This window comes from Dipodomys merriami, unplaced genomic scaffold (assembly GCF_024711535.1).
Source record: "Dipodomys merriami isolate MVZ:Mamm:240054 unplaced genomic scaffold, mDipMer1.0.p SCAF_553, whole genome shotgun sequence".
NCBI classification, from domain to species: domain Eukaryota; kingdom Metazoa; phylum Chordata; class Mammalia; order Rodentia; family Heteromyidae; genus Dipodomys; species Dipodomys merriami.
Genome location: NW_027206128.1, coordinates 574,558 through 718,736, shown reverse-complemented (window position 1 = coordinate 718,736; position 144,179 = coordinate 574,558). Strand labels below are relative to the sequence as shown.

The following is a 144,179-nucleotide window of genomic DNA, read 5'->3' as shown; positions in this document are numbered from 1 at the left end:
TTGTATTTACAATGTATATAAATAGTATGTTTTCCAAGGCAGGGGCTTGAATTTTGGCTTAGATTACAGGCTTGACTTTCTTATCTTCAAGTACGGTGAGCTTCCGCTTCTTCCACAGTGCTGTAGATTCACCTAGACTCTGAGTTCAAATCCAAAGCCTGGCAGAATAAACTGGGTGAATTGCAAGCCAGGGAGCTAATCTCTTTTAATTAGTTTTTGCTCAGCAGGGGGCTTGAACTAAGATTGTGGTAACTCTGCCTCAGCTTTGACATCCTATGCTGGGGTGCAGCCACTGGACCCACAGTAGATCCTGGGATCCTAGACCCCCAGGCCTTGTGTGGCAAAAATGTACAGAAAAAAATGCAGCGAGATGGCCTTATTTATGTTTTCTTCTTTTGCACGGTGACCATCCTTGGCCTGAATGACACTGTTGCAAAGGGTACTTCACCTTTCATTGCTGAAGATTGTCAGAATTTTGAGGAAGTCATAGGTCCACATTGAAATGTAGGCCCTGATTTCGAATCCCAGTCATGACACCAATCAATGGCAGGAGATACTAAGAGACTCGTTCCCATCCATGGGAATAACAAGGTAATATTATCAATGTCACAGTTGAATGAGTTGATGGTGAATGACGCTCCTATAAAATTAGACAGCATCATTTCAGAAGACTGACTTTATTTAATATTTATGAAACATTGCATACAGAATGCAATAATTTCAGGATATTGATTGATTTACTTAATAGTTTGTTAACCATGAAAACAAAAAGATTAATTTCATGGAGGCATTATAAGTACACAAGAATTGGTAGGAATGTAGTCTATTTAACTGAATAATGTATAGACATCTCTGGCACTCTATAAAGATATACATTTACTACCATCTGTATGTCAATCTGTTCTTATTTTGTCAACCGCTGGGGCTCGATTTCAGGTACTCGGGACTGCCTGTCAGCTCAATTTGCCACAGGATGGCAGGCTGACACTGACCCATTCATGAATTGGGCCTTGAAGGCTGTGAGTTCAGATGCCAGCACTCCCAAAAAATAAATCGTGTAGTAAGAAGCTGATGGTGACACATGTTTTCCTTTTCTGTGAAAGTCCTGGGTGTCAGGAAGGACGTGCAATACATATGCAAACCTATATCCTATGTAATCAATGTAATCACTGTTCTATTTGTCATAATAGTTAATAAAATGAGTAGTCAATACATGAATAAAACAAAAAATAAAATAACTACACTGAATGCAATATGGAATCAACATATGTTTAAAAATATAAATCATATATTTAAAATGTAAACAAATAATATGTTTTCTAGTGGTGGGCATCTATTTCAGGCCTAAGAAACAGACTTGAATTTCTTGAATTCAAGGAGGCAAGCTTCCCTTTCCCACACAGTGCAACGGCAGGGTTACCTAGACCATGAGTTCAAATCCCAGTCCTGGCAGAAAAAAAATGTCATCTCTATGCTATGTGATGCCCAATTCGTAGGTATTTCATTTGGCCTCCATTTAATGAAGGTGATTGTTTAAATGCTTCATAAAGTATTAATAATATCGACCAGTGTCCTATTATGTAATTGTGTATAATTTTATCCTCGAATCATTCAAGTACTGCCCATTTTATCATGACATACATCACATTCCTTTGGTAATCATATGAATAGGAATGAATTTCATAGGATCTCCTGCCATTTGTTGGTGGCAGGACCAGGATTCAAGCTGTGGGCTCCTGCTCCAACCACTTAAACCTGAGGATAGGGAACTCACAGGTCTGTCCAAGAACATCAGCAAAACCAGGCATCAGTGACTCTCAGCAGTCCTCCTTAAAGTTACAAGGCTGTGAAAGGAAGATCATGGTCAAAGTCACCCTAGGCAGGAAAGTCCTTGAGACTCCTGTCCAACTTGTGCCATCAAAGACAGAAGTAAAGCCGTGTGGCTCCAGTGGTAGAGAGCTAGCCTTGATCAAAAACAACTCACAGATTGTGCCCAGATCCTGAGTTCAAGGTCTGGGAACAAACAGACATACACAACAATCTGTGCAGCCATCCTGCTAAAGTGGGTCACTCTCTTGTCCCCAACTGGATTGGACAGAGTTCCCTGGGAAAGGGGCTGCCTTCATTTTGACTCCACCCATTCTGCCTGCACCAGAAGATTCCAGCCACACCTCTATTGTTTCATGGTTCTTTCTGACCAATGGGATACAAGAATGGTGGCCACACCCACATTCCTTGCTGCCCAGTAGCACCTTGATTCGCTCTGTTTGTTGACACCACTACCTCCCCTCCGACCCGGACCGCGCCTCCCCTGTGCCCCACAGTCTGGCCCATGCCCTGCCACAAATGTGCCCCAGGGGTGGGGCTGGGGGTTGACCCGAGGATGCCACCCCCATCCCCAAGCGGCTAGTGTCCAGGATACGGGGAGATGCAGGTTGGGTGAGGAGTGCGCGCCAAAGATCCCCTGGCCTGGAGCAGTGGGAGCCACACAGCAGCACATCTGTGCCCTTCCACTCCCTGGTGGGAACCCAGGGGCTTTAATCAGAGGCGGGGAGCAGCATGACTACACCTGCCTTCTGGGTTTTTTCCTTTTTTTCTGGGGATGGGAGGTGTTGGATGCAGAAGATAGACACCCTTGCTGTGTGAGCCCTTGTCTTCTGTGCTGTCAAATTTTCACCTGAAGAGAGAGAGAGAGACAGAGAGAGAGAGAGAAAGAGAGAGAGAGAGAGAGAGAGAGAGAGAGAGAGAGAGAGAGAGAGAGAGAGAGAGAGAGAAAGAGAGACAGAGACAGAGACAGAGAGACAGAGACAGAGACAGAGAGACAGAGACAGAGACAGAGAGACAGAGAGATAATCTTTTTCCTTGTACAGCCTGACTGTGCTCAGGTGAGTGATCAGTTGTCAAATTGCAGGTACTGCATGGAGGAGTCTTCTGTCACCTGTCTGGATGTGTGTCTGTGTGTGTGTGTCTGTGTGTGTGTGTGTGTGTGTGTGTGTGTGTGTGTGTGTGTGTGTGTGTGTGTGTGTAGAAGTGGGTTGTAACAAGGAGGATGAAAGCTTTGGTAACTTCTACCTGTTATCTTTGAGGCATGTATGGGCTTCACAGCTGAGGTCTGGGGGCCTGGAAGGGTGAGAGGCTTGAAGGGGACACAGCACAGTTAAATTACAAGAACAAGGGATCTGTGTGCAAAGGAGCTGTGTACTCCCTTGGGCCTGGTTGGTGGCAGTGGGAGCTTGGGAGCACCTGGGAGTGTGGCCTGCAGGGGATGGCTTCCCAGGAGGACAAAGAGCATGGTCAACTCTTAGTAAGGATATGAATTCTGCTAGTATGGAGCGCAACAGCATAGGTCAGTCTCTGGGTCTTCTCATAATGATGTCTAATGAGCGAGGCCAACCCTATTTTAAATCTTGAGCTGTGATCTTCAGATCTCAGCGTCCGGAGACTCTGGTTCTTTTTGGTATATTAGGGTTTGACCTCAAAGCCTTAGGCTTGCCAGTCAAGTCTTCTACCATGCGAGTCAAGCTTTTCTGTCATGGGCATTTCTGAGATGGAGAATTAATATATGCTCATTCTGGGCTAGATCATGGTCCTCCTATCTGTGACAGACCTGAGCCACGAGGCCCGTTCTTCTGTAGTTGGGATGGTATATATGTAGCAACATGCTCAGTCATTGGTTTAGATGGATTGTTCCAAACTCAGTCTACGGCAGCCGATTCTTGACCAGAGGTGAATCTCTAGGTTGGGCCTCAACCATTGGACTTCAATTTCCTCATGGGACAGTTGTGAGGAAACAAGGGATTGATACAGAGGGATCTCTGGAGCAGGGACAGGCACAGAGGGAGGGGCCATCTGATACTGTTCTTGGCAATTCTGTGAGCATATGATAGGAAGATACCCGGAAAAATCTCAGATGGTGTGTGTTATTAACGGTGCAACAGTTATGTGATTATGAAACAAAACATGGCTCTCTTTCTTTATTACTCTATCCCCATGAGTAACGGGATCCTTCACTTTGTTCAGTTTTGAAGCTGGGGAAACTGAGGCATAGAGCAGCTGGGTGACAGGAAACTCTGCCTGACTTCTCTGCCATGCTCCCTAGTACAATGGGTGCTATTCAGTCCACTTCTTGTGGTGGGAAGTCCACTTCATTTCAGTCATGAGGCTTGAACTTTGGGCCTAGGGCAGCTCCCTGAGCTCCTCAGCTCAAAGCTACCATTCCACCCACTTGAGTCACAGCACCACTTCCAGTTTTTTGATGGTTCTTTGGAGATAAGGGTCTCACAGGTGTTCCTGCCCAGGCTGGCTATAAACCACAATCTTCATATCTCAGCTTCCATTGTACTTAGGATTATAGGCCTGAGCCACCAGCACCTGGCTTAAGTGTAATTCTGACCTTTCTTTCTCTTTGTCTCTCAGGAACTGATTCAATGGGTGCTGGAGGAGGTGGTCCAGCATCCCCATGTGGCTGGAACCAAGGTGGTCCTCTCATTCTCGAGGTAGGCTGTCGGTCAGGAGCTGTCTCGTTCAGTCTGTTGTACCAGCTCCATAAGCTAAGTCCCTCTGTGCCCTGGCTACACTGTGACAGTTATACATTGTCCATCTAGCATTACTGGACTCAGTACTGTGTTCAATGTTCTTTTCTAGAAAAAATTCCTGGTTAAAATTATGATACAGAGTTATAGAATGAAAATGTAATGCCATCTTAAGAAAGTCATTTAGGGTTCTGGGAATGTGGTTTCATGGTATGGTGATTGCCTAGCATGCATGAAACCCTGGGTTCAATTCCTCAGTACCACATAAATTGAAAAGGAAACACTGGAAGTGGTCCTGTGCCTCAAGTGGTGGAGGGTTAGCCCTGAGGGGAAAAAACGCTGAAGAATAATTCCCAAGCACCGAGTTTCAGCCCCCGGACTTCCAAAACAACAGCAACAACAACAATGAACATTTAGTTAGTAAATGCGAAATAAAGAACCCATACTTGGAATATATAATTGCTCCTTCCATGCTGATACCTGACAATAGTTCCTCATACATGTACTTTACCTATGTTAGGATACTGTGTTGAAAAAAACCTTTTGTTCATTGGGTCACGGCAATTAATGCTAGGAATGTGCTTAGATGTCAGGTGAAGATTAATTCTGGAAATTCAAAGATTCTAGGCTTTTGAGTGGGGTCACTGCTAATCACAATGAGAAGGATAGTGTAAGTGAGATTCAGAAACTATTTTGGCCAGTCATCTTACAAAAAAAGCAGAGGCTAATTAACAGTTGTGACATAAGAGAAGGAATAACTCCAGATGGAAAGAATAAATGATAGTAACTAAGGTATAGCAGAACCCGTTCTAGGGAACCATTTTTGCTTATTAAAGAACTAGTTATCAACTAGGCTTATTCCTCATTGTCTTTAGCATTCAAAATCTCCTAGGCTAGTTCTTAATCTCTGTGTGATGAATGTATCTCCTTCTATGCTGATCTTTCATACCTGATCTCCTTTGCTTTCTAAAAATCTGTCTTGCTGTATTTATCTATGAACATTTATCTATGAACACCTACAATGATGAAAGAGGATGCTAATGTAAGAGTCCCATAGCTCATGAGTCATTTATGTAACAAAATGGAAAAGGAGGACATATTTATTGCTACCTTAATTATTCTGAAAAGCTGCAATGTCACATCATATGGTTCATATTTCCATTCTTTGTCTACATAGTGACATTAAGTGCACATAAATGCAAATATGAGCGGGGTGCTGGTGGCTCATGCCTGTAATCCTAGCTACTCAGGAGGTTGAGTCCATAGGATTGTGGTTCAAAGCCAGCCTGGTCAGGAAAGTCCATGAAACACTTATCTTCAATTAACCCCAGAAACCCAGAAGTTGTGCTGTAGCTAAAGTGGTAGAGTGCTCAAGTTGTGCTGAAGAGCTGAGAGACAGTGCCCAGGATCAAGGTTCAATCCCCACAACCAACAAAAAAGTGCAAATATAAGTTTAAGTTTCCCCCAAAGGAATGATGAAGTCAATAGTAATCTTCCCAAATGATTTAGTAGTGCACATACTTTTACTGAGTTACTTGTTATGGCTTCTTTGCTAAACATATTCTCTTCTTCAAAAATTGTCAAATATTAGCTTTATAATAAACTTCATCTAATATTTCTAGGTTCAAAAGAGTAGTCCATAGAGTTGATGTCACTTAGCTTTCTTACTGTCTTAGTTCAAAGCCAACCCAGGCAAGAGAGTCTGTCCAACACTTATCTGTAATTAAACACCAAAAAAGCCAGAAGTGTTTGAAGTTTAAAAGTTGATACTCCTGGAAAAATAAAACCTAAGAATATAAAGGAGTCTGGGAAGTTCAATTTGCATCCAGCTTGGACAGTATAGGCTTTGAGACACTACCTATAATTAACCAGCCAAAGCTGGGATACCAGTCACGAGCAAGATTGCTGAATTACAGCTTTAAGTTTTTGCATACATACGTACATACAAACATACACATACACACATAGGCACTTATAATAATCTAGACAGAGTTGCCAAAAATGGATGACATTAATTTATACATTTAGAAAAACCAATTTTTAAAGGTTTGGTTTAATATGGTATGAAGAGAGTAATTGTGTGACATCTTTCTTCTACCTATATGTACCACAGGAAGCCATTTCCTTATTTACGTGCCTCTGTATACATGGAGAACAATGCTAGGTTTGGGGTTTTTTTCAATTTTTTTTAATGGTTCATCCTAGAACTTGAACTCTTGGCATGGACAGGGTCTCTGATCCTGTTTATGCTCAACGCTCAATCCCTACCACTTCAACCTCAGTGCCACTTGAGTCTGGCTTTTGCAGAGAAGTTTTTTGGAGATAAGATTCAAAGAAACCTTCCTGCCTGGGAAGGCTTTGAATCATAATTTTCCTATCTTAGCATACTGAATATCTATGATAGTTAAAAAAGTCTAAATATAAATAATATTAGCAAGTGTTCTGATCTCAAAAATACCAGTGGAGGAAAAATGATGCAGCTCAGTTTATTGTGGTGTTCTTTTCAGAACAAGGAGGGTGTCACATTAGCAGAGGTGTAGTATTTATTCAAAATAGAGATAAGGTATTCATGATGTGAATTAAGGAATTTTAAGGTGTCCCTTACAAGTTGGAAACTGTTGGGCTAGGATGACTTTATGGCATACATTTTGGGATTGATGGTCATAGACATAATAGCTTACTCTTATAAACAATTGCTTACTCTTGAAGAATTAATTATTACACATGCTTCACAGTTTTATCCTCTACAAGAATGTGGCTATTTTTCTGTTTACTTCTCAATCTGTAACACCCCATTGGAAACTGCATCTATTGCAGAATTACTTAACATGCAAACAGGTACTGTTTTGAATCGCTTCGGAATGTTGAGAATTTAAAAATGAGTAGTTGTTAGTCATAGGAATTTTGAAGAACACATATATTCTGTCCTCTTAAAAACTTACTTACTTTTAAAATTATGTGTTTCCATAGTATTAAACTGGGTCCGGTCGTGGGGCCTGAACCCTGGGCCTGGGTGCTGTCCCTCAGCTCTTCAGCTCAAGGCTAGCGCTCTACCACTTGAGCTTCCGGCTTTTTTCTTTTTGCTTATGTGGTGCTGAGGAATCGAACCCTGGGCCTCAGGCATGCAAGGCAAGCGCTCTACCACTGAGCCATCTTCCCAGACCCTGTTTTCTGTTTTACAATGAGAAAGTACTATATTTATTCTTTTTTGAAAAATTTGGCAAGTATATTGTGAAAATAGTGTCTAGTTGGATAACATTCAAGTTGATGAACCTCTGATAAATAAGGGGTAATTAATTCAAATTAGAAGCCAAATAGCATTGATTTTTAAAATGTTACTATATAAAGAATAATATTTACTGTGCCAATACTGTAAAATTACATTTTATGCAGCTTATTTTTTCAATTTTATTATCAAATTGATGTACAGTGACTTTACAGTAATTGTAAGTTAGTGAATAAAAAACATTTCAAACTTGTTACCCCTCCCTCATTTTTCTCACAGTTTTCCTTCACCCCTTCACCCCTCACAAGTTGTAAAGTACATTTCCAACATATTGTCTTGTGAGTATTGCTATTGCATTGGTTTGCCTTTTGTCCTTTGTCTCACCATTATGCTCACCATTGTCTCACCATACAGAAGGGATAAACCATAGGGGAAAATCCCAAAGAAAACAGAAATCACATAGTTCATCAAAAACAACAACCACAAATGAAAAAAAATCTGGTTCCATATCTTGGAATTCATTTTGCTTAGCATCAGCTAATATGGTTACATATATGCATAACAAAGCCACTGGAAAATAATAGCTGCATGGATACTATATCATGAAAACAGCATGTTAACATTTTGATCGTAAAGGTGGCATTAGGATTGGTGAATTTGCGGTTCTAATAAAGGATTTTCAACAGTTTTAAATTTATGACAGGTAAAATTTAATAGTTCAAAATTTTTAATAACTTAGCCTATTAAGAAAATTTAAAATTGCCTGGAAGAATAGGCTTTCATGCAAAGAAATCCAAGGAGACTTAGTAGAGAGGGAGCAATGTGGATGAAGATGGCTCTTTTTCAAACTAAACAAACAAACCTCAGAAACCTTGCTGTAAATCCTGTAGGTTCCCTTGGAATTGTCCTTACCCAGGAACTATATTCTCACTGTTTGAAAGAAGGTTATATTGGAATTTAAATGAAAAGTTCTTAAAAAAATAAGGCATCAAAATGTGTGAATTTACCTTTAATTACCAAACAGTAATTCTCTGAAAAAGATAATTTGAGTCAAAATATTTAGGGAGAAAGTGCCCTCCACAATGAAAGAAGGTGTTGGGATTACACATTTCTGTTTGTAACACTTTCCACAATGTCTTTGGACGTGAAGCAGTGAAACACAGAAAAAAATTTGATTGGATACTTCAAACCAATGATTTCACATTTCTAAGTGGCTCACAAAAAATAATATTCTTATTAATATGAGGTAGTGAAGACTTCTTTTATTACATATGCCAAAAAGTTCAGAAAAGAATTGAAAAAATGGAAAAATTAATAATAAAAGTTTTCTTAGAAGCCTTAGCTAAGCGTATTGACTTCAGCAGTGAAGGGAGGCCAAAATTTTTTGATGTAAATTGTGTTAGTATTTTTACTCCCTAAAGTGATTTTACAGAGCCCATTTGGCTCACTACAATGCAGAACTGATTGAATGAAGACATGAAAATACATTCCACATCCAAATGAGGCAACTTGAAGAGTTTTAAAAGAGAAATAATGAAGATGTAGCAGGGGTGGAGCCCGTATGGTCCTTCAGCTTCACTAGACTGGAAGCCAAGAAGCTGTGATTAATTGGAACTCTGGCAAGAGCTAAGAGTAGGACATAGAAGTAGGACATAGAAGCATTTTCCTTTTGTAACAGACACTTTCTTCCAAGGTATGGGTGATTTAACTCTATTCTCCTCCATACATCTTGGTGAACAAATGCAAGACCAAGAGAAAAATAATCTATTACAATAATTTTGCATAGAATAACTTCACTGTTCCTGATATGGTATCTAAGGAGAATCTTAAGAGAGAAGATAAAAAGTGCAGTATTTTTTGGTTTCCTCTAAGCATCTTCTTAGCAAAATATATCTTTGAGGTTAGACAATTCTGATTGAACCAACAAGTGATGGAGTACTTATTTTTGTGGGCACTTTAGACACAGGAAGTCTTTCAAGGTAAAAGAAAAAAATATATAGCCAAGTATTTGTGATCACAGCATCTTGGACTGTTTTCTGGAGACAAGGTTTTACATTAGATTTCTCCTTATTAACATAGATGTTGTTTCATGGCAACCAAATACAAGAGGGAATTTTATGGACTCACTTGGCCAATTAAACAGCATGAAAGAAGAAAATGGCAAATAATATTTAATAAAATTACTTTGACCAATTACTTTGCCAGAAGAAAGAAGGAAAAATATAATTCAAAATCAATTGACTTAAAAGTATGAAGAAAGAGTAGTGAAGAGAGATTAGAGAAAATATGGAGGATTGTTTTCTCTCCAGTGGATTAATGGGTTCTTGATCTTGTTTCTTCCATTCTACCTCACAAACTACCCAGTGTGTCTCAGGACTGGATTATCCAGTTCAGACAGAAAACTCCTAGAAGAAAGATACTGTATGCAGCTGATATAGGTGATTTATAACCTTAGACAATCTATTTAATTCTATTCAAAATTCTCCCCTATCCCAAACTTCCCTCTTTGAACAGCTTTGTTTGCTTTTCCCACGACTGCCCTTCATTAACTGATTAAAATTTTGAGTGGTCATATTCATACTATCTAGAGATTGCTGTTTGGTTGTGATTTTTGTGTGTTTTTGTTTCTAGTTGTGTTTTTAACTGAATTTTAAAAGTTTGTGCAATTGTGTTACAATTAAATATATCCATCTAATTGTCCAATGCTCCTAGATCAGAGTCACTCCTTCTATCATTCTCAACCAACCCTTTCTCCAAGATTTATTTCCAATTTACCACTTCCTTCATCTTATGTGTACATTCAGTATTCTAGCTGTATTTGCTCCTTGTTCATTTTTCATTCATTCTATGTCTTTAATTCCTCTTTGGTTTCAACTTCCTGGTAGTCATTCTGTTAAACTGTCTATTAACACTTTGAAAGGTTTATATACATTCCATGGAGTTTCAATCCTGCATATTCTTGAAATGATGTCAGCTTATATTTCCATAATTCATTCATCTGCAGCAACAATTTGCAAGACTGGAGACGGGAAGCACCTAAACATGATTTTTTCTCAACCGTTTGAAAGATTAATCTCTAGTCAAAAAGAAAGTTAAAAAATGGCTTAGAATGTATTCCTAACTATGCTTTTTTATAAATGGCTTTGTACAATCGTGTGATTCTTTTATTTTACATGGAATAATATTTTCTACAACCTATAAGTTTTGGAAAAAGAAGAAAATTAAAATTTTTTCCAAGATAGGAATATGATAGAAATAGAAGACAGATATTATGTTTGTCATATCTCTGATTAATACCCATTTTCAAGACTTAAAGTCATATTTCTTACTATGTTAGACAGAGGGAAAACATAAAATAACATATGATAAGGCAACTATTTGTGATTGTTTAAAATGTACCTTATTAAATGATGAAATTTATTAGCTAACGTTTGGGTTTGAAATTTAGGAGGCTGACATATTAAACACATTTCTGAAAGTCCCATACTGAAAAACACAAATTGTGGCTGGTAATATTTCTACACTTTAATGAATGGTTGAACATGTTTGGAATTAGTGCTGTGTAAATAATTCAACTGTATTGTAACTTGCTCCCTACACTTGAAAAACTTGTAAAGTCACTAAATATCATCAACTTGTCAAATGTTATTTTGGCGAAAGTGATTTTAAAAAGTTTATTTGAAAAGGAATATACTTTCAGGAGATTAAATGTAGATTATCATTGGTTTGAGAGTGACATTTTTATACCACAGAACCATGTTGTACTGAAGTCCCAGTGTTTTGAAGCACTCCTTAGTGCTTCAAATATTTTTCTGAATTACATTTGACCTCTAAGTCAAGTTTTCGGGCTTTGGTAGACCAATTATAGTTCTATCCTTCTAGGAACTATTTTTTGGCCCACTTATTTTGGACTAAAATCTTTAGTTAATCATAGGTGGGGGGTATTAAAAATAATCTTATGACGATTTGTGAACTTGTTCACTCATATGGGCTGGTCATCTGTAAATTGAATGTTTGAATTACAGTACTTTCTCTCAAATTTTGTGATCTCATCCTTCATTTTAAGTTGCCTTGCATTTCACAATTGCTTACTGCTAATTCCTGCATCTCAAGGAATTGGGGCCCTGAAATATAGGAAATGCGAAATTGAGATGGGTCTTCAATTACTTTGTGTTGATATATTGCATGGGCCTGGGTGAAAAGTCTTGCCCCTGTTATCTGATGATGCAGGTAACTGGGCCTTGGCATCCTAGGACCCATGGGTACTGCAGAAGAATAATATTTTTTAGACATCTTAGCAAAATTTGAGCATAATCAGTAAGAATGCTTCAGAAATATGGACAAAAACAGTTTGGGACAAGCAAGTTAAAATAATAAACAGAGCAGCAGAGTAAAATCCATTAGAGATTATAGGAAAACATTGTTTTTTTATCATGTGGATTCAGAAGAGCAAGAACAGTTATAATGTATCACAAGTTTATACTAAAAAGATTGCATTGATACGTTTTCTAGTCTAATACATATTTGAAACCTAAATATTTATATTTCAATTCTATTTATTGGAGTAAATAAATATCAATTTATTGGTCAAATTATCAACTAATTCTAGTAAGTTTCATTGTGTGAAATATAAAATCAGCACATATAAATATAAAATATATAACTATATATAATATGATTAAAAGACACACATTTTGTATTGTTCTGTTGTAGTTACTGTATCAAAGGCAACTCTGTTTTAAAGTATGATTCCATTATCTCTACTTCAGTGTTTGATAGAATTAGACCTAAAGCTTTATCATTTGTAGATTTACAGCATGGAGGCAAGAGGAAACACTGTGATTAAAACATTATCAATTTAATGCCTAATAATGAGGAGAAACATATGCACTTCTCCTGCAACTATGAAAATATTTGGTGATAAAAAGGCAGTAGTGTAAGTTCCTGCTAGGAACTTACAGACAGGCCAGGACATTAAGTAATCATGGATACAAACAATTTTTTCACCTTCTTGGCTTTAGCTACTTTTAAATGAAAGGTATAATAAACAATTATATTTTGATAAAATACCTTCTCGTCTGAACAGTTCTGTTTGAACTGTTCATCTCTCTATGATCCCTTGTAACCAAGATTAGTTTTGTTCTAGTAAGAAAATCTTTGCTGTCAGGGTAAGGTATTCTGGTTGGTCTGTTCCCACATGGAAGAAGGGTAAAGGCTCAGGTAGACATTTGTTCCAGTAACACCTCATTTGGGAAAATGTCAACTGAAGAAGTTTAGAAGTAGCTCTTAAGCAACTCTTAGTTTGAATCCATTAGGTCCACAAAGCTGGATAAATAAGTACTTGAAAAAGCCATCACCTTTGGACCTAACTATAAATAATAGAGAGTATGATCAAATTCCAAATAAAAAGACAAGATATTCATTGGCAAAAACGTTTGCAAATGTGAGCAATTGACTGATCAATATAATTTTTTCCACTATTCACAGAATTTTAGGGAAATAAGATCGATAGCATTGTTAGGAACAATAAGGTTTCCTTGTTACAAGTAGGCACCCATAGATATAAGCCTGTATAAAGATTGCATCATTAACTATTATAATTAGAGGATATTACATGCTTCAGCAGCACATATACTCAAATTACAATACAGAGATTAACATGGCACTTGCACAAGGATAATATGAAAATTTGAGAAGTATTCCATATTTTTCATTCTTCAGATGCAAGAAATGAAAAAAGTGATTAAAAAGTTGATTACAAAATTACAAGTGTAACAATATACGTAATTCATATAATCAAATTTAGTTTGACATCAGTGTATTAAATCACCTCAGAAAGGAGTTTACATAGCATAAACTTTACAAAACTTTTCAAATTAGACAACATTGTCATTTTATCCCAAAGAAAAATAATATTAAGACCTAGAAAAAAAGGAATCAAACTGTTTCTATATGGAATACAATCGGAAAGGACACATTAATGAACCTATATATTATAAAATAATATAGAATTCAAAGTATATATAGGAGAAAATAAATTATGAACATTATGCAAACATAGAATATAGAATATTTTAAAATATACTTTTCAGACAAGCACCAGAAATATTTTGGTTTCTGTACTACTCATTTCAACAGGTAAATTAAAATTATTTCTTATTAGAAAATCACAAACACTGAAGAAATTATTGTACATGTTTACAAAAACTATTGAATACATTTTTCCATCCAAGGCAGGCAATTCACTTGGAAGAATTCCGCGGAATCAATGAATTTTTACAGTAAAATATTGGTGCTGCCGGGCACTGGTGGTTCATGCCTATAATCCTAGCTGCACAGGAGACTGAGATCTGAGGATCATGTTTCAAAGCCAGCCTGGGAAGGAAAGTCTGTGGTACTCTTATCTCAAATAAACCACTAGAAAACTGGAAGTGGAGCTGTGTCTCAAGTGGTAGAGGGCTCACCTTGAGCTGAAGATCACAGGGATAGCTCCAGGACCAGAATTCAAGCCCCATGACCGACCAAAAAAAAAAAAAACCCACAACAACAACAAAAATCAAACAAACAAAAATATTTGGGCTGGGAAAGTGGCTCAGTGGTAGAGCGCTTGCCTTGCATACATGAGGCCCTAGGTTCGATTCTTCAGCACCACATAAGCAGAAAAAAAAGCGGGAAGTGGTGCTGTGGCTCAAGTGGTAGAGCGCTAGCCTTGAGCTGAAGAGATGAGGGACAGCGTCCAGGCCCAGAGTTCGGGCCCCACGACCAGACCAAAAAAAATAAAAAAAAAAAAGAGTCCTTTAGTTTGGGCATTGGTATCTGTATCATGATGAAGTAAGAAAGAAGCCACTCTGGTATTATTCCACGTATATGCACTGTTCAGGAGTGTCCAGTGATCTACAGTTATTGCATGTGCCGCTTGAGACACCAACTCACTGACAATGTCTAAGTGTCCACCGTAGGCTTCTCAAAGAGGGGTATACTGATCATCATCCCTACTATTCACATAAGTGGCCTTTTGGGAAAGAAGTATCCGCACTGTAGTAAGCTGAATATTTTCGGCAGCCCAATGAAGAAATATACTTTTATCATTCTCCAATTTTTTTCTTGCAATTGATACCATTCCTTACTTTTTCATCTTGTTCCCCAGATTCCTAAGAATTGCCTAACCAGAGACTTTGAGTGCCAGTGGGAATGAGGTGTTCATGTATTTCCCTAATAGTTCACATTGGTTGAACTGGTCAGAAACATCTGGTGAATTTTCTGCAACTGTTTATTCACCATGATTTATTTTCTCTTTTTCCAATTTTACTATTCGAAATTATTCTAACTGGAGAGTAGGGAATTGATGGAGAGCAGAGGAAAGATATTCCTCCATATTCAAATGTACACACTGAAAATGAGGACCAGTGATGTCTTCATGTGCAGCTTATTCTAGGCATGAGAAAATAGGAAATAATGCCTTCCATATAAATGATTTGGGAAATGGCAGAGCAAAAAGTGAAATGATACAACCAAAAATATAAAAGCAAAATAAATTAGGATAATTATGGAGCAATCGTATTATCTATGAGAACCATGAAAGGGAGAGAGAAAGAAAGAGACAGATGTTTAGTGACGTAGCTAGCCACAAAATCCATGCCTCTGTTCAATTTGTAGAGCAAACAAAATTTTATTTTTTAAAAGAGATGGAAATCGAATTTATGTATTTACTTGAAGTTAGTAAATACATTTTTAGTAGCCTACGTAAAGAGACATAACTTTACCAAATTACAAACAGTAAAATAAATCCTTGATAGTTCTAATAACAGATCTGACTGAAATCAGTTGAATCATACTTTTCTTGTACGATGCAGGAATAAGAGGGTAGTAAAGCAGCTAGAGAAGGCAGGGAGATTGTATCTGTGACAAAACTTTGTGGAAATTGGTATTGAGGCTCTCTTACTAGTGATCCACTTGCACTGGAATCATGATTCTGAAGTATTGCTTGCTGATTCTGAACTATTGATTTGATTATTATATTCTCCAAGAAGAAAATGAGAATTTATAGTGAAGGACTACTAATACATTTTGACCTTCTCATTAAGCACTTTCAATCATCAAAATCACATGAAGACAATAGACAGGACTACTTTTTAGATGAAAGCAAGTGTCTTATAAAAACAAGGAATGTATGTAGTCATGCAAAGGACTTCTATTTTACCAATGCCTTATACATTTTTCTAATCTTGGGTACCAATAAATAATGGATCTATTAGAAAGCTCTTAAGGCTCATATGTTCAATAGTGAGTTCTCTCACACTATATCATGGTATTTTTTGTGTATGGTTTTAAGAATAAATTTACGTTACTAACTTGATTTTCTGACAGGACTGTATCATCACTGTACATCTTGCTTCTATACTCTCATTTTAAAATTACCATCTAAGTATGTGCATGAGATAACTATATAGGAAAATGTAGAAGCCACACTGATGGCTTATGTCTTTAGTAGTAGTTAATCAGAAATACGAGATCTGAGCATTGTGGATTGAAAACAGACCAAGAAAAAACAGTCCATTAGATTCTGATTTGAAAGTAACCAGCAAAAGCTAGAAATGGAGCTGTGGTACAAGCAGTAAAATGCTAGCCTTGAGAAAACTGAAACAAAAAATAAATTCTGGGACAAAGCCAGGCCCTGAGTTCAAGCCCTAGTATTAGCACCAAACAAATAAATTAATTAATAAGGTAATTAATTAATTAAAACTAAATTAAGTGGTCACATGTGGAGAGGCAGGTAAAATGTAACATGCGTGGTAATATTTTATGTATTATTTTGTAATAAGGCATATTATCATTTGTCCTAATCACTAATATTTTATGTGGACTTTTTTGTACAATAAACCCTGAATTTAGCATGCGTGTATATGTGTGTGTACATGTGCGAACATGTGTGTATGTGTATATGTGTGCGTGTGCTGTTGCAATGTTGTTTGCCAATGTGGACAGGGTGAGGCTGAAAAAAGCTAACTGTGTTGCAATGTTTTTATCAGTGTTCTGTCATGTCATTTCAGTGGAACCAGCATTTGTACATATTATTTGTCTAATAATAACATCATAATCAAAGCATTTACAATATTAAGGTAGAAAAAGAGACAGCTTTCAGCTCTTATTGTATGTTAGGTAAGAAGATACAGACATAATTAGTTAGTAAGTTGTTGCTATAAGATGATTGTCAGTACAAAATACGTATTTGACCTCTTAAATTGGTTATACTTTTAAGATACACTCATAGAGTGATTTGGACAGACTTGACCAAACAGGTATTACTCTCTGATTATTCCTGTGAAACACAAGTTGGATAAACTCTTTCCGGATTTCTGTTGAAAATCACTTTCTTTGCAAGATTATATCTATTCTCACTAAGAGTTAATCCAACCCATATTATGTTTGAATATCCCATCTTATTCATTGAAAATAAGTATTGTGGATATGCTTGTTAGATATTCCTTTCAAAAACGAACAAACAAAAAGCAAGTGTTATGTCCATATTGTGGATGCATTTGAAGGTGTTTTGTACATGCACAGGTATCTTTACTAATGGCTCTTTTGTGGGAGAAACTACGGCAACTTTAACAAAAAAGGCTTTTTGAATATCTGTTTCAATATGCATAACATCTCAGAGCAAGTCTTGCAATTTCTGAAAATCCTTTGAATATTTTAGTATTATTTCAGTTCATTAACTGTAGAGCTAAAATTTCTGAAATATTGTTAAGATCTGAAAATGTAAGTGGGTATATACGCTTTTTTATGCTTCATTTTATGAAAACCCAGTTTTTATGAAAGTAAATGGAATAGAATAAAAGAATTAAGTGAATTGGGTAAGCTAATTATTAGTATAATTTTGTTTTTTATTAATAGTCCATTGAATGTAGATGATGCAGTTAAATTATTTCCTCTCTACTGCAGTTAGTTTTAGAATCTGTACAGTTATGAGTGAACTTTTAGTATAAATAAAGGTCTTTAAAAATGATTAGGATTAATCTTGTGCTTTTTGACCTACTCCCAAGAAAATGAGTTATTTTTAAGTGTTAATAGTTTATCATTATGATTATCATAGCGAATCATTATCATTATCATAGGGACTTAAAAATGCAGTAGTATTGATGTCTTTTTAAACCAATTGTATTCACAAGTTGGAGAGTCTTTAATTCATAATTAGGTCTTGGCGTCAATGATTTTTAACCTCTCGTTCCTAACATTAATGATAGGTAAGACTGCATTTTTGGGTATATGAAAGGTAAAATATTTATCTGGGGTCAAATGTGATTTTATATCAGTCTTTCTTTAATAACATTTTAAAGTAGTACATTTCTCTCAAAATGGTGGGTATAAAAAGCAATCAAAATACTTCTAATGGTAAAAAATTTAGGTGAGCTACAATGCAGAAACGATTGCTCCAAAAGACCTGCAGTCTGTTTCCATCAGGAATTGGGCAGGTCATTCTTTCAGTAAGACTGTGTTAACCAGAGATGGGGTCCCCAGGCAGTGCAGTGTTGAGTGAAGGCATAAAATATGATTTCTACTATTTTGAGCTAGAAATCAAGAATATTATAGTTTAGCAGTTCCTTTCACCAGGGAGGTATAAATTGATTATGAACTTGGAGTTTTCTTATTACAGTTACTTATTTTCTTTTTTTGTTGTTGTTGGTCATGGGGCTTGAACTCTGGGCTTGGGTACTGTCCCTGCGCTCTTCCACTCAAGGCGAGTGCTCTACCACTTGGACCACAGTGCCACTTCCAGTTTACTACTGGTTTATTAGAGATAAGAGTCTCACAGTCTGTTCTGCCCAAGCTGGCTTTGAACCACAATCCTCAGATCTCAGGCTCCTGAGTAGCTAGCATTATAGGCGTAAGCCACCGGTGTCCTGCTTAGTTACCTATTTTCTAACAAAGATAAAGGAAATATTATTAGAGTGTGCACAATAATTTTGGGAATTTTCCTAGAATTAGTAGACTGAGTGCTGGTATTTAGTTATAAAATAGAATGAGGTTAGTTCATATAGTGGGAATGGAACGCAGGCTAACACTTACCATGTGTAGAATGTTGTACTAGTAATTTCAACTCTGAAGACTTAAATATCATCATCTTAGAATTAAAAATAGAAATAGTTTCACTTTATGGGAATTTTGTGAGGATTAAATTAGATACCAAAGGTAAAGTACTTGGAAAAGCAATCAGAGTTTGATACTTTCTACCTTTTATTTTATCATGTGATATATTCTAATATTTTTACTGTGATATTTATATTGTCTATTTAGGATATGCAAAGTGATGTATTGATATACATTGCGTTGTTCACTTTTCTGTCATTATGAGGAAAATACCTGCAAAGAAAATTTCGGAGAAGGCAAGTATCATATTGACTCATGGTTTAAGATCAGATGTCTCCATTGTTTTAAATTATATTTTATTAAATAGGTGTACGAAATGTTTTCCATTCAAAGAATCAGTTTATAAGTACAATGGATCGTTACATAACTTTCTCACAACCTTCCAAACCTCAACCCACTTTCGTTTTTATTAGTTTCATACTATCTGCATTGAATATTATGGCTTCACTCTCTACTTCCATAAGTCAATTTATTTCCTACCTTTGATTTCCCCTCACATTTTCCAAGTGGTAGCCTCCTGGTATTCATTTTGTTGGATTAAAAGTTCAATTTTATAAGAAATTACACCTGTTAAATACTCCTCTGCAAATAGCATGCTTTGATTAATACTGTTGTTTAACTTGCATAAAATTCTGGCTTCTAAATACGCGTTCTTTTTGTGTCTGGCTGTGACTTCGTTTACTTAACCTAATTTTAGTTCTATCCATTTCTTTGCAAATGCTGTAACAGTCTTTATAATGGATGGGTGCAATCCAATTTTGTATATGTGCAACACTTTCTCCAACCATCCCTCTGCTAAAGTGCATCTGGGCTGTTTCCATAAATTCTCTACGGTGAATAGTACAGTAGTGAACATGATTTTGAGAGTGATTTTACTCTAACCTTTTGGAAAAATTCATCACTGTTTTTCTGGGAGCAATCCTCTAGCCAATTTTCCAGAATTAGCACATCCCTTCCTTCATCTACATCACAACGTTTTTCAGGTCCTCAAAAACACACTACCCCCTACAGGTACCAATCAGCTAAAACCACACTGTGCCCTTATTCTTTTGTTGTTGTTATTGTTTTCTTTCCGGTCGAGGGGCCTGAACTCTGGGCCCCTCTGGTGCTGTCCCTCAGCTTTTTTGCTCAAGGCTAGCAATCTACCACAGCGTCACTTCTGGCTTTCTTCTTTTTGCTTATGTGGTGCTGAGAAATCAAACCCAGGGCCTCAGTCATGCAAGGCAAGAGCTCTACCACTGAGCCACTTTCGCAGCCCCGATGTGCCTATATTCTTTTAATACATTTTTCATAATTTTACACATAATTTAGTGAGAACCCTCTATGTACTTTCCTAATGTGGGAATGAGGTATATGACAATAGAGCAAATGTAAGAGATATGGAATTAAATTAGCTATTATCATATTTAAAATAATTTTCAGCTCTAACTCATAGCCTCACTTAGTATTGTTTTAATCTATATTTGATTACTTCACCTATCCCCTAAATTATAACATGTGATTTAAATACAAAGGCAAAAATGTGTGGTTTGACTTTGAAACTCATGTGTGAGGATGCAAAATATGGGCAAATAAAGGGATTGGAATTAATAGCCATTATCCATTTTGTTAAATGGTTTTCTCAAACTGATTCTCACAATTCATATTTCATTCAACAAGAAACATGACTATTCCCTATGCTTTGCTCCTCATTAAACTTATTTCCATGTTATTTTGTAATGAAGGATGATTTCACAAATCTACTGTAGATACAAAAATACATTAAAATATTTCTATTTGTATGCATTGATATAAATATGCACACATATATTATAAAAGTTATAATGATAAATTTTAACTTCTGTAACTGTACAATTTACTAAATTCTTAAAAACATGGACGGCTCAGGCCTGGAATCCTGGTTACTCAGGAGGCTGATATCTGAAGATCTTGGTTTGAAGCCATCCTGGGCAGAAAAGTCCATGAGCCTCTTATCTCCAAACAACCAACAGAAAATCAGAGTTGGGACTGTGGCTCAAAGTAGTAGAGTGATAGCCTTGAGAGAAAAGACTCAGAGATATCACCCAGGCTCTTAGTACAAGAACTAAAATCTACCCCCCCAAAAGTATTTAATTTACACCTGTGTAAATAGAGTATTTCCTTCACCCAAATGCACATCCATGCTAATTTGCAAGGTAACTCTGTTAGGTCTGGAGTACCACATAATATTATCACTTAAGTAGAAAGTATTACAACATGGGTAAATTCTACCTCTCTCATGGATTTTTCTCCACTCAAATATTCAAATCTTGCAATTATTCCCATTATTTAAAGTCACAGCTTTTTTTCTTTAATACACATAAGATTGGAATTTGAATTGAGTGTCTTGTGTCTCCTAAATGGATGTTCTTACCACTTTGGCATGCCCCCAGCCCTAAATTATCCTGATTAATTTTCAGATAGAATCTCGCTTCCTACTTGTGTATGATCGTGGGCTCAGTCTACTTTATGTTATTCTTCCTGGAATTTAGAATATAAAGTGCCTGGCATTGTGTGCAGATCTTTCTGTCCAGTCTGAGCTTTAACCACTATCCTCACAATAGTAGACTCCTTCGTAGTAAGGATTTTCATAAGCTTATCATAGCTATTTTTTTAAAAAAATCTTTGCATTTCCTGCAGGTTCTTGAGTACTGAGTTCATTGGTGTTTTCTTGGGTTATTTTGTTTCTTTTGAATGTATGTGTTGAGTTGTTCCTCATTTTTCCTTTTTTTTCTTTCACTCAAGTTCTTACCTATAGTGCTGAGAAACCAATTCTTCTTTCTCAAGATAGTCAAGGTGAACATTATTTATTCCAAAACAATTCCAGTAATATTTAAACACCTTCAGAAATTTCGAGAAGATGGCGGAGGAGAATCTGGTGGCTAAACAAGCTCTTGCATAGAAAGCAGTTCTAGTGTTCCAATGAACAGTCCTAGGCACACCAAGTGTGCCATCTCATTACAGAGAGTTTGGGCAGAGAGGGAAAATCCAGGTAAGGAGACAGATCTGAGCATTTTCCAGCAGCCATGGCTGAGGTTGCTGTGGCGGCTGTGGTTCCATCCATAGCCGCCATAACTACAACCCAGAGAGTCTGGGACAAATGTGCCAGATGCAGCGGGCAAGCAGATTTTACTCAACACGAGCAAGAACTGACAAGTAGCAGATATATTCATCCTGCAGATAGCAGACCAGAGGCTACCCAGGAACCCACACTCCAGCATGAGTACAAAACTAACATTCTCACTCCTTCTCAAAGGGAGCAGAGGAGGGAAGGACACCCCTCCCTCCAACACCGGAGATATCCACCTTTGATGTAGACAAAAGCCTGGCTAAGTAGCTAGATGCAACTCAGTTCTTTGATGAAAACAAAAGAGTCATTTAGCGAGTCACAAGTACCTACCCTGACCTGCCATTTTCAACTCCATCCATGGGAAAGTCACCACAACAAGGCAGAGAAAGCTACACCTATGAAGGAGTGGCTTTCTTCACTGGGTAAACAGAGCCAGAGGCTGCCCCTCCCTACAACAGCCCTGACAATCAATTGAAACTCAGTAAACATAAACCCTGAGAATGGCTCCAGGCTGGGCTCTGTTAATGTCTCAGAAGCTAGCCCCTCAGGGAAAAGCTACTGTTTGCTGAAAGGCCTCGACTTTCCCCAGAACCCAGCCTTATTACAGTAACTCCAAACTAGAGGAAACAGCCACCTCCCTCTTTTGTGATACTCAAAGCAGATCTGCCTCCCACTGAACTAGCCTGGGAGGCGATCACAAACTTCTGGGTAAACCAACAGAATTTTTTCTGTCTGCCCAAACAAACTGACTTAAGAAACCAATCAAGCCACAGAAAACCAAATACCACAAGCAAACCAGAGACTCCACCAAGAGACTGGTTACTGACATAAGGGAGATACAGGATCTTCCCATCAATCCCCCAAAAACAAAATCAAAGAAGTCTTTCTTTGTATCTTTTAAAATTTTTACTTTTTAATTATAAAAATTGTTTTCATTAATCTTTTTTTCTTCCTCTTATAACTTTAATTTTAGGTGTGTGTGTGTGTGTGTGTGTGTGTGTGTGTGTGTGTGTGTGTGTGTGTGTGTGTGTGTTTGTGTGTGTGTGTGCTTTTTTAAAAAAAATGTTTACTGACCTGTTGGTCTTTTTTGTTCTTTCTTTCTCATTCGTTTTACTTTTTCAACTTTTGTTCTTTTTGCATGAATTATTTGTTGTTCTGTTCACCTCCTATATACCTGTCATTGATTATAAGACCTTATCCACAATTGTGTACATTCTTAATCCCAAATTGTATTACTCAATTCAAAACCTCTTAGGATTAATTCCTTAATAGCAGTATTATTTATTTATACCTATAAATTATTTGAAGTATTTTTATTTTTTAGTTTTTCAGGTCTCCTTTCTATCCTTCCCCTCCTCTCATCCCCATTCATCTCTCAATTTTACTTCTTTAAATTTTCATTACTTTTAAGAGTTTCACTTTTTAAATTTAAATATTTGTCTTTCCACTTTTTCTTTTCTCTTTTTAAAAATTTTTTCTTCTCTCTTTTCTATCATTCTTTCCAATCCATTTCCCTCTGTGAGATTAGGACTTGGTTAATTTCACTCTCCTTTTACCATTCGACATCCCTCTAACACTGTTTTCCCCACCTTTCTCCCTAAACATAATAATTTCTGGTTTGTCAAATTATTCTTTGGTATTCTTAGCCCATTAAAACATAGTTATTTAATGTTGAATGGACTGTATCTGTTGAACTAGATTGTATCTTCAAACATTTGACTATGCAATTATAGGACTTTGGTTGATGCTTGCCTTAAAATGGTCTTCTAGCACAAAACTGGCATTACTTTCATCCCAAATGGGCAGAACAAGCAAGAAAAACACAAGTTAAATGGCAAGTCCGGGTATCTCAATTCCCACTCAAGATAATCAGGTGACAGAACAGATAATGAATAATCCAGACAAGAGTTCCCAAGAAGCTCTACAAACACTACTGGTAAGCATGGTGAATGAAAAGATTGAAACCCTGCAAAGGACTCAGTGTGAACGTGTTAGGGAGAGAGAGGAGGCAAACCAAAGATAAAAACAGGAAGCTCATGGGCTTGAGAAAGCTACTCAAAGATTGATACTGGAATTGCGTGAGCAGGTTGAGAATACTCAAAGAGAAAGAAAGGAATTGTGTGAGCAGGCTGAGATCAATCAAAGAGAACTACAGAAGTTACATGAACGTGAGAAATCTAATCAAATAGTAATACAAGAATTGCAAGAGCTGGATGAGCATTGACAAAGATCAATAGAGCCATTCAAGGAATCCATAAACAGACACCTGAAAGGAGTCAGGGAGACCACAAAGGGAATGTTGAATGGAGCCCAACAGAAGGAATGGGAGTCCAAGGAAACCATAACCAATCAACTAAGTGATTTGAGAACAAACACTGAACACCAAATTAAGGAAGTAAAGTATTTCATACAAGATCTAAAACAAAGCTCCAACAAAGAATTTGAAGCCATAACAGCCGACCAATTAAAAGGAAAAGAAATGAAAAATAAAGTAGAAAGTCTTGACATTAGGTTAGAATATGCAGAAGATTGAATCCCCGGCATTGAAGATAGCCTAGTTATTATAGAGAAAGAACATACAACTATCCAAGACAAATTCAAGAAATATGATAGATCTATTCAACACTTGGAAGACAACATCAGAAGGCCTTATCTGAGGGAAATGAGTGTAGAGGAGCACATAGAGACAGAAGGCAATGGTCTAGAAAATTTGTTCAACAGGAGCCCAGCAGAGAACTTCCCAACACGCAAAAAGATAGGCATATTCAGATACAAGAAGCTTTTAAAACTCTAAATAGACCAGACAATTTTAAGCCACACAGGATCAATTCAGACCAAGGAAAAGATCCTTAAAGCTGTCAAGGAGAAAAGATCAGTCACCTATAAAGGAAAAGCAATTACAATCACCTCAGATTTCTCAAAAGAGACAATTAAAGCAAGAAGAGCCTGGAATGGTGTATGCCATGCTCTAAAGACAAACAACTATCAACCAAGAATAGTGTACCCAGCTTAACTCTCCTTCGTAATTGAAGGTCTAATAAAAATGTTCCATAGCAAAGAAAAACAAACAATATATCTCCACCAAATCAGCTCTACAAAAGATACTTAAAGATGTCCTAAACATAGAAAACCAACAAGACCACAATAAAGGCCAAGAAACCACATACAAACAGAATCCAAGAACCATAGAAAGAATCCAGTAGGCGCAGCACCCAAGAAGGTGGATAAAATGGCAGGAGCACCCAAATACCTCTCAGTCCTCTCTCTCAATATTAGGGGATGTAACTCTCCAATTAAGTGATATAGACTGTCTAGTTGGTTTAAAATGCAAGATTCTTCTATCTTCTACCTTCAGGAATCACAACTTGCCCATAAAAATCAAACACATTTTGAAAGTGAAAGGCTGGAAAAAAATCTACCAAGCAAACGGCCCCCCAAAACAGGCAGGAGTTGCAATCCTAATATCAAATAAAATAGACTTCAAATTAACATTATTGAGAAGAGATAAAGAAGGTTACTACATACTAATTAAGGGATATCTCTTTCAGGAGGATATTAAATTCTAAATATTTGCCAAACAGTAGTGCACCCAAATTTATCCAAGAAATACTACTTTAAATCTCACATAGATCCAACGACGTTAATTTTTGGGGACTTTAACAAACCACTATCCCCTCTAAATAGATCAACTCGGCAAAAACTCAGCAGAGAAACCGCAGATCTAAACAAGTGCATACATCAACTGATTTAGCAGACATCTAGCAAATATTCATCCAGCAGCATCAGAGTACACTTTTTACTCAGCAGCACATGGATCATTTTCCGAATCAAACTTGTCAAAATTCAGAAACATTGGATTCATATCTTGCATTCTATCAAACCAAAAGGGATTAAAATTAGAACTCAACACAAAAAGCCACAAAGAAAGTCCAATAAAAGATGGAGGCTGAAAAACACACTGTTCAAACACCAGTGGGTCAAGGAAGAGCTTAGAATCGAAGTTCAAATGTTCATATTATTCAACAAAAACTAGCACAGATATTTTCTGCTCCTCTGGAACCAACAATTTAATGAGATCTGACACTCCTTGAAAAAGTGAATCATGATAAACCCCAATCGAGTTGATGGAAAGAAAGAATTAAAATTCAATCAGAATTAAATGAATTAGAATCCAAAAAAAAACCATATGAATAATCAACAAAATGAGAAGGTTCTTCAAAAAAATTAACAAAATTGACAGACCCTTAAAAACGAAAAAGAAGAGAACACACCCAAATTAATAAACTCAGAGATGAGAATGGAAACATCACTACAAAAACAACCAAGATTCAGAACATTATAAAGAATACTGTTCAAAACTTTATGCTAATATGTTTGAGAACTTGGCAGAAATGGACATTTTCCTAGGAAATATTGACATGCAGAAACTAAGATGAGTTAAACCATCTTAACAGGCCCATATCAAGCATTGAAATAGAAAGAGCAATAAGAGAACTCCCATCTAAGAAAAACCCAGGAATAGATGGTTATACAGCAGAATTCTACAAGGCCTTCAAAGCAGAGCTCACACCAATACTCCTCCAACTCTTCAATGAAATTGAAAGAGAAAGTTCACTACCGAACTCTTTCTATGAATCCATCATAACCCTCATCCCCAAACCCTCATCAAAGAAAGAGCACTATAAACCCATTTCTTTGATGAATATTGATGCAAAGCCTCTCACCAAAATTTTGGCTAATCAACTTCAACAATTCATCCAAAAAATCATACACCATGAGCAAACAGGATTCATTTCAGGGATGCAAAGCTGCTTCAATATGCACAAATCAATTAACATAATTCATCACATCAACAAAAGCAAGGATAAGAACCACATGGTTATCTCAATAGTTGCAGAAAAAGCCTTTGACAAGATCCAACACCCCTTTATGGTGAAGGTCCTGGAAAAATTAGGAATCTATGGAACAGTCCTCAATACAATAAAGGTTGTGTATGACAAAACTACAGAAAGCATTATACTCAATGGTGAAAATCTAAAGCTATTCCCTCTAAACTCTGGAACGAGACAAGGAGGCCCACACTCTCTACTGCTCTACAATGCAAACATAAAGAGGAACCCAATAGGGAAAAAAGAAGTATAACTTTCCCTCTTTGCAGATGACATGATCTTGTATTTAAAGACCCCGCTCCCAAGTTACTCAAGGTTACTCAAAACTTGGGCAAACTAGAAGGGTATGAAATTAACCCTCAAAAATCAATGGCTTTTCTGTATGCCAACAATGAGAAAATTGTGGCTGAAATTAGGAAAGCAACTCTATTCGTAATAGCCCCACAAAAAATAAAATACCTACGAATTAACTTAATCAAAGGAGTGTAGGACCTCTATGATGAAAACTTTAAATACCTGTAAAAGGAAATCAAAACAAACTTAGAAAGTAGAAAAACTCCCATGTTCCTAGATTGGAAACATCAAATCGTGATAATGGCAATACTTCACAATTCTATCTACAAATTGAATGTGATACCTATCAATATTCCAACCTCATTCTTCAAGGACATAGGAAAGGCAATCCAAAAATTCATATGGAACAATAAAAGACCCTGAATAGCAAAATCGATCCTTAACAGAAAAAACAGTGTTGGAGGAAAATCAGTACCAAATTTCAAACTCTTCTACAAAGCCATAGTAAGCAAAACAGCTTGGTACTGGCACAAGAACAGACCTCAGGACAAATGGAATAGAATTGAAATGAACCTAAAGACCTACAGCCATCTAATCTTTGATAAGGGAGCTGAAAAAAATAGAATGGAAGAAAGACAGCCTCTTCAGTAAATGGTGCTCTCAAAATTGGTTAACTACTTGTAGAAAAATAAATCTAGATCCTTATATATCACCCTGTAGCAGAATCAACTCCAAATGGATCAAAGACCTCACAATATGAGGACACTCTGAAAACATTACAGGATGGAATAGGAGACACCCTAGATCTCCTTGGTACAGGCCGAAAATTGCTTAATAGATTCCCAGAAACACAACAAATCATAGAAAGGTTGACAAATGGAACTGCATGAAATTGCAGCACTTCTATATGGCAAAGGACATAGCTAGCAAGATCCATAGAAAGTCCACAAATTGGGAGAAGATGTTCACTAGCCATACAATGGACAAGGGTCTCATATCTAAAATATATCTGGAACTCCAAAAACTTAAATCCCCCAAAAACAAATCCTAAAAGAATCAACAGCCCAATAAATAAGTGGGCTAAAGGCTTAAAGAGAAACTACTCTGAAGAGGAAGGAAAGATGGCCAATAGACACATGAAGAAATGCTCCACCTCCCTAGCTATAAAAAATGCAAATCAAAACAACATTGAGATACCACCTCACCCCAGTTAGAATGGCTAGAATCAAGAACTCTAACAACAACAGATGCAGAAGGAGATGTGGATAGGGAAACCCTACTGCATTGTTGGTGGTAGTGTAAACTTGTTCAACCACTTTGGAAAGGGGTATGGAGGTTACTCAAAAGACTTCATATGGAGCTCCCCTATGACCCAGGAATCACATTTTTGGGCATTTACACAAATGATCACAAAGAAGACCACACTAAAGCTCCCAGCACAACTATGTTTATGGCAACATTATTTACCATAGCTACGCTTGGAACCAACCCACATGCCCCTCAGTAGATGAATGGATCAATAAATTGTGGTATATATACACAATGGAATTTTTTGCCTCCATCAGAAATAATGACATTGCCCCATTGTTAGGAAAATGAAAGTCTTGGAAAAAATTATATTAAGTGAAGTAAGCCAGGCCCAAGTACACATAGGCCCCATGGTTTCCCTTATTGGTAATAAATAGGATATGTCTGAGACAAGCAGAAAAGGTAAGATTCGTTGATGTTAGGTGAAATGTACCCCAAGATAAGCATTCAAATATTTTTTCTTTCGTGCGATTGTTTCTAACATATTTACAATGTGAATTTTTGTTGTTTTGTATGTCCCTTACCCACAATATAGCTCCTGTTTTCATTGTATTTTATGTTGGTATAGTTTGTGGAGGGGAAGGGAAAAAACAAATCTTTTAAAAAAGGATAGAGTTGGACCCATTGTACCAATGAGATGTACAAGATGTTTTGTCGAAAAATGAACTTTAAAATTTTCTCAAGGCGGGGCATAATGGGGGGAGGGGCAGGAGGGATGAATTGGAAAGTGATAGGAAGTGGAAACAAAAGAGGAGGCAACAATGCTTGATAAGAAATGTACTCATTATCTTGCCCATGTAATTGAAACTCTTCTGTATGGTATTTTCAGAATAATAAAAAGAAACCTTCATACCTATTAATGGTATACGAATTCTATGTGCTTAGAAGGATCTTTTTATTTTCACAGCCGTTTTTGGCATACACAGACATATCATGGATTATATGAAGATAAATTTCCAGATGCTTGCCAGGAGGAGTAAAACCTATAGTTTATTTTTTTCCAGAGGTTCCCATTTCATGAAAGAAATATGCTGCTTGATGTAGGATTTCACAAAATTATATTGCTAGGAAGAACTTAAACAATCATCTAACATTACAGAGATGAGGGAGATGAATTGATCTCTTAAATAATTTACTTTTGGGTCAAATAAGAGCAGGGTGCCAAATAGAGAGTAGACTTTAGAGAAACATGATGAGTTGTATGTAAATAGGTGCTTAGCTGATTTTGTTAATTTGTGAACTAATACAGGGAAATAAAGTACAGCAAGGTAAAAAAATAAAGAACTCTGCATTGAAATACTCATTTATGTGTGTGTGTGTGTGCACACACGTGCCTGTACACACACGTGCATGTGCTTGTGCTCATGCATGCATTCATCATTCCTGCTCTAAGCATCTGTGCCCAAGGTAGTGGTCTACCACTTGAGACACTGCTGCACTTCTGGGTTTTTGGAGATAATCACAAGTTTTTTCATGATTGTACTGGCTTTGAAAAGTGGTTTTCAGATCTCGGCCTCCAGAGTAGCTAGCTAAGCTGATTCACCCTCTGAGTAGCTAGCTAAAATTCTGTTTGTCCTCTATGCTTCATTGCTCTTTTATTCTTTTCCTGAGTTAATCACAAACCTGTCATATAAATGTCTAATTGCTTTAAAAATACTTTTACTGTTTGGCACCAGGGGCTCCAATCTGTACTCTTAACTACTTAGGAGGCTTGAGAACAGAAACCAGGCCAAATTTTAGGGGAGTTCCTTCTCAATCTATAGCTGGGTGCATTAGATCATTTCCACCATCCTGCACTATCTAGAGACTAAGATTGGAAGGACTGCAGGATCCAGGAAGCTAGACAAGTTGGTGTGCAATTCTGATGCAATTGATGATGGGAAACTTAAAAGGACAGATCAGGTGCATGTTCTTGTGGAAAGGGAACCCTTATCCTAAAATTAACCACGGACATAATGCCAGCCTAGCAAGAACAATACCCCAATTTGAAATCCTCACAATTTTCCAAAACCAAAATAAGTACATACATTAACATCCCAAAACTTAGTACAATCTGTACTTTGCTCTAATATCATCTTTATCTGATTATCATATGACATGACAGAATAGTTTCTTCATTAAACTTATGATATATTTTAAAAGACCTAGAAAATTCTTTCTCACTTATTAAGTGCAAACGAATGGCATATTACCTCACATCTTACATATTTGACTGCCACTAAAAATCCATTCAATGATTAGTATAGTAATATATTCTGATTTATTACTTTATTTGTAACAGTTGTTAAACATGTTGCTTTTCTGTTGAAGTATAAGTATTTAAAAAGTCTTAACACAGGGTGCTATATGCTGAGTCCTGGGAAAGATTGCTACGTGCTGAGTTTTTCAAAGCATGCCATGCACTGAGTCCTATACACAGCGTGCTATGGACTCCCTCCTTCAAAGGGTGCTGTGTGCTGAGTCATCCCAAAGGCTACTATATGCTAAGTCCTTCAAAGGACACATTGTGCTGAGTCTTTTACTTAGTGTGCTTTGTGCTGTTTTTTGAAGTATGCTGTGTGCTGAATCATCCCAAAGTGTGCTATGTTCTGAGTCCTTGAGAGGTAGTTTTCCCCAACAATCTCTCTCAGTCTCTCAGTCTCTCAGTCTCTCTCTGTCTCTCTATCTAACTGCGTCACTGTGCACGTTCTTGATATGTGGAGTGGAGAGGCTTGGAGGAGAGACTCCTCTAGTGGTGGGGCTGAGGGGAGATCCGATCCCCTGAGCAAGTGCTAGGGTTGGCGGGGAGTGCAGAGCTGAGGTGAGGCTGTAATTCCCATGGCCTGGAAGCCTTAGGGCCCAGTCAGGGCTGATCTTTTGGGCAAGGGTAGGGGGCGGAGCCAAGGCAAAGAGGGGACTGGGCAGAGGGGAGGAGGAGGCAGGGTCCGGGGGCCTCACTGTGGAGTCAGCAGTGGCCAGGGTCTCCCAGGGGCAGGTGTACATGAGCAGAGGATGTGAGGCGGCCTGCAAGAGGAGTGGAAGTAGAGAGAGAGAGCAGAGAAGAGCAAGGATAGGCACGAGGGTATGTGGCTTCACATGCTCTGTTCGTGGATCAATAGAAAAATAGCCAAAACGAGAATAAAGGAAGCAAATGTACAGCCAAGAAGAATATAGTTAGAATAAAGATAGAGGCAATAAAGGTGCAGCCAAGTATATAGGAAGCCTTGAACCAATACCCCCTTCCTGCAAGCATGCTTCCATGAAGCTTATGCTTTGTCTGGCGTGATCTCTCACACAGATTCAGCAGGAGGTGTCATGGCATTTCTTCCTTTTTTATTTTTTAATTGAAGCTCATGAATGTCTTGGTGCACAGAAGAGATAAATCTAAAGATCATCCGGAAAATGACTGGAAATATAAGAATAAGAATTGGGAGAATTGATCTGACAATGGTAATTATAATTATTACATTAATCCAATCCAGAGGATTGAGGGCCTCCACGTTATGCTTAAAAAATGCTGCCAAAGATTGTAAGCATTTTACATCTAAATGAGCTTTACTAACTGCTGTAATTTTATCCTGTAAAGCCTCCATAACATGAGAGATATCTTTATCTCTCCAGACTCCTAACAAATGATTTTTGGTGGCATTCGAATTAAAAGAAAAGTTATATTTTAGAACAGTAACACAGATATATTTCAAACTAGCATGACATTTAACTGAGAGTTTTGTTTTTAAATTTTTAACTTCCTGACCTATAGCCAGAACCACTTCTTCCAGAGCATTTATTTTCATTTCTAACTTTTTATCTATAATTTCTTGTTCTGCTAGGGCTAATGAAACGTATTTGTTTAAATCAGTAACAAAATGAGCAGTGTTTACTTCATTTACTAAGGCTGCTGTAGAAATAGCTAAAGAGCTAATTATTGTTAATAAAGCACTTATTCCTAAAATCAAGGCCACAACAAAGTGTTTTGGCTGCAACACAATATCCAGAATTTTCAGCATTTGTAAAGCAGAATTTTTAAACCAAGGGTCATTTTATAGATCTACATGTAGCATTACATACGAAGGTCTTTTTAAAATAAAAATTACAGAATATGTTTTATCCAGAGAAGAAGTAAGACAATTAGTAAAAATATAATCCTTACAGCTAATATAATAAGATTTTCCTTGATTAATAGTGATTAAATTATCTAGTTTTCTAGATAAAATTCCCATAGGATAATCTACACATGCTCTTACCCCAATTGCAGTACTCTTAGTTTCTTTGGGCTTTTTCAGTAAAATCATGTTTGTTGCTGCAAAAAGTCTAAACAAATACAGATGAATGCCCATTTTATTGTGAAAGGGAGAGTGACTCACCAAAACGGAAGCCACCCACGCTGGAGTGAGCCATCTTTTCAGGGGTTCCCCGTGCCTATCAGGAGCATAGCCATTAAACTTTCCTGAATTATGTTTTAAGTAGGCGGCATAATCATAATCGGGGTTAGCAATGGAAAAATCAAAAATACTATCTGTTGACCCAAAAGGTTGTAAACAGAGGACTTTTGAAATCCACATTCTCACCATTTCGGTGAGGTAATTAATACATCCCCAAACTGATCTTTGTCATGACATTTTTGTAGGCAGTTACCTAAATGTATATTCCTCTTGGGAATGAAAAAGGATTCGTTATAAGTATGAAAGCCTAATGTCATCATGCCAATTTCCCATATCAATCTTTTTTTGAACTTTTTATCATTGGATTGATCAAGGGTATCAGTCAAAAAAGTTCTATAGTTTATAGGCAAACACCCGTGGAGATTTTCTCCTGATTGCGTTATGCAAATTGGAGTGGTATCTGTCATTCCTTCATAATTAATTGTTTGAGAAGTCATATGAGAATTAGAATAGTCCTCCAAACCCCCTAGCAGGTCACTATTATTTGTCATTACTTGTATTATATCCTCATCCCCCCACCCCATCCCACAGGATGTAGAAGAGGAGGATTAGGAACATATGCCCAGTATTGTTCTCCTGAAACAGACACTGCCTGCACAGCAATAATGGCAAGCATAGCAAAAAACGTATTTTCAACAGTGATAGTCTTTGCTGTAGAAACAACAATCTCCTCTGCAGAATGGGTGAGCCTCTTAATTTATTCCCAGGTTGGTGGTTGGGCTTCTTTTGTTGTCTTCGCCTGTTGAGGAGAAAGGTGAAGACTTTTGAGCTTTGGCATCGCTTTCTTCATTTCCATCTTCTGTTTTGTTTTTTTCCTGGGTTTCTCTTATTTTTGTAGGGCACACAAGTCGGTTGCGATTCCACATGGGTGACTCGGCTCCTGTGGAAACACACATGTATACCCTCTTCCCGAGGTGATTAATACATCAGGCCCTTTCCAGGTGCCTCTGAGCAAATCTATCCTTTTAACTTTTGGCTGAACTTTAAATCCAATTTCACTCCAATGTTTATGCATAAGTGTAAGATTTTGTTGATTAGTATTAAGGTGATTAATTACAAATAAAGCATGATGGTTTCTCTAGTTAATAAGTCAGCCATCATATTTCCAAATGAAAGAGGACCCGGTAAATTTGTATGTCTCTTATGTGTTCAATAATTTTTTCTTTTCTAAGTTGAATTAATTTTTGTAACTGTTGTAACAAGTCTATAATTTTTGATTGTCCTGATAAAAGAGCTGTCTCTATGGCAGGAAATAAGTTAACCACATGCTCAGAGTCTCTGTAAATGTTATGCTGCTGGGGAAATATGGTTAAAGCTTAAATTACAGCAATAATTTCCGCCTGTTGCTCTGAAATGTCAGATCCCTTTTAATAATAGGGAAGTGGTCTGGAATGTATACCACCGAAGTCCCATTTGAGAACCCACCAGTAAAAACTGTTAGAGCTCCTTCAAAAAGTGTTGTTACCACTAATGGAAAAATGGTTTTTACCTCTTACACAAATTTTAATGAAGGATGTTGAGGAACATGAAATTTTATTTGTCCAGTATAATTTAATAATGCTAATTTCCAATTCTCATCATTCTGAAATAATATTTTAATTGTTTTTTATTTTCAGTTATAATTATATTATACATTTCTTTCTCAAGTAACCCTCAGGACCTACTCCTTGCCTTGACAATGAGTTGGCTGCACAAATATAACTAAGAAGCTGTCATTCTTGTCTGACTGTGATGCAAGTGAAGCCATTCCAGGACTCCACCTTGCCATAAACATCTTGTATAAGATGTCTTTAATGTTATAATATCCAAGTCTTTATTATAGTCCAATTGGACCACTTTTGCTTGTAACTTTTCTTCCACCAATGAAATTTTTCTAATATTATTGGAGTGAATTGTCTCTTAGATTTAGGATTAGAATCCCCTTTTAAGGCTTCAAACAATGGGTGTAATTCTCCTGTGGTAATTTTCAAGTAGGGTCTAACCCAAATTATGTTTCCTAGTAATTTTTGAAAATCATTCAATGTTTTTAATTTATCTAGCCTAATACTCATTTTTGTGACATGATGTATTATTTTTCCTAAATAGTTTAAAGGTTTATTATGTTGAATTTTATCTGGAAAATAAGCAAACCAAAGTTGGTCAATTGCTCAATGGTTAATTGTTAAAATTTGTTCTGTTACATGTTTACTTTCAGCAGCTATTAAAATATCATCCATATAATGAATAATATAAGCATTAGAAAACTCTTCCCTAGTTTTTTGTAAAGCTTTATCCATAAATTTTTGACACAATGTAGGAGAATTTTTCATGCCTTGTGGCAAGACCTTCCACTGATATCTCTGCCAGGGCCTTTTCAAATTACATGAGGGCACATGAAATGCAAATCTTTGAAAATCATTAGGATCCAATTTTATTGTTTAAAAAATCCTGAATATAAATGATTATTATATAATGTCCTTTAGGAACAGCCACAGGAAATGGAAGTCTTGGCTGAAGAGCCCCCATGTCACACATGGTGTTATTAATGGCTCTGAGGTCTTGTAACAACCTCCATTACCAAGATTTCTTTTTAATTACAAAAATTGGAGTATTCCAAGGGCTATTGGATTCCTCTAAATATTCTTACTGTATTTGCTCATTTACCAATTGTCCTACAGCCTGTATCTTCTCTTGAGTTAGGGACCACTGATCAACCCACACAGACTGATCATTTTTCCATGATATTGCATCAGCAAACTTCTCATCAGCGGCCGCTACGAAAAATTTTGTACAGTAACGGAATTTGCAGTAACGAATTTTAGTTCAATGTTTTGCAAAAGGTCTCTGCCCCATAATGTAATGCAAAGAAGATACAATATAAGGTTGAAAGTTTCCAAATCTATTTTCACACTCCCACTTTAAAATTTTTGAACTTGAGCAACATTGTTAGCCATACCCAATCCTATTAATGTAGATTCTGTCTTCATAATTGGCCAGGATGAGGGCCAGTCTTTTCCTAAAATACATGGTGGGTCTGCCCCTGTGTCCAAGAGACCTTTAATAGGCTTTCTATCCACTTTTATAGTTTTCATGGGTCAATCCTTAGAAATAGATTGTACCCAGGCCACAGTTTCTGTGGAACTGAAACCTCCTGTACCTCGATCTTGTTTTAGGATTTGATTTGGAAGATGGACATAATTTAAAATTAAGATTTGAGCTAATCTTTGATCCATAAGTATTTGCATACTTTTTAAAGACCTTACCATTACGTTAATTTTCCCTTGGTAATCTGCATCAACTACTCCGGGTAATACCTCAAAGTTTTGTTATAATTTGAGCTTCTACCAATTATCAAGCCCACAGTTCCTTCAATTACAGAACCATAAACCTGAGTTTCTATTAGCTGAACAGCATGCATGATAGAGATGATGTAATCTCTTTTTGCTGCCAGATCAAACCCTGCATTTCCTGGAGTAGCTCTTGGCAAATCCCATACTGTAAATGGAGGAGACAAGGGATTTAATGGAACTGATCCCTTAGGGGATTTTTATTTAACAGTAGGTGTTTCCCCTCTTTCGTTTAATGGGCGGAGGGAGCACGCCTCTTCTTGTTTTTTGTCTCCTTTTCTTCTGCTGTTAGGAGAATTCTATCCTTATGATATTTTGATATACACTCATTTTTCCAATGATTGCCTTTCTTTCATCGTGAACAAGGTCCAGGCGCTTTACCCTTTTTATTGTTACTAGGTTTATTTTGCTTTTGTTGAAAATCTTTACTCATGTGTTCTGACTGGCCACATGAGAAACAGACCCCATTTCTGGCCTGAGGTCGTGTCTTATGTAATTTTTGTTCATAAGCACTGAATGGTTCTCCTTTCATTGCTGCAGCATATGCCATTCCTTGAATGACTGCTGGTGAGGCATCTATGCATGCTTTAACATTATCTTGCAATGATCCCGTCAGGAACTGAAAAGTACTTAATACATAACTTTTCATACTTGTTACCTCCTCCCTCATTTTTCTCACAGTTTTCCTTCTCCTCAATACTTCTCACAAGTTGATATGTACATTTCCCATATATTGTCTTGTGAGCATTGCTATTCCATTGGTTTGCCCTTTGTCTTTTTTCTCACCATTTTGTTTTTCCTCTTCCATTCCCTAATTAAGGTAAATGTATACACAAAATACAGGGTACCAAAATAAGGGGGATAAACCATAGAGAGAAAACCCAAAACAAAATAGAAATCATATACTACCTTAAAAACAGCAACCGCAAAAAGAAAAAAAGCCTCTGTTTTCATATCTTGGAGTTCATTTTGCTCTGCTTCAGCTTATATTGTAATATATATGCATAACAAAGCTACTGGAAAAGAATTGTTGCATGGACACTATATCATGAAAACAACATTAACTGTTTCTGATGTTAAAGGTGGAATTAGGATTGGTGAATTCACGATTCTGATAAAGGAATTTCAAGAGTTTTACAATTATGACAGGTAAATTTCAATTCTTCAACATTTTTAACAACTTAGCCTATTAAGAAAATTTAAAATTGCCTGGGAAAAGAGGCTTTCATGCAAAGAAATCCATGGAGACTTAGTGGAGAGAGATCAATGTGGGTGAAGATGGCTCATTAAACAAACAAACAAACAAACCAATAAACCTCAGAAAACTTGCTGGAAATCCTGTAGGTTCCCTTGAAAATGCCCTTACCCAGGAAATATATTTTCAGTTCGTGAAACAAGATTGTAGTGGAATTTAAATTCAAAGTTCTTTAAAAAATTTCAAAGTTCAAAATTTGTGAATTGACCTTTACCAAACTGTAATTCTCTGAAAAATATATTTTGAGTCAAAATATTTAGAGAGAAAGTGTCCTGAACAATGAAAGAATGTATTGGGTTTACATTTTTCTGTTTGTAATTCTTTCCACAATGTCTTTGCACATGAAGCACTGAAACACAGAAAAAAAATCTGATAGGATAATTCAAACCAATGATTTCACATTTCTATGTGGCTCACAAAAAATAATATCCTTATTAAGATGAGATCGTGAACACTTCTCTTATTACATAAGCCAAAAAATTTTGGGATCAGAAAAGAATTGAGGAAATGAAAAATGTAAGAAAACTCTTTTTAGGACCCTAGCTAAGCATATTGGCTTCAACAGTGGAGAGAGGCCAAAACTTTTTGATATAGATTCTCTTAATATTTTAGCTACCTAAAGTGATTTTACAGAGCCTATTTGCATCACTACGATGAAGAACAGATTGAATGAATACATGAAAATAAATTACACATCCTAATGAGGCAACTTAAAAGAGTTCTAAATGAGAAACAATGAAGATGGAGCAATGGGGGAAGCTGTGTAGTCCTTCAGCTTCACTAAACTTGAAGCCAAGAACCTGTGATTCATTGGAAATCAGGAAAGAGCTAAGAGGAGGACATAGAAGAAGGACATAGAAGCATTGTCCTTTGTAACAGACACTGTCATCCAAGTTATGGATGATTTAACTCTATTTTCCTTGATACATCTTGTTGAACAAATGCAAGAGCAAGAGAAAAATAATCAATTGAAATAATTTTGCAAAGAATAACTGCACTTTTCCTGATATTATATCTAAGGAGAGACTTAAGAGAAAAGATAAAAAGTGGAGTATACTTTGGTTTCCTCTAAGCATCTTGTTACCAAAATATATCTTTGAGGTTAGAAACGATTGAACCCAAAAGTGGTGGAACACTTATTTTTGTTGGCAATTGAGACACAAGAAGACTTTCAAGGTTAAAAAGAAGAAAAGAAAAAAGTATAGTGAAATATTTGTGATCACAGCTTCTTGGATTGGTTTTTGTAGACAAAGTTTTACATTAGAGTTTGTCCTCATTAACATAGAAGTTGGGTATTCATGACAACCAAATTCAAGAGGGAAGTTTAATGGACTCGCTAGGAAAGTAAAAAGAAAACCACTAGAAAACCCGAAAGTGGTGCTGTAGCTCAAGAGGTAGAGTGCTTGCGTTGAGCTGAAGAGCACAGGGACAGCACACAGGCCCAGAGTTCCAGCCCCATGACCAACAAAAACAAAAACAAAAAAATAAATCAAATTAGTAACAGAAACTGAGAAAACCTTGATCGTTCATCTTATATAATGGTTGGGAGAAGAAGGGTAACAAGAAATCTAAAGGTTTCTACATCTATGGCCAGGCAAATGTGTTAGTCATGTTCTTGGTGATAAGGATTACAGGTGAAAATGATCGATTTAGGGGAAAAAACTCTCTGATAGTTCTAACGTTTATATTAAACAGATACAAAGATCGATCTGTTTAGATATCATCAAAATATCCATGACCATGAATATGAAAAAGAATGATAAAATTGGGGGCATTATTAAAGGGAAGAAGAAAAGAAAAGTTATGATATAAGTGTAGCAATGTGAGCACCAGTGTGGACAAGATTGGAAGAAAGAGATAAGGAAACAAAAAAGTTATAGAAACAGATTTACAGAAGAAAAGAAAAGAAAGAATTTGCAGGAAGAAAAGGTCAAAACTGTTACAGAGACATTGAAGGAAATATGCTATTTGGATCTGAAAACTTAAAGGACATAGACAAGTTCAATAAGAACAGTGTTTTGGTGAACTGGTAGGGATGTGATTCATATTGATAAAATTTTGACATATGAATGTGAAGCCATAAAATTCAGATCCATTAATTCAATAGATCCTTTTTATTTTAAATGTTGGGAACAAATGCTTTTATTCTGACCTTAGAATAATAATGAGCTCCAAGAAAATGTCTCTAAGAAGCCTTTCAATTCAAATATCACTGTTTGTCTCAAAATGCCTTAAATTCTACATCTTCTAATGTTGGCATAGAGTTACACTGTGGAACTTTTATCCTCAGAGAGTGAGTACTACCCTATTGGTTAACATGGACAAAGTACCTTCATAAATAGACTGGGTGTTTGCAAACAAGAAGTGGTAGCTGAACAATGTTCTTAGCAGTTTGTACAGATGAAATGGAAAGAGAGCAATCAAAAGGAACATGCAAAAAAAACAAAGGCACAAAATAGAATGTGCCAAGTAAATGCTGATGTACAATTTCAAATAATGTGCTCAGGTGTGAGGGTGTGTTCAAAGTACAACGTCCGACAATATACTTGTATACCTTGAGAAAAAACTGCATTAAACTATTCTGGGATTATCATACAAGTAGAAACCTGTTACACTGACTCTCTAATCAGTCACAACATCATCAATTTAGGGAGTATTTTCCAAGAGCATACTGAGAAAAAGAGGGCTCATCACAATTAGTGTTCAGGTTGAAGTAACGACAATCACATAACGTTTCATTTGTTTTCAATTATTTTGTAGCATTAAAGTGGGAAAAAGCAAAGTAAATATTTTGCATGTATCTAAATTAAGTGGAACGAATTATATTGGTCTCTAACTTGGAAGTTATAGGCTATGTTTTTTTTATATACTCTACGTTGGGACAATGATCTGCTTTCAGTTATTTTCTTCTCTTCCCCTTCTTTTGTCCTTCCACTTAAAGAGACATACTTGAGCATGCATTTCTAAATCCTTCAAAATTATCTGAATTTCTCCATACTTCTCTCAGCCTCCTATATCTTTCTCAAGGGAATATCTTCTTAGTACCATTTTTTTTATCCCATATGATATTGGATATCTACCTGCCTAATTCAGTGCAAGATACACATTAGACTCATCCATATATCTCAACACTTGTACCACCATAAAATCCTATCCTACTTAGAAATCATGATTTTAGTATGTCTGGGGAGGTGACATCTGTCATTTTTGAATGACCGTAATTGATACTTACATGCAAGCATGTTTTAAACCAATATGCCTCTCAATAGATGAATGAATTGGCATGTCCATTGCGGTGCTGTGGGCTGTGGCAGGGACGAGGAAGAAAAAGGTTGGCTACCCTCGGTTATTACTCCTGGGTCCCAGGGCTGGCCAGATGGAGAGTTTCCCTGCATAGCGTAAGCATTTTTATAGGAATTCCTTTATTGTCTATTTTTTATCTACAGACTCTTGCCCAGTGCTTTCCTTTTTATATTTAGGGCAAATTCCTGGTCCTCTCTTGTTAACATCAGTAGCCTTTTTACAGTTCTTCTTTATATGTCCCATTTGACCACATCCAAAACATTTTAGATTAGATGGTTTGTAAAGCATTCCAGGTAGTGGGCATAGTTTCAGCAAACAACTGCAAACGCCGGGATTCGGATGTAATGTCTTTACATGCCCTTAAATATGTATTTACATCCCCAGATTCTTTAATAGGCAATAGGGCTCGTTTACAGTCCTCATTAGCATTCTCATAAGCCAACATGCCTAGTAGTTGTTACAGTGCAGCCTCTCCCACAACAGTATGTTCCAAGGTCAGTGTCAATCGTGATAAAAATTCAACATAGGGTTTATTAGGTTTTTGAATTACTTTAGTCCAGGAGCCATAATGCTCTCCTACCAGCCGAATCCTCCCCCATACCTCAATACCTATGTCTCATAACTGCTCATTGATCTCTTCAGGAGAGTTCACTTGCATATGAGCATCTGCATATGGTTCTGTTCCACTCAACATAGGACAGGTTATGATCTGCAGGCGTGGATTATTGCTCTGTGCATTTTGTCTAGTCCTTTCTGTATATAAGTCAGTAAACTATATTTGCCATTGTAGGTATTCAGGTTCCTTAAGCAAGGCTCTATAAAGCGTCTTCCAATCCTCGGAAGCAAAATTATCGGGCAAGCCCATTAAGTAATTCCTTAACATAATGATACTGAGGACCATAAGTCACTGATTGTTAAGTTTACCAATATCATCGACAGCAACACCCTCATATCTGGTTGGTTGAGCTATACCATTCATAGGAGGTGGTCAAATTGCAGGTTAAGAAAAAATATGCATTTCTTCATCAAACTCACTGAGCCTTCTGTTTTGTGAAGGAGTGATGCAGTAAAAATTGCTTCCGCAAGCTGAGGAGAGGAAGGCTGTTTTACTTTCACCTTCTCAGATTATCCTTTCACTCTGCTAATTTCTAACTCCATATGTAGTAATCTTGATAAAATCAAATCCATTTGCTCAGACATTCTATTTACGCTTTCAGTTTGTTCATTTTCACCTTTCTTTACCTCTTGTTTTTTCTCCTAATTGTGATGCAGCCTTATCTATTGCGTCCTTAACCTCCGAGTCCAATAGTAAACCTACAATAGAAGGCGCTGCCTCTTTCTTTAAGTCCGCTATTAATCTTTTCTCATTTAAAGCTTTAAAAAGGGTATGTAAAATAGCCCAAATGGACCAAAATGTAACAGGAATCCTTTCCCCTTCTCGAACATCTCTTTCTACAATATTTTACTCATTTCCAATTATCAACATCTAATGCCCCATCAACGGGGAACCAAGGATTCCATTCCCTAACTACATCAATACACATTTCTATGTCAAAAGAAGAAATAGTTACACCATAAGCAGCAAGTAAATATTTTAGCATATGTAAGTACGGAGTAAACTTAACTTGTTCCATCACCCTGTAATTAAAAGTACTTACCTGAATATCCCTTCTGTAATCAACACTGCAGGGTCCAAGTTTGTGTGCCAGTTGTCAATGTCTCAGGCATTGGGGTCCCTGGGTAAGGGTCGCAAAATCACCAGGACACAGGGGTTGCAGAGTGCAAACAGCATTTGCCACTGCATGCTGTGCTTTATTGTTAGTGGGTATTTAAAGACAAGCAAGTATTATCTTTGCCAAGATTTATTCAGGAGACATTCACAAAAAGAATTTCAACAGATACAATTTTGCTTAAACTATGAGATAAGTCTTTGTATATTTTTATCTAAACTATTTTAGAGCAAGCTCAAACCATTTCCCCCTACTCTGGAAAATGCTTGGCTAGCTGTTCGTCTATGCATAAGTAAGCAGAAGAGCTACTTCCTCAGCTTTGAGACATGATAGCTTTGAGATAGGGAGAGAGAACATGTTCCCTCTCTAGGCCGGCATGCCAAGAGCTTTCCACATACACAAACACAGTCCTCAGATAATCCTGAGGCCGGAGCCAGCATCATTCTGCCCTTCCATCACAGACCCTGAGTCTTCACAGAGATTGTCTCACCAACTCTTCTATTACTTTAAGCAAAAACAAAGCAAAGCAAAGCAAACAAAATAGACATTATCGTTAATTAAGCTGCCATTAAAGATTCTAGGCACAATTATACTGTTAAATGATGTTAGTAAATATGTTTTGTAGATACTGATCACACATGTGTCACAAAAATATCCATGGATTCATAACTAGAAACTCTGAAGTGTAAAGTATATTAAGTAGGTGAGTTTCATTAGGTAGCCAATGAAGAGAACACCACAGGGTTTTCAGTCAGGTAAAGAAGTTTATTTACTGAACTGCTGCCCATGCCATACATGGTGGAAATACATGTAAAAAAAAAAATGGGGCGATCCAACCTCTGGCAAGGATGAATCTATGTGAAGGACCAGATGAGGTGTGGCTGTTTGTGGGAAACTCTGGCCACACTGGATCTGGATGTGACTTCAAGTTCTGGGACTCACCTCTGGTCAGAAGGGAAGTGGGACCAGAGGCTGACCAGGTTGTGACTTAACAGGATGGGGAGGTGGCTGCCTCCAGGTGTGCCAGATACTAGGCAACACATAAAGGGAAACTTAGCCAAGAAGTGGCTGCATAGGGTCTGCATGACCTGGGGCAGACCTAACAACAAATACAGGTAGTACTTCTGACATATGACTCCTGACTCCAAACAATTCATTCTCAGTCATGTTCTTTCTTTCTTTCTTTCTTTCTTTCTTTCTTTCTTTCTTTCTTTCTTTCTTTCTTTCTTTCTTTCTTTCTTTCTTTCTTTCTTTCTTCCTTCCTTCCTTCCTTCCTTCCTTCCTTCCTTCCTTCCTTCCTTCCATTCTTTTCTCCCTCCCCTCTCTCTATTTTGTTTAATTGGTTGGTCGTAGGGTTTGAACTCTGGTCTTGGGCAATGTCCCTCAGCTCTTGAGCTCACGTCGAGCACTCTACCGCTTGAGCCACAGCGCCACTTCTGGTTTTTGAGTGGTTTATTGGAGATAAGGGTTTCACGGACTTTCCTGCCCAGGCTGGCTTTGAACTGCAATCTTCAGATCTCAGCGTACTGAGTAGCTAGGATTACAGGTGTGATCCACCAGCGCCCAGCTCTTTCTCTCTCTATCTCTCCTCTCTTTCACTCACCCTCCCTATCTCCCCTACCTCAGCATTCTCAACTCTCAAATAATGAACACTTGCTGAGTTGAACTCACAGGCTGGGAGAGCAGCTCAATTGGCATATGTGAAATTTATTTAATGTTTCTTTCTACTTCTACCACAGGTCACTGGAATCACATAATGAACACTCAGCAGCATGGCATCTCAAGCCCTTTGGAGGAGGAAAGCAAGCATGCTCACTTCATTCTGTGAGGTTCACCCTGGGAAGGTGGAGCAGACTCCTCCCTTCTCTTGCTAAATCTCAGCCCAGATTCTGCATCTATAGAGGTGACTGCCTCCAAGAGTCCCAGTTACTCAAGTGAAACAGATACAAGGCAGAGACTTAGCTTCTTGTGGTGCTGAGATTAATGGCAGCATGATTCAACATGATCCACTAGTTTATTGAGATTGGGACTTCTTAAAGTTTTTGGTTAGGCTATGTTCAAATTTTGATCTATTTATTCCTGATTGCTAACCATGATTATAGATGTGAACCAGCACATCAGACCATTCAAAGTTCTTTATCCCACATGGAAGACAAGAAATTTATTTTACCAAATGACATACAACTACACAGACAGCAAAAGTAAGTCCTTAATTCTGGTTAAGATGTGTTGTTAATGTGAAACAAAATTACTTAGCAAAATATCTGACTACTGTGATTATACTTTCAAACTTACCCTACACTTTAATATCAAATCACTTATATTTAGCCAATGATTCACTCAAATTACCTGTAATCATTTATGTCTGTCTTATCTTCTAGCAGTAGGGAGAACAGGAGCTCACACAATTAACTAAAGTGGTAGAATTTGAGAGGATCACATATCTGAATAGGTCTAGGAAAAAAAGTATCAGCCATATCAACCTACTAGGTAGGGATATTGGAATGCAATCATGATCCCTGCTTTTTGGGCTGGGTGCAAAAATTGCTACTCTATGCGTAAAGTAACTTAAACTAGAAAGGAGTGGTGGAGTGACTCCAGTGGTGGAATACTTATCTAGAAAACAACATCAAAACTCAAATCAACTTCCTAAAGATAAAATAAGACGAGGAAAGAAAGAACAACTCATACTGAGCATGTGTTCATTGTAAAGATTTACACTAAATTATTGTAGTTATAAATGCCATCATTTATTTCTAGGAGCACACACATTTTGTGTCAAGACTAAATGAAAAATTAACACCATATATATAAAGCTTTGGTAGAACACAGGTTTAGCTTACAATGGTGAACACTTAAGTTTGCATGTGCAGTGGTGTTGCAGGGTGGTTAAGGTTTATCTAAGCCCATCTTTTTGATGGACTTGACATGATGAAATTACCTAAACATACATAACCACATACAGTTCACTGGACAGATACTGCTGATATATATATATATATATATATATATATATATATATATTCCACACACATGTATGCATTTATATTTTAAGTGACAGGTAAATAAAAATAAAAAAAATATAATGAATACATTTAGTGAACAGATAACTTTTCCAAAGTATTACTTTACCTGAACCAGTTCATTTCGTAAAGTCTCCAATGCTAAATCACACTTTCATGGCAGCTGATCCCCTTCAGCTTTTTTGTGAAATTGTTTTTTCTTTGTTTTACAGGTGAAAAGCCTGCCAATAAATATACTTTCATGACATTCCTTTCTTTAGAAAATGCAAAGCACGTTGTGTTATCTGGCTCTTTATGTATCATCAATATAACTTTTTTTATAATTTCAAGTACATATTGTCTAAGATCTCACTCATTCTCTTCCAATAGTACCTATGGGAAGGAGAAAATGAAGGATTATTCTGTTACTTTGAGAGTTTCTGTTATTAATAACTGCAATAAATATGAAAATGAAACTCTGAAATTACTTAGAGAGGTAACTTGAAAGTTAAATTTCTACACGCTTATGTTACTCCCTCAACTAAAAAACAAAACTTAAAATAAGTAACATTTTTAGGTGGGTGGCAGTGGCTCATGCCTGAAATCCTAGCTACTCAGGAGCTGAGATCTGAGGATAGTAATTCAAAGCTAGCCCTGGCAGGAAATCCATGACACTCTTACTTCAAATTAACCACCAGAAAACCAGAAGTAGCACTGTGGCTCAAGTGGTAACATGCTAGCCTTGATCTGAAGAGCCAGGGACAGCGCCCAGACCCAGAATTCAAGCCCCTTGACCAAGAAAATTAAAAAGGAAAAAAGGGGGGGAAAGTAATATTTTAACGCTAATGTGCATATATACACAGAATTTGTCTAGAAATAAAACTATAACAGCACCTGGACTGGCAAAAAAAGAGATTAAAGTGAAATTGCCTTCAATAATTCATTTAGACGATCTAAACTGAGGGCAGGCTATTGGAACTCACATCACTAATGGAAGAGGTAGAATTTGAGAGGATCACAGATCAGAACCAGTGTGCAAGGAAAGTAATAAGAGTCTCATATCATCCTAAAGGTTCTCATGTTGGAATGCATTTGTGATCCCCGCTACTTGGCAGACAGAGGTGAGGAACTTAGCCTGTGTTCAGCCCTCAGCAAAATGGATAACCTATGAACAAAGTAAATGAATCGAAAAAGGATTATTCTAATGGTAGAATACTTGTTCAGCAAACAAAATATATAAATTCATACTCATTTCCTAAAAGAGGAAAGGAAAGGGAAGAAAAGAAAGAAAGAAAGAAAGAAAGAAAGAAAGAAAGAAAGAAAGAAAGAAAGAAAGAAAGAAAGAAAGAAAGAAAGAAAGAAGGAAAGAAAGAAAGAAAAGAAAAGAAAAGAAAAGAAAAGAAAGAAAAGAAAAGAAAGAAAGGGAGGAAGAAAGAAAGGGAGGAAGAAAGAAAGGGAAAAGGAGAGGTATAAAGAAAAAACTCAACATGTGTTAGATGTTAACAATGACCCTAAATCATTTTAGCTTTAAATGCCTTCATTTAATTCTGGGCAGAGACATTTTGTATCAAGCCTGAAAAAAACCATAGCATACCGCATACAAAACTTGGGTTAAATACAGGTCTGCCCTACACTGTTAACAGAACCCCAAACTAGACTAAGGCATCTAATAGCTATCTAATTTTTGTTGTCTTTTGTCAACACTGCTTTCTTATCATATTGATTAGTATGAATTCTGTGACCATTATAAAATCACATTTGTAATAAAAGTTCCTAGGTGGGAACTTCAAGGATGAGGTGGTGTGGGGTTTCTGGTGGAGCCGTGTCTGGTTCAAGGGAGGAGTTGGTATTGGCACAGCCTCTGTGGTAAAGCAGGGCGGGGCTTTGAGGGTGAAAGCCAGTCTGTGTAAGGCTTTGAGACAGCAGGGAGGGGACAGGAAAGACTAGACTTGTTAGGAGCAGGGTCTCTTGTGGAGTAGGTGGGACTTTAGGATGGAGACTGGCAGGTGGATGGGTTTTCAGTGGAAGAAGGCATGGTCACTGGGGAAGAGGCTGTTTGAGGCAGAGCTTTGAAAAGGAAGAACAAGGCTACAGAGGAAGAGGTTACTTAGAGGAGGGGTTGTGGTGTAGCACTGTGAGCCCTGGTGGGATATGTAGGGTGAGGTTTCCCATAAGACAGGGAAGATAATGAAGGCAAGAGGCTGACAAAAGGTGGGGATTCTGGTGCAGGAATGCAGAGCTATGAGAGAGAGGCTTTTCAAGGTCTGTGAGAGGGCAGAGTGGTGCTAGAAAGAAGTGGGCTAGTAGGGGGCGGGCCTTTGGGAAGTGTGTTAGGGTGGAGGTGGGGTTTCTGGCAGAGCAGGATGTAGTAACAATGTATGGAGGAATTTTTCAGGACCAGAGCTTTGTGAGAGCAGAGATAGGATCCAGTGGACTAGATTAGTTAGGACAGGGTTTCTGGTGTAGCCAGTTACCACTTCAAAAAGAGCAGTGAGTTTGGGTGGGGATTTCAGTGTTGCAAGGCAGGACATTAGACTTGGACAGGGTTTCCAGTGGGGCAAGGTAAACTTCAAAAAGGGATTATGAAGGGACAGGGATTTACAGTTGAGCCTGGTGAGGCTTCCAGAGGGAGGCCAACAGATGCAGTAGTTTGCAGTGGAGCAATGTGGGTGTCGAGAGATGGGATAGTGTGGTGGGGGTTTTCTAGAGCAGGTCAGGGCTTGGAGCCATGGGGTTAATTGGAAGAGGGACTTTGAGAAGGAGTGGAAGGTCTACAAAGGTGTAGAGTAATTATGGGCAGGGTTGAGTAGGGTGTGGATCTGTGGGAGGAGCCAATAAGGGGAGGATTCATCACGGGAACAATGAAGCCATTGAGAGAGTAGATATGGGAGGTAGAGAGGCCCATGGTGGAGCAGGGCTGGCTTTCCAAGCAGGAGATGGGCTGTGTGAGAAGCTTCTGGTCAACTAAGGGGGGGCTACAAGGGCAGTTATAGAGAGGTGGAGGGATTTTGGTGTAGCATGAAGGGAATTGTGGGAAGAGGTAGGTTCAGGGCTGTGCTTGAAAAGTTCGGCTACTTAGACTAGTTATGGATCGAGTTTCTGATGAAACCAGGAGGGGTCGAGGGAGAAGTTTGGTTGGGAGTGGGGTATGAAAGGGACGGGAGGAGCTTGGAAGTAATAGAATATGGGAGTAATGGGACTCTGAGGGAATAGAGTAGTTAGGGACAGGGTATCTGGTGGATGAAGTTAGGAGTAGAGGGAGGAGCCCAATGTAGGCGGGGTTCTTGGTGCAGCAAGGTGGATCTTAGGAGGAGATATGGATGTGGCTTGGTTTCTGGTGGTGCAGAGCAGGGATTCCAGGAAGGGGTGGAGTGGAAGAAGGATTTCCCTGTAGCAGAGGAGGACTTTCAGGAAGGATTCTGGTTGCAGTCAGGCCTTTGAAAATTTATAGCAGGACTACCAGGGGGTAGGTTAGTTAAGGTTTGGCTTTTTAAGTACCAGGCTGACTGGAAGTGGGTTTCCAGTGGTTCCAGTCAAGTTTTATGGGAAGGGGAGATAGGAAAGGGACAAGACTTAGTGAAGAGTGGGGCTACAAAAAATAAACAATTACTCTAATAGGAACACCATTTTCAGTCAGTGTAGAATTATATTACTTTTATGTATGCGAGAGATATTGGAGAAAGTAAGCAAGTAATAATTCTTTCCTATTGAATTTTTTTTTAAATTCCTGTTGAGTGAAAATAAAACCACAGGTCACATCAGGCTCAGAGGCCCACAGTAGACCAAGAAATATGAAGCACTGGGCTGTATTCCCCAGCACAACCTTTAAGAACTACAAAAAAAAATTAAAATATCTCACTTGGTCATAATGGATATTCTATTATCTTAAAATTGTGAATGAAGGGCTGAGAAGGTGGCTCAGTGGTAGAGCGCTTGCCTTGCATGCTCGAGGCCCTGGGTTCAATTCCTCAGCACCACATAAGCAAAAAGAAAAAAAAAGCCGGAAGTGTTGCTGTGGCTCAAGTGATAGAGCGCTAGCCTTGAGCTGAAGAGCTGAGGGACAACGCCCAGGCCCAGAGTTCAGGCCCCACGACCGGACCCAAAAAAAAAAAATTGTGAATGAATAGAACTTTTACTCTGACCGTTTTAGAAATCCTAAAACTAAGTAAGTGATAATGTTTTAAATTTATATAATATGGGAAGTATATTAAAATAATTAGGAAAATATAAAATTGTACACAGAATATTTGTTGTCCAGCATCAATTTTAATCTAAAAGAATTTAAAACCAGAAAATTGCCATATAGTGAGATTGCAGCATGGTTTCTTTTCAGTCATCAAAATGGTGACTTAAGGAATGTGTCTTCATCATTGGATGCATCGATGTTAAAACATATTTTAAAATGTGAAGCACTATACAGACCCTGAAGAAACTCAGAGGGATCTGTGAAATGAGTTGGAATAAAATTAATGAATAGTTACAGTAAGAATTGATCTTCACTAGGCACATAAATATTTTCCAGAAGAAAAGACTACATTGAAAAATAAACAAAACAGTGAAAAGGAAGCAGGCAGGCCGACCTTGAAATACACATTATCCAATGAAGAATATCTAGTGAAGCATGATTGCAATAATCTTTTACCTAAGTTACAGTACTGATCTATGTTCTTCCCTAATGCCAAGTAACAAAGCCATGAAAATGCAGTAATAATTTTAAGACATTAGACTTTACAGAAGGAATTCAATGAATGTATTTCTAGAAAGTAAAGATAGATGTCTGAGATAAAGAGTAAAGCAAACATCCCCAATTCTTAGCCCTTCGAGGTCAGAGGGGTACAAGCCGAAGCACAAGGAGAATGGACAGAAGTATAGTAATGCATACCAGTAGTTCCCAAGATGCAATGATGAATATAATAGGGGAGAAAATCAACATGACCATCACAAGACTTAGCACTGGAGAATAGAGAAAAGAACAGTGAAAATCCATGGAGAATCACAAAGAATGCCCTTGCATATTTGACAGAAGTGTGCATTGTATGGCATTGAGGTCTAAAATATGTGTAGGTATTATAGGAAACTATTTGTGCTCATATGGTGCCTCAAGTAGTGATAAACTTATGATTTACAGGACATTGAGTAATAATAAAGGTCCTGTTTCAGTAGTTTAGAGTTAAACCTTGATAAATTCTGTTTTTAAACACATAACACCCTATAAAACCAAGACAAGAAGAGTTCAAAAAATCAAATCACATAATGTGTATGCAAAAGGATTACATTATTAAGGTAATCTTTAAACAACACACAATTTTATGTGACTAGTCCTGATTATAAATGATTTGTTTTCCATACAGATTTTAGATGCACAAAAACAACAAAAACAAAACAAAACAAAACGAAGAAATGACACTTGGCAATAGAGCTAGATGCCAGTATCTCATCTCATGAGGCTGAGATTGTAAGACCATGGTTCACAGATGGCTGGGGTAGCAATCCACGAGACATTTATGTTCAATTGTTCAATCAAACACATAGTGAAACCTTGGTTAAAATAGTACAGATTCAGTCAGACATGAGTGAAAAAAAACAAGCAAGATTTTGAGGCTCTGAGTCAGTTTCATTGCTGCACACACGTGCACACACGTGCACACACACACGTGCACACACACACAAACACACACAGCGAATATTAAGAGTGTAAAAAATGAACCTATCTTACAGGACTATCCTAAGTATATATTAATTAATAAAAATGAGGGAAACCATAGAGCCTATGTTTCTTTGAGTCTGGCTTCCTTCACATAATGATTTTTTTCCAAGTCTTTCCATTTTCTTAAGAAAGGAGCTATGTCATTCTTTCTCATACAAGCATGAAATTCCATTGTTTATATATACCACATTTTCCTGATCCATTCATCTACTGAGGGGCATCTGGACTGGTTCCATATCTTAGATATGGTAATAATGCTGCCAAAAACATACTTGTGCTGGTAGTTTTAGTGTTTTATTTTTTGGAGTCCGGTCGTGGGTCTTGAACTATGGACATGGACGCTGTCCTTCAGCTCTTCAGCTCAAGTTTAGCACTCTACCACTTGAGCCACAGCGCCACTTCCGGGTTTTTTCTTTTTGCTTATGTGGTACTGAAGAATTGAACCAGGGACTCTTGCATGCCAACACTACCACTGAGCCACCTTCCCTGCCTGAGAGAAGATATTTTAACTTATTTTCTACACGTAAATTAATATTAAGCAAAGCTATTTAAAATAATTACTTTTTTACTCTTTAGAGGATGAGTATATTACTCTTGGATATCTTTGAGGAAAAGAGTTTAGACTCATTTCAACTGATGCTTTGCATTGAAATTACAGGCTAAACTGTCTTCTTCATTAAACAAAAGCTTCAGTTCTTTCATATTAGAATTATAAAATCATAATACCTGAATGGTGATTTGTTTTCCTTTGCTATTTTCAATTCTATTTTTCATCCATTAGCTATCTAGAGATAATTTCGACAAATGCCCATGAATGGAATGCTGGCTCTAGAGCTATGTACATTTGACCATACAAAATGATGCTAATTGAAATGGACTCCAAGACATGGAAACAACAATTACTTTTTTTTTCAGATATCAACCTTGATGTCGGTAAAGAAGTGTAACTAGATGTTATTTTATTTCATTTGTCTTTGATTTATCTCTGGACATCTCTGTCTTGATTCTGGTACCTTCCATCTTGTATATACATTATCTGATTTGGAGAAGGAAAGGGAAATAACATAATGATGAAAGAAGTGACCCATTGCAACAATGATATTCACAAGACAATATACCGGCAATGAACTTTACAACTTTGGGGTGGGGGGTATGGTTGAGGTGGGAAAGGATAGGAGAACAACAATGGAGTGGGTAACAATATACATCAAGGAATGTACCTTACTCATGTAACTGTAACCACTCTGTACAGTACCTTTAAATAAAATAAAATTTAAAAAAGTGAACCTACCCTAGAAAAAAATATCCCTTTCAAAATAACCCATCTGTAATAGTACTTGTGAGGGATTCTAGAGTCAAACTGTTATACCTGGAAAGGGATATATTGGGAAGCCATCTCAAACAGTAATCAAAAGGCTGAGAGCTGTGCTCTGGAAAGGTCAAACAGTTAAGGGAAGACAGGGGTATGGGTTATTACCTCAAAAGTATTTAAGTTAGAGCTGTTGGACACTAAAAGTTTAAGACTTTGGAAACAAGATGGATGTCTGTGCTATGGTTGTAATGATTATTGCTCCCTTCTGCTCCTTAATAATAAGGGATTCAATTATCACTATGTATACAAACAATACCTCAGTTAATAATTGTAACCACCAACTAGATTGATGCCTCAGTTTGCGGACATACCTGTAGCCACTCATTACCCCACCCCTGTAGTAGAATGAATATAAAGCATTTAAAACAGGATTTGGGGATCCAGAAGCTGGCAATGAGGCTTTGGGTCCTCTGGTATCTTCTTTCCTATCACTTCCTGTGATTTCTCAGTTCTTTGGCCAGGTATCCCATCATCTTTGCTGTTTCATGGCTGTGGTTAGTGACAGTACTGATATTCGGAACACCTCAAAACAAACTATGGAAAACACTTCCTCAGAGAAGATTCACAAATGTATAGGAGCACCTGGAAAGAAACCTAAAATCAGCAGTCATTCTGTGATCCTCTAACAAGAAAGTATAATTCTGGTGTACCTTTACTTCGGATATATATAAGAGATGGACAATTGTCCCTTTTGTACATTTGGTATTTGGTATTGCACAAATTTTCAGAAACACATATACATTGTGAAATAATGTTATTTATTTCATAGGTCACAAACCTGGTCACTGGAGTGATGACCCAAATGTCTTATCTCAGTTGCCTGATTCAGACTTAGATGAGTGTGAATTGCATAACTGTGAACATTTTTCCATGAAACTTAACAACACAGGTCACTCCATACCTCTAAAGATTTTACATATATTATAGTAATACACACCTAAACTGGTCAGCACTCACAGCACATCGGTGTGTTATAATTGTCTTCAGATCAGAAATATTCTAGAGTTTAAAGTAGAATGATGGGCTGTACATTTTCAATGGAAGAGTGATGATCACCCCCTGCAATTATTCTCAGTGGAAAATCCTTCCTATACATTTTACTGACTTAGCTTCTACTCTGTGCTTTACCATTATCAGGGAGGGTCACATTGTATAGAGCTACAATACTGCAGCAACCTTAGCTGTCTTTGAATTTTACCTCTAATCTTAATACCAAGGTCAACTCCGAAACTCTAATCACATCATTAGTGGACACCTGAACTTTCCAAGCTTGGTGAAAAATTCAGATATCATTGCTCATTGCCAGTGTTAAAGATCTCACTCTATAAGATTTATTGTGTTTCTTCTTGTATTTCCAACACTGCCTTAGATGTTGGTTTTTGATATAGAGCTTTTAGTTTGCATTTGATTTATGGAAGTGTTAGTAATGCCAGTTGAACTGCATATATTATAATGTAAGTAATTTTATGTTTTGACATATGAATTTAATTTTGGCAATTGAGGAAGTCAATGCACATCACTCACAAAAGTTTCTTTATATGTACTGGTATTGCTTTATTGTGAACTTCCTAAAAGCCAGTCATAGGAGCACATGTCCTAATCCCATCACTTCTGTCACTGAGATGAGTCTTGAAATGTCCAGACGACTTGGCACTTCATAGTGAGAAAGTTTCTACAATGAAGGGTGAGAGAATAGAAAAAAGAGCAAATGAATCTTCCAACTGTTTTGTTACATGTTCTTTACACTTAGCCATTAAGACACCATAATAGTATTTTTATAACTTCTTACCTACTTTTTTCCTGTTCTGAGATGTTTTATTTATGGATCTCTAAGAAATCATATAAGAATCATAAAATAAATCTATAAATCATATAAGAAATGTTAAAAAATAGTTTGTTAGGGATATATAACCTAAAAGGAATAATTTCAGGAAAGTATTAAGCACATAAAATGTAATGCACACCTAAAATTGTCTCTTTATTTAAAACTTCAGCAGTTTTAGTTTATTTATTCTAATAACAAAGATTATAAATTGTTACAATAGTATTCCAAATGCAACACAGAACTAGAAAAATGAAGGGTAGCACTAAAGAATGCTACTGCTACTACTAATCGTGTAAGAATAAAATTTAGGCAAAACTCCTTCAGACTAAAAGCCACAGGACAGCCCCAACATTACTTTGTTTCATATGAAGACAAGACCTTTTTTTGTAAAGATAAGTTTTCACAGATATTAACAGCAGTTGGGTATATATTTCTTAAGGCCTTCAGGAAGGATTCTCTGACAATGTTGATGGAAGCTGACTTCTTTGGGACCTACTACACAGTGTGCAGTCACCATTCCAAGCACTGCACCTGCATTAGGGTAATTTTCGTGCTCAAGATAGTTCTTCCAGTTAGGAAATGAATTAACTATTTTATTAAAAACAGAAGTAGGCAACAAGGCCAAACAAATTTCCCAAGTACCAAATACGGATCAGCTGCAGAACCATAATTCAAATCCAGGTTTCCACCAGGCATATCTGAGGATATTCTGTAGGTTTGACATTCATTACCTTTCAAGATGTATGGAGCAGATGAACCCACAATATCTTCCTAATTATGGTTATAATGGCAATAACATTGCTACAGAATATACACATTTTTAAATTAAAAGGGTGTGGGTAATGACATTGTAGGTGATCTTTATACCAAATAAAGACTGAACCAAAAAGAAAAGTAAGGGGCTGGGAAGGTGGCTCAGTGATAGAGCGCTTGCCTTGAATGCATGAGGTCCTGGGATCAATTCCTCAGCACCACATAAGCAAAAAGAACAAAGTTGAAAGTGGTGCTGTGGCTCAAGTGGTAGAGCACTATCCTGGAGTTGAAGAGCTGAGGGACAGCACCCATGCCCAGAGTTCAGGCCCCATGACCGGACCCCCCCCAAACAAAATAAAAATAAAAGAACCTAGGCCGCAAATGTTAGTCATAGTACTAGCACTCATATAACATATATATATATATATATATATATATATATATATATATATATATATGTGTGTGTGTGTGTGTGTGTGTGTGTGTTTGTGTGTGTGTGTGTGTGTGTGTGTGTGTGTGTGTGTGTGTGTATACACATATATATGCTTCCTAAAATATACAGTGAGTTAATTTGTCGAACCTGGTCATAGATTAAACATGAGGTGTGAAAAAGTATGTAAGTCTGAAATGACTCCAAGGTATTTTGAGAAGACAGCTGGGAGAGTTATCACTTAATCAAATAGTAATGAGGGATTGGTTTGTAGATAGAGATCAAAGCTCACTTTGGGATATTTTGAGTTTGTTAAAATCAGTTGTTAGGAGTTGTCAGTAGACAGGATGCTATTAAGGACTTGGATTAAAGTAAACAGAGATGGAGAAAAACTACAGAAATAATTACTGTACTCAGTGGTAAAAAAAAAAAAAACATGAGAAGGAATATTACAGAGCTAAGCCCAGGGATACCCAAATATGTAAAACATGACAAATGAAGAAAAACAGTAATAAGTATGTAATGCAGACTTATATGGGTAGGTATTTTTAATGTTTAAGGGCTATGAAGTGATTGTGTGATGACCTAAAATTTAAGAAATTCGTAAGTTCAACTATCCTTTGGGTCAACCATAGCTGATAGTTTAAGTAAAACGGAGCCACAATAGTGTGTCTTGATTTACCAAAGTGAAAATAGGTCAATATTTGGAAAGCCAATTTTTGGACATGTCGTTGGAGTGGCAATTACTGCAGTTTGTTCAACTGTCAGTAGAAAGCTACAGGTTTAGCACAATGATAGAAATCTTTCAGAGATCTGGTAGATTTTCCCTCTGACTTCAATTTCCCTTTTTTTCTGAGAGCTAAAATATCACTACTGGAAACCTGTCCAAATTGTGCCTTTGGCAAGTTAACAGATAGTCAGTCTATCACATGCCCAAATAAAAGAGAATTGGAACAGGTTTACATTGAGCACTCACAGTAGACGGGTCTCTGGACTTTCTCAGGAAAAGCCTTCTGCCATTGTGGGATGGATAGGGCTGGATAACATGCAAAATAGACACCATAGATTGAAAGTATTCTGCTAAGTTACCACGTGAGATAATGGAAGGTTTAACTGCATTGTATTGACTTTTATGAATCAGTTAATCAGATTCTTCATGCCATATGATTTTACTAGACTGTAAAATGCATGCTTATTGCATTTCCTTTGTATAACATATAGTATGTTTTGAAATTTGGTATAAAACATTTGTCTTTTCATTTATTTATTTTTAATATGTATTACTCTAGTTTTCAAGAGTAGGGAAATGTCCTGGAACTTTGTAAATTGATGTCATATGTAATTTATTTTTTTTAATTCTTATTTATTGTCTATTGTAGCCCCCGGCTATATGTAATTTAAACTGTAGTTTTCTTCAAGTGTATCATCCTATGCTGAAGTTTTTTTCTTACAAGCTTTCTAATAAATATGTAGTCTATTCAATTTTGAAAAGTACTGCTGTACCTCCCGCTTATTTGTGGCATTTCTGAAATCCAAGTTCCTCTGTGTGTCAGGGTGGATACTTTTGCTTGTAACAGTTTTGTTATTGAATACATAGCATCTGACTACTTAGGGAACAAAAGATGTGAAGTTACAGTATCCCAATAAAGAACTTCCAGGACAATTCAAGGGCAACTCATGTACTCTCTATGTAGGTGAATAAGAGCAAAGAAAAAAAGTCTTATACATGAAAGTGACTGGGAGTGTGTGCACATAGTTATTCACTTATTTATCTGTTGTTATAGTTTTATATATTCAATATTATTCATTATATATATATATATATATATATATCATCACAATTTCCAAAATCCAGAGAACCACATCCATGGGCATCGCTTTCCTATGTTGCTCTTTGGGTAATAAGAATGAAACCTGGGGGGAAGATGGCGGAGGAGAAGCTGGAATCTGAAGAAGCTCTAGCATAGAAAGCAGTTTTAGAGTTCCAGTGAACAGTCCTAAGCCAGAGAATCACACCAAGTGTGCCATCACAGGACAGAGAGTTAGACAAGAGGGGGGAAGCCAAGGCAAAAAGACACATCTGAGCGCCTGCCAGCCACTGCGGCGGCGGCGGCGGCGGCAGGGTCGCGGCACAGCTGGGGCCATAACTGAGCGCTCACACAGAGAGTCGGGGACTAAGGAGCCAGACACAGCAGGCGAGCGGATTCTACTCAACACCAGCAAGAAATGACAAGGAGCGGACAACTTCATCCTGCAGTTCCCAGACCAGAGACGACCCAGGATCCAAGACTCCACGTGAGTAGAAGCCCGACATCCTCACTCCTTCTCAGGGAGCGGAGGAGGGAAGGCCACCCCTCCCCCCCCAGCACCGGAGATCTCCATCTTGGATACCGACAAAGCTCGGAGGAGCTGCCAGCTCCAACCCAGGCCTTGGAATAAAACGAGTCATTTAGCAGGTCACAAGAACTTAACGGCGGCGAAGTGACCTGCCAGACTCGGCTCCATCCAGGGAAAAGTCACCCAGCTCAGGCACCAGCCATTGGAGTGGCATTCCTCACTGGCTAACCAGAGCCAGAGGCTGCCTCTCCCTCTAGCAGCCTCAACAATCAATTGAAAAACAGAAACCCTGAGAACGGCTCCAGGCTGGGCTCTGTTAGTTTTGTTTTTTTTTTTTCACAAAATATCCCCAGGAAAAAGCTACTGATTGTTGAAAGACCTCAACTCTACCCAGAACCTAGCCTTACCACTGCATCCCCCTCTTTTGTGATTCTCAAAGCAGATCACCCTTCCATTAAACTAATCGGGGAGGGGGATCTCAAAATCTTGGGTAAAGCAGAGCATTTTTCTGCCTGTTCGAACAAACTGACTTAAGAAACCAGTCAAGCCACATGACTTCAAGCTGACCAGAGACTCAAACAAGAGGCTGTTTACAGACAAAGGGGAGATACAGGATTCTTCCCACCCCTCCGAAAAAATCAAAAAAAAAATCAAAGAACTTTTTTTTTCTTCTCTTCCTCTTCTTTTCTTTTCTTTTTTTTCTCTTTTTTTTCTTTTTTTTGGTACCTTTTATATATATAATTTTTTTTCCTTTTCTAAAAATTTTATTAATCTTTAATTTTTGCCTTTTTTTGAAAAAATAATTATTTTCCGGTAACTTTTTTTTCCTCTTATAATTTTTATTTTAGGAATACATGAATGTGCGTTTTCCTTTCTTTTCTTGTCTTCTTTCTCTTTTTCTTTCTTTCTTAACTATCTTTTTGTTTTTTTTGTCTAGCTCTACTGAACTTCTGATCTTTTTCTCTCCCTTTCTAATCCTTTTCACCTTTTCCTCTCTTTTGATCTTCTGTATGTGACTTAACTATTGTCCTGCACATCCTCAGATAAACCCATAGTTGACTATTACACCCTATCCCCCATTGTGTACACACTTAATCCAAAAATTTATTACTCAATTCAAAACCTCTGAGACTTAAATTCCTTAATAGCAGTTCTACCTCTTTATACCTATATAATATTTTAAGCATTTTCTTAAGTTTTGCACTTCTCCTCTATGTCCCTACCCTTCTATTAATATACTCACATTCCTCTCTAAATAGATGGTCTTTTAATCTCCATAATAATATTAATTTTTACGTTTCTATTTTTTTCTGGTCTCTTTTCATTTCCCTTTCACTTTCTTCCTTTTCTCTCTCTCTCTACTTCCATCCTACCCAACCTATTTCCTGCATTGAGATTAGGACATAGTTAACTCTCCCTGTGCCTCCCCACACCAATCTATTCCTATTTTTTACCCACATCTCTCCCTAAACCTAAACATTTTTGGTTTTCCAAATTATTTTCTGCAGTTTGAAACCCATTAACATATAGTTGTTTGATGTTGAATAGATGTATCTGTTGAACTAGAATGTATCTGTAGACTATTGACTGTATAAATGCAAACGTTGGTTGATGGTTGCCTTAAGATAGTGTTCTAGAACAAAACTGGTGCTATTTTCATCTCAAATGGGCAGAGTAAGCCAGAAAAACAAGAAAAATGGCAAATCCGGGTATCTCAATTCCCAATCTTGATAATCAGGGGTCAGAACAGATAATGAACAACCCAGAAGAGAGTTCCCAAATAGCGCCACAAACACTGGTGGCAAACATGATAAATGAGAATTTTGACAACTTGCAAAGGACCTTGTATGAGCGTGAAAAGGGAGAGAGAGGAGGCATCCCAAAAGTTTATACAGGAATATCATAAGCGTGAGGAAGCTACTCAAAAACAGATACATGATTTGCGTAAACAAATTGAGAATACTCAAAGAGAAAGGGAGGAATGGCATGAGCAGGCTGAGAACACTCAAAGAGAACTGCAGGAATCCCCCGAATGGGAAGAAAGGGAACTGCAGGAATCCCACAGACGGGAGGAAGCTAATCAAAGAGTAATTCAGGAATTGAGAGACCAGGTAGAGAATACACAAATATCACTAAAGACATTCATGGAATCCATTAACAAAGAGCTGAAGGAAGTCAGGGAGACCACAAAGGGAATGCTGAATGGAACCCAAGAGAAGGAATGGGAGTCCAAAGAAACCATAACCAATCAACTAAGTGATTTGAGAACAAACACTGAACACCAAATTAAGGAAGTAATGAAATTCCTACAAGACCTAAAACAGAGCTTCAACAAAGAACTTGAAGCCATCAAAGCTGACCAATTAGAAGGAAAAGAGATAAAAAACAAAGTAGAGAGTCTTGACAGCAGGTTAGACCATGCAGAAGATCGAATCTCAGGGATTGAAGACAGCCTAGATATTATAGAGAAAGAACATACAACCATCCAAGACAAGTCCAAGAAATATAGATCTATCCAACACCTGGAAGACACCATCAGAAGGCCTAATCTAAGGATAATGTGTGTAGAGGAGCACCTAGAAACAGAAGTTAATTGTCTAGGAAATTTATTTAACAGGATCCTAGCAGAGAACTTCCCAAACATACAAAAATATAGGCCTATTCAGATACAAGAAGCTTTTAGAACCCCAAATAGACCAGACCAGAATAGGACATCACACAGTCACATTATAATCCACACAGGATCAACTCAGACCAAGGAAAAGATCCTTAAAACTGTCAAGGAGAAAAGGGTAATCACCTATAAAGGGAAACCAATTAGAATCACCTCAGATTTCTCAGCAGAGACAATCAAAGCAAGAAGAGCCTGGAATGACATATGCCATGCCCTAAAAACAAACAACTATAAACCAAGAATACTGTACCCAGCTAAACTCTCCTTCATAACTGAAGGCCAAATAAGAGCCTTCCATAGCAAAGAAATATTGAAACAATACATCTCCACCAAACCAGCCCTACAAATGATTCTTAAAGATGTCCTACACATAGAAAACCAACAAGACCGCAACAAAGGCCAAGAAACTGCACCCAAACTGAGAATCCAAGAGCCATAGGAAGAACCCAGTTTTCGCAGCCCCCAAGAAGGTGGATAACATGGCAGACACTCCCAAATAGCTCTCAGTCCTATCTCTTAACGTTAACGGACTGAACTCTCCAATTAAGCGACATAGACTGTCTAGTTGGATTAAAAAACAAGACCCTTCTATCTGCTGCCTGCAGGAGTCACATCTTGCCCGTAAAAACAAACACATTTTCAAAGTTAAAGGCTGAAACAAAATCTACCAAGCAAACGGCCCCCATTAACAGGCGGGAGTTGCAATCCTAATATCAGATAAAATAGACTTCAAATTAAAATTCGTGAGAAGAGATAAAGAAGGTCACTACATACTAATTAAAGGATCTCTCCTTCAGGAGGATATTACAATTCTAAATATCTATTCGCCAAACAATGGAGCACCCAAATTTATCAAAGAAACACTAGTTTCCCTCAAATCCCATATAGATCGAAAGACATTAATTGTTGGGGATTTTAACACACCATTCTCCCCACTAGATAGATCAACTCGGCAAAAACTCAACAGAGAAACCGCAGATCTAAACAGCTGCATAGATCAACTAGACTTAACAGACATCTACCGAACATTTCACCCAGCAGCATCAGAATACACGTTTTTCTCAGCAGTACATGGAACGTTTTCCAAAATACACCACAATTTAGGCCACAAACCAATCTTGTCTAAATTCAGAAACATTGAAGTTATACCTTGCATTCTCTCTGACCACAAGGGAATAAAATTAGAACTCAACACCAAAAGCCACCAAAGAAAGTCCGGTATATCATAGAGGCTGAACAACACACTGCTGAATCAAGAGTGGGTCTTGGAAGAGATTAAAAAGGAAATTCAAATGTTCATGCTTTTCAACAAAAATGAACACACAAATTACCAGCTCCTCTGGGACATAGCAAAGGCAGTACTCAGAGGTAAGTTTATAGCTCTGAGCTCCTACATCAACAAATTGGATAGATCTGAAACTAGCAATTTAATGACACAACTAAACCTCCTTGAAAAAGAGCAGCAAGATAAACCTCAATCCAGTAGACAGAAAGAAATAATCAAAATTAAATCAGAATTAAATGAATTAGAATCCAAAAAAACTATAGAAACAATCAACAAAACAAAGAGTTCGTTCTTCGAAAAAATTAACAAAATTGACAGATCCTCAGCAAATCTTATCAGAAAAAGGAGAGAACACACTCAAATTATTAAACTCAGAGATGAGAATGGAAACATCACCACGGAAACAACCAAGATTTAGAACATTATAAGGGAATACTTCTCAAAACTTTATGTTAATAAGTATGGGAACTTTACAGAAATGGAACTTTTCCTAGCAAATATTGACATGCCAAAACTAAACCAAGATGAGTTATACCAGCTCAACAGGCCCATATCAAGCATTGAAATAGAAACAGCAATAAGAGACCTCCCAGCTAAGAAAAGTCCAGGACCAGATGTTTTTATAGTGGAATTTTACAAGGCCTTCAAAGCAGAGCTCACACCAATACTCCTCCAACTCTTCAATGAAATTGATAGAGAAAGCTCACTACCGAACACATTCTATGAAGCCATCATAACACTCATCCTAAAACCAGGCAGGGAATCATCAAAAAAAGAGAACTATAGACCCATTTCATTGATGAACATTGATGCAAAACTTCTCAGCAAAATTTTGTCCAATCTACTTCAACAATACATCCAAAAAATCATACACCATGATCAAACAGGATTCATTTCAGGGATACAAATCAGGTTCAATATACGCAAATCAATTAATATTATTCATCACATCAACAGGAGCAAGAATAAGAACCACATGGTTATTTCAATAGATGCAGAAAAAGCATTCGACAAGATCCAACACACCTTTATGATGAAGGTTTTGGAAAAATTAGGAATCCCTGGAACATTCCTCAACACAATAAAGGCTCTATATGACAAACCTACAGCTAGCATTATACTCAATGTTGAAAAATTAAAGCCATTTCTTCTTAACTCAGGAACAAGACAAGGATGCCCACTCTCTCCACTTCTCTTCAATCTAATATTAGAATATCTAGCTACAGCAATAAGACAAGATGCAGACATAAAGGGGATCCAAATAGGGAAAGAAGAAATAAAACTCTCACTCTTTGCAGATGACATTATATTGTATTTAAGAATCCCATAGAGCTGGGCGCTGGTGGCTCACGCCTGTAATCCTAGCTACTCAGGAGGCTGAGATCTGAGGATCGCGGTTCAAAGCCAGCCCGGGCAGGAGAGACCGTGAGACTCCTATCTCCAATAAACCACCAGAAAACCGGAAGTGGCGCTGTAGCTCAAGTGGTAGAGCGCTCGCCGTGAGCTGAAGAGCTGAGGGACAGCGCCCAGGCCCAGAGTTCAAGCCCCACGACCGACAAAAAAAAAAAAAAAAAAGAATCCCATAGACTCCACTCCCAAATTATTCAAGCTGATTCAAAACCTTGGCAAAGTAGCAGGTTATAAAATTAACCCCCCAAAATCAATCGCTTTTCTGTATGCCAACAATGAGAAAAGTGTGGCTGAAATTAGGAAAACATCCACATTCGTAATAGACCCACAAAAAATAAAATATCTAGCAATTAACTTAACTAAAGAAGTGAAGGACCTCTATGATGAAAACTTTAAAATCTTAAAAAAGGAAATCAACACAGAACTTAAAAAATGGCAAAATCTCCCATGCTCCTGGATTGGAAAGATTAACATTGTGAAAATGGCAATTCTTCCCAAGGGTATCTACAAATTCAACCTGAGACCTATCAAAATTCCACCCTCATTCTTCAAGGAAATAGAAGAGGCAATCCAAAAATTCATATGGAAAAATAAAAGACCCCGAATAGCAAAAACGCTCCTCAACGGAAAAACACTGCTGGAGGACTATCAATACCAAATTTCAAACTCTACTATAAAGCCATAGTAATCAAAACAGCTTGGTATTGGCATAAGAACAGACCTCAGGACCAATGGAATAGAATTGAAAACCCAGAAATGAACCTACAGACCTACAGCAATCTAATCTTCGATAAGGGAGCTAAAACAATAGAATGGAAGAAAGACAACCTCTTCAGTAAATGGTGCTGGCAAAATTGGTTAACTACATGTAGAAAACTTAAGCTAGATCCTTATATATCACCCTGCACCAGAATCAACTCCAAATGGATCAAAGACCTTGAAGTCAAAGCAGACACTCTGAAAACATTACAGGATGGAATAGGAGAAACCCTAGGTCTCCTTGGCTCAGGCCGAAATTTTCTGAATAGAGACCCGGAAACACAACAAATCAAAGAAAGGTTGGACAAATGGGATTGCATAAAGTTGCAGAGCTTCTGCAGGGCAAATGTCATAGCTAGAAAGATCAATAGAAAACCCACGGATTGGGAGAAGATCTTTACTAGCCATACAACGGACAAGGGTATCATATCTAAAATATACTTGGAATTCAAAATATTAAACCCCCCAACAACAAATCCTCAAAGAAACAACTGCCCAATAAATAAGTGGGAGAAAGACTTGAAGAGAAACTTCTCTGAAGAAGAAAGAAGGATGGGCAATAGACACATGAAGAAATGTTCAACATTGCTAGCCATAAAAGAAATGCAAATCAAAACAACATTGAGATATCACCACACTCCAGTTAGAACGGCAAAAATCAAGAACTCTAACAACAACAGATGCTGGAGGGTATGTGGACAGAAAGGAACTTTACTTCATTGTTGGTGGGAATGTAAACTTGTTCAACCACTTTGGAAAGCAGGATGGAGGTTCCTCAAAAGACTTCACGTAGAACTCCCCTATGACCCAGCAATCCCACTTTTGGGCATTTACCGAAATGTTTACAAAGAAGACCACACTAAAGCTACCAGCACAAATATGTTTATTGCAGCTTTATTTAACATAGCTATGATATGGAACCAACCCAGATGCCCTTCAGTAGATGAATGGATCAAGAAAATGTGGTATATATACACAATGGAATTCTATGCCTCCATCAGAAAGAATGACATTGCCCCATTTTTTAGGAAATGGAAAAACTTGGAAAAAATTATATTAAGTGAGTAAGCCAGGCCCAAAGTAACATACGTCCCATGGTTTCCCTTATTTGTAATATCTAGTATACGTATGAGTCAAGCGGAAAAGGTCGGATAATGTGATGTCAGGAAAATGAACACTTAGATGTATATTTTAATGTTTTTTTCTTTCATGCATGTGTTTCTAATGCATTTATAAGATTATCTCTTTGCTATATTTGATGTCAGTATAACTTGTGGAGGAGATGGGGAAAAACCAGTTGTTTAAGCATGCAGGTGGACCTGTTGCAACAATGAGAATTACAAGTTGTCATGTCCAAAATGAGCTTTACAATGTTGGTGTGGTGGGGGTGGGGGAAGGATACGGCTGGGTATTGTGAGGGGAGGGTGGAGGCTGGGAAGTGATGTGAAGGGTAAACAAAGATGAGGCTGCAGTGCTTGGTAAGAAATGTACGCATTATGCTGCCCATGCAATTCTAACCCCTCTGTACAGTATGTTCACAAATAAAATAAAATAAAATTAAAAAAAAAAAGAATGAAACCTGGTATTGTTCTCTGGTAGAGAAATAACTCGGAGATTAGAACATTTTTCTTTTAATATGTTGCCTGTTCCTACATCTAAAATGAGGAAGTCTGTTAATACATAATACATGTTATAATCTATTTAATATATTTATACAATGTATAATATATTCTATATTATAATATATATTATATATAATAACTGAGTATTATATATTAATAAGGAAAAATACAACAAAAGTATCTATGTCCACACTTTCCCAGCCATGATTAGGTTCAGTAGAGTTAGGTGCATTACATCTCAACAGGAAAGTTCTATTGAAGTTTTGATGACCTTGAGCTAGATAAGGAGAATTTCTGTAAAAACAGCCTCTCTTCAATCATGAGAAAAGATAAGTTTGGAAGTTTTTTTGTTTTATTTTTTTGTTTTTATTTAGACCAGACAAGGAGCCTGAACTCTGGGCCTGAGTACTCTCTGTCACCTCTTCAATTCAAGGCTAGTTCCCTACCACTCAAGCCATAACAGCACTTCTGGCTTTTTTTGGCTTATGTGGCACTGAAGAATCGAACCCTAGGCATTGTCCCTGAGCTCAAGGCTCGTGCTCTACCACTTAAACCACAGCACCACTTCTGGCTTTTTCTGCCTGGGATTGCTTTGAATCATAATACTCAGATCTCAGCCTCACGGGTAGCTAGGATTACAGTTGTGAGCCACCAGCGCCCAGCAAGTCCCTCTCTTTTAGATATTATTCTAAAAGCCTCCTATCCAAGGTCACTCCTAAGATAATAAATGGACATATGCCAATAGTTCCTTCATACTCTTATCTCCTGTTATGGCTATTGTGTGTCTTTTCATTGTATTCTGAACCTACTTCACAGTTCTCTTCCTAATCCATGATTCTAGATGTATTACTAATAATTACCTAAATTTTGTGGCTATAAACCCTAAATTACTCAACTATTAATTTCATTTAATTTTTTTCAGTATGATCGTGGTTCTGTACAAATCTGAGATTATATTAACCTCTTGCATCTACCTCTTGGCATGAGCAGAGCCTGGGCCTAATCTACTTTAAATGCAAGAGGTTAGCCAAAGAACAGCCTACAGTATTCCTGCCTAGGAGTCAGTACAGGTAGTTGAGTGCCTGAAAGAAGAAATGCATTCCTGACATGAGAAGGGGTGAGAGAGACAACAGCCTATAGAGCAAACTGGCAGTCACAACATTTAACAACTTCTCCTTTGGGGAAACTGACTTCCTGCAAAATGGCAATGAGATAACATTAATTTTCTTATATGAAGGAAGTTGTCATGTCTCACTACATAACTCCCTTGTAATCAAAGAGAGGGTCATCCTTTTGTTTCCACCTTAGGCCCAGTCTCAGTTTATGTCAGACTTTGCTCAGACTCTATTCCTACTAGAAGGTCCCTGATGAGGAGGAAAGTGTGATCTCTTGGCTTCTGACTGGCCCTTTGGGACCTGAGGCCACTTTTAGTTTTCAACCTGTTCCTTCTGACAATGGGAAAGCTCATTCTCTTCATTGTGCCCTAGTATCGAATCTCTTCAAAGAATGTCAAGGAATGACAGATTCTGTCTGAGTGAGTGAGTTTCTCCATTTCCAAAGAGGTCAATTAATATCTGATTCTGAGACCCAGGTGAAAGTCCTTTACCAGATCCTCCAAGCTGGAGTGGATGTTAGCTCAGACTCCAAGCCATCCTCATATTTCTCTAGCTCTTTCTCATGAACCAAAAGGTTACAGGAGTTTAGTTCAGAAACAAGGAGAAATGAGAGAAGCAGAAGAACCATTGGCAGGGTGAGGAATTTAGAGATTTTGGGTGAAAAATAGGGCTCAGAAAATCTAGAATCAAGGGGCTGGGAAGGTTGCTCAGTGGTAGAGAGCTTGCCTTGCATGCCTGAGGCCCTGGGTTCGATTCCTCAGCACCACATAAGCAAAAAGAAAAAAGCTGGAAGTGGCGCTGTGGCTCAAGTGGTAGAGCGCTAGCTTTGAGCTGAAAAGCTGAGGGACAGTGCCCAGGCCAGAGTTCAGGCCCCAGGACCGGACACCCCTCCCCCCAAAAAAGAAAATCTAAGATCACTCACATCATTAGGGAATCACATCATAAGATTAGGGAATAAATGTAATAAATTACTACCGAAATTACTAATTCCACTACTCTACATTACAAGTGTTCTGTCAAAAGTTAGCTGTCCTAGCTCTATTTTGATCAGGAAAACAGAGCACATTCTTTCCTAACAAAGTTCTACTGAGTATCTTTATCCATACCCCAGGTTGTTCTTACTCTCTACTTCTCTGTTACTTTCCTTTGCTGCATGCAATCAATGACACTTGAATGTGTTATCATCTTCTAATCCATTTGCTATAAAGGAAAACAAATTATGGGGAAACGTATATCTATGGTACATTTTCTTCTATGGCATATTTATTTGATGTTATTAAGTATTATTTTAATAGTTTCATTGTTAATACTTGAGAAAAATATTTTACTATTACCAGTAATTAGTTGCACATTTTTTTGTTATTTTTCCATGTCTGTGTATTTTTTAAGCTTCTAACATCGTCTTTTCCCCCAACAGTTGCCTTCTTAAAATTGCTTCAAATTATAAACTATATATGATGGTCCTCTATGTGTTCATTGATATATTTAAATTTTGATCTAATATCTACATATTATAGGAAATCTCAACCTATTGTAATTGGTCTGAAAATCAATATGGATGTTCCTCATTAAAGCAAAAACACAATGCCACAAAATTTAGTGAAAGTAGGATTAGGTATATATTCAAAATATTTAGCAATGATACAGTAGAAACATTCACTTCTCATATACCAGAACATGTTTATAGCTATGAATAGCACATTTTCTTCATTCCCTCTTTCTGGTGCATCTAGGTTGATTACACAGCTTGGTTGCTATAGAATATTGCTGCCATGAACATGTATGTTCATGTTGATTTATATTCTTTCAATATGTATCCAATTGCAGTAAACGTCATCAACATATCTGTCTTTTTGGTATTGTGTAAACTTCCATTAAGATATCCCTATGGGTTGCACTAGTTTACAATGCCACAAAACCAAATATAGTTCCTGATTTATTTACCTCTCCAGCAGTTTATTTATTTGAGTGGTGGTAGCTATTCTGGTGTGTAAGATAGGATCTCAGTGACTTTCCTCTTTATTTTCCTTCGTATTTGCTATGTGGATATGAATCTCAAAAATTTCATTTATTTATTAAATACTTACATTTATACTTCATTCCTGATTAGTGTCTTTCTTTTTCTTTGGTATTTGATCAATTTTTAAGATTTATAACATTTGATTTTTTCCCATTACAAATACTCATTTCAGTTAGTAAAATGATTTTTTTTCATTACAGTGGTGCACAATTAACTAAAAACAACAGATTGTACATTTATATCACTGGATGTTTTGTTTGTATTTACAGCCAGGAAATTGTTTCAATAAAGATGCTGAACTTCTTTCATTGATATACTGAAAGTATAGTATCTCATATTGGCCTAAACTAATCTCAGAATTAACAGTCAGAGCCTGGGCCACCACAGTCTGGCCTAAGTAAAACCACTAACAAAGTATAAACTGCATTTAAAGAGAGCAAAGAGCTTCATAAAAGATCGAAGAAAGGCATCCCCTTCATGAAGCAAATGTTGAAGTTCACAAGCATACCTTAGGAAACTGAATATCAAGAAGATCAAAGGATAAAAGTATTTAGAAGGACAACATTAGAACTCAAAATTGGGGAGGTGGGACAAACAATAGATACCAAAGCTCAATGCTGAAGGGAAGGAGAATTTTACCGCAAACCTCAGCTGTGTCTGACTCTCTCACACAACACACACAGACACACACACAGACACACACAGACACACAGGCACACACACACACACAAACACACACACACACACACACACACACACACACACACACACACACACACACACACACACCTAGTGAGAAATCTTTGCCAAAGGACAGGCATTCTGGACTTAGACACCGAATACTCCGAAACTATCCACTGTGAGGGCCTTTACTGAAAGTACCCATTGTAAGTAGACATTTACTGAAAGTTAGAACTCAGGTTCCTGGAAAAACCGTGAAATGTCACAATAAAGTTCTGCCTATAACTCCCCTAGCAACAGCCATCAGCGGATGACAGGAAGTACCTAAAGCTACAGATTATTTTTAATTTTTAATGTTTTTTTTTTACTTTTTTATTGTGAAAATACTGTACAGAGGAGCTACAGTTACATGGGCAAGATAATGAGTACATTTCTTATCAAGCATTGTAACCTCCTCCTTTGTTTTCCCCTCCCATCCCTTCCCATTGTCCCCCCCGCCCCCCCATCGAATCCTGCTCCCCACTTCCCCTCACCAAAGTTGTAAAGTTCGTTTTTCTCCATAAGAACTTGTACATCTCATTGTTGCAATGGGTCCACCTGTATCCTTATTTAAACGATTTGTTTTTTTTCCCCTTCTCCTCCACAAATTATTTCTTTTTGCTTAGCCTGCACTCGCTAGCCCATAAGATTTTTATATGATTACCCAGTTAACAGAAGGGTCGGGGATCTCAACTCTGACCCACTGCAATGGTGACAGTTGTGAGTCCAGGCTCGACCTTGCAATAAATGACTCTAATGTGGTCACATGAGAACTGGCTCCATGGTGGTCTTTGGGGATCCTTATCTAAGCACAAGGCTAGTGTACACAGAGAACCCCAGGGGCAGCTGTATCTGGAAAAATGAAGCTTTTTTCCTCTTCTTTTTAGATAATCAATCATGATGTTGCAGTTGGCTCCACAGTTGCTCCACACCTGAGCAGGAGGAAGGAAAGGATGCCTTAGACTGCAGGACAGCCTTGTGTACCCCTGGATTTATGTGTAAGAAAGCAGTTTGTGATCCTCTAGGCAGGGGTAGCCAAGCTGAAATGGTGGTAAACTTTGCCTGGAGGGTGGCACCCTGTGAGCCCTGCATGCATGGTGAAGCAGCCTGGAAAGCCCTGTGAACATCTCCGGGATGGCCTCTCAGTGGCTTGGAGAAATTGACTCCTTTAGTTGCACATGGCAGGAGGCAGGAGGAGAGCAGGAGTCCAGAAGATGTGAGAGGCACAGAAGCAAATGCACCTCTCCATTGAAACTCCTCGGTCATTCTAAGGAGGTTCACAACCCACACGTAGTGGCCACTGCACAGGTCCCCAGAGGCCCTACTTTTCTGGGGAGCAGTTCCTGGTCCTGATCCAGAGCTGGAACTTCCAAAGTGGCCCTGAGCTTGGCTGGGCTGGAGCAGAGCCTACCAGCCATGCTTCCTCTGCCCTGCTGAGTATAGCATCCTAGCAGCTGCCCAGGCTACAGCACCCACAACAGGCCACCTCCTTGGGGCAGGCTGAAGCTGTGCTGACAATTCCTGCCTGGTGCCTGCTTCAAGGCAAGAGCCAGGCCTAGCCCACAGCAGAGCTGGCCCTCACTTCCAAAGGCATCGAGAGAGGCATGACAACCACAGGCCCAGCCTTGCTGCCCTCACTGCCCCTAGAGGTTACCTATAAGTCCCTGCCTTTGTTCTTGAAATTCTTCAGCCATTGGTTGTCTCATTTTTCATTTTCTGTTTGGGTGGGACTCGAGACTTCTTCCTCTCCTCACCAAGCTAACATGCCCTAGCAAAGCCACCCTAACTGCCAATCTACCATATATTATGTGATTTTTTGTTTCTCTTCTATTTTCTTCCTCCATGGTATAACCCGTTTCCACTGTATTTGAGGTCTGTGAGCTCCAACTTGCATATACAAATTTCTAATGTGGGGAGGGGAAGGGAAATAAAATGCTGAAAGAAGTACACAGTATGACCCATTGTTACAATGAGATGAACAAGACACTATGTTGAAAATGAACTTTACTAGTTGGGAATGAAAGGTGAGAGTTGGGGCGGTGGGGAGAAAAGGGATGGCAGGGAAAAACAAAAGAGGAGGTAACAATGTTCGTTAGATAATGTACTCACTAACTTACTTATGTAACTCTAATCCCTCTGTCTACCATTTTCACAATTAAAAAAAACATGAAAAAAAATTATCCTGGAGTACATTAAGTTCAAATTTCCTAAATGCTCTGTAAATTAAGACCAATTTTAAGTGGGAAGTAGGTTCTCAGAAACATTTTTTTGTCAGTGTTTGTGTTGTGCATTATTACCCAAGTGTACATAAATTAACAGAAGGATAAACAATAGGAATAGGAGAAAGAGAAGTTCTATGTTTAAGTATAATGGTTCAATACACTGTAGAAGACTCTGCAAATAAGACAACTTTGAAACAATAAAGCCAAGGCCAGTATTTAGACCTATGGGAGTGACATAGAGAAAGCATTACTCCTAAATGGAACATGAAGGATGAGGCCACTCCCTTTCTTCTACTAGCTCTAAATCATGGTAGCTAATCATGCAAATTTGTAAAAACAAGAATGGAAGAATAATACTTAAGATTCGGAATCATTGTAGCATTCACATTGTAGCATTAACAAATATGTACCCTCTATCTGTTGGATATGTTTCACTTCGGTTATAGTGTCCTTTGAATTATGAGTACAGTGTCCTTTGAATTATGAAATACTATCACTTGATATAATCCAGTATATGCTTGCCTTTCTTTAGCCACTAATGATTTCCATTAGAAACCTTTATTGATACAATGTCATGAATTTTTACGTTTATCTCTTATAGGTTTTTACATCTCACATTTAGTTTGATAATCTTTTTTTATTATAAATTTTTGTATAAGGATTGAGGTAGGCCAGCCACCTGTAGGTTACTCCTGTAATCCTAGCTAGGCAGGAGTCTGAGATCTAAGGACCACGGTTTAAAGCCAGCCTGGGCAGGAAAGTCCATGAGACTCTTATCTGTAATAAACCAATAGAAATCCAGAAGTGGTGCAGTGGCTCAAGTAGTAGGGTGCTCACATTGAGCTGAAGAGCACAAAGACAGCTCCTGATCCCAGAGTTCCAGCCCCATGAGTGACAAAAAAAAAAAAAAAAAGAAACAAAAAAAAAAAGGATTGAGGTAGTAGTCTAAGATCATTCTGTAAATCCCGAAAGACAATAGTGCCAATATACCCATTTAAGATTCTATTTTTATTTCATAAAGTCATAGGATAGTTTTCAAAATCTATTGACCATACAACTGAGAATTTATTTTTAACATATCTGTTACATTCTTCTATGTGTCTGCTGTTGTAGTAGAACTATGTTGCCTCCACTACTAAACATGATAAAAAGATTCAAAGCTAGTATGCAGGGTGAAGCTACACCATTTTACAAGATTGTTCTGACTGACCTGTATTCCTTGAATTTACATAGGAGTTTATTGAGCAGGTGGACCAATATTCTACAGAGATATCTAGATGTTTGATAGTCACTCATATTTTGTACCTTCAAAAAACACAAGATCCCAGATATTATATATAGAAAAATGTCTTCAGAGTATACTTGAAACAACTAAAATTAACTCAGGAATTAGTTAAGATTTAGATAAAACTGTAGCATAACAAAGCTGAATGATAACAACTTGAGCTGTACAACAGAGGAAAGTGAGAGGGGAAAAAATGATGGACCACGTAGGAGCTATATGTGATTGCTATTGTGTTTCAAAAACTAGAAAGACTTCAGAGTAGAGAAGGAGAAAAATAAAGTGTCCTGAGACAAGTTTCTTTTCAATCCATCTAATAGCTTGTACTAAAATCAGTGGAAATGGGAAAAATTAAAATAGAAATTAAAGCATTGTATATACATGTTGTAATAGGAATATGATAATTTTCAAAGAAATAAGAGAGAGAATAGTTAAACTCTAAAGGGAGAAGGAATGAAGAGAGAAAAGAAGCAAAGTTAAACCTTTATCAATAACACACACAACAGTTTGGAAGTGGAAATATTCTAAATTACAATAAAAATTGCTAGCGTGGATAGAATATGGATGACATGTTATTATATATAATTTTGAAAAAGCATACTAGGAATGAAAGTCATGGTTTAAAACACTATTTGGATTATAACTAGACAGTATAGCTCAGTGGTAAACCATTGGCTTTGCATATGTGAAGCAACGGTGTGAACTCCCAAGCATTACAAAGTACACAGAAAGCACACACACAAACACACAAAAACCACATAAACACACACACACACACACCACCTACACATATTTGCAATATTGATATTATCATATTAAATGGAGGAAATTATCACAAACAGTAAAAGTATGTTAATATATGAAATAATAATATTGCTCGTAGTATTTAAAAGTTTGGTAGAAAGAAAATAGTCACAATATACTTGGATTTTAATAGATTAAGTAAATTGAGAATTAATAGAAGACATGAGAACTTTTGCAAATAAGTTTTAAACAATAAACATTTGAAACATGTGTCCTTTTATTTTAACAAATGATTGATATTACTGGTGTTTTAACTCAAGATTTAGAATATGATAGCGAGGTGCTGTATATAACGCTAGGGATGGTTATATCCATAATTATTTCACTCTGAATATTTTTATTCTAAGGCCTCATAGTTTACCAGTCTCTCCCGAATTACAAACTCTATTTACACATCCCACCATAGCTGGAAAATGGATGTCACAAATCACCATGCCGAGCTCAAAGCTTTTTTTTTTTAATTCAAAGTAAACGTACTTCCAAAAAGTGACCAAGTAATGAAGCTTTTCTTAGTAAAGTATGTGCTTCTTGAAAATACTGTAAGTATTTGTTACCTGCACAAATATTTTTATACTATAAGAAAATAAATGTATTTAGATTCACTAACCATGTAAAATTAAGAAATTAATTTTTAAATAGCCACATGTTAAATATTATAAAAGCAAAATATATGTGTCTGAATAATTTACATGGGTAAAAATCATGCAAAATTAAATTAACTGATCCTAAACTTTGAAAAAAGAATTACTCTAAAGAAAGAAAAAGAAATATTTAAGCTCAAAATTTGAAATTTAGAAAATAAAATGAAGTAGGGGCTGGGAAGGTAGCTCAGTTGTAGAGCCCTTGCCTTGCAAGCATGAGGCCCTGGGTTCGATTCCTCAGCACCAAAAAAGAAAAAAGAAAAAAGCCGGAAGTGGTGATGTGGCTCAAGTGGCTCAAGCGCTAGCCTTGAGCTGAAGAGCTGAGGGACAGGGCCCAGGCCCAGACTTCAGGCCCCACAACCGGACCCCGCCCCCCCCAAAAAAAGTAAAGAAAATGAAGTATACTCTTTAGTTGAATTAATTAAGTGTAAATTCTCTGTATATCAATTTTATAATAAAAATGAACAAAAACAGCAAAAGTACCCATTGATCAATGGCAACAGCAAAAGCATCAATAGTTCTTGTTTTGAGTGTAAAAAAATATCGTTGGAATATATAACAATGTTCCTTCCCGAAGAAATGTACTCATTACCTCATTTATGTAACTGTAACCACTGAGTACATTACCATTACAATAAAATTAATTTGAAATTAAAAATAAACCAAATAATATACCAATTAAGAATTCTTAGAAGCCATTGGTGAAAAACATTGTAAAAAATTCCCTAAATATCCAAGAAATATACTTTGATGATACTATTTAAACGCTTCAACTTCAGCAGAAAAGCAAAAAGTTTAAAAACTGTTACAAAGTAAAGTAATAAATCAGAATATATTACCATTAATAATAATCATATGATGAATTTATAGTGTTAGTCAAGTATGTAAGAAATGAGGCAATTTGCCATTCATTTGCACTTAATAAGTGAAAAGAATTTTCTAGGTCTTTTAAAATTATCATAAGTTTAATGAAGAAATTATTCTGTCACATCATATGATAATCAAAGCTGATATTAGAACAAAGAACAGATTTATTAAGATTTTGGATGTTAATGTATATACTTATTTTGGTTGTGGAAAATGTGGGGATTTCAACTTGGGGTATATTGTTCTTGCAGGCCGGCATCATATCTGTGGTTAATTTTAGGATAGTAGTTCCCTTTCCACAAGAACATGCACCTGATCTGTCCTTTTAGCCTTCCCATCATCAATGGCATCAGAGTTGCACACCAACTTTTCTAGCTTGCTACTTTGCCTGGCCTGGATCCTCAGTCCTTCCAATCTTAGTTTCTAGATAGCGCAGGATGATGGAAATGATCCAATTCACCCAGCTATAGATTGAGAAATAAGTCCACTAAATTTTGGCCTGGGTTCTGTCCTCAAGCCACCTAAGTAGTTAAGAGTACACATGTGATACCCTGGTGCCAAGCAGTAAGAATATTTTTAAAGCAAGTAGACATATATATATATATATATATATATATATATATATATATATATATATATAAAACTTAGGCTTGTGAATACCTCAGGAAAAGAATAAAAGAGCAGTGAAGCACAGAGGATAGGTAGAATTTTAACTAGCTACTCAGAGGCTGAATAAGCTTAGCTACCTACTCGGGAGTCTGAGATCTGAAGACCACTGTTCAATCATGAAAATACAAGCGATTATCTAAAAAAACACACACAACAGAATTGTAGCAGTGGCTGAAGTAGTAGACCACTATCCTTGGGCACAAAAGGTGAGGAATAGTTCCCAGGGACTATCAAGCCTCAAGAATGATGAATGCAAGCATGAGCATATGCACATGTTCGTGTGTGTACTTGTACATGCATGCACACATATACAAACACAAATGAATATTTCAATGTGAAGTTATTTATTTTTTTACCTTGCTGTACTTTATTTCCCTGTATTAGTTCACAAATTAACAAAATCAGCTAAGGACCTATTTACATAAAATTCATCATGTTTCTCTAAAATCTAATCTCTTTTTGGAAGCCTGCTTTTATTTGTCCCAAAAGTAAATTATTCAGGAAGTCAATTCATCACTCTCAAGTCTATAGTATTAGATGATTGTTTAGGTTCCTCCTAGCAATATGGTTTTTTGAAATTCTGCATCAAGCAATATATTTCTTTTACTAGAACAGAAACCTCTGTCAAACAATTAATAATAGCTTATTCTCCTCCTGGCATTCATCTGTAGTTTTATTTTCTTCATATATTTCATGATCTCTCTGTGTATGCCAAAGTCTGCGCTTAGCATGTGTATACCATTCATAGATACTGAAATTGCTTTGGAATAAATAATGTTCACCCTGACTATCTTGAAAAAGAAGCATTGGTTTCTTAGCACTTTAAGTAAGAACTTGAGGGAAAGAAACAAAAGGAAAAGTGAGGAACAACTCAACACATAGATTCAAATGAAACAAAACAACCCAAGAAAACAAAAATTAATTCAGTACTCAAGAACCTGCAGGAAATGAAAGATTTAAAAAAATCAGCTATGACAAGCTTATGAAATTCGTGACTACATGGGAGTGCAGTTGGGAGGATAGTGGCTAAAGCCCAGACTGAACAGAAAGTTCTGTACACAATGCCATGCACCTGTTATTCTAAATTCCAGGAAGAATAACATGAAGTGCACTGAGACCAAGTTCATACACAAGTAGGAAGCAAGTTTCTAGCTGAAAAATAATCAGGATAACTTAGGGCTGGGGGCATGACAAAATGGTAAGAACATCCATTTAAGGGGCACAAAACACTCAATCAAACTCTAGTATTAGGGGTAAAAAAAAAGCTATGATTTAAATAATTAGAACAATTGTAATACTTGAGTATTTGAGTGGAGAAAAATCCATTAGAGAGATAGAATGAACCCATGTTCCAATCTACTTTAGTGATAATATTTTGTGGTACTTGAGACAAAACAGAGTTACCTTGCAAATGAGCATGGATGTACATTTGGGTGATGGAAATACTCTACTTACAGAGGTGTAAATTAGAATTTTTGGGTAGATTGTAGTTCTTGAACTAAGAGCCTGAGCCTTGAGCTTTTTCTCTCAAGGATACTTCTCTAATACTTTGAGCCAAAGTTCCAATTCTGATTTTCTGTTGGTTGTTTTGAGATAAGAGGCTCATGGACTTTCCTGCCCAGGATGGCTTCAAACCATGATCTTAGCCTCCTGAGTAACCAGGATTCCAGGCATGAGCCGTTGACGTTTTTAATAATTCAGTAAATTGTATAGTTACAGAAGTTATAAATTATCATTGTAACCTGTGTAATATATGTGTATATATAGATCAATGCATACAGTTAGAAATACATTGACATACTTTTGCATCTACAGTAGATTTATGAAATCATCCTTCATTATAAAATAAAATGGAAACAAATTTAATAAGGAGCAAAACAAAGGGAATTTTTACACGTTACTACTTGTTGAATGGAAGATGAATTGTGAGAATCAGTTTGGGAAAACCATCTCTACTTTAACAAAATGGATAATTGCTATTAATTTCAATCAACTTTGGTGGGGGGGAGTATTGGATGAGGGGGCGGGGGGAGGCTGGGAACGGATGTGAAAGGTAAACAAAGGAGGAGGCTGCAATGCTTGATAAGAAATGTACTCCTTATCTTGCCCATGTAATTGTAACTCCTCTGTACAGTATGTTCACAAAAAAATAAAATAAAATAAAAAAGAAATAAAAAAGAAAAAAGTATAGGGAAAGGTTATATAAAGATCCATTACACTTAAATCATGATTTATTTAATGGAAATTCCCTTGTACAACTAGTTAACATAATGAAAATATAATTAAAAAGAATGGAGACATCTGATCTTAAACTGTGTTCTCTTAAACCATGAGTCAATATAATAGTTTCCTCCTCAGAAATTTTCTTTGCAGGTATTTTCCTCATAGTGACAGAAAAATGATCAATGCAATGAATATCAATACATCACATTGCACATCAGAAAGAGACACAATAAAAATCACAGTAAAAATGTTAGAATTCACCACATGATAAAATAACAGGTAGAATGTGCCAAATGCTAATTGATTATTTTTCCAAGTACTTTACCTATGGTATCTAATTTAATCCACAGAATAATCCCATAAAGTGGAACTACTTACATTTTTAATTCTCTGATGATGATATTGAAGTCTTCAGAGTTGTAATTACTAGTACAACATTGCACACATGTAAGTGTTAGCCTGAGGTCCATCCCCGACTGTATCAATTAACCTCATTCTATTTTATGACTAAAATTCTAGGAAAAATTCCTAGAATTTTTGTGTACACTCATAATATTACATTTTATCTTTGTTAGAAAATAGGGAACTGTAATATGAAAACTTGAAGTTCAGAATCAATGTATACCTCCCTGGTGAAAGGAACTGCTAAAATATAACATTCTTGATTTCTAGGTCAAAATAGCAGAAATCATATTCTATCCCTGCACTCAACACTGCACTGCCTGGGGAGCCTAACTCTGTTTAACACTGTCTTACTGAAAGAATGACCTCCCCAATTCCTGATGGAAACAGACTGCAGGTCTTCTCGACCAATCATTTCCACATTGTAGCTCAAGTAAGTTGTTTACCATTAGAAGTATTTTGATAGTTTTTTATACCCAACATTTTGAGACAAAGGTACTACTTTAAAATGCTATTAAAGCAACACTGATATAAAAATCACCTTTGACCCCAGATAAATAATTTGCCTTTCATGTACCCAAAAATGCAGTCTGACCTATTATTAATGTTAGGAATGAGGGGATAAAAAATCATAGACAAGAAGGCCTAAGCATGAATTAAAGCCTCTCCAACTTGTGAATACAATTGGTTTAAAAAGACATTAAGGGCTGGGAAGGTGGCTCAGTGGTAGAGTGCTTGCCTTGCATGCATGAAGCCCTGGGTTCGATTCCGCAGCACCACATAAGCAAAAAGAAAAAAAACGCAAGTGGTGCTGTGGCTCAAGTGGAAGACCGCTAGCCTTGAACTGAAGAGCTGAGGGACAGCGCCCAGGCCCAGAGTTCAGGCCCCACTACCAGACTCCCCCACCCCCGAAAAAAAGATATCAATACTACTATATTTGTTCAAAATTTCTTATGATACTGAAGATTCAATTGTAAACTGTTAACATTTGAAAATAATTCATTTTCTTGGGAGTAGGAAACAAAACACAAGGTTAATCCTAATCATATTCAAAGACATTTATTTATACTACAAATTCACTCTCGTAACTACAAAGATTCTAAAAATAACTGAAGCATAGTGTAACGAAAGACATAATTTAACTTCATCATATACATTCAAAGGACTTTGCTAATAGAAAATAAATTTATACTAATAATTATCTCAGCCAATTCACTTCCATTCTTTTATTCTATATCTTTTATTTTCATAAAAACTGGCTTTTCATAAAATGATGCATAAAAAGCCTATATACCCACTTACATTTTCAGATTTTAACAATGTTTATTTCAGAAATGTCTTTAGCTGTATAGTCAATGAACTGAAATAACACTAAAATATTCAAAGGGTTTTCAGAAATTGCAAGACTCGCTCTGTGATGTTATTTATATTGGAAAGGATATTCAAAAAGCCTTATTTGTTAAAGTTGTGATAGTTACTCCCACAAAAGTACTATTAATGAAGAAACCTTTGTATGTATAATACAACTTCAAATGCATCCACAATCTGGAGGTGACACATGCTTTTTGTTTGTTTTTGCAATGTATATCTAACAAACATATCCACAATACTGATTTTCAGTAAATATGATGGGATATTCAAACCTAAAAAATACGGGGTTTATTATCTTAGTGTGAATAGATTCAAACTTACAAAGAAAGTTATTTTCAACAGAAATCCGGAAAGAGTTTATCCACCTTGAGTTTCACAGGAATAACTGGAGAGTAATAACTGTTTGGTCAAGTTGGTCAAAATTACTCTATGAGTATATCTTAAAAGTATATCCAATTTAAGAGGTCAAATACATATTTTGTACTGAGAGTCATATTACAGCAATGACTTACTACATAATTATATGTGTATTTTCTTTCCTAGCATATACTAAGAGCTTAAAGTGATCTCTTTTATCTAACTTAATGGTGTAAATGCTTTGATTATGATGATGTTATTATTTTACAAATAAAATGTACAGAAGGGTGGTTCCACTGAAATGACAGGATGGAACACTGATAAATAACAATATTGCAACATAGCCCTTTTCAGCCTCACTGTCCACATTGGCAAGCAACATTGCAACCGCACACACACACACACACACACACACACACACACACACACACACACACACATGTGTGCACATGTACACACACATATACATGAATGCCAAATTCAGGGTTTATTGTACATAAAAGTTCAATTAAAATATTAGTGATTAGAAAAATGATAATTTGACTTATTACAAAATAATACATAATCTAATCACCACGGTTGTTACATTTTACCTGTCTCTCCACATGTGACCACTTAATTTATTTTTAGTTCATTCATTTATTCATCATTCACTAGTTTGGTGCCAATACTGGAGCTTGAACTCAAGGCTTGGCTCTGTCCCAGAATTTGTTATGTTTTTGTTTTAGTTTTCTCAATGCTAGCATTTTACTGCTTATACTACAGGTCCATTTCTAGCTTTTGCTGGTTACTTTCAAACCAGAATCTAATGAACTTTTTTGTCTGGTTTCAAAGCACAGTCATCAGATTTCGTCTTTCTGATTAGGTAGGATTAAAGACCTGAACCACCCGTGTGGATCTTAATTTTTCCTGTACATATGTAATGCACATACTTAGATAGTAATTTAAAACTGAGAGCATAGAAGCAAGATGTACAGTGATGATATTGTCCTGTCAGAAATTCAAGTTAGTAATGTAAATTTCTTCTTAAGACCATACACAAAAAATACTTAAGAAGAAACTTGATGTTGTGTGTGTATATGTGCATGTGTGTGTGTGTGTGTGTGTGTGTGTGTGTGTGTGCTGTTGCAATATGTTCCACATATAAGCACTGTGCAGCGGTGTCCAGCCATTCACAGTTATTGCATGAATATCTGCCTTGAGATACCAACTCATGGGCAATGTCTAGGTGTCCACTCTAGGCTTCATGATGAAGAGGGGTATACTCATCCTCATCCCTAGTATTCATATAAGTGGCCCTTTTGGAAAGTACTCTCCACACTGTAGTAAGCTGTAAGATAAGCACTCTACCACTGAGCCACCTTCCCAGCCCAAGGATTAAGGTTCTTGCCTGTAATTTGGTCAAAGCTATGTCTCTTTACATAGGCGACTAAAAATGTATTTACTAATTTCAAGTAAATACATAAATTCTATTTCCATCTCTTTTAAAAAATAAAAAAAAAATTGTTTGCTCTGTAAATTGATTAGATGCATGGATTTTGTGGCTAGCTATGTCATTTCACATATGTATCTCTTTTCCTCTTTCTCTTTCATGGTTCTCATAGACAATATGGTTGCTCCATAATTATCCTAATTTATTTTGCTTTTATATTTTTAGTTTCATCATTTCACTTTCTGCTCTGCCATTTCCCAGAACAGCACCACATAAACAGAAAAATCCAGAAGTGGTTCTGTGGCTCAAGTTGTAGAGCGCTTGCCTTGATTTGAAGAGCTAAAGGAGAGTGCCCAGGCCGAGCTCAGGCCCCACAACTAATTTAAAAAAAGAATTTAAATACTTGATAATTCTACTAACAGATCTGACTGAAATCAGTTGAATCACATTTTTCCTGTACAATGAAGGAATAGGTCCAGGCTAGGAAAGCAGCTACAGAAGGCAGGCAGAATGTATCTGTGACAAAACTTTGTGGAAAATGGAATCGAGGACTACTTACTGGTGATTCACTTGCACTTGAAGCATGAATCAGAACTATTGCTTGCTGATTCTGAACTATTGCTTTGATCATTATATTTTCCAAGAAGAAAAAGTGAAATTTAATTGATAGTAAAGGACTATTAATACATTTTGACTTCTCATTAAGCATCTTCAATAATCAAAATAACTTGAATGCAATAGACAGGCCTATTTTTAGATGAAAACAACTGTCTTTTATAAGATTATTTCTTTGTTGCTTTGTATGTCCCTCCCCCACAGTGTAACCCCCGCTTTCACTATATTTGATGTCAGTATAACATGTGGAGGAGATGGGGACAAACAAGTCGTTTAAGGATTCAGGTGGACCTGTTGCAACAATGAGAAGTACAAAATGTCATGTCAAAACCAACTTTACAATGTCGGTGTGGGGGGGGAGGGGGGTATAATTGGGTGGGGGGAGGGGGGAGGCTGGGAAGGGAGGTGAAAGGTAAACAAAGCAGGAGGCTGCAATGCTTGGTAAGAAATGTATGCATTATCCTGCCCATGTAATTGTAGCCCCTCTGTACAGTATGTTCTCAAATAAAATAAAATTAAATTTAAAAAAATAAAAATAAAAAACATAAAAAAACAAGAATTTAGGTAGTCATACCAAGGACTTCTATTTTACTACTGCATTATACATTTTTTCTAATGTTGGATACCAACATTAGAAAGCTACTAGAAAGCTCTTAAAGCCCATATGTTGAATAGTGAGTTCTCTTACACTATAACATGATATTTCCCAAATCATTTACAAAGAAGGCATTGTTTCCTATTTTCTCATTCCTAGAATAAGCTGCACATGAAGACACCAAGGGTCCTCATGTTCAGACAAGGAACAAGATGAAAAAGTGAGGAATGGTATCAATTTCAAGAAAAAAAAATGGAGTAGGATCCAAGCAAATTTCTTACTATGGTGTGAAGACTACTTTCCAAAAAGGCCACCCAGATGAATACTAGGGATGAGGATGAGCATAGCCCTCTTCATATGGAAGCCTAGAATGGACATTTAGACATTGTCCATGAGTTGGTAGCTCAAGGCAGATATTCATGCAATAACTCTGAATGGCTGACACCCCTGCACAGTGCTTATATGTGGAATAATACCAGAGTGGCAGATACCAATCCCCAAATTAAAGGCCTCTGGTCCTCCTTGCATGTTGCTGCTGGGAATATAAATCGAAATGATACTCTGTTGAACCATTATATCAAACCAGGTTTGAAGAACAGCTTGGAAGAAACTGCATTTAATATTGCCAAAAGGAAAAGTATGTATCACTACCTCTTTGAAGTTGTGGAAGGCTGTACAAATTGTTCTCATAAGTCGTAATGGTTTGGTTAAGTTTATTAAATTTCAAAAATGCCAGTCCATCCTCTGTGGCCCTACACATTTTTTCACAATAAAAAGCAACAGCAATATCTTACTTTTAAAATTCATGGATTCCATGGTATTCTTCCAAGTGAATTGCCTGACTCTGATGTCAAAATGCATTCAAGAGTTTTTTGTATACATCTATAATGATTTCTGCAGAGATTGTGATTTTTTTATCAGAAATAATTTTAACTTATCTGTTGAAATGGTGCTTTTGGGAAACAAGTATATCTATGTTTGTACAATATCCATAATCTATTTCATTCGCTCCTAGATATAATACTTTGAATTCTACATTTTTATATAATGTATAGTTTCATTAATAAATGTGTCCTTTCAGATTGCATTCCATATAGAAGAAGTTTAAAATTCCTTTTTATCCTAGGTCCTTATATTATTTTATTTCTTTGGGATAACATGACAATGTTGTCTAATTTCAGTTTTGTAATGGTTATGCAATGTAAAGGCCTTTCTAAGGTGAAGATTTAATATACTGATGTCAAACTAACCTTTAATTCTATGAATTACATGTATTGTTACACTTGTATTTTTGTAATCAACTTTTTAATAACTGTTTTTATATTTCTTGCATCAGAAGAATGACAACTATAGAATACTTCACAAATTTTCATATAATCCTTGTGCAAGTGCCATGTTCATCTCTGTGTTATTGTAATTTGGGTAGACCTGCTGCTGAAGCATGAAGTACCCTCTAAATTTAAATACTTAATGATGCAATCTTTATACAGGCATATATCCATGGTTGCCTATTTGTAACAAGGACCACTTATTGTTCCTTAAATTGCGATTGATCTTATTTCTCTAAAATTCTGTGTATAGTGGAAAAGCTTATATCATTTGGTCGATTGCTCATATTTACAATTTTTTTGTCAATGACTATTTTGTCGTTTTCATTTTAAATTTGATCATACTTTGAAGCCTTTAAAGCTAAGTCCAAAGGTGATGGCTTTTCAAGTACTTATTTATCAACTGAGTTAGCTTTGTAGAGCTAATTGATTCAAAGTAAGCCTTGCTTGAGAGCTACTTCTAAACTTCTGCAGCTTAAAATTTCCCAAATTAGGTCTTGCTGGGACAAATGTCTACCTGAACCTTTACCCTTCTTCCTTGTAGGAACAGACCAACCAGAATATCTCACCCTGACAGCATAGATTGTCTTACTGGAACAAAATTAATCTTAGTTACAAGGGATCATAGAGAGATGAACAGTTCAGACAGAATTGTTCAGAATAGAAGGTATTTTATCAAAATATAATTGTTTATTATACTTATCATTTCAAAAGTAGCTAAAGCCAAGAAGGTGAAAAAATTTTCATATGCATGATTACCTAGTGTCCTGGCCTGTCTATCATCCAACCAGGCAGGAACTTACACTACTGACTCTCTATCACCAAATATTTCCATAGCTCCTGGAAAAGTCCATATGTTTCTCCTTGAAATTAGCCCTTAAATTGGTAATGTTTTAATCACAGTGTTTCCTCTTGCCTCTAGGCTGTAAATCTACAAATGGTAAAGCTTTAAGTCTAACTCTACCAAACACTGAGGTGGAGATAATGGAAGAAAACTTTAAAATAGAGTTGCCTTTGATTCCCTAACCACAACACAACAATGCAAAACAATTTTTATATTATATATACTTATATATTTTATATTTATAAATATAAAGTATGTGCTGATTTTAAATTTCACACAATGAATATTACTAGAATTGATAATTTGACAAATATATTGACACTTATTCTGATAAATAGAATGGAATATAAATAATTAGATTTAGGATATATATTAGAATATAAAAAGTATCAATGCAATATCTTCGGTATAAACTTGTGATACGTTCTATGTGTTCGTGATCTTCTGAAATCACATGGTAAAATAACAATATTGTTTTCTGCTAATCTATAACGGATTTTACTCTGATGCTCTGTTTATTGTTTTAACTCGCTGGTCCCAAAGTGTTTTTCTCCATATTTCTGAAGCATTCTTACAGATTATACCCAAATTTTGCTGATATGATGTCTAAAATCTATTATTTTTCTGAAGGACCCACGGATCCGAGGATACCAGTTCCTAGTTATCTGTATCATCAGATAACAAGGGCAAGACTTCTCACATAGGCCCATGCAACATGCCAACAGAAAATAATTGAAGACATCTCAATTTCTCATTTCCTATAATATTTCAGGACCCCACTTCCTTACAAGAATTAGCAGAATTCAATTGTGAAATGCAAGGCAAGTTAAAATGAAAGATGAGATCACAAAATCTGAGAGAAAGTACTATAATTCAAACTTTCAATTTACAGATGATCAGCCCATATGAGTCAACAAAATTACAAATGAACAAGATTATTTTTAATACCCCTCTCCTAATGATTAATGAAAGATTTTAGTGCAGCCAAAAAATAGATTCTGTAATGATAGATCCATAAGTGGCCTAACAAGGCTAGGAATACTTGATTTAGAGGTCAAATATAATTTAGAAAAACATTAATTGAGAAGATCCTTAGTGCTTCAAAACACTGGTACTTCAGTAAAATGAGGTTCTGTAGTATAAAAAAATGTTGTCATTCTCAAACCAAAGATAACCTATATTTAATCTCCTGAAAGTATATTCATTTTCAAATAAACTATTTAAAATCACATTTGCCAAAATAGCACTTGACAAGTAGATGATAGTGACATTACCAGGATTTCAAGTGTAGGGAGCTAGTTACAATAGAGTTGATTTACATACCCAGCACCAATAGCAAACAAGTTCAACCATTCATCAAAGTGTAGAAATAGTACTCCCCACCATTTGTGTTGTTCAGTAGGTGCCTTCCAGAAATGTGTTAAATAGATCAGCCTCCCATATTTCAAACCCAAATATTAGCTAATAAAGTAAATTTTATCACATAAGAAGGTACATTTTAAAAAGTCACTAATAGTTGCCTTATCATGTGTTGTTTTATATTTTCCCTATCTGTCTAACATAGTAAGAAATATGACTTTAAGTTTTGAATATGGGTACTAATGAGAAATGTGACAAAAATAAAATCTGTCTTTTATTTGTATCATATTCCTCTAAGTAGTAAATTTTAGTTTTCTTCTTTTTCCAAAACTTATAGGTAGTAGAAAAAATTATCCTATGTAAAATAAAATAATCATACACCATTTTACAAAGCAATTTATAAAAACTGGTAGTTAGAAATAAATTCTAAGCCATTTTTAAATTTTCTTGTTGACTAAAGATATAAAATCATGTCTAAGTGCTTCACATCTCCAGTCTTGCTAGTTGTTATTGCAGATGAATGAATTATGGAAATATAAGCTGACATCAGTTCAAGTATATGTGGGAGTGAAACTCCATGGAATGTATATAAACGTTTCAAAGTATTAACAGGCAGTTTAACAGAATGACTATCAGGAAATTGAAACCAGAGAGGAACAATAATAAAGAAATAGAATGAATGAAAAATGGAACACGGGGCAAGTACAGCTAGAATACTCAATGTACATATGTAATGAAGGAAGTGCTAAATCTGAATTCAATCTTGGAGAAAGAGTTGGTTGACATTGATAGAAGGAGTGACTCTGATCCAGGAGCATTAGACAATCAGATGGACATATTTAATTGTAAAACACTTGTACAACCTTTTGAAATTCAGTTAAAAAAAAACAACACACAAAAATGACAACCAAACAGCAATCTCTAGAGAGTATGAATATGACCTCTCAAAATTTTAAGCAGTTAATGAAGGGCAGTCTTTGGAAAAGCAAACAATCTGTTCAAAGAGGGCAGTTTGGGGTAGGGGAGAATTTTGACCAGATTTAGAAAGATTGTCTAAGGTTATAAATCACCTATATCTTCTGCAAATATTTTCTTCTGCGAGTGCTCTTTGTCGGAACTGGATACTCCAGTCCTGAGTCACACTTGATAGCTTGTGAAGACAGAATGGAAGAAACAAGATCAAGAACCTATTTCTCCACTGGAGAGAAAACAGTCCTCTCTGTTTTCTCTCAATCTCCTCACTACTCTATTTTCATACTTTTAACAACGTCAAGTAATTTTGAATTATATCTTTCCTTCTTTGTTCTCACAAAGTAATTGTTCAAAATAATTCATTAAATATTATTTGCCATTATTTTCTATCATGCTGTTTACTTGTTCAAGCGAGTCCATTAAACTTCCCCTTTTCATTTGGTTGCCACGAAAATCCAACAACTATGTTAATGCGGACCAACGCTAATGCAAAACTTTGTCTCCAAAAATCCAGTCCAAGAACCTATAATCACAAATATTTAGCTATAATTTTTCTTTTTTTTTACCTTGAAATCTTCTTGTGTCTAAAGTGCCCACAAAAATAAGTATTCCACCACTTTTTGGTTCAATCACTTCTAACCTCAAAGATATTTTGCTAACAAGATGCTTAGAGGAATCCTAAGAATACTCCACTTTTATCTTCTCTCTTAAAACTTTTATCTTCTCTCGTAAGAATCTCCTTGATACCATATCAGGAACAGTGAAGTTATTCTTTGCAAAATTATTTCAATAGGTTATTTTCCTCTTGGTCTTGTATTTGCTCAACAAGATGTATGAGAAGAATAGAGTTAAATCACCAATTCCTTGGATGATATTGTCTGTTACAAAGGACAATACTTCTATGTCCTACTTCTATGTCCTCTTCTTAGCTCTTGCCTGATTTCCAATTAATCACAGGTTCTTGGCTTCAATTCTAGAGAAGCTGAAGCACCATAAGGCTTCCCCCACTGCTACATCTTCATGGTTTCTCTTTGAAAACTCTTTTATTTGGAGGTGGAATTTATTTTCATGTCTTCATTCAATTTGTTCTGCATTATACTGAACCAAATAAGCTCTGTAAAATTACTTTAGGTAGCAAAAAGATTAACACAATCTATATCACTATATAGAATTGTTTTGGCCCCCTCCATTGCTGAAACCAAAACGCTTAGCTAGGTCTTCTAATATCGTGTTTTCTTACCTTTTCTATTTGCTCGAATCTTTTCTGATCCCCGATCTTTTGGGCTTATGAAATAGGAGAAGTTTTCACTATCTCATGTTAATAAGGATATTATATTTTTGAGCTACTTAGAAATGTGAAATCATTGAAGTATCCAATCAGAATTTTTTCTGTGTTTCAGTGCTTCACGTGCAAAGACATTGTGGAAAGTATTAAAACAGAGAAGTGTAAACTCAATACGTTCTTTCATTGTGCAGGACACTTTCTCCCTAAATATTTTGACCCAAATAAGCTTTTTAAGAGAATTGCTGTTTAGTAATTAAAGGTCAATTCACAAATTTTGATGTCTTATTTTAAAAAAAACTTTGAATTTAAATTCCACTACAACCTTGTTTCACACAGTAAGAGTATATTTCCTGGGTAAGGACAATTCTCATGGGAACCTATACAGGATTTACAGCAAGGTTTGAGAGGTTTGTTTGTTTACTGTGAAAATGAGCCACCTTACCCACATTGCTCCCTCTCAGCTAAGTCTCCATGGATTTCTTTGCATGAAAGCCTATTTTCCCAGGAAATTTTAAATTTTCTGAATAGGCTAAGTTAAAAGTTAGAACAATTAAAATTTACCTGTCATAATTTTAAAACACTTTTGAAATTCCTTTATCAGAATCTCAAATTTACCAATCCTAATTCCACGTTTATCATCAAAAACAGTTAACATGTTGTTTTCATGATATAGTATCCATGAAACTATTATTTTCCAGTGGCTTTGTTACGCATATATATGAAGGTATAAGCTGATGCGGAGCAAAATGAACTCCAAGATATGGAAAGAGATATTTATTTGCAGTTGTTGTTTTTAATGTACTATGTGATTTCTATTTTCCTTGGGTTTTTCCCCTATGGTATAACTCCTACTGTGTTTGATTTTGGTACCCTGTGTATTGTGTATACATTTACCTTAATTAGGGAAGGGAAGAGAAACAACAAAATGGCGAGATAAAGGACAAAAAGCAAACCAATGCAATAGCAATACTCAAAAGACAATATGTTGGAAATGTACATTACAACGTGTGAGGGGTTTGGGTGTGAAGGAAAAACGTGAGAAAAAATGAGAGAGGGCATAACAAGTTTGAAAAGTTATGTATTCACTGCCTTACAATTGCTAACCCACATCACTTTCACATTAAAATTAAATTTAAAAAATAAGCTGCATGAAATAAAATTTCACTGTATTGGTATAGTAAATATTATTCTTTATGTAGTAACTTTTTAAAAATTCAGTGCTATTTGGCATATAATTTGAATTAATTACCCCTTCTTTATCAGAGGCCATCAACTTGAATGTTATCCAACTAGAAAATTTTTTCACAATATACTTGCCAATATTTTCAAAAAAGAATAAATTAGTACTTTCTCATACTAAAACCGGAAAACATTTAATTCTATGGAAACCCATAACTTTTAAAAGTAAATAAGTTGTTAAGAGGACAGAATATGTGTGTTCTTCAAAATTCCTATGACTAATAACTACTCACTTTCAAATTCTCAACATTCCATACCTGAGAGATTCAAAATAGTTCCTGTTTCCGTGTTATGTAATTCTGCAATAGATGCATTTTCCAATGGGGTGTTACAGATTGAGAAGTGAACAGAAAAATAGCCACATTCTGGTATAGGATAAAACTATAAAGCACCGGTTATAATTAATTCTTCAAGAGTAAGCAATTTTTTTTATCAGATTAAGCTATTATTTCTATGAACATCAATCCCAAAATTTATGCCATAAAGTCATCCTAGACCAACAGTTTCCAACTTGTAGGGTGCACCTCAAAATTCCCTTAATTCACATCACAAATAGATTATCTGTATTGGGAAAAATATTACACCTTGCTAATGTGGTGCCCTCCGTGTTCCAGAAAGAACACCACAACATACTAGGTTGCATCATTTTTCCTCCACTGATATTCTTGCAAATATTATTTATATTTATACTTTTTTACTATCATAGATATTCAGGATGCTAAAGATTGGAAGATTACAGTTCAAAGCCCACCCAGGCAGGAAGGTTCCCTAGATTCTTATCTCCAATAAACTTCTCAGCAAAAGCCAGACACAAGTGGTACTGAGGTTGAAGTGGTAGGGCACAAGCCTTGAGCTTAACAGGCTCAGACACAGTGTCCAGGTCCAGAGTTCAAGCCCTATGACAAAGCAATAAAACAAAAACAAAAATAAAAACAAACCCAAATCCTAGCATTTTTCTCACTGTATACAAAGGCACGTAATTAAGGAAATTGCTTCCTGGGTTACATACAGGTAGAAGAAAGAAGATGTCACACAATTATTCTCTTCATACCATGTTATATTAAAGCCTCAAAAATTGCTTTTTCTAAATTTATAAATTAATATCATCAATTTCTTGGCAACTCTGTCTAAATTATTCACATTATCATTTTCTACATGAAGTTAGAATTATCTATTAACTGAGTTCTAATTATAACTCGCTTGAAACAATATGCTAGGTAAATAGAATGCAAGAAACATCTGTAAATTTGTCAATTAAACCCTCTACCTAAAAAGAATTTTGTAGTATCCTATAGAATATGAAATTACAAATGAAACCAAAATATTTTTTGAAGTCTAAACTCCAATTTAGCAAGATCTATAAAGACCTACATTAGGTAATCTTTGCTATTCCTCCAGGCTTAAGCTTTTGTAATCCTTCATCCTTTCCTTGGAATCTAACAGAATGATGATTACTTACTTTTTCAAATTTTGGATGGGAATCATGAACCACTTTGCATCTAGGAATGTTCTGTAATGAAGAGCGCATTTAAAACACAACTGAGGAGGGGCTGGGAAGGTGGCTTAGTGGTAGAGCACTTGCCTCGAATGCATGAAGCCCTGGGTTCAATTCCTCAGCACAACATAAGGAAAAAGAAAAAAAAGCTGGAAGTGGCGCTGTGGCTCAAGTGGTAGAGTGCTAGCCTTGAGCTCTAGAGATGAGGGACAGTGCCCAGGCCCAGAGTTCAGGCCCCACAACCGGAACCAAAAAAAAAAAAAAAGAGTAAAAAAATAAAAAATAAAATAAAACAAAACTGAGGATTAGTTGTATTTCAATAGAAAACTTGGCTTCTCAAAACATAATGAAAAAATTAGCCCAAATTTCCAACTGTGTATTCCTTTCTTGTTTTCTTTGTTTCATTAAGACAAAATTATACTACCTGGTCCAGCGAAGTTCTCAGTAGTAATTCCAGTCTCTAATCTCCTGTCAGTTTGGGTGCTAGAATTCAAGGCTTACATCACATTGCCCCACCATAGTTTCTTGGTTTATTTCTTTATCTGTTTGTTTGTTTGTTTATTTATTTTGGGGTCCAGTAATGGGGCCTGAAATTTGGGCCTGAATGCTGTCCCTCAGCTTTTCAGCTCAAGGCTAGTGCTCTACTACTTGAGCCACAGAGCCACTTCTGGCTTTTTTCTTTTTGCTTATGTGGTGCTGAGCAATCAAACCCAGGGCTTCATGCATGCAAGGCAAGCACTCTACCACTGAGCCACCTTCCCAGCCCCTTCTTGGTTTATTTAATCTAGATACAGACTATCAATTCTGAACTTTTCCAGTGATATTATCCACTAGACTTCTCAGACTGTTCATGCACTATTTTCAAAGATGTTCTAACATTTGACACAGGGTATGAACATTTTCAAATGCACCTGCCGGGTCTCTGATTCATTCCTCCATGGATCCTATCCCTTTAATATTGATTACTTGACTCTCTTACTATCTCTGGTCCCTACTTATGTAATATTCTCAAACTTTTTTGAAGAAAGTTCACTTTAGTATTTTAATTTTAAAAATTAATTTCTAATTTTAAAAATTACCACTTGATTCTAGTCTCACTCAGGACATACTTTCTATTATTTTCTAACTTTTCTACATATTCTGAGAGTTGCTTCATTTGTGTATATGTGTGTGCACATATAAGTGCCTCTGTGTGTATGTGTATGTTTATATGTATGTATGCAAAAGCCTCAAGCTCTTATTCATCATTCTTGCTCATGACTGTTATTCCATCACCTGAGCCATTCTTCCAATCTAGCTTTTGGCTGGTTAATTACAGATAGTGTCTCAAACACTGTTCTGCCCATGCTGGATGCAATCTGAACTTCCCAGACTCCTTTACATACTTAGGTTTCATTTATCCAGTAGAAACAACTTTTAAACTACAAACATTTTTGTGAGTGTAAAGTCTAAGCTGTAACCCAGATTTTTAACTCAAGAATTCATATAAAGATAGATGAACATACACATTACATATGTTGAATGTACACGGTTAGAAATGTGATCTTAAGCTGGGTGGTGGTGAGATCTGAGGATTGGGGTTCAAAGCCAGCCCAGGTAGGAAAGTCCAGGAGACTCTTTTCTCCAATTTACTGCAAGAAAACTGGAAGCCGCACTGTGGATAAAGTGGTAGAGCATTAGCCTTGAGCGGAATAGCAGAGGGACAGTGCCCAGGCCCAGAATTCAAGTGCCAAGACCACCACCAACAAAAAATATATAAGTAAAGGAAAGAAAAAAATGTGATCTTATCCACCAGTTGATGGCTAGTATAATCCCTGCTCTCTCAAGATGGAATTTTTTCCTTATTAAATCCATATCTGACTTGCATTGGAAACAGAATTATTCTTCCATTCTAATTTCTACAAAGTTGTGTCATTAGCAAGCGTGATTAGGAAGGGAGTGGCCTCATACTTCGGGTTCCACGTAGGAGTAATGCTTTCTCTATATCACTCTCATAAATCTACATATTGGACTTGGCTTTATTGTTTCAATGTGGTCTTATTTGTAGAGTCTTCTATAGTGTATTGAACCTTTATACTTAAACACAGAATTTCTCTTTCTCTTATTATTGCTATAGTTAACACGAGTTAACAAATTCATGTACACTTGGGAAATAATGTGCAGCACATATACTCACAAAAAAATGATCTAGGAACCTTCTTCCTCTTTAAAATTCGCCTTAATTTACAGAGAATTTACAAATTTTGAATTCAATATACTCATGAATAATGTATTTATAAGAAATATAAATTTCATATTTTCTCTTTACTAAGTTGTCTCTGAAATACGTGTTACATCAGGTCCAAATGTGTTCTTGTGTTATTTCGGTGAAGCCAGAAATCATTCATTATACCTCAAGCAGCACCATAGGTTGTTCCTGGAAGTAACTGTTACTGGATATGGAAACTGATCCCAGTAGAGGAATGGAACATAGAGTATTGACAAAGTTCAAGTTAACATGTGCTTTCCTTTATACTGTAAACGAAGAGAATCTGAAGGCTTGAAGGAAACTTTGTCCCTGAATTTTTCTAGTGTGTTTTTACTTATATATAATTTTTCTGTAAACTTCTAGTTGAGAGTATTACAAAAAGATATAATGTGCCATTTGATGGCCAGCATAGAACAAAAAGAAAGAACGTTGTTTTAAATATGTTCTTCTTCAGGGGCTGGGAAGTTGGCTCTGTGGTAGTGCACTTGCCTTGCATGCCTGAGGCCCTGGGTAAACTTCCTCAGCACCACATAAGCAAAAATAAGCCAGAAGTGGTGCTGTGGCTCAAGTAGTAGAGCGCTAGCCTTGAGTTGAAGAGCTGAGGTAAAGCGCCCAGGCCCAGAGTTCAGGCCCAAGACTGGATCCCCCCCAAAAAAATTCTACTGCAATGAAACAAAGACATGGATGTTTTATAGTGTTTTTTTGGATGGATATTTCACCCCGAGATGATTCTTTTGTTGCAGAAGTCAGTTATCAATTACTTTAGTTTGGTCCTGAGTTCTCCAGAGCAATAAGGATTCCAAAAAAGCATCCAGTGCGTATGATCAGCAAAAGGAGCCATTTCTCAGACCAATACTCCTTTAAGGAGGGTCCAATGAAATATCTGTTTTTTTGTTTGCTTTTGTGTTTAGCTTGTGTTGGTTCTGGGGCTTGAACCCAGAGGCTGAACCCTGTCCCTGAACAGTTTTCTTTCCTGCTCACCTACCCCCAAAGCTAGTACTCTACTGCTTGAACCAAAACTCCACTTCTGGCTTTTTTGCTGTGTAATTACAAATAAGAGTTTGACAGCCTCTCCTGCCTGGTTTGGCTTTAAACTAAGATAGTAAGAAAGCCAAGTGACATCAACTGTATAGACTTCTCTTTTCAAACGAGAAATATTAGATGAAGTTTATTGTAAAGCTAATATTTTACAAGTTTTTTTCTTTCTTTATTATTGTGAGCATAACGTATAGAGGAGTTACAATTACATGGGCAAGATAACGAGTACATTTCTTATCAATCATTGTTGCCTCCTCTTTGTTTCCTCTTCCCATCCCTTCCCATATTCCCCCCTCCCCAAACCCGATCCTCCCCCCCACCAATGTTGTAAAGTTCGTTTTTCGACATAATGACTTGTAAATCTCATTGTTGAAATGGGTCCACCTGTATCCCTAGTTAAATGATTTGTTTTTAGAGCATATGTCCAGAAAAGAATCCATAACATTACTCAGCAAAAGTAGGTGCACTGAATCATTTTGGAATTTTTTTGTTTGGGAAGATTATTGAACTTGTCATTCCTTTTGGGGAAACTTAAAGTCATATTTCACCTTTTTGTTGGTTGTGGGGCTTGAACTCTGATCCTGGGTGCTAAGCTAGAACATGACCTCCGGGTTTCTGGTGGTTAAGTGAAGGTTAGGGTCTCGTGGACTTTCCTGACCAGGCTGGCTTTGAACCACAATCCTCTGGTCTCAACCTCCTGAGTAGCTAGGATTACAGGAGTAAACCACCAGCACCTGGCTGATAGTTGCATTTATGTGCACTGAATGACACTGTGTAGAAAAAGAATGGAAATTTTAACCAAATGATATTGCAGCAATTCAGAAAAATTGAAGTAGCAATAGATATGTCCTCCTTTCCATTTTGTTACATTAATGACTGATGAGCTATGGGACCCTTACATTAGCATCCTGTGCCATCTGTATAGGTGTATTTAGTATCAGGAAATGTTCATAGAGAAATATAGAAAGAATAAGATTTTTAGAAAGCAAAGGAGATAAGGTATGAAAGAATAGCTTAGAAGGAGATACATTTATCACACAGAGATTAAGAGCTAGCCTAAGAGATTTAGAATGCTAAAGGCAATGAGGAACAGCCTAGCTAACAATTAGTTCTACAATAACCAAAAATGGTTCTCAAGAACAGTTTCTGGTATACCTTAATTACTATCATTTATTCCTTCTATCTGGAGTTATTCCTTATTTTCTTTCACAACTATTAATTAACCTCTGCATTTTTGGTGCCATAACTGTCCAAAAAGATTTCAAAGTCACACATAGCCTACCATTCCCTTTGTGATTAACAGTGACGACACAAATCCTGGAATGGTTGAATTTCCAGAATTAAACGTTACCTGACATCTAAGCACATCCCTGGCATTAATTGCTGTGACTTAATGAACAAGATTTTTTCAACACAGTATCCTCATATAAGTAAAGTACATGAATTAGGAACTGTTGTCAGGGGTCATTATGGAAGGAGCAATTATATATTCCAAGTGTGGGTTATTTATTTTGCATTTACTAACTGAATGTTTTTGTGTTCTTTTGATTTGATTTGTTTTTGTTCTTTTTGCCAGTAGAGGGGCATAAACTCAGGGGTAGGGAATTTTCCTGAGCTTTTTTTCTCTTGCTCAATGCTAGCTCTCTATCATTTGAGGCACAGCACCACTTCCAGTGGTTTTGTGTGTGTGTATGTGTTACTAAGGAATTGAACCCAGGGTTTCATGGATGCTAGGCAAACACCGTACCATGAAGCCACATTCCCGGAGCCCTAAATAACTTTCTTAAGATGGCATTACATTTTCATTCTGTAAATACATATCATAATTTTGGCCAGGTGCTAGAAAATGATGTAGAAAGCAATGCAATACAATAAGTCTAGTAAGGCTGGATGGACAATGAATAACTGTTACCCTCTATCCAGGTAAAAGAAGGGCTTATCTCATGGAGCTGTTTCAACAAGCTGAGGAGACAGCTCCTGACCCACAGCCAACCTCCAGAATGAGAGGGCCAACCTTGGGTTCCAGCCACATGGGGATGCTGGGCCCCCTCCTCCAGCACCCATTTGACCAGTTCTTGTGAAAGAGAGAGAGAAAAAAAGTCAGAATTACAATTAAGTCTGGTGCCAGTGGCTCAGAATTCTAATCCTAACTACACAGGACGCTGAGATATGAGGATCATGGTTCATAACCAGCCCAGGCAGGAACGTCTGTGAGACTCTTATCTCCAAAGAACCACCAGAAAATCAAAAGTAGTGTTGTGGGCACAAGTGGTAGAACACTAGCCTTTTGCTGAGGCTTTTGGGAACATGGCCCATGCCTAGAGTTCTAGCCCCACGACTGACAAGAAGTGGACTTCCTACCACAAGAAGCGGACTGAATAGCACCCATTGTCCTAGGGAGCATTTTAGCAAAGTCAGGCAGAGCTTCCTCTGAAGTTGAAGTCATAAGTAGGTCACCTGGCTTCTCTCTGCCTTGGTATCTCCAGCTGCAAAACTCAACACAGTGAAGGATCCTCTTCCTCATGGGGATAGGGTAATGATGAGAGAGAGCCATGTTTTGTTTCATAATCCCACATCTGTTGCACAATTAATAACAGGCCCTGCCTGAGCCCTTTCTGGCTATCTTCCTGTCATTTCCTCACAGAATTGCCGAGAACCTTATCTGAAGACTACTCCCTCTGTTCCTAGCCATGCTCCAGAGATCCCTCTGTATAAATCCCTTGTTTCCTCACAACTGTCCTGTGAGGAGAATGAGGTCTGATTGTTACGAACCGACCCAGACCTTCACCAGTGGTTCAAGAATCGTCTGCTGTGATTTTTCTGCTTGCTCAAACTGACTTAAGAAATCATTAAACCACAGGAAAATCAAACACAAGTAGACCAGAGTCTCCAACAAGAGACAGGTTAAGAACACAAGGGAGATACAGGATCTTCCCATCCCCCACAAAAAAATCAAAGAACTCTTTTTTTGTACCTTTTACAATTTTTTTCTAAAAGTTTTTTTTTAATTTTTAATTTTTTACTTTAATTTTTTTCTATTAATTTTTTTCTTCCTCTCATAATTTTATCACTTTTCAGAAACATTGAAGTAATACCTTGCATTCTCTCAGGCCACAAGGGAAAAAAATTAAAACTCAAAAGGAAAAGCCACCAGAGAAAATCCTGTAACACACTGGAACAACACACTGCTGAATCACGAGTGGGTCATTGAAGAGATTAGAAAAGAAATTCAAATGTTGATGAAAACACAAATTACCAGCTCCTTTGGGACACAGCAAAGGCAGTACTCACAGGCAACTTTATAGCTGTGAGTTCATACATCAACGAATTGGAGAGATCTGAAACCAACCATTTAATATGACATCTGAGTCTCCTTGAAAAAGAGCAGCAAGATGATCCCCAATCCAGTAGATGGTAAGAAATAATTAAAATTAAATCATAATTAAATGAATTAGAATCCAAAAAAAATCATAGAAAGAATCAACAAAACAAAGATTTGTTACTTCCAAAAAATTAACAAAATTGAAAGACTCTTAGAAAATCTTATAAGAAAAAGAAGAGAACACACCCAAATAAATAAACTCAGAGATGAGAATGGAAACATTACCACAGAAACAACCAAGATTCTGAATATTATAAGGGAATACTTCTCAAAACTTTATGCTAATAAGTTTGAGAACTTGGCAGAAATGGACCTTTTCCTAGCAAATATTGACATGCCAAAACTAAACCAAGATGAGTTATACCATCCTAACAGGCCCATATCAAGCATTGAAATAGAAACATCAATAACACACCTTCCATCTAAGAAAAGCCCAGGACCAGGTGGCTTTACAGCATAATTCTATAAGCCCTTGAAAACACAGCTCATACCAATACTCCTCCAAATCTTCAATGAAATTGAAAGAGAAAGTTCACTACTGAACTCATTCTATGAAGCCATAATAACCCTCATGCCCAAACCATGCAGGCACACATCACAGAAAGATAACTATAGACCCATTTATTTGATGAACATTGATACAAAACTTCTCAACAAAATGTTGGCCAATCAAATTCAACAATTCATCCAAAAAATTCTACACCTTGATCAAACAGGATTCATTTCAGGGATGCAAAGCTGGGTCAATATACACAAATCAATTAATATAATTCATCACATCAACAGGAGCAAAGATAACAACCACCTGGTTATCTCAATAGATGCAGGAAAAGCATTTGACAAGATCCAACGCCCCTTTATGATGATGGTTATGGAAAAATTAGGAATCCATGGAACTTTCCTCAATGCAATAAAGACTATATATGACAAACCTACAGCCAGCATTATACTTAATGGTGAAAAACTAAAGCCATTTCCTCTTAACTCAGGAACGAGACAAGAAGGTCCACTCTCACCACTTCTCTTCAATCTAATATTAGAATGCCTAGCTACAGGAATAAGACGAGATGCAAACATAAAGGGATCCAAATAGGGAAAGAAGAAGTGAAACTCTCCCTCTTTGCAGATGTCATGATCTTGTATTTAAAGAATCCAATATACTCCACTCCCAAATTACTCAAGCTGATTCAAAACTTTGGCAAAGTATCAGGGTATAAAATTAAGCCCTCAAAATCAATGGCTTTTCTGTATACCAACAATGAGAAAAGTGTGGCTGAAATTAGGAAAGCATCTACATTCGTAATATCCCCACAAAAAATAAAATACCTGGGAATTAACTTAACCAAAGAAGTGAAGGAACTCTATGATGAAAAATTTAAAAACCTGAAAAAGGAAATCAAAAGAGATCTTAAAAAGTGGCAAAAACTCCCATGCTCATGGATTGGAAAGATAAACATCGTGAAAACTGCAATCCTTCCCAAGGCTCTCTACAAATTCAGTGCGATACCTATCAATATTCCAACCTCATTCTTCAAAGAAAGAGAAGAGGCAATCTAATAATTCATAGAGGATAATAAAAGACCCCGAATAGCAAAACGATCCTCAACAGAAAAAACTGTGCTTGAGGAATATCATACCAAATTTCAAACTCTACTACAAAGCAATTGTAATCAAAACAGCTTGGTACTGACTTAAGAACAGACCTCAGGACCAATGGAATACAATTGAAAACCCCGAAATGAACCTACAGACATATAGCCAACTACCCTTCAATAAGGGAGCTAAAATAATAGAATGGAAGAAAGACAGCCTCTTCAGTACAGGGTGCTGGAAAATTTGGTTAACTACTTATAGAAAACTAAAGTTAGATCCGAATATATCACCCTGCACCAGAATCAACTCCAAATAGATCAAAAACCTCGGAGACAAATCAGACACTCTGAAAACATTGCAGGATGGAATAGGAGAAATCCTAGGTCTCCTTGGCACAGGTTGAATTTTTTTAATAGAGACCCAGAAACACAAGAAATCAAAGAAAGGTTGGACAAATGGGATTGCACAAAGTTGCAGAGCTTCTGCATGTCAAAGGACATAGTTAGCAAGATCAATAGAAAGCCCACGGATTGGGAGAAAATCTTCACTAGCCATACTAGAGACAAGGGTCTCATATCTAAAATATACTTGGAACTCAAAAAATTAAATCCCCCAACAACAAATCCTCAAAGAAACAACTGCCCAATAAATAAGGCTAAAGCCTTAAAGAGAACCTTCTCTGAAGAGGAAAGAAGGATGGACAATAGACAAATGAAGAAATGCTCAACCTCTCTAGCCATAAAAGAAATGCAAATGAAAACAACATCGAGATACCACCTCACCCCAGTTAGAATGGCTATAATGAAGAACTCTGATAACAGATTCTGGAGGGGATGTGGACAGAAGGGAACCTTACTTCATTGTTGGTGAGAGTGTAAATTTGTTCAACCTCTTTTGAAAGCTCTATGGAGGTTCCTCAAAGCACTCAACATAGAGCTCCCCTATGATCCAGCAATCCCACTTTTGGGCACTTACCCAAATATTTACAAAGAAGACCACACTAAAGCTACCAGCACAACTATGTTTATTGCAGCCTTTTTTACCATAGCTAAGATATGGAAGCAACCCAGATGCCCTTCGGTAGATGAATGGATCAAAAAATTGGGTTATATATACACAATGGAATTCTAAGCCTCCATCAGAATGAATGACATTGCTCTATTTGTTAGGACATGGAAAGACTTGGAAAATATTATATTAAGTGAAGTAAGCCAGAACCACAGAAAGATAGGTCCCATGGTTTCCCTTATTTGCAATAACTAGTATATATCTGAGTCAAGCATAAAAGTTCAGATAAATACATATTAGTGAAAAGAACCCTAAGATATCTATTCAATTTTTTTTCTTTCATACGATTGTTTCTAGTACATTCATAAGATTTATTTATTTGTTGCTTTTTATATCCCTCCCCCACGGTATAATCCCTGCTTTCACTGTATTTGATGTTGTTATAATTTATGGAGGGGAAGGGAAAAAACAAATCTTTGAAATAGGGATTAAAGTTGTACCCATTGCAACAATGAGACGTACAAGTGGTATGTAGAAAATGAACTTGACAACTCTGGTAGGGGGAGGGGGAGGATCGGATAGGGGGTGGGGGAAGGATGGGATGGGAAGGGGAAACAAAGGAGGAGGCTACAATGCTTGATAAGATATGTCCTCATAACTTGCCCATGTAATTTTAACCCCTCTGGACAGTATTTTCACAATTAAAAAAAAAACTTGGCTGCTGTGGAGTAAATGTTTGAGATAATCCATCTAAATTGATGACTGTGCATGTTGCTACATGTCTACCACCCCAACTACAGATGACCAGGCCCGGTGGAGCATACCTGTCACAGATAGGAGGACATCAATCCAGCCCAGCCAGAGCATATAGAGGCTCTGTTTTAGAAATGCCCAAAACAGAAAGGTGGCTCCTCAGAGCCAGGGAGAGGAAACAAGTAGCGGGTCTTGGTGCCCTCAGAGGGGTGTCTGACCCAGTGTAGGGGTGGTTTTGGGGCAGCCACTCACATGTGCTCCTGGGGGAAGTTGCTTGAGGCTGCTCCAGGTGGGGCGAATGGGAATGGCAGTGGCATTGCAGACACATGTCCTCAGAGAACCAAGGCCTTTGACCAAGTTGGGGCTTTACACAGCCTGGCAGGGTGACATTGCCTGGTTTGAAATTCTGAACCTTGGGAAGGCGGGGGGCGGGGGGCTGGGGACTAGGCAGGCATCTCAATTTCCTTCTCTATTCCAGTCGCCTTGAGGCTCTTCTCACCACTCAACCATCTATACCTTCCTCAACTGCTGGTAGTGTTGTAAACTAACAGAGGGAATCCTGGTGCTATCAGGCAGCATGGAATGTGGGCGTGGCCGCCATTCTTGTATCTCATTGGTCAGAAAGAACAATGAAAGAATGGGGGTGTGGCCAGAATCCTGTGATGCAAACAGCATGGGCGGAGTCAAGAAGATAGCAGCTCCCCCAGCCCTTTTCCCAGGGAACAATGTCCAATTCAGTTGGAGACAATAGGGTGACCTGCTTTAGCCGCATGGCTGCACAGATCATTGTGTATGGCTGTTTGTTCCCAGTCCCAGACCATGAACTGAGGATATGGGCACAGTCTGTGAGCTGCTTTTGCTCAAGGCTGGCCATCCACACTAGAGCCACAGGGAAGGGATTCTGGCTTTATTGGCACTGAAGTTGGACTTTCCTGCCTAGTGTGACTTCGACCATGATCCACCCATCACAGCCTTGTAAGTATCAAGGAAGACTGTTGAGGGCCACTGGTGCCTGCCTAATCATTGATCTTACTGATGTTCTTGGACAGACTGATAAGTTCCCTATCCTCCTGTTTAAGTGGCAGGAGCTATAGCCCACAGTTGGAATCCTGGTCCAGCCACCTCAAAATGGAAGGAGATCCTAAGAAACTTATTCTTGTCCATATGATTACCAATAGAATATGATGTATGTCATGATTGAAAGAGCAGTCCTTGAATGATTCTAGGATAAATTTATATAGAATTATTTTATAGGACACTGATCGATGTTAGTTAATGCTTTATGAAGCATTTAAACAATCACATTCATAAAATGGAGGCATAATGAAATACCTAAGAATTACTATACTATTACATAATATAAAGGTGACATTTTTCTGCCAGGACTTGGATTGGAACCTATGGTCTTGGTAACTCTGTTGCACTGTGTGGGAAGGGGAAGCTGGCCTCCTTGAAGTCAAGAAATACATGTCGGTTCTTTAGGCCTGAAATAGATCCCCACCACTAGAAAACATCCTATTCATGTACAATTTACATATATGATTCATATTTACATACATATGTTGACTCCATATTGCATTCAGTGCAATTATTTTATTTGTTTTATTCATGTATTGACAATTTATTTTGATTATTATGGCACATAAAACATTGATTACATAAGATATAGGTCAGCATATGTATTCCACTTCATACCCGACACTCAGGACTTTCACAGAAAAGGAAAACATGCGTCGCCATCAACTTCTTACTCCACAATTCATTTTTAGGGAATGCTGGCAACTGATCTCACAGCCACAAGCCTATTAGGCCCAATTCATGAATGGGTGAGTGTCAGCACGCCATCCTGGGGCAAATTGAGCTGAAAGGCTATAACCAGGACCTGAGATCAAGCCCCAGGTGTTAGCAAAATAAGAACAGATTGACCTGCAGATGGAAGTATTTATATGTATTTATATATATTTCTATGTATTTATATAGAGTGTTAAAGATGTCTATATATTACTCAGTTATATAGAATACATTCCTACCAATTCCTGGGTATTAATAATGCGTCCATGTCATTAATGTTATTGTTTTCATCCTTATACTATTAATGAAATCAATCAGTGTCCTGAAATTATTGCATTCCTGTAAGTAATAATATTCTTTTTATGCTTCATAAATACTAAATAAAAATCAATTAGCCTCCTGAAATGATGCTGCCTAAATTTATAGTAGCATCATTCATGATCAACTCATTGAACATTGACATTGATAACATTCCATTGTTCTTCCTATGGTTGGGAACAATTTTCTTAGTATATCCTGCCATTGGTTGGTGTTAGGAGGGGGATTCGAAATCAGGGCCTATGTTGCCAAGTGGGCCTATGGGTTCCCAGATAGTCTGGCAGCCTTCAGCAATGCAAGGTAAAGTACCCTTTGCAACAGTGTCATTCAGACCCATGAGGGTCACCTTGCAAAGGAAGGAAATATAAAAAGGCCACATTTTTCTGTGCATTGCTTTCCCTGCAAGACCTGAGGGTCTAGGATCCCAGAAGCAGCTGTAGGTCTAGTCGCTGCACCCCAGCCTAGGGTGATCCAAGTTGAGGCAGAGTTGCCACAAACTGACTTCAAGCCCATACTGAGAAAAGTAAAATAAAAAATTAACTCACTGGCTTGCAATTCGTGATGTTTAATCTTCCAAGCTTTAAATTTGAACTCAGGATCTGGGTAAATCTGCAGCAATGTGGATGAAGGAGAAGATCACTGTACTTGAATATAAGAAAGTCAGACCTGGGAAGATGGTGGAGAAGCTGGAGTCTAAACGAGCTCTCACAAAGAAAGCACTTTTAGAGTTCCAGTGAACAGTCCTAAGCCAGAGAATCACACCAATTGTGCCATCACAGGACAGAGAGTCAGGCTAGAGAGGGAAAATCCAGGCAAGGAGACAGATCTGAGCTCTTGTGAGCAGCTGCCACAGTGGCGGCAGCAGTGGCAGCTGCAACTGCAGGCACCATACCTGAGCCACACAAAGTCCGGGACAAAGGAGCCAGATGCAGCAGGTGAGCGTATTCTACTCAAAACCAGCAAGAACCGACAAGGAGCAGATATCTTCATCCTGCAGTTCACAGACCAGAGACGACCCAGGAACCAAGACTCAGCGTGAGTAGAAGCCTGATGTCCTCACTCCTTCTCAGGGAGAAGAGGAGGGAATGCCACCCCTCCCCCCCTACTGGAGATCTCCATCTTGGATACTGACAAAGAGCTCCAACTCAAGCCTTGGAATAAAATGAATCATTTAGCAGGTCACAAGAACTTAACGGCATTGTGACCTGCCAGACTCAGCTCCACCCAGAGAAAAGTCACCCAGCTTGGGTGCCAGCCCTAGTAGTGGCATTCTTCACTGGGTAATCAGAGCCAGAGGCTGGCCCTCCCTACAGAAGCCTCGACAATCAATTGAAATTCAGTAAACAGAAACCCGAGAATGGCTCCAGGCTGGGCTTTGTGAGTCTTTCACAAACTAGCCACCAGGAAAAAGCTACTGCTTGTTGAAAGGCCTCAACTCTACCCAGAACCTAGCCTCATCACTGCATCTCCCACTTTTGTGATACTCAAAGCAGATCTGACTCCCATTGAACTAGCCTGGGAGGAGAATCACAAAATCCTGGGTAAAGCAGAGCATTTTTCTGCCTGTTAGAATAAACTGACTTAAGAAACCAACCAAGCCAAAGGACCAAAAGCAGACAAGAGACTCCAACAAGAGGCTGGTTACGGACACAAGGGAGATCCAGGATTTTTTCCCACCCCTCTGCAAAAAATCAAAGATTTTTTTTTCTTCTTCTTCTTCCTTTTTTTTTTTTTTTTGGTACCTTATATTAAAAAAATTTTCATTTCTAAAACTGTTTTTAATCATTAATTTTTGTCTTGATTGAAAAAAAAATGTTTTCCAGTAACTTTTTTTTCCCTCTTACAATTTTTATTTTAGGGATACATGTGTGCATTTTTCCTTCTTTTTTGATGTCTTTCTCTTTTTTACTTATCTTTTTGTTTTTTGTTTAGCTCTACTGAACTTCGGATCTTTTTTTCTTCCTTTCTTATCCTTTTCATCTTTTCCTCTCTTTCGTTCTTCTTTATGGAATGTACCTCTTGTCCTGCACATCCTCAGATAAACCTGGAGTTGAATATTAGACCCTATCCTCCATTGTGTACACATTTAATCCACAAATTTATTACTCAATTCAATACCTCTGAGACATAAATTCCTTAATAGCAGTAATACTTCTTTATACCTATATAATATTTTAAGCATTTTATTTTTAAGTTTTCACATCTCCTTTATATCCCTCCCCTTCTCTCATTATATTCACAGTCTTCTTTAAATAGATTCTTGTCGAATTCCTGCATAATATTATTAAGTTTTATTTTTCTATTTTTTCTGGTTTCTTTTCTTTTCCATTTCCCTTTCTTCATTTTTGCTCTCTCTCCACTTTCATCCTACCCAACCTATTTCCTGCTTTGAGATTAGGACTTAGTTAACACTCCCTGTGATTTCCGACATCAATCTATTCCTATTTTTTACCCACATCGCTCCCTAACCCTAATAATTTCTGGTTTTCCAAATTCTTCTTTGCGGTTCATAGCCCATTAACATATAGTTGTTTGATATTGAATAGATTTATCTGTTGAACTAGATTGTATCTGTTGAACTATTGTATCTGTAGACTATTGACTGTGCAAATTCAGAATTTGGTTGATGCTTGCCTTAAGAGAGTGTTCTAGCACAAAACTGGTGCTATTTTCATCTCAAATGGGCAGAGTAAGCCAGAAAAACACAAGAAAAATGGCAAGTCCGAGTATCTCAATTCCCAATCTTGATAATGAGGGGATAGAACAGGTAATGAATAATCAAGAGGAGAGTTCCCAAATAGCTCTACAAACACTGTTGGCAAACATGATAAATGAAAAGATTGAAAACTTACAAAGAACTCTGTATGAGCATGATAAGGAGAGAGAGGAGGCAATCCAAAAGTTTATACAGGAATATCATAAGTGTGAGGAAGCTACTCAAAAACTGATACAGGATTTGTCTGAGCAGCTTGAGAATACTCAAAGAGAAAGGGAGGAATGGCGTGAGCAGGCTGAGAACACTCAAAGAGAACTACAGGAATCCCACGAATGGGAGGAAGCTAATCAAAGAGTAATACAGGAATTGAGAGAGCAGAAAAAGAATACAAAAAGATCACTAAAGGCATTCATGGAATGCATTAACAATACACTGCTGAATCACGGGTGGGTCATGGAAGAGATTAGAAAGGAAATTCAAATGCTCATACTATTCAACAAAAATGAACACACAAATTACCAGCTCCAATGAGACATAGCAAAGGTAGTACTCAGAGTCAAGTTTATACCTCTGAGCTCCTACATCAACAAATTGGAGAGATCTGAAACCAACAATTTAATGACACATCTAAACCTCCTTGGAAAGAGCAGTTAGATAAACCCCAATCCAGTAGACAGAAAGAAATGATTAAAATTAAATCAGAATTAAATGAATTAGAATCCAAAAAAAAACTATAAAAAGAATCAACAAAACAAAGAGTTGGTTCATCGAGAAAATTAACAAAATTGACAGACCCCTACCAAATCTTATCAGAAAAAGAAGAGAACACACCCAAATTAATAAACTCAGAGATGAGAATGGAAACATCACCACGGAAACAACCAAGATTCAGAACATTATAAGGGAATACTTCTCAAAACTTTATGCTCATTAGTTTGAGAACTTGACAGAAATGGACCTTTTCCTAGCAAATATTGATATGCCAAAACTAAACCAAGATGAGTTAAACTATCTTAACAAGCCCATATCAAGCATTGAAATACAAAAAGCAATAAGAGGCCTCCCAGCTAAGAAAAGTCCAGGACCAGATGGTTTTACAGTGGAATTATACAAGGCCTACAAAGCAGAGCACACACCAATATTCCTCCAACTGTTCAATGAAATTGAAAGAGAAATTTCACTACCGAACACATTCTGTGAAGCCATCATAACCCTCATCCCAAAACCAGGCAGGGACTCATCCAAGAAAGAGAACTATAAACCCATTTCTTTGATGAACACTGATGCAAAACTTCTCAACAAAATATTGGCCAATTGACTTCAACAATTCATCCAAAAAATCATACACCACGATCAAACAGGATTCATTTCAGGGATGCAAAGCTGGTCCAATATATGCAAATCAATTAATATAATTCATCACATCAAGGGCAGCAAGAATAAGAAGCAGATGGTTATCTCAATAGATGCAGAAAAAGCATTCGACAAGATCCAACACCCCTTTATGATGAAGGTTTTGGAAAAATTAGGAATCCATGGAACATTTCTCAATACAATAAAGGCCTTATATGACAAACCTACAGCCAGCATTATATTAATGGTGAAAAACTAAAGCCATTTCATCTTAACTCAGGAACAAGACATGGATGTCCACTCTCTCCACTTCTCTTCAATCTAGTATTAGAAAGCCTTGCTACAGCAATAAGACAAGATGCAAACATAAAGGGGATCCAAATAGGGAAAGAAGAAATAAAACTCTCCCTCTTTGCAGATGTCATGATCTTGTATTTAAAGAATCCAATAGACTCCACTCCCAAATTACTCAAGCTGATTCAAAACTTTGGCAAAGTAGCAGGGTATAAAATAAACCCTCAAAAATCCATGGCTTTTCTGTATGCCAACAATGAAAAAAGTGTGGCTGAAATTAGGAAAGTAACTCCATTTGTAATAGCCCCTCAAAAAATAAAATACCTCGGAATTAACTTAACCAAAGAAGTGAAGGACCTCTATGATGAAAACGTTAAAATCTTGAAAAAGGAAATCAAAACAGAACTTAGAAAATGGCAAAAACTTTCATGCTCCTGGATTGGAAAGATAAACATCGTGAAAATGGCAATACTTCCCAAGGCTATCTACAAATTCAACGTGAGACCTATGAAAATTCCACCCTCATTCTTCAAGGAAATAGAAGAGGCAATCCAAGAATTCATATGGAACAATAAAAGACCCCGAATAGCAAAACGATGCTCAACAGAAAAAACTGTGCTGGAGGAATATCAATACCAAATTTCAAACTCTACTATAAAGCCATAGTAATCAAAACAGCTTGGTACTGGCATAAGAACAGACCTCAGGACCAATGGAATAGAATTGAAAACCCAGAAATGAACCTACAGACCTCTAGCCAACTAATCTTCGATAAGGGAGCTAAAATAATAGAATGGAAGAAAGACAGCCTCTTCAGTAAATGGTGCTGGAAAATTGGTTAACTACTTATAGAAAACTAAAACTAGATCCTTATATATCACCCCACACCGAAATTAACTCCAAAAGGATCAAAGACCTCGGAGTCAAAGCAGACAGTCTGAAAACTTTACAGGATGGAATAGGAGAAACCCCAGGCCTCGTTGGCTGAGGATGAAAATTTCTTAATAGAGACCCAGAAACACAAGAAATCAAAGAAAGGTTTGACAAATGGAATTGCATGATATTGCAGAACTTCTGCATGACAAAGGACATAGCTAGCAATATCAATAGAAATCTCACAGAATGGGAAAGATCTTCACTAGCCATACAACGAACAAGGGTCTCATATCTAAAATATACTTGGAGCTCAAAAAACTAAATCCCCCAACAACAGATCCTCAAAGAAACAACTGCCCAATAAATAAGTGGGCTAAAGACTTGAAGAGAAACTTCTTTGAAGAAGAAAGAAGGATATCCAACAGACACATGAAGAATTGCTCGACCTCGCTAGCCATAAAAGAAATGCAAATCAAAACAACCTTGAGGTACCACCTCACGCTAGCTAGAATGTCTATAATCAAGAACTCTAACAACAACAGATGCTGGAGGTGATGTGGACAGAAGAGAACCTTACTTCATTGTTGGTGGGAGTGTAAACTTGTTCAACCACTTTGTAAAGCAGTATGGAGTTTCCTGAAAAGACTTCACATCGAGCTGTCCTAATGACCCTGCAATCCCACTTTTGGGCATTTACCCAAATGTTTTCAAACAAGACCACACTAAAGCTACCAGCACAACTATGTTTATTGCAGCATTATTTACCATAGCTAAGATCTGGAACCAACCCTGATGCCCCTCAGTATATGAATGGATAAAGAAAATGTGGTATATATACACAATGGAATTCTATGCCTCCATCAGTAAGAATGACATTTCCCCACTTGTTAGGAAATGGAAAGGCTTGGAAAAAGTTATATTAAATGAAGTAAGCCAAGCCTAAAGAAACAAAGCTCCATGGTTTCCCTTATTTGCAATATCTAGTATATGTATCAGTCAAGCAGAAAAGGTCAGATAATGTGATGTTTGGAAAATGAACTCTTATATAAGTATTTAAATGTTTTTTTTCATGCATTTGTTTCTAACTCATTTATAAGATTATTTCCTGGTAGCTTTGTATGTCCCACCCCTCAGTACAACCCCTGCTTTCACTATTTTTGATGTCGGTATAATTTGTGGAGGAGATGGGGAAAAACAAGTCGTTTAAGGATACAGGTGAACCCGATGCAGGTATAAGTACAAGTTGTCATGCCAAAAACGAACTTTACAATTTTTTCTTTTGGGGGGGCGGATTGGGTGGGGTGTGAGGAGAGGTTGGGAAGGGATGTGACGGGTAAACAAAGGAGGAGGCTGCAATGCTTGATACGAAATGTACTCATTATCTTGCCCATGTATTTGTAACCCCTCTGTACAATATGTTCACAAAAAATAAATATTAAAATTAATTTTTAAAAATGTCATATGTGAAATTTAATGAGGTCAACAAAAGATTATGGGGACAAAACGGCCTTAGAATTACAATTGCAGCATAACACAAAGTTATGATGACAGGATAGGTTTGTGATATCACGGGGTGTTATGTGATATTGTGATATGTGGTTATTGTGATATTACAGTGGCAACGTGATGTAAAAAGGGATTGTAATGTCACAATGGTTATGAGTTTACTATTTCTTTATGATATCAACCTACAGGCCGCATTTTAAATAGTATGAAATCACAGAAAAGGCATTCATAATGTGTCTATGATGTCACAGGGACGATGTGAAGTTCTAAATCTATCATATCATTTTAGTTTTGTGATTCCCCAATGAGCAGATGTTGTCAAAATGACAAAGTGATGTCACAATTGTGATGAACTCACAAACTGTTTTTGATGTTAAAATGTCTTGTCTGATTCTCAATTGTCAATATTTCACAGTGGGGATTTGAGTACACAAAGGGAATGTGATGTCACAAAGCTATGTATTTTATCAAAGGATAAAGGAGGTCATAATAGATTTGAGATGACACAATGTGATCCTGGTGTCAAAGCAGCAATGTGATGACACAATGGGTTTGTGATGTCACACTGGTTATGAGATCATAATGGATTACTTATGCCACGACTTTTAATATCACAATTATTTGTCCAATTTCAATTGCTACTAGACCACCATGAGGACACGGTAAAAACCAGCAGTGTCCTTATAATCCACGGGAACAGATATTCATCATGGCCTCTTGGTCTCGACCACCAGAGAGGGTGGCTTCATGCCACTGGAGGGGGCAGGACATGCTGCTAAAGGAGATAGGATGTCAAGCCCCACATGGTGAGCTACCAAGAAGTCATTGGGCATCAACATTTGGGAAGTGATGATTGAAAACTGTTATGCAGAAAACATCACAGTGGGGGAAGGGCCCAGCTTATATATAGGCTGCAGGTTCAGAGCAACAGAAGGGGAGAGAAAAAGGGGAAAGTACTGGAAGGAAAGAAGTGATGAGCCAGTAGGAAGGTAAAGACCTGGGAGTAGAGGAAATTGAGGGAGAGCAGGAGGTGAAGGATGGCAGCTGGCCACCTGGATATGGCAGGGCAGGACTGTCAAGAGTAGAGCAGCCTGAAGAGAAGAAGGGAATGGTGGAAGGAGAAAATGAAAAGACCTGAAATGTAGGACAAGTCTGGAGAGAAGGAGGATGAAGAGCACGGAAAAAGCCTTGTCCTTTGAAGTGTGGAGTTTTGGAGATCATTATTTTGGGGGATGGTTGTTTGCAGACCAGTTAACAAATGGCGGGGCTTCTGTTTGGAGTTCTGAGGTTTTATGGTTGAGGCTGAATTTAGCTCTGTGCATCCAGCCCAGGTCAAGGTAGTCGCTTGTTACAAAATTTATGAGGACAAGGCAGGTTTGTGATGTTACATTGCATTAATGATATCACAATGTCAATATGAGGTCTCAAAGGGATTGTATTGTCACAATGGTGATGTGGTCGCAATGGGTTTCTGAAATCAAACTATATGCCACATTTGAGATAGAATGAAATCACAGAACAGGCAAGCACATTGTCTCTATGACCTCACAATGAAAATGTGATGTCATAATGTTATGATGTCATTGTCATTTTGGGATATCACAATGGGCTGATGTTATCCTAACAACAATGTGATCTCACTCTGGAGATGATGTCACAAAGCATTTGTAATGGTAAAACGGCCTGTCTGATATCAGTTGTCCTTTGCTCGCAATGAGGATATAATTACCCAAAGGGACTGTGATGTCACAGACAGTATTTGCTTTTTCAAAGGTGCTAATAGGTCACAACAGGTTTGGTATATCACAAGGTGATCGTGATATCACTGTGGAACTATGATGCCACAATGGGTTTGTGATGTCACAGTGGGGATAAGGTCACACTTCGATAGTGATGTCACAATGAAGATAGTTGTTCACATAAGGAGCTAGAAGTCAGAAAGGCCATGAATTTTGTAAAATATTATGAGTACATAATAGATTGGTGGAAATGCGTTGGGACAGAGATATCCCATTGGCAATATAAAGTTACCATTACATGAGATAGTATTGTTTTGAAGTCACAAATAGTTGGTAATGCCATATAGGTGATGAGGTCATATAGATTTGTGATTTCACAATGGGATGGTGATGTCATAATCTCATGCTAGGTCTCTAATTGACAATGAATATATAAGTTCACAAGGGATAATGATGTATTCGAAGGCATATGTTGGCACAAGTGTAATGAGTCTTAACAGGTTTATGATGTCACAATGTGACTCAATGTTCATGACATCTGGCAATGTGTTGTCACAGTAGTTGTGATGTCACACTGGATTTCTGATATCACATGTCATACCTGATATATTATGAATTAAACAATTATTAGCTCAGGGAGGCCAGAGATCACACTGGCAGCATGTCAAAACATTTATGAGGATAGGACAGTTTTGTGATGTCACAGTGGGTTAGTGATATCATAATGGCAATGTGGTGTCATCAAGGTATTGTGATGTCATAATGGTTAGGTTGTCACAATCTATTTCTGATATCAACCCACCTGCCACATTTGCAATAGAATGAAATCACAGAATAGGCATTCCAATGTATCTGTGACATCACAATGAGTATGTGATGTCATAATGCTATGAAGTCATTGTTGTTTTATGATGTCACAATGGTCTGATGGTGTCATAATGACAATGTAATGTTACACTGGTGATGATGTCACAAAAGTTTTGCGATGTTAAAATGGCATGTCTGATCTCAGCTCAAAATGAGGATATGGGTACACAAAGGGCCTGTGATGACACAAAGGCCATGTTTTCAAAGATTCTGAGGTCATAATAGGTTTGGGATGTCACAATATGATCATGGTGGCACAATGGCAATGTGATATCACAATGAGTTTGTGATGTCACCGCTGTGATGAGGTCACAATGCATTAATGATATCTCATCAAGTTTTAATATAACAATGACATATACAACTTCAATTTCTTCTAATTCATTATTAGGATACTGTAATAACCAGTGTTGCCAGAATTATCTGTGGGAGCCTATAATCATTGTAAATTCTTGGCCTGGCCCACAGGAGAATGTGGTGAATGCCGCCAAAGGTGGAGGTGTCAGGCCTCACATGGTGAGCTGTCAAGAAGTGATTGAGCATTGGGCAGATTGGGAAGAGACGATTAAAAATTGTTAGGCAGGAGACCCGTTAGAGTGAGGAGGGGTACAAGCTATATATAGGTTGCATTTTCAGAGCATTGGAAGTGGGGATAAAATAGGAGCTACCTGGATGGAAGAAAGTGATGAGACAACAGGAAGGAAAAAACCTGAGAAGAGAGGAAGATGAAGGAGAGCAGAAGTTTGGCAAGTGGTCACTGGGTCAGAGTAGAGCAGGCCTGTGGAGACTGGAGAGACCTAAAGAGAATAAGGAAATGGTGGAAGGGAAAAAGGGAACGACCAGGAAAGAAGGACAGGTCTGTAGTGAAGGAGGAAGGAATGAAAAAGTAAAAAGCCTTGCCCATTGAGGTTTGGAGATTCGGAGATCATAATTTTTTGGCCGGTGGTTTGCAGACCAATTAAGAAAGGGTGGGGCTGCCCATTGGAGGTCTCAGGTTTGGTGGTCAAGGCTGCTTTTGGACCTGGCTATCCAGGCCGGCATAAGGTAATCACAGTCCTCTTGCTATTGTAAATTGTTTTATTATATTAAATGTGACTACATGGTTTTTCTCCTTGTCTTAGAGGTCATAAGTACACAAGTTCACAGAAAGAGCTTGAAGTCTCAAAGGCCATGAATATTCTAAGATGTGATGTGGCCATATAGGTTTGTAAAAACACAATGGGACAGTGATATCACAACGACAATACAATGTCAAAATAATGCTTTGATACTAGAATTATTTCTTGATGCCATTCTCGTGATGAGGTCACAATAAGTTTGTGATGCCACATTGGGTTCATGATGTCAGATGGCAGATCTCAATGGTCATTATTTGGAAATGAATATATGAGTTCAAAAAGGGACTGTAATGTCTCCAAAGGCATGTGTTGTCACAAATGTGATGCCGTTCTCACAGGTTTGTGATGTCACAATGTGACACAATGGCCATGATATCTGGCAGTATGATGTCACAGGGGATTTCTGATATCACATGTCCTATAAGAAATATGTATTTTAATGTTTTCGTTTCTTTCATGCATGTGTTTCTAACGCATTTATAAGATTATTTCTTTGTTGCTTTGTATGTCCCTCCCCCACAGTGTAACCCCCGCTTTCACTATATTTGATGTCAGTATAACATGTGGAGGAGATGGGGACAAAAAGTCGTTTAAGGATTCAGGTGGACCTGTTGCAACAATGAGAAGTACAAAATGTCATGTCAAAACCAGCTTTACAATGTCGGTGTGGGGGGGGAGGGGGTATAATTGGGTGGGGGGAGGGGGGTAAAATTGGGTGGGGGGAGGGGGGAGGCGGGGAAGGGAAGTGAAGGGTAAACAAAGGAGGAGGCTGCAATGCTTGGTAAGAAATGTATGCATTATCCTGCCCATGTAATTGTAGCCCCCCTGTACAGTATGTTCTCAAATAAAATAAAATACAATAAAAAAAAAAAAACAAAAAAAAACAAAAAAAAAAAAGAAATATGAGATTGAAAACAGGTTATGAGCTCACAAAGGGTCTAACATATGACAATGTCACAAAACTTATAAGGACAGGACTGGTTTGTGATGGCACAGCAGGTTAATGATGTCACAATGGCAATGTGATGTCACAAAGGATTGTGATATCACAATGGTTATATCGTCAAATGGGTTTCTGAAATAGAATGAATTCACAGAATAAGCCTTCACACTGTTATGTCTATGACATAACGATGTCACTGTGATTTATCATGCTATGATGCCATTGTCATTTGGTGATGTCACAATGAGCTGATGGTGTCATAATGACAATTTGATGTCACTGCTGATTTATGATGCTACAACGGTTATGAGGTCACATTATGTTTCTGCTATCAACACACATGTCAAATTTTAAATAGAATGCAAAGCCTGGCACAGGTGGCTCATGCCTGTAATCCCAGCTACTCAGGAGGCTGAGATCTGAGGATTGCAGTTCAAAGTCACCTCAGGCTGGAAAGTCCATGAGCCTCTTATCTCCAATAAAAACCACTAGAAAATGAGAAGTGGTGCTGTTGCTTGAGTGATAGTGTGCTCGCCTAGAGCTGTAGAGTAGGGACAGCACCCAAGCCCAGAGTTCAAGTCCCATGACCAACTGCAACAACAAAAAAGAATAAAAACAGGCATTCACAATCTGTTTATAACATCACAATGACAATGTGATCTCATAATACTATCTTGTCATAGTTTTCTGATGTCAAAAGTAGTTGATGTTGTTATAATGAGAATGTTATGTCACACTGGTGCTGTCACAAAGTGTTCATGATGTTAAAATGGCATGTCTGATATCAATTGTCAGTTCATAATGAGGGTATAGTTACACAAAGGGACTGTGATGTCAAAAAGGCCATTTGTTTTTCAAAGGTGCTAAGAGGTCCTAATAAGTTTGGGATTCTACAATGTGATAGTGATGTCAAATATCTATGAAAGCTCACAATGGGTTTGTGATGTCACACTGGTGATGAAATCAAAGTTTTGTGAAGTCACATCTCACAATCACATGCCCAATTTCAGTTGCTACTATTTCACAATGAGGATAAGAGTTCACAGAAGAAGACAAATATAAAAGGCCCTGAATTTTCTAAAATGCTATGAAGACATACTAGGTTATTGAAAACACAATGAAACAGTGATATCACTATGGCAATGTGATGTTGCAATATGATGACTTAAAAATATTTTGATACCACAATTGGTGATGCCACACTAGTAATGAGTTTATAAGAGGTGATGTCACAATGGGTTGGTGACATCAAAATGACAAATATGTGATCTCAATTGTCAACTCACAATGAGTATATGTGCTCACAAAGGGACTGTGATGTCTCCAAAGGCATGCGTTGTCTCAAAAGTGATGAAGTCCTAATGTGCGTGTTATCAGAATGTGACAAATGCTCATATCATCTATCAGTGTGATGTCACCATGATCTAAATGTCACACTGGATTCGGGTATCACATTTCATACCTGGATTGAGTATGAGAGAATTGGAATTTCACAGTGGATTAGTGATATTACTATGGAAATGTAGGGTCACAAAGAGATTGTGCTACCACAATGGCTAATAGATCACAATGTGTTTCTACTCTAATAGGTTTGTTCTGTCACAATTGGTTGGAAATGTCACAATGGCATGTCGATTCTCAAATATCATTAATTCACAATGAGGATATGATTTCACAAAGGGACTGTGTAGTCACCAAAGTCATGTGTTGGCACAAATGTGATGAAATCCTAACAGATTTGTGAGTTCACAATGTGACACCATGGTCTGGATGTCTATCAATGGGATGTCACAATATTCATAATTTCAGAGTCAATTTCTGATATCATATATCATACCTGAATTATTATGAGTTTGAAAACAGAATATAAGCTTACTAATGGCCTAAAATATCCTAAGGGCAGCATATCACACAAGTTATGACTAAAAACTCATGGTCTTTGGATCTTAAGATTCTTACTTTGAAATTGTATCCTCATTGTGAACTAGTAGAAATTGAAATTGGACATGTCTTTGTAATAATACAAACTCATAGTGACATCACAAACTCATTGTGATCTCATCACCACTGTTACATCACGAACACATTGTGACATCACATTATTGTTGTGCCTTCACAATCACATTGTGACATCACAAAGCAATTGTGAAGTCTTAGCACATTTAAAAAAACACATGACCTCTGTGGCCTCACAGACCCTTTGTGTACCCATATTCTCATAGTGAAAATTTTGATCACACATAGCATTGTATCATCACAAATACTTTGTGCAATAATTACAGCTGTGAAATCACATTGTCATCATGACACCATCATCTCATTGTGATAACACCAAACCCCAATGACATTATACCATTTGTTTCTTTTCTTTTCTTCTGTATGTTTTTATTGTAAATATATTGTACAGAGGGATTAGAGTTACATGAGTAAGGTAATGAGTACATATCTTATCAAACATTGCTGCCTTGTCATTACATTGTCACTTTGATGTCATAGACCCATTGTGAATGCCATTCTTTGATTTCAATCTATTTCAAATGTGCCATGTGGGTTGATATCAGGAAACTATTGTGAACTCATTACCTTTGTGACATCAAAATCTCTTTGTCATACCACATTACCTTTGTTATATCACTAACCCACTGTGAAATCAAATACTTCTCCTGTCCTCACAACATTTGTGACCTGTCATTGTGATATTTTAGGCCCTTTGTGAGTTGAAAATCTGTGTTTGACTTCATATTTCAGATATGACATGAGATATCTAAAATCCAGTGTAACATCATGATATTACACCACTGGACATCATAACAATTGTGTCACTTTGTGACATCTCAGAACTGTTAGTTCTTCACCTTTTTGACTACATATACTTTGGGGACATCAGAATCCCTTCCCAAACCCATATACTCATGGTGTAGGACAACTGAGGTCCCACATGCCATTGTGACATCACCAACTCCTTGGGACATCTCAAATCTATTGAGACCTCTTCATCAGTATGGTGTCACCAATTGTGACATCAAAACATTATTATAACATGATGTTGAGATATCACATTGTCATTGTGAAATCAGTGTCCCATTGGGTTTTCAAATAGTATGACCTCATACTATGAAGCTTCTTTTATCACCTGGTATCCTCATATTGAATTAAGAGTAATTGAAATTGGATATATCATTCTGATATTATAAACTGTGACATCACAAAACCATTGTGACTTCATCAAAAACCCAATGGGACATCTCATTTCCATTGTGATATTATGAATCACAGTGTGCCATCCAAAGCTATTATGACCTCTTACCACCTTTGAAAACACACATGGCTTCTATGACATCACAGAACATTTTTTGTATCCATATCCTCATGGGGAACTAATGACAACTGACATCAGACATACCATTAAAATACCAAAAAATTCTTTCTGACATCATCATAATTGTGACATCATGTTGCCATAATGACAACATCAGCTCATTTTGACATGTAAAACTACAATGACATCATAGCACTGTAACATTATATTGTCATTCTGATATCATAGACACGTTGTGTTTGCCCTTTATGTTATTTGATTCTATATCTAATGTGGCATGTTGGTTGATATCAGAAACCCATTGTGAGTTCATCACCATTGTGATATCATGGTGCCTTAGTAGCATCACATTGCCATTGTGATGTCACATTGCCAAATTGATGTCACAAAGGGATATTAATGTCACAAAGGTTATGACATTACAATGAGTTTCTGATATCCACCCACATGCCACATTTCAAATACAATGAAATCACAGATTAGGCATTCATAATGTGACTATGATGTCACAATGACATAATGGCAAATGCTATAATGTCATTGTCATTTTGTGATGTCACCATAAGCTAAAGATATCATAACAACAATGTGATATCATGCTGGTTATGACGCCACACATGGTTTATAATGTTACAATGGTTATGAGGTCACAATATGTTTCTGATATCAACTGATATGCCACATTTAAAATAGAATGAAATCATAGGATATACATTCTCAATGTGGCTATGACAGCAAAATGGCAATGCAATGTCATAATGCCATGATGTCAGTGTAGCTTGGTGATATCACCATGAGCTGAAGGTGTCATAACCACAGTCTGATGTCACATTGGTGATGATGTCACAAAGGGTTTGTGATGTCACAGTGGCAAGTCAGATCTTAATTGCCATGAGTTTATAGTGTGGATATGAGAATTAAATCACAATGACATATGCAAATGAACTGTGATGACACAAAGGCTATTTTTTTTCAAAAGTGCTAAAGTTCCTAACAGGTTTCAGTTGTCAAAATGTTAATGATATAAAAATGCTCTCAGCAGTCCTCCTTGATAGTTCCAAGGCTGTGATAGGAGGATCATGGTCAAAGTCACCCTAGGCAGGAAAGTCCTTGAGACTCCTGTCCAAATTGTGCCAACAAAACCAGAAGTAAAGCCATGTAGCTCCATTGGTAGAGGGCTAGCCTGGATCAAAAGCAGCTCACAGACTGTGCCCAGATCCTGAGTTCAAGGTCTGGGACTGGGAACAAACAGACATACACAACAATTTGTCCAGCCATCTGGCTAAAGCAGGTAACCTTCTTGTCCCCAAGTGGATTGAACCTGGGAAAGGGGCTGCCATCATCTTGACTCCACCCATTCTGCCTGCATCACAGGATTCCAGCCACACCCTCATTCTTTCATGGTTCTTTCTGACCAATGGGATACAAGAATGGTGGCCATGCCCATATTCCATACTACCCACTAGCGCTGGGATTCTGTCTGTTGGTTGACACCACTACCAGCAGTTGAGGTAGAGGTAGCTGAGTGATGAGCAAGAGACTCGAGGCCTAGGAGGAGATGCCTTGCTGAGGCCCAACATGTGCCCGCATGTGCTCCAACCCCCTCCTCCCCTTCCCTGTGGCACAGCATTTCAAACCTGGTGCTGCTGGCTAAAACCCATGTTGCCTCTTGGATTCCTCAGACAATGGTGCAATGGTGCACCTCTAGCCAGCTTGTTGCCCTGACCTGGTCCTGGCAACCTTGTCCTCTGCTCCTGGGCCTGATGTCGACCATATCACTGCCATTGCTGTTCGCCCCACCTGGAGCAGCTGCCAACAGATTTTGCCAGCAGCACATGTGAGTGGTGGCCACACAGGCCCACTCCCTGCGACCCCATATCACCCCCCCTCCTGACCAGGACCTGCGCCTCCTCTGGGCCCCACAGTCTGGCCCACGCCCTGACATAAATGTACCCCAGGAGTGGGGGTGGGTGTTGACCCGAGGATCCCATCCCCATATCTAGTGTCTAGTGTCCCAGGAAATGGGGAGATGCAGGGTTGGGTGAGGAGTGGACGCCACAGAGCCCCTGACCTGGAGCAGTGGGAGACACACAGCCACACATCTGCACCCTTCCTTTCCCTGGTGGGAACCTGGTGGGGAGCAGCATGTCCACACCTGCCTTCTGGGGTCTTTTCCCTTTTTCTGGGGATGGGAGGCTTTGGATGCAGAAGATAGACCCCCCTTTCTGTGTGAACCCTTGTCTTCTGTGCTTGATCATCCTTTCACCTGAAGACGGAGAGACAGAGAGAGACAGAGAGACAGAGAGAGAGATCATCTTTCTCCTTGTACCGCCTGACTGTGCTCAGGTGAGTGATCAGTTGGCAAATTGCAGGTGCTGCATGGATGAGTCTTCTGTCACCAGTCTGGATGTGTGTGTGTGTGAGTGTGTGTGTGTGTGTGTGTTTGTGTGTGTGTGTGTGTGTGTGTGTGTGTGTGTGTGTGTGTGTGTGTGTGTGTAGAAGTGAGTGGTAACAAGGAGACTGAATGCTTTGGTAACTTCTACCTGCTATCTTTCGGGCATGCATGGGCTTCATAGCTGAGGTCTGGGAGCCTGGAAGGGTGAGATGCTTGAACGGGACACAGCACTGTTGAATTACAAGAACAAGGGATCTGTGTGCCCTGGAACTGTGTACTACCTTGGGCCTGGTTGGTGGGAGTGGGAGCTTCGGAGGACCTAGGATTGCAGCTGCAGGGGATGGCTTCCCCGGAGGACAGAGAGCATGTCCAACACTTAGTAAAGATATGAGTCCTGCTAGTATGGAGTGCAACAGCATATGTCAGACTCTGGGTCTTCTCATCATGACCTCTGATGGGCGAGGCGAGCCCTATTTTAAATCTTGAGCTGTGATCTTCAGATCTCAACATCCTGAGTACCTAGGATTATTGGCATGAGCCTCTGGCACTGTGACTCTGGTTCTTTTTGGTATATTAGGGTTTGACCTCAAGGCTTTAGGCTTGCCAGTCAGGTCATCTACCAGGTTTTCTGTCTTGGGCATTTCTGAGATGGAGACTTAATATATGCTCAGGCTGGGGTGGATCACATTCCTCCTGTATGTGACAGGCATGAGCCACCAGGGTCGGTCCTCTAGTTGGGATGGTAGACATGTAGTGCCACGCTCAGTCATTGGATTAGATGGATTGTCACAAACTCAGTCCACACCAGCCCATTTTTGACCACAGGTGAAGCTCTGGGTTGGGCCTCAACCATTGGACTTCAATCTCCTCATGGGACAGTTTTGAGAAAACAAGGGATTAATACAGAGTGATCTCTAGAGCAGGGCCAGACACAGAGGGAGGGGCCGTCATATACGGTTCTTGGCAGTTCTGTGAGTATATGACAGAAAATACCCGGAAAGATCTCAGATGGTTTTGTGTTATTAATGTTGTGACAGGTATGGGATTATAAATCAAAACAGGATTCTCTTTCTTTAATACCCAATCCCCATGAGGAACGGGATCCTTCACTTTGTTCAGTTTTGAAGCTGGGGAAACTGAGGCACAGAGAAGTTGGGTGACCTACTTATGACTCCCAGCTGACAGGAAGCTTGGCCTGACTTCGCTGCCATGTTCCCTAGGACAATGGGTGTTATTCAGTCTACTTTTTGTGGTGGGAAGTCCACTTCTTTTCAGTCATGGGGCTTGAACTCTGGGCCTGGGGCAGCTCCCTGAGCTCCTCAGCTCAAAACTAGCACTCTACCACTTGAGTCACAGGACCACTTCCAGTATTCTAGTGGTTCTTTGGAAATAAGAATCTCACATGTGTTCCTGCCAGGGCTGGCTATAAACCACAATCCTCATATCTTTGCCTCCACTGTACTTAGGATTACAGGCCTGAGCAACAGGTACCTGGCTTAAGTGTAATTCTGACCTTCTTTCGTTTCTCTCTCTCTCTCTCTCTCTCTCTCTCTCTCTCTCTCTCTCTCTCTCTCTCTCTCTCTCTGTCTCTCTGTCTCTGTCTCTGTCTCTGTCTCTCTGTCTCTCTCTGTCTCTCTCTGTCTCTCTCTGTCTCTCTCTGTCTCTCTGTCTCTGTCTCTCTGTCTCTCTGTCTCTCTGTCTCTCTGTCTCTCTGTCTCTCTGTCTCTCTGTCTCTCTGTCTGTCTGTCTCTCTCTCTCTCTCTCTCTCTCTCTCTCTCTCTCTCTCTCTCTCTCTCTCTCTCTCTCTCTCTCTCAGGAACTGATTGAATGGGTGCTGGAGGAGTTGGCCCAGCGTCCCTAATGTGGTTGGAACCAAGGTGGCCCTCTCATTCTGGAGGTGGGCTGTGGGTCAGGAGCTGTCTCGCTCAGTCTGTTGTACCAGCTCCATGAGGTAAGTCCCTCTGTGCCCTGGCTAGACCGTGACAGTTATTCATTGTCTATCTAGCCTTACTGGATTCAGTACTGTGATCAATGCCCTTTTCTAGCAAAAATTTCTGGCTAAAATTATGATACATAGTTATGTAATGAAAATTTAATGCCATCTTAAGAGAGTTATTTAGTGTTCTGGGAATGTGGCTTCATGGTAAAGTGATTGCCTAGCATTCATGAAACCCTGGGTTCAATTCCTCAGTAACACATAAACAGAAAAAGAAACACTGGAAGTGGTCCTGTGCCTCAAGTGGTAGAGGGTTAGAATTGAGAAAAAAGAAAAAAAGCTGAGGAATAATTCCCAAGTGCTGAGTTTCAGCCTCAGGACTGCCAAAACAACAAGAGCAACAACAACAACAATGAACATAGTTAGTAAATGCAAAATAAAGAACCCAAACTTGGAATATATAATTGTTCCTTCCATACTGATACTTGACAATAGTCCCTAATTCATGTACTTTACCTATATTAGGATACTGTGTTAAAAAAAGTTTTGCTCATTAGGTCAGGGCAATTAATGCCAGGAATGTGCTTAGATGTCAGGTGTAGATTAATTCTGGAAATTCACATATTCCAGGATTTTGAGAGGGGTCACTGCTAATCAAAATGAAAAGGGTAGTCTAAGTGAGATTTGGAAATCATTTTGGCCAATCATAGCACCAAAAATGCAGAGGCTAATTAACAGTCGTGACAGAAGAGAAGGAATAACTACAGATGGAAGGAAAAAATGATAGTAGCTAAGGTATAGCAGAAACAGTTCTAGGGAACCATTTTTGGTTATTGAAGAACTAGTTATCAACTAGGCTTATTCCTCATTGTTTTAGCATTCTAAATCTCTTAGGCTAGATAAATCTGTCTCCTTCTATGCTGTTCTTTCATATCTGATATCCTTTGCTTTTTGAAAATCTGTCTTTCTATATTTCTCTAGGAACATTTCCTAATACTAAATACACCTACACAGATGTCACAGGATGCTAATGTAAGGGTCCCATAGCTCATGAGTCATTAATGTAACAAAATGGAAAAGGAGGAGATATTTATTGCTACCTCAATTTTTCTGGAAAGCTGCAATGTCATCATTTGGTTCAAATTTCCATTCTTTGTCTACATAGTGTCATTAAGTGCACATAAATGCAAATATGAGCCAGGTACTGGTGGCTCTTGCCTGTAATCCTAGCTAAAACCAGAGGATTGTGATTCAAATCCAGCCTGGTCAGGAAAGTCCATGAAACACTTATCTTCAATTAGCCACCAGAAACCCAGAAGTGGTGCTGTAGCTAAAGTGGTACAGCATTCAAGTTGAGCTGAAGAGCTGAGAGACAGTGCCCAGGATCAGTGTTCAATCCACACAATCAAAAAAAAGTGCAAATATGGCTTTAAGTTTCCCCCAAAGGAATGATTAAGTCAACAGTAATCTTCCCAAAGGATTCAGTGCACCTACTTTTGCTGAGTTATTTAAGTTATGGTTTCTTTGATGAACATATTCTCTTCTTTAAAAATGGTCAAAGATTAGCTTTATCGTAAACTTCATCTAATATTTCTTGGTTCAAAAGAGAAGTCCAAACAGTTATTGTCACTTAGCTTTCTTACTGTCTTAGTTCAAAGCCAACCAGGCAGGAGAGTCTGTCAAACTCTTATCTGAAATTAAACACCAAAAAACCAGAAATGGAGTTTTGGATCAAGCAGTTGTGTACTACCTTTGGGGGCAGGTCGGAAAGAAAGACAACTGTTCAGGGACAGGTTCCAGCCTCTGAGTTCAAGCCCCAGAACTAGCACAAAGTAAACAAACAAGCAAACAACACAATTCCTGGGTATTTCTTTGGGACTCTCCTTAAAGGAGTAGTGGTCCGATAAGAGGCTGGTTTTGCTGATCATACTCTCTGGATCCTGCTTTTTTGAAATCTTTATTGCTATGGAAAACTCAGGACCAGACTAAAGGAATTGATAACTGACTCCTGCAACAAGAGAATCATCTCAGGAGTGAAACATCCATCCATAAGACACTTCAGCACCTCCATATCTTTGTTTATTTGCAGTAGAACACTTTTAAAACAAAGTTATTTCCTTTTGTTATGCTGGCCTTCAAATGGCATATTGTTTCCTTTTGTAATACTCTCAACTACAAGTTTACAGACAAGTTTTATATGAATAAAGAACACACTCAAAATTGTCAGGAAGAAAGTTTCCTTCAAGCCTTGAATTCTTTTCTTGTACAGTAAAAAGGAAATCAAAAGTTAACTTGAACTTTGTCATTCCTGTATGCTCAATTTGTCTCCTGAGATCGATTTCCACATCTAGTAACAGTTACTTCCGCTTACTTCCAGTAACAATCTATGGTGCTGCTCCAGAAAAAAAATGAATGTTTTCTGGCTTCATTGAAATAGCACAAGGACACTTTTGGACATGAGGTAACACGTGTTTCAGAGACAACTTAGTAAGGAGAAAATATGAAATTTAAATTGTTTATGAATACTTTTTTCATGAGTACATTTTGTTCAAAGTTCTTAAGTGCTCTGTAAATTATGGTGAATTTTAAATGGGAGAAGGTTCTCAAATCATTTTTTGTGAGTGTATGCGCTGTGCATTAATTTCCCAAGTGTACACGAGTGAACAGTAAGAGAAACAATAACAATAATACGAAAGAGAAGTTCTGTGTTTATTTAAAAGGCTTCAGTAAAATATAGAACACTCTACAAATAGGACAACATTGAAACAATAAAGCCAAGTCCAGTATGTAGATTTATGGGAGTGATATAGAGAAAGCATTACTTCTATGTGGAAGATGAAGCCAAATCCTTTCTAAATCACGCTTTATAAACACGTAATTTTGTAAAAAGGAGAATGGAAGAATGATTGTTTCCAATGCAAGTCACGTATGAGAGAATGGACTTAACTGGAAAAAATAGGAATTATACTAGCAATGAATCTGGTGGCTAAGATCACATTTCTTTTTTTTTTTTTCCTTTTCTTATATTCTTTTTTGTAGTTGTTGGTCTTGGTACAATATGGGACTGGGCACTGTCCTTCTGCTCAAGGCTAGTGCTCTTCCACTTGAGCCACAGTGCCACTCCCAATTTTCTGGTAGTTATTGGAGAAAAGAGTCTCCAGGACTTTCCTACCTGGGCTGGCTTTAAACCCCAGTCCTCAGATCTCACCACACCCAGCTAAGGACCACATTTCTAACATTGTATACTCAAGATATGTAATGTATATGTTCATCTATCTTTATATTAATTCTTGAGTTAAAAATCTGGGCTACAGGTTATACTTAACACTCACAAAAGTGTTTGTAGTTTAAAAGTTGATACTCCTGGAAAAATAAAACCTAAAAATGTAAAGGAGTCTGAGAAGTTCAATTTGTATCCAGCCTGGGCAGAACAGGCTTTGAGACACTAACTGAAATTAAACAGCCAAAAGCTGGAATACTAGTCATGAGCAAGATTGCTGAATAAGAGCATGAGGTTTTTGCATACATACACACTAACATACACATACACACAAAGGGACTTATATGTGCACACAAAAATACACAAATGAAACAACTCTCAGAATATGTAGAAAAGTTAGAAAACAATAGAAAATATGTCCTGAGTAAGACTAGAATCAAGTGATAATTTTTAATATTAGAAAGCCCTCCAGTGAACTTTCCCCAAAATTTGAGAATATTACATAGCTAGGAATCAGTGATAGTAAGAGAGTCAAGCAACATTATTAACGGGATAGGATTCATGGAGGAATGAATCAGGGAACCCTGTAGGTGCATATAAAAATGTTCATATCTTGTGTGAATTGTTAGAACATCTTTGAAAATAGTACATAAAGAGTCTGAGCAGTCAGTTTAGTGGATAAGATCTTAGGAGAAGTTCAGAATTGCGAGTCTGTTTCTAGAGTAAATAAACAAACTATGGCAGGGCAATGTGATACAAGCCTGGAATTCTAGCACTTCGTCAGGAGATTAGAGAATGGAATTACATTGCAATACCTTCCCTGGACCAGGTAGAAAAACTTTGTCTCAATAAAACAAACCAAACAACAAAAAAAAAAGGAATACACAGTTGGAATTTTGGGCTAATTTTCTCATTATGTTTTGAGAAGTCAAGTTTCCTATTGAAATGCACCTTATATATATCCTCATTTGTGTTTTAAATGCTCTCTTATTACAGAACATTCTAGATGCAGAATGGCTCATTATTTCCATCCAAAAATTTGCAAAACTAAGTAAGCACCATTCTGTTGGATTCCAAAGAAATGTTGAAGGATTACAAAAGTTTAAGCCTGGAGAAATAGCAAAGTTCATCTAATGTAGTACTTTGTAGACTTTGTTAAATTAGAATTTAGATTTAAAATATGTATTTTTGTTTTGTTTGTAATTTTATATTCTATAGGATACTAAAAAATTATTTTTAAGTAGAGGGATTAATGGACAAATTCACAAATGATTCTTGCATTCTATTTTCCTAGAATATTCTTTCAAGAGAGTTATAATTAGAACATAGTTAATAGATAATTCCCATAGTTCATGTATACCATGTTAATGTGAATAATCTAGACAGAGTTGCTAACAAATGGATGATATCAATTTATAAATTTAGGAAAACAGCAATTTCCTCTCTGTTTGTTTCTAGCTCTCTGCTCTCTCTGTTCATTTCTAGCTCTCTCTCTCTCTCTCTGTTCGATTCTAGCTCTCTCTCTCTGTTCTTACCTCTCTCTCTCTCTGTTCTTTTCTAGCTCTCTCTGCTCTAGCTCTTTCCTATCTTTTCAAGCTCTCTCTCATTCCCAGCCACGTGGAGTGCGAACCTTGCCTGGTCCCAGCAGGCCTACTATATAAACCTACCCCTTACCTGAATACCACGTGCATGCTGGTGCTGTCCTTACTCGGCTACCTCTTTTTAAAAAACCTAACATAAATGGTGCCGTGACTCGGATAAAGAGCTTAAAGTCAGGATAGCTGGGATTTCTCTCTGTTTTTTTTCCCTCTTTTTTCTTTTTTTGTTTGCTTTTTCATTTTTGCTCTGAGGAATACCCACAGTTCTGACGGCCTTTTGCGAACCAGTCTGTCTGTGGCGGAAACAGCGCATCAATACCATTGCTGGCCTTCACATCCATGTCCACACCACTTCTCTACTCTGGCCCTGGTAACTGAGGCCCAACCATCTGATGTGCTTTGTTAGCAAAGATGTCTAAATGTTGTCAAAATTTTAGGTTTTGAGATTTGCCTTTTTTTGTTTTGTGTTGTGTATTCTACTACTGACTACATGGTTCTAAAATACTGGGCATATCTATGCTAAAATTCTCATCACGTCTAATGAGTTTTGTCATTGCAGAATATTTGTTGGTCAGTTCTTGATAGGAGCAGGTAAGCTCTACTTATTCTACTTGATCTCCTTGTTGCTTTAATTGGAAATAACAAAGGGCTTTTGTGGCAAAGATTTCAGTTCAAAGCCAGCTCGGGCTGAAAAATCCCTAAGACTCCATCTTCCAGCTAAACTCTGCAAGTGATACTATAACTCAAAGTGGTTCAGTGCTAGCCTTGAGCAGAAGTGCTCAGGGACAGTGCCCAGGCCTTGAGTTCAAACCTCCTTGAACACTGGAAGTGTTATTGTAACTCAACGTGGTAGAGCACTAGCCTTGAGCAGAAGTGCTCAGGGACTCTGCCCACACATGGAGTTCAAATCTTGAATACCAACTGGGAGAAGCCATCTGAGCAACCAGCACCTAGACTCAGCCAGTCTGGGGAACAAGGAAACATGGAGAGGACTAAGAGGAGATAATATCACATCAGCTACTTTGTGCCTGCACTTTCAAATTTAACCAGAGCCGGGAGGTCAGTGGAAGTAAGAAGCCTATCCAGCCAATGGTTATACCTGTCTACATATTAACTGAACAGGAATTTATATTCTTGCCTTTGTCACCTGACTTCTCTACTTAGTCGCCAGATGTCAGAAGTAGGTAGGGACATTTCTACCAACATTTTCAGCCCCAAGTCCTTCCTCTTGCCATTTATTTGCCGTTTAGTATTTTTTTTCCAGCCGCTCAATGCTCATGAGACTTCTCCAGACTTCACCCAAGGACTCAATCCACCAAGGGACAGCTACTGCTCACTGCCTTCTGGGAGGGGACTAAATTCCAGCCTTTTGCCCCTATTGTCCATGCCCCTTGTCAGCAGGAAGTAGCCAGAGAGAATCCTTGCCCTATTTCAAGATTATTAAAAGGCTGGAATGTAAGGTCCACCCCTAGATGGCTAGCAGACTCCACCCTCCTCACAGCAAAGTCTCCACCCAGTACCTGCGTTACCTAGGCAACTGGGATGCCTAGAAGAGGTCACATCTGAATTTGATGTGGCCACGCCTTTCCCCGCCCATACCCTAGATAAGGCCTACCACAGGCCCAGGCGCTCTCTCTGTTCCTTTCTAGCTCTCTGCTCTCTCTGTTCATTTCTAGATCTCTCTCTCTCTCTGTTCTATTCTAGCTCTCTCTCTCTGTTCTTACCTCTCTCTCTCTGTTCTTTTCTAGTTCTCTCTGCTCTAGCTCTTTCCTCTCTTTTCCAGCTCTTTCTAATTCCCAGCCACGTGGAGTGTCAACCTTGCCTGGTCCCAGCAGGCCTACTGAATAAACCTACCCCTTACCTGAAAAAAAAAAGAAAAACAGCAATTTTTGAGGGTTTGGTTTAAAATGGTATGAAGAGAGTAGTTGTGTGACGTCTTCTTTTTTCAACCTCTAAGTAACACAGGAAGCCATTTCCTTATTTACGTGCCTCTGTATACATTGAGAAAAATGCTAGGTTTGGGGTTAGTACTCAACATTGTTTTTGTTTTATTGGTTTGCCTAGAGCTTGAACTCTTGGCCTGGACAGTGCCTCTGAGTCTGTTTATGCTCAAGGCTCATGCCCTACCACTTCAAGTTCAGTGCCACTTGTGTCTGGCTTTTGTGGAGAAGTATATTGGAGATAAGATTCTAAGAAACCTTCCTGCCAGGGTGGGTTTTGAACCATAATTTTCCAATCTTAGCTTCCTGAATATCTATGATAATTAAAAAGTATAAATATAAATAATATTTGCAAGTGATCTGATCTCAAGAATACCAGTGGAGGAAAAATTATGCATCTCAGGTTATTGTGGTATTCTTTCCAGAACACGGAGGGCATCACATTAGCAGAGGTGTAGTATTTTTCACAATAGAGATAAGCTATTCATGATATGAATTAAGGAATTGTAGGGTGCCCCTTACAAGTTGGAAACTGTTGGGCTAGGATGACTTCATGGCATAAATCTTGGGATTGATAGTCATAGAAATAACAGCTTACTCTGATAAAAAAATGCTTACTCTTGATGAATTATTACAGATGCTTCATAGTTTTATCCTCTACCAGAATGTGGCTATTTTTCTATTGACTTCTCTATCTGTACACTCCATTGGAAACTGCATCTATTGCAGAATTTTATAACATGCAAAAAAGTACTGTTTTGAATCTCTAACATATGGAATGTTGAGAATTTAAAAAGGAGTAATTATGAGTAGTTATTTGTCATATGAATTTTGAAGCAAATATATAATCTGTCCTCTTAACAAATTATTTAATTTTAAAAGTTATGGGTTTCCATAGCATTAAAGTGTTTTTCTGTTTTAGAATAAGAAAGTAATAAATTTATTCTTTTTTGAAAAATTCGGCAAGTATATTATGAAAATATTTTCTAGTTGGATAACAATCACGTTGATGACCCTCTGGTAAAAAAGAGGTAATCAATTTGAATTAGATGTCAAATAGAATTGATTTTTAAAATATTGCTACCTAAAGAATAATATTTACTGTGCCAATACAGTGAAATTACATTGTACGCAGCTTATTTTTTCAATTTTATTATCAAATTGATGTACAGTGAGGTTACAGTAATTGTAAGGTAGTGAATAAAAAACATTTCAAACTTGTTACCCCTCCTTCATTTTTCTCACAGTTTTCCTTCACCCCTTCACCCCTCACAAGTTTATAAGGTACATTTCCAACATATTGTCTTGTGAGTGTTGCTATTGCATTGGTTTTCCCTTTGTCTTTTGTCTCACCATTTTGCTTTTCCTCTTCCCTTCCCTATTTAAGGTAAATGCATACACAATACAAAATCAAATACAGCAGGAATGAACTATAGGGGAAAAACCCAAAGAAAACAAGTCACATAGTTCAACAAAAACAACAACCACAAATAAAAAAATCTGGTTCCATATCTTGGAATTCATTTTGCTTAGCATCAGCTAATATGGCTATATATACGCAGTACAAAGCTACTGGAAAATAATAGTTGCATGGACACTATATCATGAAAAGAGCATGTTAACTTTTGGATGTTAAAGGTGGAATTAGGATTGGTGAATTCGCGGTTCTGATAAAGAAATTTCAAGAGTTTTAAAGTATGACAGGTAAATTTGAATTGTTCAAAATTTTTAACAACTTAGCCTATTAAGAAAATTTAAAATTTCCTGGGAGAATAGGCTTTCATGCAAAGAAATCCATGGAGACTTAGTAGAGAGGAAGCAATGTGGGTGAAGATGGCTCTATTTCACACTAAACAAACCTCAGAAACATTGCTGTAAATACGGTTGGTTCCCTTGGAATCATCCTTACCCAGGAAATATATTCTCACTGTGTGAAACAAGGTTGTATTGGAATTTAAATTCAAGTTCTTAAAAAATAAGACATCAAAATTTGTGAATTTACCTTTAATTACCAAACAGTAATTCTCTGAAAAAGATAATTTGAGTCAAAATATTTAGGGAGAAAGTGCCCTCCAAAATGCAAGAAGGTGTTGGGTTTACACATTTCTGTTTGTAACACTTTCCACAATGTCTTTGCACTTGAAGCAGTGAAACAGAAAAAAAACCGATTATATAATTATGTAATTATATAATTACATAATTATATAATTCAAACCAATGATTTCACATTTCTAAGTGGCTCACAAAAAATAATATCTTTAATAACATGAGATAGTGAAGACTTCTCTTATTCCATAAGCCAAAATGTTTTGGGTTCAGAAAAGAATTGAGCAAATGGAAAAGGTAAGAAAACGTAGTTCTTAGAAGCCCTAGCTAAGCGTATTGGCTTTAGCAGTGAAGGGAGTCCAAAAATTTTATATAAATTGTATTAATATTTTTTGGAGCTTCCGGTCGTGGGGCCTGAACTCTGGGCCTGGGTCCCTCAGGTCTTCAGGTCAAGGCTAGTGCTCTACCACTTGAGCCACAGCACCACTTTCGGCTTTTTTTCTTTTTGCTTATGTGGTGCTGAGGAATCAAACCCAGGGTCTCAGGTATTCAAGGCAAGCACTCTACCAAAGAGCCAACTTCCCAGCCCTAAATTGTGTTAATATTTTTACTAACTAAAATGATTTTACGGAGCCTATTTGGCTCACTACAATGCCGAACAGATTGAATGGAGACATGGAAATACATTCCACATCCAAATGAGGCAACTTAAAGAGTTTTCAAAGACAAATCATGAAGATTTAATAGTGGTGGAGCCCATATAGTCCTTCAGCTTCACTAGACTTGAAGCCAAGATGCTGTGATTAATTGGAAATCAGGCAAGAGCTAAGAGGAGGACATAGAAGCAGGACATAGAAGAATTGACCTTTTGTAACAGACACTGTCTTTCTAGGTATAGGTGATTTAACTCTACTCTCCTCCATACATCTTGGTGAACAAATTCAAGACAAAGAGAAAAATAATCTATTGAAATAATTTTGCATAGAATAACTTCATTGTTCCTGATATGGTATCTAAGGAGAGTCTTACAATATAAGATAAAACTGCAGTATTTTTCAGTTTCCTCTAAGCATCTTCTTAGCAAAATATATCTTTTAGGTTAGAATTGATTGAACCAAAAAGTGATGGAGTACTTATGTTTGTGGGCACTTTAGACACAAGAAGACTTTCAAGGTAAGAGAAAAAATACAGCCAAATATTTGTGATCACAACTTCTTGGACTGTTTTCTGGAGACAAAGTTTTACATTACACTTCTTCTCATTGACATAGATGTTGTTTCATGGCAACCAAGTGCAAGAGGGAAGTTTCATAGACTCGCTTGGCCAATTAATCAGCATGAAAGAAGAAAATGGCAAATAATATTTAATGAATTACTTTGACCAATTACTTTGCCAGAGGAAAGAAGGAAAAATATAATTCAAAATCAATTGACTTAAAAGTATGAAGAAAGAGTAGTGAAGAAAGATTAGAGAAAATATGGAGGATTGTTTTCTCTCCAGTGGAGTAATGCGTTCTTGATCTTGTTTCTTCCATTCTATCTTCACAAGCTATCAAGTGTGTCTCACGACTGGATTATCCAGTTCAGACAGAGAACTCCTAGAAGAAAGATACTATTTGCAGGAGATGTAGGTGATTGTGATTTATAACCTTAGACAATCTATTTAAATCTGTTCAAAATTCTTTCCTATCCCAAACTTCTCTCTTTGGACAGCGTTGTTTGCTTTTCCCAAGACTACCCTTCATTAACTGCTTAAAATTTTGGGAAGAAATATTCATACTCTCTAGATATTTCTGGTTGGTTGTGATTTTTGTGTGTTTTTGTTTTTTGTTGTGTTTTTAAACTGAATTTCAAAAGGTTGTGCAAGTGTGTTACAATTAAATATATCCACCTAATTGTCCATTGCTCTTGGATCAGAGTCACTCCTTCCATCATTCTCAACCAAATGCTTCTCCAATATTTATTTCAGATTTACCACTTCCTTTATCATATGTGTACATTGAGTATTCTAGCTGTACTTGCCCCTTGTTCATTTTTCATTCATTCTATGTCTTTACTATAATTTCTTTCTGTTTTCAACTTCCTGATAGTCATCCTGTTAAACTGTCTATTAATACTTTGAAAGGTTTATATACATTTCATGGAGTTTCCATTCTGCATATGCTTGAACTGATGTCAGCTTATATTTCCATAATTCATTCATCTGCAGTAACAATTTGCAAGACTGGAGACGTGAAGCACTTAAACATGATTTTATTCTCATCCATTTGGAAGATTAATCTTCAGTCAAAAAGAAAGTTAAAAAATGCATAGAATGTACTCCTAGCTACCAATTTTTATAAATAGCTTTGTACAGTGGTGTGATTGTTTTATTTTACATGGTATAATATTTTTTACTACCTATAAGTTTTGGAAAAAGAAGAAAACTAAAATTTATTCCTATATAGGAATGTGACAGAAATAGAAGACAGATTTTATATTTGTCATATCTCTGATGAGTACCCATATCAAGACCTAAAGTCATATTTCTCCCTATGTTACACAGATAGGGAAAACATAATATTACATATGATAAGACAACTATTTGTGACATTTTAAAATGTGCCTTATTAAATGATGACATTTACTTTATTAGCAAACATTTTGGTTTGAAATTTGGCAGGCTGATCTATTTAACACATTTCTGGAAGGCTCCTATTGAAAAACACAAATTGTGGTTGGTTATTTCTAGACTTCAATGAATGGTTGAACGTGTTTGGCATTAGTGCTGGGTAAATAATTCAACTCTATTGTAACTTGCTCCCTACACATGAAAAACTTGTAATGTCACTAAGTATCATCTACTTGTCAAATGTTATTTTGGCGAATGTGATTTTAAAAAGTTAATTTGTAAAGGAATAACTTTCAGTCGATTAAATGTAGATTATCATTGGTTTGAGAGTGACATTTTATACCACTGAACCATGTTGTACTGAAGTCCCAGTGTTTTGCAGCACTAAGGATCTTCTCAATGTTTTTCTGAATTACATTTGAACTCTAAGTAAATTTTTCTGATCTTGGTAGACCAATTATGGATCTATCCTTCCAGGAACTATTTTTTGGCCCACTTATGCTGGACTAAAATCTTTCATTAATCATAGCGGAGGGGTATTAAAAATAATCTTATGACACTTTGTGAACTTGCTCACTGATATGGGCTGGCCATCTGTAAGTTGAATGTTTGAATCATAGTACATACTCTCAAAATTTGTGATCTCATCTTTCATTTTAAGTTGCCTTGCATTTCACAATTGCTTACTGCTAAATCCTGCATCTCAAGGAATTGGGGCCCTGAAATATAGGAAATGAGAAATTGAAATGGGTCTTCAATTACTTTGTTGCATGTTGCATGGGCCTATGTGAGAAGTCTTGCCCTTGTTATCTGATGATGCAGGTAACTGGTACCTGGGATCATAGGAATCATTGGGTCGTGCAGAAGAATATTTGTTTGACATCTTATCAGAAAAATTTGAGCATAATCAGTAGGAATGCTTCAGAAATATGGAGAAAAACAGTTTGGAATCAGTGAATTAAAACAATAAACAGAGAAGCAGAGTAAAATCCCTTATAGATTAGAGGAAAACAAAATTGGTTTTTTACCATGTGAATTCAGAAAACCAAGAACAGTTTGAATGTATCACAAGTTTATACCAAAGACACTGCTTTAATACTTTTTATATTCTAATATACATTTTAAACCTAATTATTTGTATTCCAATTCTATTTATTGCAATAAATAAATTTTAATTTATTTGTGAAATTATCAACTAATTCTAGTAAGTTTCATTGTGTGAAATATAAAATCAGCACATATAAATATAAAATATATAACTATATATAATATAAGAAAAAAGACATATGTTTTGCATTGTTCTGTTGTGGTTACAGTATCAAAGGCAACTCTGTTTTAAAGTATTATTACATTATCTCTACCTCAGTGTTTGATAGAGTTGCACCTAAAGATTTACTATTTGTAGATTTACAGCCTGTAGGCAAGAGAAAACACTGTGATGAAAACATTACCAATTTAAGGCCTAATAATGAGAAGAAACATCTGGACTTCTCCTGCAACTATGAAAATATTTGGTGATAGTAATGCAGTAGTGTAACTTCCTACCTGGTAGGATGGTAGACAGGCCAGGATATTAAGTAATCATGAATATGATCGATTTTTTCCCCTTCTTGGCTTTAGTTACTTTTGAAATGTTAGATATAATAAACAATTATATTTTGATAAAATACCTTCTAGTCTGAACAGTTATGACTGAATTGTTCATCTCTCTATGATCCCTTGTAAGTAAGATTAGTGTTGTTCAAGTAAAACAATCTATGGTGTCAGGGTAAGATATTCTGATTGGTCTGTTCCTACATGGAAGAAGAATAAAGGGTCAGGTAGACATTTGTGCCAGTAAGACCTCACTTGGGAAAATGTCAAATGCAGAAGGTTAGAAGTAGCTCTTAAGCAAGGCTTACTTTGAATCCATTAGCTCCACAAAGCTAATTCAGTTGGATCAATTAGTACATGAAAAAGCCATCACCTTTGGACCTAGCAATAAATTATTGAAAGTATGATCAAATTCCAAATGAAAAAGACTTAAAATTGTCATTGACAAAAAAAAATTGCAAATGTGAGCATTAAGATGAACAATATATTTTTTTTCCACTATTCACAGAATTTTAGGGAAATAAGATCAGTAGCATTGTCAGGAACAATATAGTTTCCTTATTACAAGTAGGCAACGGTGGATATAAGTCTGTATAAAGATTGCATCATTAACTGCTTAAATTTGGAAGATACTACATGCTTCAGCAGCACGTATTCCCAATTACAATACAGAGATTAACATGGCAATTGCACAAGGATGATATGAAAATTTGTGAAGTATTCCGTATTTTTCTTTCTTCAGATGCAAGAAATGAAAAACATTTATTAAAAAGTGGATTACAAAATAACAAGTGTAACAACATACGTAATTCATATAATTAAATTTAGTTTGACATCAGTGTATTAAATCTTCACCTCAGAAAGGCGTTTACATACCATAAACTTTACAAAACTTTTGAAATTAGACAACATTGTCATTTTATCCCAAAGAAAAATAATATTAGGACCTAGGAAAAAAATGGAATACAATCTGAAAGGACACATTATACAAACATAGAATATTTTAAAATATTCTTTTTCAGACAAGCACCAGAAATACTTTAGTTTCTGTACTATTCATTTAAATAGATAAGTTAAAATTATTTCTGATTAAAATTTCACAAACTCTGCAGAAATCATTATACATGTATACAAAAACTCTTGAATACATTTTGACATCCAATGCAGGCAATTCACTTGGAAGAATTACACGGAATTCATGAATTTTTTACAGTAAGTATTGGTGTTCCCGGACGCTGGTGGCTCAAACTATAAAAAGAATTTTGAGGTATTACCAGGTGTAATAGACTCAGACAGGCCTACCACTATAAAGGTCATGATAAGGTCTCTAAAAGAGACTATTCAAGTTAATAAAGGGCAGAGGATTGCCCAAATATTTTACTCTCATATTTAAACTTGCCTAATCCCACACTGACTCAAAACAGAAAAGGAGGGTTTGGCACCACAGATACTGTAGCCTGGATTCAGGAAATTACAGATAAAAGGCCTTACAAGGCCATTAAAGTCAATGGAAAACAAATAGCAGGACTCTTAGACACAGGAGCTGACAGATCCTGTATAGCTGGAAAAGATTGTCCTATGGCCTGGCCAGTGCAAGAGACTTCTTCTTCCTTAATTGGATTAGGGATGGCTTCTAATGTAGCTTAGTCAGCTCAGAGACTCAAATGGGTATGTGAAGGGCAGTAAGGCCACTTCAAACCTTACGTTGTTCCCACCTTGCCCTTTTCTTTATGGGGCAGTGACATCATGCAAGACATGAAAATAAAATAGGACAAATAGACTCCTCATCGAAGGAGCAAAATTTTTCATAGGGGCCACTGACGAACAGCTTTATGCTGACAAAATAATATGGAAACGTGTTGATCCTGTATGGATTAATCAGTGGCCCCTAACTCAAGAAAAGATTGAAGCCACACAGGACTTAGTTCAAGAACAATTGAGTCAAAGGAAGAATAGAAAAGACTACCAGTTCATGGAATACTCCATTTTTTGTCATTAAAAAAGAAGTCAGGAAAATGGAGATTATTACAAGATCTGAGGGCAATTAATGAGACCATGCATAACATGGGAGCCCTTCAACCAGGTCTACCCTCTCCTGTTGCAGTCCCACAGGGTAGATACATAATAATAATAAACTTACAGGATTGCTTTTTTACAATAAAATTACAATCAGAAGATTCCAAGAGATTTGCTTTCAGTGTCACTTCGGCTAATTTTAAACAAACTTATAATAGGTACCAATGGAAAGTGCTACCTCAGGGCATGAAAAACAGCCCTACCTTATGTCAACAATATGTGAAAAGGGCTATAGAACAAATTAGAGAAAAATATCCAGGGGCATATATTATTCATTATATGGATGATATACTTATGGCCGATGAAACTAGAGAAAAGACAGAAAAAATATTACAGGATATGGTAGAACAATTAACAAAATTCGGTTTGATAATAATAACTCCTGATAAAGTTCAACATGAATGACCTTTAAATTATCTGGGAAAAGTGATTGGACATGATTATATTATGTCTCAAAAGACACAAATTAGAACAGATAAACGAAAAACATTAAATGATTTCCAAAAATTATTAGGGAATATTAATTGGATTCGGCCTAGTTTAAAAATAGCTACAGGACAATTAGATCCTTTGATGAAAATGTTGGACAGAGACCCTAATCCTAAATCTACCAGGAAAATAACTCCTGCCGCCTTATCCTGTATAAAATTGGTAGAAAAAGCATTGAATACAGCTAAAATACAGAAAATTAATATTGTACAAACATGGTCCTTTAAAATTCTGGCTACAAGCTTTACTCCCACAGGATATTTTTGGCAGGATGGGATACTAGAATGGATCCATTATTCCCATAACCCTGGAAAAATAGTTGCCTCATATCCCTTTTTTGGTGCTAATTTGATTTTAAAGGCTAGATTAAGAGCTAGAGAATTATTTGGCCAAGAAATACCTAACATTATTATCCCTTATAAGAAACAATTAGAAGCCGGGCGCTGGTGGCTCACGCCTGTAATCCTAGCTACTCAGGAGGCTGAGATCTGAGGATCGCGGTTCAAAGCCAGCCCGGGCAGGAGAGACCGTGAGACTCCTATCTCCAATAAACCACCAGAAAACCGGAAGTGGCGCTGTAGCTCAAGTGGTAGAGCGCTCGCCTTGAGCTGAAGAGCTGAAGGACAGTGCCCAGGCCCAGAGTTCAAGCCCCACGACCGACCAAAAAAAAAAAAAAAAAAAAAAAAAAAAAAAAAAAAAAAAGAAACAATTAGATCATTTGATACGATTTGATGATGATTGGAAAATTGCTGTATTAACTTACACAGGTAAAATAAGCTTTCATATGTCCCAACATCCTTTTATACTGAAACCCCTGTGATATTTCCAAAGGTTTTGGTTACAGAACCTTTGGGAGGGGCATTAAGTATTTTTACAGATGGATCTTCTAGCGGAAAGTCTGTGGTTTATTGCAGTACAAAACCACCATTAATATCTTCTGACCCAACTGTACCTGCACAACAGATTATTGCAGTTCTGCTAGCCTTTCAAAATTATTCAGAGGAGTTTAACCTTTACACAGATTCGCGCTATGTGGTTTCCTTGTTTCCTGCCATTGAAACAGCCCTAGTTACTGGTCATTCTAAAGTAAAAGACTAATTAATAAAATTACAACAGCTATTACAACAAAGAACGACAAAGGCATTTGTGGGACACATCAGGGGGCATAGTAATCTCCCTGTACCTTTGTCTCAAGGGAACAAGTTAGCAGACTTATTAACTAAGGAAAGTCACGTAATGTCAGCTTTAGAAGAAGCTCAGGAAAGTCATAGACTACACCATCTGAATGCTAATGCCTTAAGAAAGATGTTTCAAGTGTCCTGAGAACAGGCAAGACAAATTGTAAGGGAATGTGAGGCATGCCTGGAAGTTTTTCATCCACAAAAAATGGGAGTTAATCCTAGAGGCTTAAAGCCTAGAGTTCTGTGGCAAATGGATTTTACCCATGTAACAAAATTTGGGAAACTCTCCTTTGTCCATGTTACTATAAAGACTTATTCTCATGCTATGGTTGCTACAGCCCATTCTGGAGAGGCTGTGAAAGATGTTATTCAACATTTGGTTAAAGCCTTTGTAGACCTAGGAATTCCTAAGGAAATAAAAACTCACAATGGACCAGCATACACCTCCAATGCTTTTGCTAAATTTTGTGCACAATGGAAAATCGTGCACAAAACAGGGATTCTGTATAATCCACAAGGCCAAGCAATCATAAAACGAGCTCATCAGACCTTAAAAAGTCAATTGACAAGAATTAGACAGGGAGGAGAGAAGCAATACTTCCCCCATTACACTCTTAACCATGCTTTACTGGTTCTTAATTATTTCAATGCTGATGAGCAAGGAATAACCCCAATGATGAGACATTGGGGCATGGGAAAAACTACAACTTTTCCTTTACTAAAATGGAAGGATCTACTTACTGGAACCTGGCGTGGGCCAGACATCCTGTTAACATCCGGGAGAGGCTATGCTTATGTTTTCCCACAGAATGCAGAATCCCCCATTTGGGTCCCAAACAGACTCATCAGGCCTTTCTTGGGCCCAAAAAAGAGACAGGAAGAAAATGAAAATACATCAGCAGAGAAAACTGGAGCAGAAGATAAAGACTCTCTCTCTATCACCACCACAGGCTAATTTAACAAAAACCGCAACACCACCTATATGGGGAAAGATCAAGAAGCTGGTTGAAAAGGCCCGGCACATTTTGTTAATGAGTTAAATAAGGATGTTTCTCTAACATTAACAGAGCAAAAAATTATTGATCCAAAATTTAAAAAAAAAAATAGAGGCTTTGGAAAAAGTAGTCTTAAAGTTAAGGACTGAAGTCAATAATCTAAAAACCCAGCTGACAACTAGCTGTCATCAGTCATTTAAATATACTTGTGTTACCCCATTACCTTATAATGAGAGCTTAGATTGGGAAGTTACCAAAGTGCATTTACAAAAATTCTGGAAGGACAATAGCTTAATTCATGAGATAGGACAGCTACAGGAAGATATCTCAGCCCTTAGTCAAGCTCATTTGGAAACCGTGGGGATAAATTCTTTGGCAGCAGACTTACAGAGAGGATTAAAAAGTCTTAATCCTTTAGATTGGTGGCACTACTTGATTACATTTGAAGTCATAATACTTATTGTTATATGTATTCTTGTTGTCTTTCCAGTCCTCTTCAAACTAGTCTTCTGCTCCATCTTCTCTATATGAGAAGAAATTTCTCTGGCACATCTAATATATAAAAAAGGGGCAAATGCCATGCCTACTCCAGTGGAGTCTGCTTAGCATGGAACACCTGCATTCAGACCTGAGAATGGGGCTTCAAAGAAGCCTATCTCTGAGAATGGGACTTCACCAAAGTCTACCTAAGAGAATGGGGCTTCAAAGAGGCCTATCTCTGAGAATGGGACTTCACCGAAGTCTACCTCAGAGAATGGGGCTTCAAAGAGGCCTATCTCTGAGAATGGGACTTCACTGAAGTCTACCTCAGAGAATGGGGCTTCAAAGAGGCCTACCTCCTGGAAAGGCTGGCAAGCCCCTGGGAAAGATGTGTTTCTGTTCCTGTTTTGCTTTTCTTTGCTGTATAGGAGTGCCTATTAATCTTTTACTGTTCCTGCTGCTTGTTCTACTTACTCATGCTCAATGTTCCCTTATTCAAGGCTCTTTCTTAAAAGTGTTGATGACTCCAACATCCGATGAGTGTCCTGAGAATATGACTAACTCACCAGAGTTAAGTGCTACCGTAAAAGCCCCTCTTGTGGAAGCTATTAGACAAGTCATAAGTAAATATAAAAGTATTGGGGGTTTCATGACATCACTTCAGCAGAAGCAATTGTTTGTAAGAGATTTACAGGAAGCTGTAGGCACGGCTAGATCAAAAAGAGTGTATGGCTACTGGAGACTTCCCTTTAATCCTAAAGCATATACAATAGACTCATATAGATATCCTGTAGATAAGAAAGATGTAGAGGGATATTTAGACCAAAAGCTAAATAAGATTCTTAAAAAGTTGGTAGATGGAAGGTGGAAATGGCTTATCAGAGGAAAATGGTGGGATCCTCCATTATCTAGAGGACCCCAAAGACTTCCACCAAATCCATAGCCTTTTACAGTTGTGTATGATAAGTACGGCAACCATTGGGAAAACTACTTAGAAGAAAAAACTTCCTATTACTCTCTTTCATTTACTGAGAGACTTGCTAGATCTAGGTCTCCTTGGTACTTACTATCAAAGAAGGAACAAGAAAGATCTTATGAGACAGTTAAGGCCTCTATGGAGAAGAGTAAACGATTATGTGGAAGGGATACAGAAAAGACACTATGAGCTTAAATTTGATATATGGCCAGATTTAACTAAGTATACTAAATATCATCATTTTGGCCACAAATTGGGGACCCTCTAAAGAATGTCAAAGAAGCACAATTGCTTAAAAAAGATTTGAAACATATAAAGTACAAAACTAAACAAAAGTAACTATAAAGTACTAGAGTTCATGCCTTTCTGTCCAGCACCTTGCCCGTGTGCTCTGGTTAATGGTTAATAGGTGATAAACATCAAAACCTGCCGCGGACCGGGTTCTGTAGGGACAACGGAGGATACCTAGGGGAGGAACCTGGAATAGGACGGGGAGATGGCAAACAGACAACTCACACACATTAGGAGTGGATGCTGAGTGCTGAGTGCGATTTAATGCAGAGGATAACAAACTTTTATAGCAAAAGTCTCCATAAGAAAGGGCAAAAGGTTACATAATCTTGCTGCAGGGCTTCATTCTTGGGCAGTCACCAGCTGGTCGCCTGAAAGGGCAAAAGGTTACACAACCTTGCTGCAGGGCTTCGTCCTTGGGTGGTCACCAACTGGTCGCCTGATAGGCACTTGTTTCCAGCTTTACCTCTATTTTTAAGAAATACAATGGGTTTCGATGATTGTCACCAATTAACCACTACTTTTTTCTATAGAGGCCTTAACTGTCCCATTAAGATCTTTCCTGTTCCTTCTTTAATAGTAAGCACCAAGGAGACTTAGATTTAGCATGTCTCTTAGTAAATGAGGAAGTTCTTTCTCCTAAGTAGTTATCTCAGCAATTGCCATACATTCTTTCTGTTCTAGCCGCGCCTACAACTTTTTGTAAATCTCTTACAATTCCTTCTGGAGTGACTTTGTGAAACCCCCAATACTTTTATATTTACTTATAACTTGTCTACTAGCCTCCATAAGAGGGGTTTCAGGGTAGCACTTAACTCTGGTGAGTTAGTCATATTTTTAAGACACTCATCAGATATTGGAGTCGTCAACACTCTTAAGAAAGAGCTTTGAATAAGGGAACGTTGACAATGAGTAAGTACAATGAGCAGTAGAAACAGTAAAAGATTAATAGGCACTCTTATGAGGAAAAGATAGGCAGAAACACATCTTTTCCAGGGGTTTTTGCCAGCCTTTTCCCAGGAGTAGGCCTCTTAGAAGCCCTATTCTCCGAGGTAGACTTCAGTGAAGTCCCAAAACTTGGAGATAGGTTTCTGTAAAGCCCCATTCTCTGAGGTAGACTTCGGTGAAGTCCCAAAACTCAGAGATAGGTCTCGAGGCCCCTATCATGGTCTGATAGATGGTTTCCCATGCTAAGCAGACTCTACTGGGGTCGGCGTGGCAAAAACCAATTGTATTTCTTAAAAAATAGAGGTAAAGCCGAAAACAAGTGCCTATTGTCATAGCTCGTAATACAAAAAACAAGATCAGGCGACCAGCTGGTGAACACCTAAAAATGAAGCCTTGCAGCAAGATTGTGTAACTTTTTGCCCTTTCTCATGGAGACTTTAGCTATAAAAGCATGTTATCCTCTGCAATAAATCACACTCAGCATTCACTCCTCTTCTGTGTGAGTTGTCTGTTTGCCATCTCCCCACCGGTTCCAGTTCCTCCACTAGGTGTCCTCCATCGTCCCAACAGAGCCAGTCAATGGCAGAGGTCCATTGTATCTTTGCTATCTCAATTCTCAGCAGCAAGAGGACTTTAGTTTGGGCATTGGTATCTGTATCATGATGACGTAAGAAAGAAGCCACTCTGGTATTATTCTGCATATATACACTGTGCAGGGTTGTCCAGCCATCTACAGTTATTGCATTTGCCACTTGAGCCACCAACTCACGGACAATGTCTAAGTGTCCACTGTAGGCTTCCTGATGAAGAGGGGTATACTCATCATCATCCCTAGTATTCACATGAGTGGCCTTTTTGGAAAGTAGTCTCCACATTGTAGTAAGCTGAATATTTTCAGCAGCCCAATGAAGAAATTTACTTGGATCCTTGTCCAATTTTTGTCTTGCAATTGATAACATTCCTTATTTTTTCATCTTGTTCCTCAGC

General features: G+C 37.4%; 1 long non-coding RNA gene and 3 pseudogenes across 1 annotated transcript; 2 read left to right on the top strand and 2 right to left on the bottom strand.

The window, feature by feature from the left end:
* Positions 1 to 13,372: 13,372 nt before the first annotated feature.
* Positions 13,373 to 13,469, top strand: LOC138811979 (U6 spliceosomal RNA; annotated as a pseudogene).
* A 40,664-nt stretch (positions 13,470 to 54,133) lies between these two features.
* Positions 54,134 to 102,116, bottom strand: LOC138811974 (uncharacterized). The gene is made up of 2 exons (XR_011367530.1): positions 101,831 to 102,116; positions 54,134 to 54,276 (listed from the first exon to the last, which is right to left on the bottom strand). It is a non-coding gene; the product is annotated as an uncharacterized lncRNA (long non-coding RNA).
* LOC138811977 (U6 spliceosomal RNA) lies at positions 84,378 to 84,477 on the bottom strand (annotated as a pseudogene).
* Positions 102,117 to 136,392: 34,276 nt separating the features above from the next.
* LOC138811981 (U6 spliceosomal RNA) lies at positions 136,393 to 136,488 on the top strand (annotated as a pseudogene).
* Positions 136,489 to 144,179: the final 7,691 nt, after the last annotated feature.